Raw genomic sequence first — 144,179 nt, forward strand, 5'->3', positions numbered from 1 at the left:
TGGTTACGAGCACTCACATGCTGCAGGATCTGTCTGTGACTCACAGCTGCTCCTTGTGACCTGATTAGTGGAGTCACATGACGCAGCTATGCTTTCTGTCAACAGACCAATATAATAAAGACACTCGCCCCCCTCCCCCCTCCCCCCTGACCTCTACTTACTGTTAATCACTCTCAGTCAGTCAGTCAGTCTAATTCTCCTCCCCTCTCCCTCTCTTCCTCACCACCATTCCCTTCCTCACCCTCTCACCCTCCCTCCCTCTATCTACACCCCCCCACCCCACCCAATCCAATAGGTGCGCCGTTGCCGTGGTTACTCGTAAACACGCTGCAGTATCTCTGTGTGTGACTCACAGCTGCTCCAATGACGTGATTAGTGGAGTCACATGACGCAGCTATGCTTTCTGTCAACAGACCAATATGATAAAGACACTAGCCCCCCCTCCCCCCTCCCCCCTGACCTCTACTTACTGTTAATCACTCTCAGTCAGTCTAATTCTCCTCCCCTCTCCCTCTCTTCCTCACCACCATTCCCTTCCTCACCCTCTCACCCTCCCTCCCTCTATCTACACCCCCCCACCCCACCCAATGCAATAGGTGCGCCGTTGCCGTGGTTACTCGTAAACACGCTGCAGTATCTCTGTGTGTGACTCACAGCTGCTCCAATGACCTGATTAGTGGAGTCACATGACGCAGCTATGCTTTCTGTCAACAGACCAATATGATAAAGACACTCGCCCCCCCTCCCCCCTCCACCCTGACCTCTTCTTACTGTTAATCACTCAGTCAGTCAGTATGTCTGTCTATTTCTCCTCCTCTCTCTCTCCCTCTATCTCTTCCTCACCACCCCTCCCTTCCTCACCCTCTCACCCTCCCTCCCTCTATCTACACCCCCCCAACCCACCCAATCCAATAATTTCAAAATAAAAGCCACATGGAGGGAATTTTTACTGTAATGTTTGTGATGAGGCCTATTAATTAAAAACCTCTTAGTTTGATAACAAACATTCTGTCTCCCACTACGAATATTACTCGTACTTCTAGTACTACAACTGATACTTCTACTACCATACTACTAGTATTTCTACTGCTATTAATACTACAACTACTACTAATGTTATTACAAATACGACTATGGCTAATAGTATTACAGCTGTTTCTACTGCTATTGATACTAAACCTACTATTACTGCTTATACTGCTAGTACTACTAATACCACAATTATAACTAATACTACTACTAATATTACTACAAACAATTTTAAACAAATTTAAGCTCCTGCAACTTCTGTTTTTAGAAAATCTATTGAAATTCAGCTTCCCCACTTCCTGTATTTTCAGCAGTTCTTTAAAATAATTTCAGCTATTCTTATGCCTCTATCAACAGCAATTTTTTAATATTCATTTCTGTATTTTTTTTGCAATATTTCAAATTTATTTCAGCTGTTTTCATTTCTGCTTTTTCAGCAAATCTATTGAAATTCCTTTCAGCTTCTCCCATTTCTGTATTTTCAGCAATTTCAAATTCATTTCAGCTTTTCAGCAAATGTATTCAAATTCCCTTCAACTTTCTGTATTTTCAGCTATTTTTAAATATTCAGTGCAGCTTTCAGCTTTTTGCATTCCAACGCATTTTCAGCAGGAAATGCCTTTTCTAGTTATTAGTTGGAATGCTTTAAGCATTCCAAGTATTGTTCTTCTAATCTTTATTAAACTTATTATTATTATTCTATTTCTTCCGCGCCCCCTTTCAACTGCTTCCCATTTTCAGCTATTTAAACCGTTCAAATTTTAAAATATTCAGCTTATTTCTGGCTTGAGGGCTATGTATGTTCAGCTTTCTACCTCTTAAGCTTGAATTTATATAAATCAATAATCATTAATATTTTAACATGGTTTTCAAATGGAGTTTGCTTTTCAAATCGTCTTCAACTTCTTCAACTTTCAGATTTTTCAGCTTCGCGAATCTTTAAGCTACAGACACCATTTAAACTTTCAAATGTTGACACAGGTCTAAACTATTTTATGAAAAAAACTGCTTCTTGATATCTATTGTACTTTTTTCATAATCACTGATTATGTTTCACTAGTTCTTCGCTCCGTTTCTGACTTTTACATGAGTGTGTATTGCGTCTGCTAGAGGGGGACCTCGCGGGCTAGAGGGTGAAGCAGCGCAGAAATCTGGTTAAAAAAGTATGGAACTTCTGTCCTTGCAGCCAAAGTATACACTCTAGAGGCTTCATTTCTTCAGATTAATGAGGGTATGGTTGTGCTGATTGGATTAATGTGTTCATGGAATCCCAGAGTTTTTTAGTTTTGGCGCAACGAGTGTTTGAGTGACACAACCTCTGCCAAAAGCCCCATAGGCTCCAATACAAATCTGCCGACATATTTCTCACAAAAATCCACAAGGTACACGTTTTGTAAACGGCCATAGGAGCCGTATTTATTACCGGACAGACATAAAAAGCACATCCACGCGTTCGGTAGAGTCTTGGGTCTCATACAAACGCCGTATTTTTTAGATAGCTGTTATAGTTTTGCGCTGGTTCTCATTTGTGTGAGGTGTGGATTCTGTGTAACTTGCTGCCATGTCTCTGTCTTTTGCAGCAGATCGTTAATGAGCACAGGTGCGGCGTTGTCGTGGTTACGAGCACTCACACGCTGCAGGATCTGTCTGTGACTCACAGCTGCTCCTTGTGACCTGATTAGTGGAGTCACATGACGCAGCTATGCTTTCTGTCAACAGACCAATATGATAAAGACACTCGCCCCCCCTCCCCCCTCCACCCTGACCTCTACTTACTGTTAATCACTCTCAGTCAGTCAGTCAGTCTAATTCTCCTCCCCTGTCCCTCTCTTCCTCACCACCATTCCCTTCCTCACCCTCTCACCCTCCCTCCCTCTATCTACACCCCCCCACCCCACCCAATGCAATAGGTGCGCCGTTGCCGTGGTTACTCGTAAACACGCTGCAGTATCTCTGTGTGTGACTCACAGCTGCTTCTATGACCTGATTAGTGGAGTCACATGACGCAGCTATGCTTTCTGTCAACAGACCAATATGATAAAGACACTCGCCCCCCCTCCCCCCTCCACCCTGACCTCTTCTCACTGTTAATCACTCAGTCAGTCAGTATGTCTATTTCTCCTCCTCTCCCTCTATCTCTTCCTCACCACCCCTCCCTTCCTCACCCTCTCACCCTCCCTCCCTCTATCTACACCCCCCCAACCCACCCAATCCAATAATTTCAAAATAAAAGCCACATGGAGGGAATTTTTACTGTAATGTTAGTGATGAGGCCTATTAATTAAAAACTTCTTAGTTTGAATAACAAACATTCTGTCTCCCAACCCCCCCTCACCCAATTCCATCATTACAAACTAAAAGCCTCAATGATTATCTGTACCTTAACCATGAAGCGGTTTCGTTGAAATACGCATTGCTCTTTCAAATACTACTATAACCACTACGAATATTACTAGTACCTCAGTAGAACTACAACTGATACTTCTACTACCATACTACTAGTATTTCTACTGCTATTAATACAACTACTACTAATGTTATTAAAAATACTACTATGGCTAATAGTATCAGTATTCCAGCTGTTTCTACTGCTATTGATACTAAACCGACTTCTACTGCTAGTACTAATACCCAAATTACAACTAACATTACTACAAACAATTTTAAACCTCTTTTTATTCATCTCAGCTTTTGTTATTTCTGTACTTTTTAAAATTCATTTAAGCTCCTGCAACTTCTGTTTTGCAATATTTCACATTTATTTCAGCTGTTTTCATTTCTGCTTTTTCAGCAAATCTATTGAAATTCCTTTCAGCTTCTCCCATTTCTGTATTTTCAACTATTTCAAATTAATTTCAGCTTTTCTAATATCTTTTATTTCAGCAAATGTATTCAAATTCCCTTCAACTTTCTGTATTTTCAGCTATTTTTAAATATTCAGCAAATGTATTCAAATTCCCTTCAACTTTCTGTATTTTCAGCTATTTTTAAATATTCAGTGCAGCTTTCAGCTTTTTGCATTCCAACGCATTTTCAGCAGGAAATGCTTTTTCTAGTTAAACTTATTATTATTATTCTATTTCTTCCGCGCCCCCTTTCAACTGCTTCCCATTTTCAGCTATTTAAACCGTTCAAATTTTAAAATATTCAGCTTCTTTCTGGCTTGAGGGCTATGTATGTTCAGCTTTCTAGCTCTTAAGCTTGAATTTATATAAATCAATAATCATTAATATTTTAACATGGTTTTCAAATGGAGTTTGCTTTTCAAATCCTCTTCAACTTCTTCAACTTTCAGATTTTTCAGCTTCGCCAATCTTTCAGCTACAGACACCATTTCAACTCTCAAATGTTCACACAAGTCTCAACTATTTTATGAAAAAAACTGCTTCTTGATATCTATTGTACTTTTTTCATAATCACTGATTATGTTTCACTAGTTTTTCGCTCCGTTTCTGACTTTTACATGAGTGTGTATTGCGTCTGCTAGAGTGGAGAGCTCGAGGCTAGAGTGTGGGGCAGCGCAGAAATCTGGTTAAAAAAGTATGGAACTTTTGTCCTTGCAGCCAAAGTATACACTCTAGAGGCTTAATTTCTTCAGATTAATGAGGGTATGGTTGTGCTGATTGGATTAATGTGTTCATGGAATCCCAGAGTTCTTTAGTTTTGGCGCAAGGTGTGTTTGAGTGACACAACCTCTGCCAAAAGCCCCATAGGCTCCAATACAAATCTGCCGACATATTTCTCACAAAAATCCACAAGGTACACGTTTTGTAAACGGCCATAGGAGCCGTATTTATTACCGGACAGACATAAAAACACATCCACGCGTTCGGTAGAGTCTTGGGTCTCATACAAACGCCGTATTTTTTAGATAGCTGTTATAGTTTTGCGCTGGTTCCCATTTGTTTGAGGTGTGGATTCTGTGTAACTTGCTGTTCTGTGTCTGCCTTTTGCAGCCGCTCGTTAATGAGCACAGGTGCGCCGTTGTCGTGGTTACGAGCACTCACATGCTGCAGGATCTGTCTGTGGCTCACAGCTGCTCCTTGTGACCTGATTAGTGGAGTCACATGACGCAGCTATGCTTTCTGTCAACAGACCAATATAATAAAGACACTGGCCCCCCCTCCCCCCTCCACCCTGACCTCTGCTCACTGTTAATCACTCAGTCAGTCAGTCTGTCTAATTCTCCTCCCCTCTCCCTCTCTATCTCTTCCTCACCACCATTCCCTTCCTCACCCTCTCACCCTCCCTCCCTCTATCTACACCCCCCCACCCAATCCATTAGGTGCGCCGTTGTCGTGGTTACTCGCTCACACGCTGCAGGATCTCTGTCTGTGGCTCAAAGCTGCTCCTATGACCTGATTAGTGGAGTCACATGACGCAGCTATGCTTTCTGTCAACAGACCAATATGATAAAGACACTCGCCCCCCCTTCCCCCTCCACCCTGACCTCTGCTCACTGTTAATCACTCAGTCAGTCAGTATGTCTGTCTATTTCTCCTCCTCTCTCTCTCCCTCTATCTCTTCCTCACCACCCCTCCCTTCCTCACCCTCTCACCCTCCCTCCCTCTATCTACACCCCCCCACCCCACCCAATCCAATAATTTCAAAATAAAAGCCCCATGGAGGGAATTTTTACTGTAATGTTTGTGATGAGGCCTATTAATTAAAAACTTCTTAGTTTGAATAACAAACATTCTGTCTCCCAACCCCCCCTCACCCAATTCCATCATTACAAACTAAAAGCCTCAATGATTATCTGTACCTTAACCATGAAGTGGTTTCGTTGAAATACGCATTGCTCTTTCAAATACTACTATAACCACTACGAATATTACTAGTACTTCTAGTAGAACTACAACTGATACTTCTACTACCATACTACTAGTATTTCTACTGCTATTAATACAACTACTACTAATGTTATTAAAAATACTACTATGGCTAATAGTATCAGTATTCCAGCTGTTTCTACTGCTATTGATACTAAACCGACTTCTACTGCTAGTACTAATACCCAAATTACAACTAACATTACTACAAACAATTTTAAACCTCTTTTTATTCATCTCAGCTTTTGTTATTTCTGTACTTTTTAAAATTCATTTAAGCTCCTGCAACTTCTGTTTTGCAATATTTCACATTTATTTCAGCTGTTTTCATTTCTGCTTTTTCAGCAAATCTATTGAAATTCCTTTCAGCTTCTCACATTTCTGTATTTTCAACTATTTCAAATTAATTTCAGCTTTTCTAATATCTTTTATTTCAGCAAATGTATTCAAATTCCCTTCAACTTTCTGTATTTTCAGCTATTTTCAAATATTCAGCAAATGTACTCAAATTCCCTTCAACTTTCTGTATTTTCAGGTATTTTTAAATATTCAGCAAATGTATTCAAATTCCCTTCAACTTTCTGTATTTTCAGCTATTTTTAAATATTCAGTGCAGCTTTCAGCTTTTTGCATTCCAACGCATTTTCAGCAGGAAATGCCTTTTCTAGTTATTATTATTATTATATTTCTTCCGCGCCCCCTTTCAACTGCTTCCCATTTTCAGCTATTTAAACCGTTCAAATTTTAAAATATTCAGCTTCTTTCTGGCTTGAGGGCTATGTATGTTCAGCTTTCTAGCTCTTAAGCTTGAATTTATATAAATCAATAATCATTAATATTTTAACATGGTTTTCAAATGGAGTTTGCTTTTCAAATCCTCTTCAACTTCTTCAACTTTCAGATTTTTCAGCTTCGCCAATCTTTCAGCTACAGACACCATTTCAACTCTCAAATGTTCACACAAGTCTCAACTATTTTACGAAAAAAACTGCTTCTTGATATCTATTGTACTTTTTTCATAATCACTGATTATGTTTCACTAGTTTTTCGCTCCGTTTCTGACTTTTACATGAGTGTGTATTGCGTCTGCTAGAGTGGAGAGCTCGAGGCTAGAGTGTGGGGCATCGCAGAAATCTGGTTAAAAAAGTATGGAACTTCTGTCCTTGCAGCCAAAGTATACACTCTAGAGGCTTCATTTCTTCAGATTAATGAGGGTATGGTTGTGCTGATTGGATTAATGTGTTCATGGAATCCCAGAGTTTTTTAGTTTTGGCGCAAGGAGTGTTTGAGTGACACAACCTCTGGCAAAAGCCCCATAGGCTCCAATACAAATCTGCCGACATATTTCTCACAAAAATCCACAAGGTACACGTTTTGTAAACGGCCATAGGAGCCGTATTTATTACCGGACAGACATAAAAAGCACTTCCACGCGTTCGGTAGAGTCCTGGGTCTCATACAAACGCCGTATTTTTTAGATAGCTGTTATAGTTTTTCGCTGGTTCCCATTTGTCTGAGGTGTGGATTCTGTGTAACTTGCTGCCATGTCTCCCCTTTTGCAGCCGCACAGGTGCGGTGTTGTCGTGGTTACGAGCACTCACACGCTGCAGGATCTGTCTGTGGCTCACAGCTGCTTCTATGACCTGATTAGTGGAGTCACATGACGCAGCTATGCTTTCTGTCAACAGACCAATATGATAAAGACACTGGCCCCCCCTCCCCCCTCCACCCTGACCTCTTCTCACTGTTAATCACTCAGTCAGTCAGTATGTCTAATTCTCCTCCTCTCTCTCTCCCTCTCTCTCTTCCTCACCACCATTCCCTTCCTCACCCTCTCACCCTCCCTCCCTCTATCTACACCCCCCCACCCCACCCAATCCAATAGGTGCGCCGTTGTCGTGGTTACTCGCTCACACGCTGCAGGATCTGTCTGTGACTCAAAGCTGCTCCTATGAGCTGATTAGTGGAGTCACATGACGCAGCTATGCTTTCTGTCAACAGACCAATATGATAAAGACACTCGCCCCCCTCCCCCCTCCACCCTGACCTCTTCTCAATGTTAATCACTCAGTCAGTCAGTCTGTCTAATTCTCCTCCCCTCTCCCTCTCTATCTCTTCCTCACCACCCCTCCCTTCCTCACCCTCTCACCCTCCCTCCCTCTATCTACACCCCCCCAACCCACCCAATCCAATAATTTCAAAATAAAAGCCCCATGGAGGGAATTTTTACTGTAATGTCTGTGATGAGGCCTATTAATTAAAAACTTTTAAGTGTGAATAACAAACATTCTGTCTCCCACTACGAATATTACTCGTACTTCTAGTACTACAACTGATACTTCTACTACCATACTACTAGTATTTCTACTGCTATTAATACTACAACTACTACTAATGTTATTACAAATACTACTATGGCTAATAGTATTACAGCTGTTTCTACTGCTATTGATACTAAACCTACTATTACTGCTTATACTGCTAGTACTACTAATACCACAATTATAACTAATACTACTACTAATATTACTACAAACAATTTTAAACAAATTTAAGCTCCTGCAACTTCTGTTTTTAGAAAATCTATTGAAATTCAGCTTCCCCACTTCCTGTATTTTCAGCAGTTCTTTAAAATAATTTCAGCTATTCTTATGCCTCTATCAACAGCAATTTCTTAATATTCATTTCTGTATTTTTTTGCAATATTTCAAATTTATTTCAGCTGTTTTCATTTCTGCTTTTTCAGCACATCTATTGAAATTCCTTTCAGCTTCTCCCATTTCTGTATTTTCAGCAATTTCAAATTCATTTCAGCTTTTCAGCAAATGTATTCAATTTCCCTTCAACTTTCTGTATTTTCAGCTATTTTTAAATATTCAGTGCAGCTTTCAGCTTTTTGCATTCCAACGCATTTTCAGCAGGAAATGCCTTTTCTAGTTATTCTATTTCTTCCGCGCCCCCTTTCAACTCCTTCACATTTTCAGCTATTAAAATCCTTCAAATATTAAAATGTTCAGCTCCTTTCTGGCTTGAGGGCTATGACTTTTCAGCTTTCTACCTCTTATGCTTGAATTTATATAAATCAATAATCATTAATATTTTAACATGGTTTTCAAATGGAGTTTGCTTTCAAATCCTCCTAAACTTCTTCAACTTTCAGATTTTTCAGCTTTGCAAATCTTTCAGCTACAGACACCATTTAAACTTTTAAATGTTGACACAAGTCTTAACTATTTTATGAAAAAAACTGCTTCTTGATATCTATTGTACTTTTTTCATAATCACTGATTATGTTTCACTAGTTCTTCGCTCCGTTTCTGACTTTTACATGAGTGTGTATTGCGTCTGCTAGAGGCGGGACCTCGAGGCTAGAGTGTGGAGCAGCGCAGAAATCTGGTTAAAAAAGTATGGAACTTCTGTCCTTGCAGCCAAAGTATACACTCTAGAGGCTTCATTTCTTCAGATTAATGAGGGTATGGTTGTGCTGATTGGATTAATGTGTTCATGGAATCCCAGAGTTCTTTAGTTTTGGCGCAAGGTGTGTTTGAGTGACACAACCTCTGCCAAAAGCCCCATAGGCTCCAATACAAATCTGCCGACATATTTCTCACAAAAATCCACAAGGTACACGTTTTGTAAACGGCCATAGGAGCCGTATTTATTACCGGACAGACATAAAAACACATCCACGCGTTCGGTAGAGTCTTGGGTCTCATACAAACGCCGTATTTTTTAGATAGCTGTTATAGTTTTTCGCTGGTTCCCATTTGTCTGAGGTGTGGATTCTGTGTAACTTGCTGCCATGTCTCCCCTTTTGCAGCCGCACAGGTGCGGCGTTGTCGTGGTTACGAGCACTCACACGCCGCAGGATCTGTCTGTGACTCACAGCTGCTCCTTGTGACCTGATTAGTGGAGTCACATGACGCAGCTATGCTTTCTGTCAACAGACCAATATGATAAAGACACTCGCCCCCCCTCCCCCCTCCACCCTGACCTCTTCTCACTGTTAATCACTCAGTCAGTCAGTATGTCTGTCTATTTCTCCTCCTCTCTCTCTCTCCCTCTATCTCTTCCTCACCACCCCTCCCTTCCTCACCCTCTCACCCCCCCTCCCTCTATCTACACCCCCCCACCCCACCCAATCCAATAATTTCAAAATAAAAGCCCCATGGAGGGAATTTTTACTGTAATGTTTGTGATGAGGCCTATTAATTAAAAACTTCTTAGTTTGAATAACAAACATTCTGTCTCCCAACCCCCCCTCACCCAATTCCATCATTACAAACTAAAAGCCTCAATGATTATCTGTACCTTAACCATGAAGCGGTTTTGTTGAAATACGCATTGCTCTTTCAAATACTACTATAACCACTACGAATATTACCAGTACTTCTAGTAGAACTACAACTGATACTTCTACTACCATACTACTAGTATTTATACTGCTATTAATACAACTACTACTAATGTTATTAAAAATACTACTATGGCTAATAGTATCAGTATTCCAGCTGTTTCTACTGCTATTGATACTAAACCGACTTCTACTGCTAGTACCAATACCCAAATTACAACTAACATTACTACAAACAATTTTAAACCTCTTTTTATTCATCTCAGCTTTTGTTATTTCTGTACTTTTTAAAATTCATTTAAGCTCCTGCAACTTCTGTTTTGCAATATTTCACATTTATTTCAGCTGTTTTCATTTCTGCTTTTTCAGCAAATCTATTGAAATTCCTTTCAGCTTCTCCCATTTCTGTATTTTCAACTATTTCAAATTAATTTCAGCTTTTCTAATATCTTTTATTTCAGCAAATGTATTCAAATTCCCTTCAACTTTCTGTATTTTCAGCTATTTTTAAATATTCAGCAAATGTACTCAAATTCCCTTCAACTTTCTGTATTTTCAGCTATTTTTAAATATTCAGCAAATGTATTCAAATTCCCTTCAACTTTCTGTATTTTCAGCTATTTTTAAATATTCAGTGCAGCTTTCAGCTTTTTGCATTCCAACGCATTTTCAGCAGGAAATGCTTTTTCTAGTTCAACTTATTGTTGGAATGCATTGAGATGCATTCCAAGTATTGTTCTTCGAATCTTTATTAGTTGGAATGCTTTAAGCATTCCAAGTATTGTTCTTCTAATCTTTATTCAACTTATTGTTGGAATGCATTAACGATGCATTCCAAGTATTGTTCTTCGAATCTTTATTCTTCAGCTTCTTCTATTTCTTCCGCGGCACCTTTCAACTCCTTCACACTTTCAGCTATTTAAACCGTTCAAATATTAAAATGTTCAGCTCCTTTCTGGCTTGAGGGCTATGACTTTTCAGCTTTCTACCTCTTATGCTTGAATTTATATAAATCAATAATCATTAATATTTTAACATGGTTTTCAAATGGAGTTTGCTTTCAAATCCTCCTAAACTTCTTCAACTTTCAGATTTTTCAGCTTCGCGAATCTTTCAGCTACAGACACCATTTCAACTCTCAAATGTTCACACAAGTCTCAACTATTTTATGAAAAAAACTGCTTCTTGATATCTATTGTACTTTTTTCATAATCACTGATTATGTTTCACTAGTTTTTCGCTCCGTTTCTGACTTTTACATGAGTGTGTATTGCGTCTGCTAGAGTGGAGAGCTCGAGGCTAGAGTGTGGGGCAGCGCAGGAATCTGGTTAAAAAAGTATGGAACTTCTGTCCTTGCAGCCAAAGTATACACTCTAGAGGCTTCATTTCTTCAGATTAATGAGGGTATGGTTGTGCTGATTGGATTAATGTGTTCATGGAATCCCATAGTTTTTTAGTTTTGGCGCAAGGAGTGTTTGAGTGACACAACCTCTGCCAAAAGCCCCATAGGCTCCAATACAAATCTGCCGACATATTTCTCACAAAAATCCACAAGGTACACGTTCTGTCAACGGCCATAGGAGCCGTATTTATTACCGGACAGACATGAAAAGCACATCCACGCGTTCGGTAGAGTCTTGGGTCTCATACAAACGCCGTATTTTTTAGATAGCTGTTATAGTTTTGCGCTGGTTCTCATTTGTTTGAGGTGTGGATTCTGTGTAACTTGCTGTTCTGTGTCTGCCCTCTTGCAGCCGCACAGGTGCGGCGTTGTCGTGGTTACGAGCACTCACACGCTGCAGGATCTGTCTGTGGCTCACAGCTGCTCCTTGTGACCTGATTAGTGGAGTCACATGACGCAGCTATGCTTTCTGTCAACAGACCAATATGATAAAGACACTCGCCCCCCTCCCCCCTCCCCCCTGACCTCTACTTACTGTTAATCACTCAGTCAGTCAGTCAGTCTAATTCTCCTCCCCTCTCTCTCTTCCTCACCACCATTCCCTTCCTCACCCTCTCACCCTCCCTCCCTCTATCTACACCCCCCCACCCCACCCAATCCAATAGGTGCGCCGTTGCCGTGGTTACTCGTAAACACGCTGCAGTATCTCTGTGTGTGACTCACAGCTGCTCCAATGATGTGATTAGTGGAGTCACATGACGCAGCTATGCTTTCTGTCAACAGACCAATATGATAAAGACACTCGCCCCCCCTCCCCCCTCCACCCTGACCTCTACTTACTGTTAATCACTCAGTCAGTCAGTATGTCTGTCTAATTCTCCTCCTCTCTCTCTCCCTCTATCTCTTCCTCACCACCCCTCCCTTCCTCACCCTCTCACCCTCCCTCCCTCTATCTACACCCCCCCAACCCACCCAATCCAATAATTTCAAAATAAAAGCCACATGGAGGGAATTTTTACTGTAATGTTTGTGATGAGGCCTATTAATTAAAAACTTCTTAGTTTGAATAACAAACATTCTGTCTCCCAACCCCCCCTCACCCAATTCCATCATTACAAACTAAAAGCCTGAATGATTATCTGTACCTTAACCATGAAGCGGTTTCGTTGAAATACGCATTGCTCTTTCAAATACTGCTATAACCACTACGAATATTACTAGTACTTCTAGTAGAACTACAACTGATACTTCTACTACCATACTACTAGTATTTCTACTGCTATTAATACAACTACTACTAATGTTATTAAAAATACTACTATGGCTAATAGTATCAGTATTCCAGCTGTTTCTACTGCTATTGATACTAAACCGACTTCTACTGCTAGTACTAATACCCAAATTACAACTAACATTACTACAAACAATTTTAAACCTCTTTTTATTCATCTCAGCTTTTGTTATTTCTGTACTTTTTAAAATTCATTTAAGCTCCTGCAACTTCTGTTTTGCAATATTTCACATTTATTTCAGCTGTTTTCATTTCTGCTTTTTCAGCAAATCTATTGAAATTCCTTTCAGCTTCTCCCATTTCTGTATTTTCAGCAATTTCAAATTCATTTCAGCTTTTCTAATCTTTTCACCAAATGTATTCCAATTCCCTTCAACTTTCTGTATTTTCAGCTATTTTTAAATATTCAGTGCAGCTTTCAGCTTTTTGCATTCCAACGCATTTTCAGCAGGAAATGCTTTTTCTAGTTAGTTGGAATGCTTTAAGCATTCCAAGTATTGTTCTTCTAATCTTTATTAAACTTATTATTATTATTCTATTTCTTCCGCGCCCCCTTTCAACTGCTTCCCATTTTCAGCTATTTAAACCGTTCAAATTTTAAAATATTCAGCTTATTTCTGGCTTGAGGGCTATGTATGTTCAGCTTTCTACCTCTTAAGCTTGAATTTATATAAATCAATAATCATTAATATTTTAACATGGTTTTCAAATGGAGTTTGCTTTTCAAATCGTCTTCAACTTCTTCAACTTTCAGATTTTTCAGCTTCGCGAATCTTTAAGCTACAGACACCATTTAAACTTTCAAATGTTGACACAGGTCTAAACTATTTTATGAAAAAAACTGCTTCTTGATATCTATTGTACTTTTTTCATAATCACTGATTATGTTTCACTAGTTCTTCGCTCCGTTTCTGACTTTTACATGAGTGTGTATTGCGTCTGCTAGAGGGGGACCTCGCGGGCTAGAGGGTGAAGCAGCGCAGAAATCTGGTTAAAAAAGTATGGAACTTCTGTCCTTGCAGCCAAAGTATACACTCTAGATGCTTCATTTCTTCAGATTAATGAGGGTATGGTTGTGCTGATTGGATTAATGTGTTCATGGAATCCCAGAGTTTTTTAGTTTTGGCGCAACGAGTGTTTGAGTGACACAACCTCTGCCAAAAGCCCCATAGGCTCCAATACAAATCTGCCGACATATTTCTCACAAAAATCCACAAGGTACACGTTTTGTAAACGGCCATAGGAGCCGTATTTATTACCGGACAGACATAAAAAGCACATCCACGCGTTCGGTAGAGTCTTGGGTCTCATACAAACGCCGTATTTTTTAGATAGCTGTTATAGTTTTGCGCTGGTTCTCATTTGTGTGAGGTGTGGATTCTGTGTAACTTGCTGCCATGTCTCTGTCTTTTGCAGCCGCTCGTTAATGATCACAGGTGCGGCGTTGTCGTGGTTACGAGCACTCACACGCTGCAGGATCTGTCTGTGGCTCACAGCTGCTCCTTGTGACCTGATTAGTGGAGTCACATGACGCAGCTATGCTTTCTGTCAACAGACCAATATGATAAAGACACTCGCCCCCCCTCCCCCCTCCACCCTGACCTCTACTTACTGTTAATCACTCTCAGTCAGTCAGTCAGTCTAATTCTCCTCCCCTGTCCCTCTCTTCCTCACCACCATTCCCTTCCTCACCCTCTCACCCTCCCTCCCTCTATCTACACCCCCCCACCCCACCCAATGCAATAGGTGCGCCGTTGCCGTGGTTACTCGTAAACACGCTGCAGTATCTCTGTGTGTGACTCACAGCTGCTTCTATGACCTGATTAGTGGAGTCACATGACGCAGCTATGCTTTCTGTCAACAGACCAATATGATAAAGACACTCGCCCCCCCTCCCCCCTCCACCCTGACCTCTTCTCACTGTTAATCACTCAGTCAGTCAGTATGTCTATTTCTCCTCCTCTCCCTCTATCTCTTCCTCACCACCCCTCCCTTCCTCACCCTCTCACCCTCCCTCCCTCTATCTACACCCCCCCAACCCACCCAATCCAATAATTTCAAAATAAAAGCCACATGGAGGGAATTTTTACTGTAATGTTAGTGATGAGGCCTATTAATTAAAAACTTCTTAGTTTGAATAACAAACATTCTGTCTCCCAACCCCCCCTCACCCAATTCCATCATTACAAACTAAAAGCCTCAATGATTATCTGTACCTTAACCATGAAGCGGTTTCGTTGAAATACGCATTGCTCTTTCAAATACTACTATAACCACTACGAATATTACTAGTACCTCAGTAGAACTACAACTGATACTTCTACTACCATACTACTAGTATTTCTACTGCTATTAATACAACTACTACTAATGTTATTAAAAATACTACTATGGCTAATAGTATCAGTATTCCAGCTGTTTCTACTGCTATTGATACTAAACCGACTTCTACTGCTAGTACTAATACCCAAATTACAACTAACATTACTACAAACAATTTTAAACCTCTTTTTATTCATCTCAGCTTTTGTTATTTCTGTACTTTTTAAAATTCATTTAAGCTCCTGCAACTTCTGTTTTGCAATATTTCACATTTATTTCAGCTGTTTTCATTTCTGCTTTTTCAGCAAATCTATTGAAATTCCTTTCAGCTTCTCCCATTTCTGTATTTTCAACTATTTCAAATTAATTTCAGCTTTTCTAATATCTTTTATTTCAGCAAATGTATTCAAATTCCCTTCAACTTTCTGTATTTTCAGCTATTTTTAAATATTCAGCAAATGTATTCAAATTCCCTTCAACTTTCTGTATTTTCAGCTATTTTTAAATATTCAGCAAATGTATTCAAATTCCCTTCAACTTTCTGTATTTTCAGCTATTTTTAAATATTCAGTGCAGCTTTCAGCTTTTTGCATTCCAACGCATTTTCAGCAGGAAATGCTTTTTCTAGTTATTATTATTATTATATTTCTTCCGCGCCCCCTTTCAACTGCTTCCCATTTTCAGCTATTTAAACCGTTCAAATTTTAAAATATTCAGCTTCTTTCTGGCTTGAGGGCTATGTATGTTCAGCTTTCTATATCTTAAGCTTGAATTTATATAAATCAATAATCATTAATATTTTAACATGGTTTTCAAATGGAGTTTGCTTTTCAAATCCTCTTCAACTTCTTCAACTTTCAGATTTTTCAGCTTCGCCAATCTTTCAGCTACAGACACCATTTCAACTCTCAAATGTTCACACAAGTCTCAACTATTTTATGAAAAAAACTGCTTCTTGATATCTATTGTACTTTTTTCATAATCACTGATTATGTTTCACTAGTTTTTCGCTCCGTTTCTGACTTTTACATGAGTGTGTATTGCGTCTGCTAGAGTGGAGAGCTCGAGGCTAGAGTGTGGGGCAGCGCAGAAATCTGGTTAAAAAAGTATGGAACTTCTGTCCTTGCAGCCAAAGTATACACTCTAGAGGCTTAATTTCTTCAGATTAATGAGGGTATGGTTGTGCTGATTGGATTAATGTGTTCATGGAATCCCAGAGTTTTTTAGTTTTGGCGCAAGGAGTGTTTGAGTGACACAACCTCTGCCAAAAGCCCCATAGGCTCCAATACAAATCTGCCGACATATTTCTCACAAAAATCCACAAGGTACACGTTCTGTCAACGGCCATAGGAGCCGTATTTATTACCGGACAGACATAAAAAGCACATCCACGCGTTCGGTAGAGTCTTGGGTCTCATACAAACGCCGTATTTTTTAGATAGCTGTTATAGTTTTGCGCTGGTTCCCATTTGTTTGAGGTGTGGATTCTGTGTAACTTGCTGTTCTGTGTCTGCCTTTTGCAGCCGCTCGTTAATGAGCACAGGTGCGCCGTTGTCGTGGTTACGAGCACTCACACGCTGCAGGATCTGTCTGTGGCTCACAGCTGCTCCTTGTGACCTGATTAGTGGAGTCACATGACGCAGCTATGCTTTCTGTCAACAGACCAATATGATAAAGACACTGGCCCCCCCTCCCCCCTCCACCCTGACCTCTGCTCACTGTTAATCACTCTCAGTCAGTATGTCTGTCTATTTCTCCTCTCTCTCTCTCTCTCCCTCTATCTCTTCCTCACCACCCCTCCCTTCCTCACCCTCTCACCCTCCCTCCCTATATCTAATCCCCCCCACCCCACCCAATCCAATAATTTCAAAATAAAAGCCCCATGGAGGGAATTTTTACTGTAATGTCTGTGATGAGGCCTATTAATTAAAAACTTCTTAGTGTGAATAACAAACATTCTGTCTCCCACTACGAATATTACTCGTACTTCTAGTACTACAACTGATACTTCTACTACCATACTACTAGTATTTCTACTGCTATTAATACTACAACTACTACTAATGTTATTACAAATACTACTATGGCTAATAGTATTCCAGCTGTTTCTACTGCTATTGATACTAAACCTACTATTACTGCTTATACTGCTAGTACTACTAATACCACAATTATAACTAATACTACTACTAATATTACTACAAACAATTTTAAACAAATTTAAGCTCCTGCAACTTCTGTTTTTAGAAAATCTATTGAAATTCAGCTTCCCCACTTCCTGTATTTTCAGCAGTTCTTTAAAATAATTTCAGCTATTCTTATGCCTCTATCAACAGCAATTTTTTAATATTCATTTCTGTATTTTTTGCAATATTTCAAATTTATTTCAGCTGTTTTCATTTCTGCTTTTTCAGCAAATCTATTGATTCCTTTCAGCTTCTCCCATTTCTGTATTTTCAGCAATTTCAAATTCATTTCAGCTTTTCAGCAAATGTATTCAAATTCCCTTCAACTTTCTGTATTTTCAGCTATTTTCAAATATTCAGTGCAGCTTTCAGCTTTTTGCATTCCAACGCATTTTCAGCAGGAAATGCCTTTTCTAGTTAGTTGGAATGCTTTAAGCATTCCAAGTATTGTTCTTCTAATCTTTATTAAACTTATTATTATTATTCTATTTCTTCCGCGCCCCCTTTCAACTGCTTCCCATTTTCAGCTATTTAAACCGTTCAAATTTTAAAATATTCAGCTTATTTCTGGCTTGAGGGCTATGTATGTTCAGCTTTCTACCTCTTAAGCTTGAATTTATATAAATCAATAATCATTAATATTTTAACATGGTTTTCAAATGGAGTTTGCTTTTCAAATCGTCTTCAACTTCTTCAACTTTCAGATTTTTCAGCTTCGCGAATCTTTAAGCTACAGACACCATTTAAACTTTCAAATGTTGACACAGGTCTAAACTATTTTATGAAAAAAACTGCTTCTTGATATCTATTGTACTTTTTTCATAATCACTGATTATGTTTCACTAGTTCTTCGCTCCGTTTCTGACTTTTACATGAGTGTGTATTGCGTCTGCTAGAGGGGGACCTCGCGGGCTAGAGGGTGAAGCAGCGCAGAAATCTGGTTAAAAAAGTATGGAACTTCTGTCCTTGCAGCCAAAGTATACACTCTAGAGGCTTCATTTCTTCAGATTAATGAGGGTATGGTTGTGCTGATTGGATTAATGTGTTCATGGAATCCCAGAGTTTTTTAGTTTTGGCGCAACGAGTGTTTGAGTGACACAACCTCTGCCAAAAGCCCCATAGGCTCCAATACAAATCTGCCGACATATTTCTCACAAAAATCCACAAGGTACACGTTTTGTAAACGGCCATAGGAGCCGTATTTATTACCGGACAGACATAAAAAGCACATCCACGCGTTCGGTAGAGTCTTGGGTCTCATACAAACGCCGTATTTTTTAGATAGCTGTTATAGTTTTGCGCTGGTTCTCATTTGTGTGAGGTGTGGATTCTGTGTAACTTGCTGCCATGTCTCTGTCTTTTGCAGCAGATCGTTAATGAGCACAGGTGCGGCGTTGTCGTGGTTACGAGCACTCACACGCTGCAGGATCTGTCTGTGACTCACAGCTGCTCCTTGTGACCTGATTAGTGGAGTCACATGACGCAGCTATGCTTTCTGTCAACAGACCAATATGATAAAGACACTCGCCCCCCCTCCCCCCTCCACCCTGACCTCTACTTACTGTTAATCACTCTCAGTCAGTCAGTCAGTCTAATTCTCCTCCCCTGTCCCTCTCTTCCTCACCACCATTCCCTTCCTCACCCTCTCACCCTCCCTCCCTCTATCTACACCCCCCCACCCCACCCAATGCAATAGGTGCGCCGTTGCCGTGGTTACTCGTAAACACGCTGCAGTATCTCTGTGTGTGACTCACAGCTGCTTCTATGACCTGATTAGTGGAGTCACATGACGCAGCTATGCTTTCTGTCAACAGACCAATATGATAAAGACACTCGCCCCCCCTCCCCCCTCCACCCTGACCTCTTCTCACTGTTAATCACTCAGTCAGTCAGTATGTCTGTCTATTTCTCCTCCTCTCTCTCTCCCTCTATCTCTTCCTCACCACCCCTCCCTTCCTCACCCTCTCACCCTCCCTCCCTCTATCTACACCCCCCCAACCCACCCAATCCAATAATTTCAAAATAAAAGCCACATGGAGGGAATTTTTACTGTAATGTTAGTGATGAGGCCTATTAATTAAAAACTTCTTAGTTTGAATAACAAACATTCTGTCTCCCAACCCCCCCTCACCCAATTCCATCATTACAAACTAAAAGCCTCAATGATTATCTGTACCTTAACCATGAAGCGGTTTCGTTGAAATACGCATTGCTCTTTCAAATACTACTATAACCACTACGAATATTACTAGTACCTCAGTAGAACTACAACTGATACTTCTACTACCATACTACTAGTATTTCTACTGCTATTAATACAACTACTACTAATGTTATTAAAAATACTACTATGGCTAATAGTATCAGTATTCCAGCTGTTTCTACTGCTATTGATACTAAACCGACTTCTACTGCTAGTACTAATACCCAAATTACAACTAACATTACTACAAACAATTTTAAACCTCTTTTTATTCATCTCAGCTTTTGTTATTTCTGTACTTTTTAAAATTCATTTAAGCTCCTGCAACTTCTGTTTTGCAATATTTCACATTTATTTCAGCTGTTTTCATTTCTGCTTTTTCAGCAAATCTATTGAAATTCCTTTCAGCTTCTCCCATTTCTGTATTTTCAACTATTTCAAATTAATTTCAGCTTTTCTAATATCTTTTATTTCAGCAAATGTATTCAAATTCCCTTCAACTTTCTGTATTTTCAGCTATTTTTAAATATTCAGCAAATGTATTCAAATTCCCTTCAACTTTCTGTATTTTCAGCTATTTTTAAATATTCAGTGCAGCTTTCAGCTTTTTGCATTCCAACGCATTTTCAGCAGGAAATGCTTTTTCTAGTTGTTGGAATGCATTAACGATGCATTCCAAGTATTGTTCTTCGAATCTTTATTTCAACTTCTTCTATTTCTTCCGCGGCACCTTTCAACTCCTTCACACTTTCAGCTATTAAAACCGTTCAAATATTAAAATGTTCAGCTCCTTTCTGGCTTGAGGGCTATGACTTTTCAGCTTTCTACCTCTTATGCTTGAATTTATATAAATCAATAATCATTAATATTTTAACATGGTTTTCAAATGGAGTTTGTATTCAAATCCTCCTAAACTTCTTCAACTCTCAGATTTTTCAGCTTCGCAAATCTTTCAGCTACAGACACCATTTAAACTTTCAAATGTTGACACAAGTCTTAACTATTTTATGAAAAAAACTGCTTCTTGATATCTATTGTACTTTTTTCATAATCACTGATTATGTTTCACTAGTTCTTCGCTCCGTTTCTGACTTTTACATGAGTGTGTATTGCGTCTGCTAGAGTGGAGAGCTCGCGGGCTAGAGTGTGGGGCATCGCAGGAATCTGGTTAAAAAAAGATGGAACTTCTGTCCTTGCAGCCAAAGTATACACTCTAGAGGCTTAATTTCTTCAGATTAATGAGGGTATGGTTGTGCTGATTGGATTAATGCGTTCATGGAATCCCAGAGTTTTTTAGTTTTGGCGCAAGGAGTGTTTGAGTGACACAACCTCTGCCAAAAGCCCCATAGGCTCCAATACAAATCTGCCGACATATTTCTCACAAAAATCCACAAGGTACACGTTTTGTAAACGGCCATAGGAGCCGTATTTATTACCGGACAGACATAAAAACACATCCACGCGTTCGGTAGAGTCTTGGGTCTCATACAAACGCCGTATTTTTTAGATAGCTGTTATAGTTTTGCGCTGGTTCTCATTTGTTTGAGGTGTGGATTCTGTGTAACTTGCTGTTCTGTGTCTGCCCTCTTGCAGCCGCACAGGTGCGGCGTTGTCGTGGTTACGAGCACTCACATGCTGCAGGATCTGTCTGTGGCTCACAGCTGCTCCTTGTGACCTGATTAGTGGAGTCACATGACGCAGCTATGCTTTCTGTCAACAGACCAATATGATAAAGACACTGGCCCCCCCTCCCCCCTCCACCCTGACCTCTTCTCACTGTTAATCACTCAGTCAGTATGTCTGTCTATTTCTCCTCCTCTCTCTCTCCCTCTATCTCTTCCTCACCACCCCTCCCTTCCTCACCCTCTCACCCTCCCTCCCTCTATCTACACCCCCCCACCCCACCCAATCCAATAATTTCAAAATAAAAGCCCCATGGAGGGAATTTTTACTGTAATGTTTGTGATGAGGCCTATTAATTAAAAACTTCTTAGTTTGAATAACAAACATTCTGTCTCCCAACCCCCCCTCACCCAATTCCATCATTACAAACTAAAAGCCTCAATGATTATCTGTACCTTAACCATGAAGTGGTTTCGTTGAAATACGCATTGCTCTTTCAAATACTACTATAACCACTACGAATATTACTAGTACTTCTAGTAGAACTACAACTGATACCTCTACTACCATACTACTAGTATTTCTACTGCTATTAATACAACTACTACTAATGTTATTAAAAATACTACTATGGCTAATAGTATCAGTATTCCAGCTGTTTCTACTGCTATTGATACTAAACCGACTTCTACTGCTAGTACTAATACCCAAATTACAACTAACATTACTACAAACAATTTTAAACCTCTTTTTATTCATCTCAGCTTTTGTTATTTCTGTACTTTTTAAAATTCATTTAAGCTCCTGCAACTTCTGTTTTGCAATATTTCACATTTATTTCAGCTGTTTTCATTTCTGCTTTTTCAGCAAATCTATTGAAATTCCTTTCAGCTTCTCCCATTTCTGTATTTTCAACTATTTCAAATTAATTTCAGCTTTTCTAATATCTTTTATTTCAGCAAATGTATTCAAATTCCCTTCAACTTTCTGTATTTTCAGCTATTTTTAAATATTCAGCAAATGTATTCAAATTCCCTTCAACTTTCTGTATTTTCAGCTATTTTTAAATATTCAGTGCAGCTTTCAGCTTTTTGCATTCCAACGCATTTTCAGCAGGAAATGCTTTTTCTAGTTATTATTATTATTATATTTCTTCCGCGCCCCCTTTCAACTGCTTCCCATTTTCAGCTATTTAAACCGTTCAAATTTTAAAATATTCAGCTTCTTTCTGGCTTGAGGGCTATGTATGTTCAGCTTTCTAGCTCTTAAGCTTGAATTTATATAAATCAATAATCATTAATATTTTAACATGGTTTTCAAATGGAGTTTGCTTTTCAAATCCTCTTCAACTTCTTCAACTTTCAGATTTTTCAGCTTCGCCAATCTTTCAGCTACAGACACCATTTCAACTCTCAAATGTTCACACAAGTCTCAACTATTTTATGAAAAAAACTGCTTCTTGATATCTATTGTACTTTTTTCATAATCACTGATTATGTTTCACTAGTTTTTCGCTCCGTTTCTGACTTTTACATGAGTGTGTATTGCGTCTGCTAGAGTGGAGAGCTCGAGGCTAGAGTGTGGGGCAGCGCAGAAATCTGGTTAAAAAAGTATGGAACTTTTGTCCTTGCAGCCAAAGTATACACTCTAGAGGCTTAATTTCTTCAGATTAATGAGGGTATGGTTGTGCTGATTGGATTAATGTGTTCATGGAATCCCAGAGTTTTTTAGTTTTGGCGCAAGGAGTGTTTGAGTGACACAACCTCTGCCAAAAGCCCCATAGGCTCCAATACAAATCTGCCGACATATTTCTCACAAAAATCCACAAGGTACACGTTCTGTCAACGGCCATAGGAGCCGTATTTATTACCGGACAGACATAAAAAGCACATCCACGCGTTCGGTAGAGTCTTGGGTCTCATACAAACGCCGTATTTTTTAGATAGCTGTTATAGTTTTGCGCTGGTTCCCATTTGTTTGAGGTGTGGATTCTGTGTAACTTGCTGTTCTGTGTCTGCCTTTTGCAGCCGCTCGTTAATGAGCACAGGTGCGCCGTTGTCGTGGTTACGAGCACTCACACGCTGCAGGATCTGTCTGTGGCTCACAGCTGCTCCTTGTGACCTGATTAGTGGAGTCACATGACGCAGCTATGCTTTCTGTCAACAGACCAATATGATAAAGACACTCGCCCCCCCTCCCCCCTCCACCCTGACCTCTGCTCACTGTTAATCACTCTCAGTCAGTATGTCTGTCTATTTCTCCTCTCTCTCTCTCTCCCTCTATCTCTTCCTCACCACCCCTCCCTTCCTCACCCTCTCACCCTCCCTCCCTCTATCTACTCCCCCCCACCCCACCCAATCCAATAATTTCAAAATAAAAGCCCCATGGAGGGAATTTTTACTGTAATGTCTGTGATGAGGCCTATTAATTAAAAACTTCTTAGTGTGAATAACAAACATTCTGTCTCCCACTACGAATATTACTCGTACTTCTAGTACTACAACTGATACTTCTACTACCATACTACTAGTATTTCTACTGCTATTAATACTACAACTACTACTAATGTTATTACAAATACTACTATGGCTAATAGTATTCCAGCTGTTTCTACTGCTATTGATACTAAACCTACTATTACTGCTTATACTGCTAGTACTACTAATACCACAATTATAACTAATACTACTACTAATATTACTACAAACAATTTTAAACAAATTTAAGCTCCTGCAACTTCTGTTTTTAGAAAATCTATTGAAATTCAGCTTCCCCACTTCCTGTATTTTCAGCAGTTCTTTAAAATAATTTCAGCTATTCTTATGCCTCTATCAACAGCAATTTTTTAATATTCATTTCTGTATTTTTTTGCAATATTTCAAATTTATTTCAGCTGTTTTCATTTCTGCTTTTTCAGCAAATCTATTGATTCCTTTCAGCTTCTCCCATTTCTGTATTTTCAGCAATTTCAAATTCATTTCACCTTTTCAGCAAATGTATTCAAATTCCCTTCAACTTTCTGTATTTTCAGCTATTTTCAAATATTCAGTGCAGCTTTCAGCTTTTTGCATTCCAACGCATTTTCAGCAGGAAATGCCTTTTCTAGTTAGTTGGAATGCTTTAAGCATTCCAAGTATTGTTCTTCTAATCTTTATTTCAACTTATTCTTATTCTATTTCTTCCGTGCCACCTTTCAACTGCTTCCCATTTTCAGCTATTTAAACCGTTCAAATATTAAAATATTCAGCTCCTTTCTGGCTTGAGGGCTATGTATGTTCAGCTTTCTACCTCTTAAGCTTGAATTTATATAAATCAGTAATCATGAATATTTCGTCTAATGGTTTTCCTATGGAGATCGTGTTTAAATCCTCTTCAACTTCTTCAACTTTCAGATTTTTCAGCTTCGCAAATCTTTCAGCTACAGACACCATTTCAACTCTCAAATGTTCACACAAGTCTTAACTATTTTATGAAAAAAACTGCTTCTTCATATCTATTGTACTTTTTTTATAATCACTGATTATGTTTCACTAGTTCTTCGCTCCGTTTCTGACTTTTACATGAGTGTGTATTGCGTCTGCTAGAGGCGGGACCTCGCAGGCTAGAGTGTGGGGCATCGCAGGAATCTGGTTAAAAAAATATGGAACTTCTGTCCTTGCAGCCAAAGTATACACTCTAGAGGCTTCATTTCTTCAGATTAATGAGGGTATGGTTGTGCTGATTGGATTAATGTGTTCATGGAATCCCAGAGTTTTTTAGTTTTGGCGCAAGGAGTGTTTGAGTGACACAACCTCTGCCAAAAGCCCCATAGGCTCCAATACAAATCTGCCGACATATTTCTCACAAAAATCCACAAGGTACACGTTTTGTAAACGGCCATAGGAGCCGTATTTATTACCGGACAGACATAAAAAGCACATCCACGCGTTCGGTAGAGTCTTGGGTCTCATACAAACGCCGTATTTTTTAGATAGCTGTTATAGTTTTTCGCTGGTTCCCATTTGTCTGAGGTGTGGATTCTGTGTAACTTGCTGCCATGTCTCCCCTTTTGCAGCCGCACAGGTGCGGCGTTGTCGTGGTTACGAGCACTCACACGCCGCAGGATCTGTCTGTGACTCACAGCTGCTCCTTGTGACCTGATTAGTGGAGTCACATGACGCAGCTATGCTTTCTGTCAACAGACCAATATGATAAAGACACTCGCCCCCCCTCCCCCCTCCACCCTGACCTCTACTCACTGTTAATCACTCAGTCAGTCAGTATGTCTGTCTATTTCTCCTCCTCTCTCTCTCCCTCTATCTCTTCCTCACCACCCCTCCCTTCCTCACCCTCTCACCCTCCCTCCCTCTATCTACACCCCCCCACCCCACCCAATCCAATAATTTCAAAATAAAAGCCCCATGGAGGGAATTTTTACTGTAATGTTTGTGATGAGGCCTATTAATTAAAAACTTCTTAGTTTGAATAACAAACATTCTGTCTCCCAACCCCCCCTCACCCAATTCCATCATTACAAACTAAAAGCCTCAATGATTATCTGTACCTTAACCATGAAGCGGTTTTGTTGAAATACGCATTGCTCTTTCAAATACTACTATAACCACTACGAATATTACTAGTACTTCTAGTAGAACTACAACTGATACTTCTACTACCATACTACTAGTATTTCTACTGCTATTAATACAACTACTACTAATGTTATTAAAAATACTACTATGGATAATAGTATCAGTATTCCAGCTGTTTCTACTGCTATTGATACTAAACCGACTTCTACTGCTAGTACTAATACCCAAATTACAACTAACATTACTACAAACAATTTTAAACCTTTTTATTCATCTCAGCTTTTGTTATTTCTGTACTTTTTAAAATTCATTTAAGCTCCTGCAACTTCTGTTTTGCAATATTTCACATTTATTTCAGCTGTTTTCATTTCTGCTTTTTCAGCAAATCTATTGAAATTCCTTTCAGCTTCTCCCATTTCTGTATTTTCAACTATTTCAAATTAATTTCAGCTTTTCTAATATCTTTTATTTCAGCAAATGTATTCAAATTCCCTTCAACTTTCTGTATTTTCAGCTATTTTCAAATATTCAGCAAATGTACTCAAATTCCCTTCAACTTTCTGTATTTTCAGCTATTTTTAAATATTCAGCAAATGTATTCAAATTCCCTTCAACTTTCTGTATTTTCAGCTATTTTCAAATATTCAGCAAATGTACTCAAATTCCCTTCAACTTTCTGTATTTTCAGCTATTTTTAAATATTCAGCAAATGTATTCAAATTCCCTTCAACTTTCCGTATTTTCAGCTATTTTCAAATATTCAGCAAATGTACTCAAATTCCCTTCAACTTTCTGTATTTTCAGCTATTTTTAAATATTCAGCAAATGTACTCAAATTCCCTTCAACTTTCTGTATTTTCAGCTATTTTTAAATATTCAGCAAATGTATTCAAATTCCCTTCAACTTTCTGTATTTTCAGCTATTTTTAAATATTCAGTGCAGCTTTCAGCATTTTGCATTCCAACGCATTTTCAGCAGGAAATGCTTTTTCTAGTTATTATTATTATTATATTTCTTCCGCGCCCCCTTTCAACTGCTTCCCATTTTCAGCTATTTAAACCGTTCAAATTTTAAAATATTCAGCTTCTTTCTGGCTTGAGGGCTATGTATGTTCAGCTTTCTAGCTCTTAAGCTTGAATTTATATAAATCAATAATCATTAATATTTTAACATGGTTTTCAAATGGAGTTTGCTTTTCAAATCCTCTTCAACTTCTTCAACTTTCAGATTTTTCAGCTTCGCCAATCTTTCAGCTACAGACACCATTTCAACTCTCAAATGTTCACACAAGTCTCAACTATTTTATGAAAAAAACTGCTTCTTGATATCTATTGTACTTTTTTCATAATCACTGATTATGTTTCACTAGTTTTTCGCTCCGTTTCTGACTTTTACATGAGTGTGTATTGCGTCTGCTAGAGTGGAGAGCTCGAGGCTAGAGTGTGGGGCAGCGCAGAAATCTGGTTAAAAAAGTATGGAACTTCTGTCCTTGCAGCCAAAGTATACACTCTAGAGGCTTAATTTCTTCAGATTAATGAGGGTATGGTTGTGCTGATTGGATTAATGTGTTCATGGAATCCCAGAGTTTTTTAGTTTTGGCGCAAGGAGTGTTTGAGTGACACAACCTCTGCCAAAAGCCCCATAGGCTCCAATACAAATCTGCCGACATATTTCTCACAAAAATCCACAAGGTACACGTTCTGTCAACGGCCATAGGAGCCGTATTTATTACCGGACAGACATAAAAAGCACATCCACGCGTTCGGTAGAGTCTTGGGTCTCATACAAACGCCGTATTTTTTAGATAGCTGTTATAGTTTTGCGCTGGTTCCCATTTGTTTGAGGTGTGGATTCTGTGTAACTTGCTGTTCTGTGTCTGCCTTTTGCAGCCGCTCGTTAATGAGCACAGGTGCGCCGTTGTCGTGGTTACGAGCACTCACACGCTGCAGGATCTGTCTGTGGCTCACAGCTGCTCCTTGTGACCTGATTAGTGGAGTCACATGACGCAGCTATGCTTTCTGTCAACAGACCAATATGATAAAGACACTCGCCCCCCCTCCCCCCTCCACCCTGACCTCTGCTCACTGTTAATCACTCTCAGTCAGTATGTCTGTCTATTTCTCCTCTCTCTCTCTCTCCCTCTATCTCTTCCTCACCACCCCTCCCTTCCTCACCCTCTCACCCTCCCTCCCTCTATCTACTCCCCCCCACCCCACCCAATCCAATAATTTCAAAATAAAAGCCCCATGGAGGGAATTTTTACTGTAATGTCTGTGATGAGGCCTATTAATTAAAAACTTCTTAGTGTGAATAACAAACATTCTGTCTCCCACTACGAATATTACTCGTACTTCTAGTACTACAACTGATACTTCTACTACCATACTACTAGTATTTCTACTGCTATTAATACTACAACTACTACTAATGTTATTACAAATACTACTATGGCTAATAGTATTCCAGCTGTTTCTACTGCTATTGATACTAAACCTACTATTACTGCTTATACTGCTAGTACTACTAATACCACAATTATAACTAATACTACTACTAATATTACTACAAACAATTTTAAACAAATTTAAGCTCCTGCAACTTCTGTTTTTAGAAAATCTATTGAAATTCAGCTTCCCCACTTCCTGTATTTTCAGCAGTTCTTTAAAATAATTTCAGCTATTCTTATGCCTCTATCAACAGCAATTTTTTAATATTCATTTCTGTATTTTTTTGCAATATTTCAAATTTATTTCAGCTGTTTTCATTTCTGCTTTTTCAGCAAATCTATTGATTCCTTTCAGCTTCTCCCATTTCTGTATTTTCAGCAATTTCAAATTCATTTCACCTTTTCAGCAAATGTATTCAAATTCCCTTCAACTTTCTGTATTTTCAGCTATTTTCAAATATTCAGTGCAGCTTTCAGCTTTTTGCATTCCAACGCATTTTCAGCAGGAAATGCCTTTTCTAGTTCAACTTATTATTATTATTATATTTCTTCCGCGCCCCCTTTCAACTGCTTCCCATTTTCAGCTATTTAAACCGTTCAAATTTTAAAATATTCAGCTTCTTTCTGGCTTGAGGGCTATGTATGTTCAGCTTTCTAGCTCTTAAGCTTGAATTTATATAAATCAATAATCATTAATATTTTAACATAGTTTTCAAATGGAGTTTGCTTTTCAAATCCTCTTCAACTTCTTCAACTTTCAGATTTTTCAGCTTCGCCAATCTTTCAGCTACAGACACCATTTCAACTTTCAAATGTTGACACAAGTCTCAACTATTTTATGAAAAAAACTGCTTCTTGATATCTATTGTACTTTTTTCATAATCACTGATTATGTTTCACTAGTTTTTCGCTCCGTTTCTGACTTTTACATGAGTGTGTATTGCGTCTGCTAGAGTGGAGAGCTCGAGGCTAGAGTGTGGGGCAGCGCAGAAATCTGGTTAAAAAAGTATGGAACTTCTGTCCTTGCAGCCAAAGTATACACTCTAGAGGCTTAATTTCTTCAGATTAATGAGGGTATGGTTGTGCTGATTGGATTAATGTGTTCATGGAATCCCAGAGTTTTTTAGTTTTGGCGCAAGGAGTGTTTGAGTGACACAACCTCTGCCAAAAGCCCCATAGGCTCCAATACAAATTTGCCGACATATTTCTCACAAAAATCCACAAGGTACACGTTTTGTAAACGGCCATAGGAGCCGTATTTATTACCGGACAGACAAAAAAAGCACATCCACGCGTTCGGTAGAGTCTTGGGTCTCATACAAACGCCGTATTTTTTAGATAGCTGTTATAGTTTTGCGCTGGTTCTCATTTGTGTGAGGTGTGGATTCTGTGTAACTCGCTGTCCTGTGTCTGCACTTTTGCAGCAGCTCGTTAATGAGCACAGGTGCGCCGTTGTCGTGGTTACTCGCTCACATGCTGCAGGATCTGTCTGTGGCTCACAGCTGCTCCTTGTGACCTGATTAGTGGAGTCACATGACGCAGCTATGCTTTCTGTCAACAGACCAATATGATAAAGACACTAGCCCCCCTCCCCCCTCCACCCTGACCTCTACTTACTGTTAATCACTCTCAGTCAGTCAGTCAGTCTAATTCTCCTCCCCTCTCCCTCTCTTCCTCACCACCATTCCCTTCCTCACCCTCTCACCCTCCCTCCCTCTATCTACACCCCCCCACCCCACCCAATCCAATAGGTGCGCCGTTGCCGTGGTTACTCGTAAACACGCTGCAGTATCTCTGTGTGTGACTCACAGCTGCTCCAATGACGTGATTAGTCGAGTCACATGACGCAGCTATGCTTTCTGTCAACAGACCAATATGATAAAGACACTAGCCCCCCCTCCCCCCTCCCCCCTGACCTCTACTTACTGTTAATCACCTCAGTCAGTCAGTCAGTCTAATTCTCCTCCCCTCTCCCTCTCTTCCTCACCACCATTCCCTTCCTCACCCTCTCACCCTCCCTCCCTCTATCTACACCCCCCCACCCCACCCAATCCAATAGGTGCGCCGTTGCCGTGGTTACTCGTAAACACGCTGCAGTATCTCTGTGTGTGACTCACAGCTGCTCCAATGACGTGATTAGTGGAGTCACATGACGCAGCTATGCTTTCTGTCAACAGACCAATATGATAAAGACACTCGCCCCCCCTCCCCCCTCCACCCTGACCTCTTCTCACTGTTAATCACTCAGTCAGTCAGTATGTCTGTCTATTTCTCCTCCTCTCTCTCTCCCTCTATCTCTTCCTCACCACCCCTCCCTTCCTCACCCTCTCACCCTCCCTCCCTCTATCTACACCCCCCCAACCCACCCAATCCAATAATTTCAAAATAAAAGCCACATGGAGGGAATTTTTACTGTAATGTTTGTGATGAGGCCTATTAATTAAAAACTTCTTAGTTTGAATAACAAACATTCTGTCTCCCACTACGAATATTACTCGTACTTCTAGTACTACAACTGATACTTCTACTACCATACTACTAGTATTTCTACTGCTATTAATACTACAACTACTACTAATGTTATTACAAATACGACTATGGCTAATAGTATTACAGCTGTTTCTACTGCTATTGATACTAAACCTACTATTACTGCTAGTACTACTAATACCACAATTATAACTAATACTACTACTAATATTACTACAAACAATTTTAAACAAATTTAAGCTCCTGCAACTTCTGTTTTTAGAAAATCTATTGAAATTCAGCTTCCCCACTTCCTGTATTTTCAGCAGTTCTTTAAAATAATTTCAGCTATTCTTATGCCTCTATCAACAGCAATTTTTCACTATTCATTTCTGTATTTTTTTGCAATATTTCAAATTTATTTCAGCTGTTTTCATTTCTGCTTTTTCAGCAAATCTATTGAAATTCCTTTCAGCTTCTCCCATTTCTGTATTTTCAGCAATTTCAAATTCATTTCAGCTTTTCTAATATCTATAATTTCAGCAAATGTATTCAAATTCCCTTCAACTTTCTGTATTTTCAGCTATTTTAAAAAGTTCATTTCAGCTTTCAGCTTTTTGCATTCCAACGCATTTTCAGCAGGAAATGCATTTTCTAGTTATTATTATTATTATTATATTTCTTCCGCGCCCCCTTTCAACTGCTTCCCATTTTCAGCTATTTAAACCGTTCAAATTTTAAAATATTCAGCTTCTTTCTGGCTTGAGGGCTATGTATGTTCAGCTTTCTAGCTCTTAAGCTTGAATTTATATAAATCAATAATCGTTAATATTTTAACATGGTTTTCAAATGGAGTTTGCTTTTCAAATCCTCTTCAACTTCTTCAACTTTCAGATTTTTCAGCTTCGCCAATCTTTCAGCTACAGACACCATTTCAACTCTCAAATGTTCACACAAGTCTCAACTATTTTATGAAAAAAACTGCTTCTTGATATCTATTGTACTTTTTTCATAATCACTGATTATGTTTCACTAGTTTTTCGCTCCGTTTCTGACTTTTACATGAGTGTGTATTGCGTCTGCTAGAGTGGAGAGCTCGCGGGCTAGAGGCTGAAGCAGCGCAGAAATCTGGTTAAAAAAGTATGGAACTTCTGTCCTTGCAGCCAAAGTATACACTCTAGAGGCTTCATTTCTTCAGATTAATGAGGGTATGGTTGTGCTGATTGGATTAATGTGTTCATGGAATCCCAGAGTTTTTTAGTTTTGGCGCAAGGAGTGTTTGAGTGACACAACCTCTGCCAAAAGCCCCATAGGCTCCAATACAAATCTGCCGACATATTTCTCACAAAAATCCACAAGGTACACGTTTTGTAAACGGCCATAGGAGCCGTATTTATTACCGGACAGACATAAAAAGCACATCCACGCGTTCGGTAGAGTCTTGGGTCTCATACAAACGCCGTATTTTTTAGATAGCTGTTATAGTTTTGCGCTGGTTCTCATTTGTGTGAGGTGTGGATTCTGTGTAACTTGCTGCCATGTCTCTGCATTTTGCAGCCGTTAATGAGCACAGGTGCGGCGTTGTCGTGGTTACGAGCACTCACACGCTGCAGGATCTGTCTGTGACTCACAGCTGCTCCTTGTGACCTGATTAGTGGAGTCACATGACGCAGCTATGCTTTCTGTCAACAGACCAATATGATAAAGACACTCGCCCCCCCTCCCCCCTCCACCCTGACCTCTACTTACTGTTAATCACTCAGTCAGTCAGTCAGTCTATTTCTCCTCCTCTCTCTCTACCTCTATCTCTTCCTCACCACCCCTCCCTTCCTCACCCTCCCTCTCTCCATCTACACCCCCCACCCCATCCAATCCAATAATTTAAAAATAAAAGCCCCATAGAGGGAATTTTTACTGTAATGTTTGTGATGAGGCCTATTAATTAAAAACTTTTTAGCTTGAATAACAAACATTTTGTCTCCCAACCCCCCTCACCCAGTACAACTACTACTAATGTTATTACAAATACTACTATGGCTAATAGTATTAGTATTACAGCTGTTTCTACTGTTGCTACTGCTAAACCTACTAGTACTTCTTCTACTGCTCGTACTATAATACAACAATTACAACCATAACTAATACTACTACTAATATTACTACAAACAATTTAAGACTTCTATCCATTCATCTCAGCTTTTGTTATTTAAGTGCCACCCCCCCTGCCCCCTCCTTCTCAACTCTGCCTCCCCCCCATAAGAGATGCCTTCTCCATTCCTCAACCCCCCCCCCTTTCTAACCCTTTTCTTTCCCCCAACCCCCCTCAAAAAAATGTCCTTCTCCCGTCCCCAGTATTTTGAAGATGTGAGTGTAATATGAATGCCTGTTCAAATAAACAAATGCAAAGGTTGAGTTTTACTTTATTTATTTATTGGATCTATTTACTGGATTTATATTATCTAGATGATGTTTTTATTAATAATCCATTGAGCTTTCTGACTGAATTCCACTTTGTGCTTGGTGTGACATTGATTGATTGTTGCAGAAATAGACATGATTTTCTTTTGCGTTCGACTTCTGAATTTCCGAGTGCCCCCTGAACGCCTCAGTGAACACTACAACTGAACTGCGCATGCGCACCCTTCGGTCCTGCCGTCATCTCTGGTAAGTAATTGTGATCCGCTAACGGAGAATGATTTAATCGATATAAATACAATATAACGTTTTACAAAGCCGTTGAGGTTAGTTGGTAACTCATAGAGTGTATAACTACATGGATGAAAGTGAAATATTACCCATGTATTGCATATGCTGACGCTTGCTTAACACTAGCATAGCAGCTATTGTGACTTTAGCATGTTAAGTTAACGTTACATATGAGTTGGGGGTATGCCACGTTTTTAGTTAACGTTAACTGACGCGGTAGTTAGCTAACTAAGGCACCGGTTAGCTAGCTAACGTTACTATTATCAGTTAACGTGGCTAAAGTCAGTGCTAGCCGATATGCTAGTGTTAGCTGACCGTTAACGTCATGACGCCATGTTCACACCCAACGTGGCGCAAATTTCTTGTGCTATTGTTAAAGCGTAACCTACAACATGACGCGTTTATAGGCTGCTCTTGTTCTTACTATATTGTAGCTTCTTTGTTCACATAGAGCTCTATGAGACATGTTGGTACAGAACGAATTAAACTATGTACATACCACTATGGTGTATATAATGACGCCGTATGAGTGTTGGTGGAGCTGCTACAATGTTAGCTTAGGCTAGCACTGCTCCATCCAGGCTCCATTCAGAAAACGAGCATTTTAAAGTTCGGTGCTCTTCCGTCTTGCCGACAGAAGTAACAAAACATGAACAAAAAAAATCGACATAATTCTGTTATTTCGCATGTTATTCGTTTATTGCAATTAAGTAAAATCTCTTTATTCTGGGCTCTTACTGCTGTACTGTAACCAGTCGCCATGATCTATACCGTGCTTACGTGTGATAGTGCAGCTCGATCGTCTACGGATGTCGTTACCATCCGTAAAGACCTGGCAAATGTGGGCCTTCCACACCACGTAAAACGCAGAAATTTAGTTAATTTGTCCATAGCTGATCCCCCTCCAGTGCGTCATGACGCCAAAACCCACAAATATTCCCACAGAGAATATCCAGCTCCTCCGGTCATGTTATGTAGTTACAGGAAGGAGTTACACACCAATGTCATGCCTTTTAAACCGCCAACACATTAGTAAAAACGTCAGTAGGAACAAGCTAATTTATAACATGAATACTGTTAATGCTCCTTAGGTCGTTTACCAGCAGTTTAAGCTGTTACCAGCATGTAGTAACATTTATGGCAAGAATAGTGGTATATATGATGAGCAAGAGGCTAGATATTATTATAATTATTATTATGATGTATTTTGCATTTGAAATCCTGGCTTGTTTCTTTTAACCAGAGGCTACACACACACAAACTAATGAAGACTTAAACAATGCATGACAACGGTTGAGTTAATTCTTGATTTCCCATATGATGCTGGTAGTAATAAAGAGTAGTATTCTACCTCTGTAATGTATGTATTGAATAGATAATATATTGAATAGACAGGTTTTTTTTGTGTGTGTTTGGCTTGAAGCTTTAACCCGCTTACTGTCTTTTTTTCATATTGTTTCCTCTGGCAGACAACAGAACATCGATCCATATCTCCATTTTGGTTGGTAAGTATAGAAATGCTGTCATTAAATTGAAAACAGACCACAGAACTTCAATGTGAATCACTGTTTAGCATATGTAGATCTTTTTTGTTAAAAAAATATGAGTTTCAATATGTATTTCTTTCTATTGTGGATGTACTGTTTTAGCCAGAAATCAGATCTGTTCAATCAGAAAACATTAACATTTAAAAAGCTTGCATAATCTGTAACGAATAATTGATGGTGGCAGCGTTAATGTTGTGTCCTATGCTATAGAACCAGCTGCATTTCTTAAAGTCCTTGACAGGCAATAACACATATTGAAGGGATACGATTGTATGTTGTTGACAACAGTCGGTATCCCCACAGTCACACACACACTTCTATGTCCATTTTAAATTATACATTGATAATAAATAAGGAACCTGAAAGTATTTAAAATGAGCTTCAGGTTGGTTTTCTGAAGTGAATTGAAAATGTCTTTTTCTCTCTTTTCATCCCTCACCTCCTTCCTCTCCTGCAGGCTGACTCTGAAGTGTAAGTTCACACACATTGTTAATGTTAATGCTATAAGTAAATTGATATTACATTGGCTTTTAAATGTCCTCCCATCATAATAATCTGTCTTATCTGTACGTAACAATAATCACCCGGCCGTAAGAACAGTTCTGGAGTCAAATGGGATGTGATGCACTGGTTTTCTGAGAAGAATGTAAATGTAATGTATTTCTCTCCCGACTCTTCCTGTTTCCTCTCTGTCTTTAACTACAGACCATCACTGCTGGTGACTTCACAGTAAGTTCACACATGAGTGAAAACCGAATACACTTTGTTAAAACACATGGTGAAGTTGTTATGAAAAACTCCAAGCCGCACTGCCTGTGTGAGTCCGAGTCTCTTTTCGAGATTCCTGTCCAGGAATCCCCTTATTAACAAAAGGCTTTTATTCTGAAATAGTTTCAGAACAATGAAGGAAAAGGCAGTGACTCTCACGGCTCCATGAATTCAGAGTATCATCTTTTAATTGTGGATTGTTAACATCTTATGAACAAACTCCAATGCTTCTTAAACATTTTATATTTAAAATAAATAAGATGATTTATATAAACAATACTTCAGAATAAAATGAAAACTGGTAATCATGAAAGGCAAACCCTGTAAAAGGAGAGGTGGCAGCAGCGACGCTGTGAAACAACTTGGGAAAGAGACGCAAGCTGTGAGACATCTGAACCAGTCTACTCAATGATCCATTTATGGTCAACATTGTTTTTCATATAAATAAGTGAGGTATTATCGAGGTAGAATGGTTGATATTCTGGTCATTTAGATGTTCCTTAAATTGATCTTCAAACTGCTGTCTAAAGTGTCTTTGTATTGTGTCTTCCAGGTGTCCTGCTGTGCAGCATCTCTCCTCTATCACGTTGGCTCTCTATCTATCCTGTACCTTGTATCCACTCTGTCTACAAGTTGGCTCTCTATCTATCCTGTACCTTGTATCCACTCTGTCTACAAGTTGGCTCTCTATCTATCCTGTCACATCTACCGCTCTGTCTTTTGCATATGGCAACTCACACTTTGTGTCCCCCTCTATCCCACTCTCACGTTGGTAATCTTTGGCAATGGAATGGAACAAACTCTGGAAACCTTTCTCTGAACTGAACTGAATTTTGGACTAAGCTCTGTTGGCTCGACTTGGGTTACTGGTACCTAATCTATCTGACTTGAATACTCTGAGAGACTCTCTTCTCTCACCCTCACCTCTTACCTCTCCTATCTACAACTTATACACTTATCTCTAGAACACTATTGCTGTTTTTGCAACTCGGACAAAGCATTTATACTATTTCCGAGACTTTTTCCCAACACATTGGTTAAACAAAACTGAAAAGTTAATTCAGAAACTGAAAGAAACCACACATAACCTACATATTTTGTTGTAATTGATAAAAAGTACCTTTTATCATTTAGAATTGAATGGTACATTTTCAAATATATATTTCGAGTAAATCATTACATTAACATAATTCAAGAAAGTTGCTCCCTTGTTGCTTTACATAAAAACAATTGTAGTAAAAGTCTATATCATATAAAAGGAATAGTTAATTTCCTGATCGTTGTTGCTTTGGAGCTCCGCTGGTTTGTACCCAAAGCTTTGTTTTGGTAGCAGTACTCTAGAAATCTGTAATAACAATTTCCTGTATAAACGTACATTATTTCAAACATTCAGTGTATTTGTGTGTTTAGTTGTTTCACTTTGTTCATACTGAAATAAAACAAAGCCATCTATAAGGAGGAAGTGGATTCATTGGGAGTTGCTGCCTTCTGTCTGCAGGCCCGACGTTCAGAAGCTTTCATCCATCATCACGTTGCCACGACAACGCTTCCTGATTTAATATAAACCCAAGTATTATAAGTTGTTCTCTTGGTGTTCTTGATCAGTAAAAGCAGACAAAGGTTTAATCTATTTTCACATTCTGCTTTGTTAAGTTACTTTTACCATTAATATTGTGTTTAGTACCTTGGTTGTGTACAATACAAGTAAAACAATAACATTTGTGGTTTTGAAACACAACAATGCCCAGAAAGAGTAAGAGGTCACAAGCTCAGAGGCTGCGCTTTCAGCGGACCAAAGAGAATCCCTGTGCAACAACGACTGAAGGAGCAGAATGTGTTGGTCCTGAGAGCAGTGAAGAGGTAAAGATGTCTGCAGAGTCTCATGCTGGAAGTGTGAAACAGGGAGTTCCAAGTGAGTCACAGGTATCATATGCAGACGCAGTAAAGAGTGGACGTCACAGTGAGGATCCACATACAGCAGGACCTTCTAATGTCAGGCAGGTAAACCTTAGAGGTCAAGGTGATGAGTCATGTGTACCACAGGTATCGGATACTGTAAAGAGAGGACAACCCAGTAAAGAACCATGTGCAGCAGGACCTTCTAATGCAGACCGTGTAGACCCTGGAGATCAGCCTTCTGAACAACATGTCCGTGCATCCCACAGCCAGGCTTCTATCAGATACGGCAGATCCAGAAATCGGCAGTGCACCTGTAACTCACTGACCTTTCTTGCATTCCTCCATGAGAATGAAAGCATCACCAGAGCAGACCTGGACCATGTTTTGGATAAAGGTAACACGATGTATAGAGAGACCAGGAAACAAGTCACTAATCACATCTATCTGACCACCGACGAGCTCACTGATGAAGTTCCTGCACGCAGCGCTACACACCATGCAGACATGACTCAGCTTTCAAGGTACGGCACATTAGGAGAACCTTTACCTGGAGCTGTGGACAGCTTTCTGGACCTGGAGTCAGGACTCAGCTGCTTGTTGTCAGATGTGAAGTACGCTCTGCTGTTGATGAGACTCTTGTGTATTGCAGTGTTCAGAACCAAGTCGGGCAGGTACGGTTTCTTCGACCCACACTCCAGAACAGCCAGAGGTTTGCCCCTACCAGCCGGTTCACGCACACCAGGTACTGCTGTCATGGTGACATTCTCACGTCTCAGTGACATGATTGACAGGCTCAAGAAGTCCCACAGAATGATGGACACACAGTCCTCCTGTAACTATGAGTTGAAACCTGTGGAGTTTTACAATGTGAACACAGTCAACCTGAACGATGGTCTCCCAAACACAGACTGCAGACCTACAGCTGTCCCTGTGGATGAATCAAACTCACCTACAGCCACTGATCAGACCAGTTCACCTGAAATGACTCACACTCCAGCTGTAAAACAACCAGAGGTCCTCATCACAACATCATCACATGATGCTCCTCACAATGAATCAGAATCAACTGCTCAAGTGATAAACCCTGTTCTCAGTGATCCATCTGACGACATATTGACAGCAGAGTCCAGTGACATCATCTTCACATCATCGGTAAGACAACAAGAGGTCATAAACTCCAATGAACCAGAACTGTCAAGTCAATCCACTTTCCTTCCATCACATGATGCTTCTCTCAATGAACCAAGTATGTCTTCCTCAGTAGAAAATACTGTTGCCAGTGATCTATCTGATGTTCTATTACAGGGAATCCCATGCAAACTGACAAAGTGTGATAAAAACAAAAGGAGAAAAATAAAGAGAAGACTGATGGTCTCAGAAAAAAATCAACAAAGGCAAGAGATTAAAAAAAGCAAAGAAAGGGAAAAATATGCCTCAAATAAAGCGTATAAAGCACAAAAAAAATCTCATGCAAGAATGCAATATCAGAACAACCCTGAATTTAGACAAAAGAAAATAAATAATACAAAAGACAATGTTGATTTTCAACAAAAACGGAAAGAGTACATTACCTCCCAGTACAGAGAAAATGCTGAATTTAGAGAGAAACAAAAACAAATCTTGGTCTCTCGTTACAGAAACAATGCTGAATTTAGGGAGAAACAAAAACAAATCTTGGTCTCTCGTTACAGAAATAATCCTGATTTTAGAGAGAAACAAAAAGAAATCTTGGTCTCTCGTTACAGAAATAATCCAGAATTTAGAGAGAAACAAAAACAAATCTTGGTCTCTCGTTACAGAAATAATCCTGATTTTAGAGAGAAACAAAAAGAAATCTTGGTCTCTCGCTACAGAAATAATCCTGATTTTAGAGAGAAACAAAAAGAAATCTTGGTCTCTCGTTACAGAAATAATCCAGAATTTAGAGAGAAACAAAAACAGCACTTTACGGACCGCTACCGAGACAATGCTGAGTTTAGAAAGGAAAAAAAAATGTATTTCACTGCTTTTTATAAAAACAGCATTGATTTTAGAGAAAGGAAGAGATCTCACATTATTCAGCGATACGCTCATGACCAGGCATTCAAGCTCAGACACAAACAACTAATGAAACAACGAATGAAAGACAGATACAAAAACAATCCTACATATCGGAGTATGCGGAACATAAGATGTGCCATGAAAATAAAAAGGAAGTACAGAGGGATAAATAACCCAACAGAAGAAAGTGACAACAGTTTGATCAAAGAGGCCATATCTGTTTTCAGGTCACAAATAAAGTCCGGTCCCACTTATGTTTGCACCGTCTGTCACAAAGCATCATTTCCAAACCAAGTGAAACCCTGTAAAAGGTTAAACTATGTACGAAATCCAGACGTGGTTGCAGCATGCCTGACAGGAAAGTACGTCCATGTGTGTGATGACCAGTGCAGAGATGAACAACAGTGCAATGTGCCTGATGAGAGAAAGGAAGAGTGGATCTGTCACACCTGCCACAATCATCTTAAAGATGGAGTCATGCCGACACTCGCTGTAGCCAACAACTTGGAGCTCGCTGACATTCCACCTGAACTGTGTGACCTCAACATATTGGAGCGACATCTCATAGCCAAGTGCATAGCGTTTGCAAAGATTATTCCTCTTCCCAAAGGACGACAGAGAGCGATACATGGCAACGTGGTTTGCGTCCCGTCTGAGGTGCAGGAAACAGTGGAAGCGTTACCCAGACTGAGAAGTGAGTCTCAAGTGATGAGAGTAAAGCTGAAGAGACGATTGTGTTACAGAGGACATCAGCTGTTCCAGACTGTCACCTGGTCTAAACTAGTGCAGGCGCTGCATAAACTCAAACGCATTCATCCACAATATCAGGACATCACTATCAGAGATGAGGCCGAGCTTTGTGACCCAACACTTCCTGATGAAGATGAGGATGATGATGAGGATGCCACTATGGATGACAACGACTATGATGATGCTGATTTAAAGGAAATCGACATGTGTGAGAAAAGTGCACTGTGTGAGACAGAAACTGAGCTTGATGGAGAGCAGGATGTTGACATGTTGTCTTGTGATGGTGAACAACCAGAGCAGCAGAGAGATGATGAAGAACAGGAAGGTGACATGCCTAACGGTGGTTTTGCTCTAGAATCATGTCTTCAGCCGTGTGATGTTTCAGAGGAGATCTTATGTTTCAGTGAAGGAATCTACTCGGTTGCCCCTGCAGAAAGTAACAGTCCAGTTGGTTTCTTCAAAACTCCTAAACTTGAGGCGATGGCTTTCCCTGTGCAGTTCCCTACAGGCCAAAACACACTGGATGAAGGGAGACGTATGAAAGTAACACCCAGCAGTTATTTCAAAGCGAGGCTCTTCTGTGTTGATGATCGTTTCGCCAGAGATACAAACTACTTGTTCTTTGCTCAGTTTGTGACTGAAATACACCTGGCCACATCCAGCATGACGATACAGTTGAGGAAAGGAAAGCCAATGACTCGAGATGGACGAAAAATAACGTCTGGTATGCTGCAAAACAAACGAGAGGTAGAGAAACTGGTGAGGAACAAAGATGCAGTCAGATTCATGCAGCCGCTGAGAGGAACACCAGCCTATTGGGAGAAAACCACACGAGACCTTTTTGCCATGATCAGACAGTTGGGAACTCCCACATTCTTTTGTACATTTTCTGCAGCTGAGATGCGTTGGCCTGAAGTGATTGAGGCAATAAAAAGACAGCAAGGTGAGGAGGTGAACTTTGAAGGGCTCGACTGGTCAGCAAAGTGTGACATTCTGAGAAGCAACCCTGTAACAACAATGCGCATGTTTGATAAGCGTGTTGAGGCCTTATTCAGAGATGTGCTCTTATCTCCTGCACAGCCTCTTGGCAAAGTCGTTGACTACTTTTACCGAGTTGAGTTTCAGCACAGAGGAAGTCCACACATTCACTGTCTCATATGGGTAGATGGTGCACCTGTGTTTGAGGAGGATGATGATCACACTGTGTCAGCTTTTGTGTCTAAATACATCACAGCTCAGCTACCTGACCAACTCACACAACCTGAACTGTACAAGAAGGTCACAGAGGTGCAAATACACAGCAAAAAACACTCACGGACATGTTTCAGAAGCCCCAGCTCTGGTTGCAGATTTGGTTTTCCTAAACCACCTTCCAGAAAGACAATGATATCGAGACCTGGTGAGGGCGTTGCTCCACTGCAACTGCAAATAGCAAAGTCCAAGCTCCAACCACTGAACCTGTTGCTGAATGAACCTGAAACTGCCTCACTCAGTTTGCAGCAGCTCCTCGTTAAATGCAACTTAACACTCCAAGAGTATGAAGGATGCCTCAATGTCATCAACAAATCCAGTGCAGTGATCCTGAAACGTGAGCCAAAGGACTGCTGGGTAAATGGATATAATGCACATCTACTGGAAGCCTGGGATGCCAATATTGATGTCAGTTATATTCTCAATGCATATTCGTGCATCATGTATCTCACCAGCTACATCACCAAAAAGGAATCTGGACTTTCTGAGTACCTTAAAACAGTCATTGAAAACTCCACCAGAGACCACGTCAATGAATGTGATGAAATGAGGGAAATCATGCAGGCGTACTCTAAAAAGAGAGAGGTCAGTGCTCAGGAGTGTGTGACTCGTGCATGTGGAATTAACATGAAGAAGTGTTCACGTGGTGTCATATTCGTACCGACAGATGACAACGCACTGAAAATGAGTCGCCCCATGTCTTACCTGGAGAACACAACATTAGAAAGTGTAAATGTGTGGATGACGTCTTTGACTGACAAATACAAATCCAGACCAGAAACACCAGAGTTTGAGCAGATGTGTTTGTCAGATTTCGCAGCAACTTGCAGAATTGTCTACGGCCAGCAGAAAAAAGGTAAAGATGTGTTGCCTCTCCTCAATGACATGGGATTTGTGCAAAAGCGTAAAAACGATAAGCCCGCTATCATCAGATTTTACCGCTGCTCACAGGAAAAATATCCAGAGAAGTTCTATGGCACATTACTGAAACTGTACATTCCTCACCGATCAGACCTGGAACTGAAAAGACGGCATTTCCCCACGTACGAGTCCTTCTACAAGAGTGGTTGTGTCCAACTACCAGGTTCTGACCATCCTGAGTATGTCCGTCACATTGTGAAACGAAACAAAGACAAATATGAGAAAAACAGCGAGGACATTGAGAATGCAGTGGAAGAATTTGAACAGAACAGAGGAGTGATTGATGAATGGTGCAATCTGGCTCCAGAATCTGAAGTGGAAAGGTTGGAATGTATAGAAGAACTCGAGGCAAGAGAGCCAGATCATGAAAATGTTCAAGAAAATGTTCCAGAATACACTAATCAAGGTAATGCTGCAACAGAAGCCAGAGCCATCAGAGAGCCTCCGGCCTTTGACCCCACACTGCTACGACAAATGTATCAGAACCTGAACCAGAAACAAGCATGTGTGTTCTATGCAGTTAGAGACTGGTGCGTAAAGCGTGTTTGTGGCCTAAATCCTGAGCAGTTTTTCTTTTATGTCAATGGTGGTGCTGGAACAGGAAAGTCACATCTCATTAAATGCATCTACTCAGAAGCATCTAAGATACTGTGCAAACTGCCCAGCCATTCTGAGGAGGTCGACATATCAAACCCCACGGTCCTGTTGACAGCTTTCACTGGAACTGCAGCCTTCAATATATCAGGATCAACACTGCACTCTCTGCTCAAGCTTCCACGAAGTCTGAAACCTCCATTTCAAGGACTTGGTAACCAACTGGATGAAGTCCGATCAGAACTTTTAAATGCTGAAATCCTCATCATTGATGAAGTGTCTATGGTGTCAAAGCCCCTGTTTGCTTATGTGGATGCAAGACTGAAACAGATCAAAGGTAGTCCCAAACCCTTTGGAGGAATGTCAGTAATAGCTGTGGGAGACTTTTATCAGCTACCACCAGTGCGACAGTCCAAGACCCTCTGTGTGTGCGAGCCATGTGAGATTGACCTATGGCAGGAACAGTTTCAGACAATCACCCTGACTGAGATTATGCGGCAGAAGGATGATGTTGCCTTTGCAGAGATGTTGAACCGGATCCGTGTGAAAGGAAAGTCAGATGAGTTGTCTCAAGCAGACAGAGCCTTGTTGTCACAGACCATCACTGAACCATCACTTTGTCCACCTGATGTCCTGCACATCTTTGCAACTAACAAACAGGTTGATTCACACAACTCAGTGACATTAGCTCTGCTCCATTCTAATATCACCAACATCGATGCAGATGACTACAAGAAGGACCCACGAACTGGAAGAATGGCTCGACAAGCCCAACCATACAAAGGAAACAGAAATGAGTTACCAGACACACTAAACGTAGCTGAAGGTGCTCGAGTCATGCTCACCAGAAACATAGACGTGTCTCAGGGATTGGTGAATGGATCGTTTGCTACACTAGTCAGGGTAATAACCGCAGAACAGAGTGGTGTTGCACATGTCACTATGCTCGGGCTCAAGATGGATGATCAAACTGCTGGAAGGAATTACCGTAATAGAGCACCAGGCGGCCCTGATGATGTGGTGTACATAGAGAGAGCAGAGGACAATCTGAAACAGAAAGGAGTTGTACGCAGACAGTTTCCTGTTAGACTTGCCTTTGCCTGCACGATACACAAGGTTCAGGGTATGACGAGGACATCAGCTGTAGTGTCACTGAAACACATTTTTGAACCTGGCATGGCTTACGTAGCGATCAGTAGAGTGACCTCTCTCAGTGGACTGCACATGCTGGATCTGGATGAGAGTAAAATCTATGCCAACCCAGAAATCACTGGAGCCCTCGAGACCATGAGACAAGTCAACTTGGACGACGTGATGCCTCTTCTTCGTATCAAAGAGACCTCGAGCAGACACGACACTCTGACCATTGTTCACCATAACACTGAAGGTTTGCCATCGCACATCATTGACATCAGGAGCCATCATGAACTGTGTCTTGCAGATGTTTTGTGTCTCACAGAAACTCACCTTCAAGGCTCCTTTGTTGCACAGAGTCTCCATTTAGAGGGCTACAACATGTTCAAACGCAACAGACACCTGTCCTACACAAATGTTCCACAAATAGCCAACAGAGGTGGTGGTGGAGTTGCTGTTTATGTGAAAAGCCACATTCAGGTGCGTGAGAAACAGTACGTACATAATGTGACCGATCTTGAGTTTGTGGCTCTGAAGGTAGAAGCCCCAGTGAGAGCCCTGATTGCAGCTGTGTACAGACCTCCAGACTACAGTGTGAGATCATTCCTGTCCAACCTGGGGAGCTTGCTGGACTCATTGGAGATCATGGACTGTCAGCCCATCATTGTCTGTGGTGATTTCAACGAGAATCTCTTCTCCAACACTGGTAAGCCAATCCTTGAGCTCTTCCAGTCCAGAGGATTTGCACAAGTCATCACTAATGCAACCACTGACAAGAACACACTGCTGGACCTCATTTTCATCTCTCAACCACAACGCTGTCTCCACTCTGGTGTGATGAGAACTTATTACAGTTATCACAACCCTGTTTACTGTGTCATGTCATCTAACAGTCCATAAAGGTATCAGGTGAGTTTTAAAGAAAAATGCAATGTACTTGTATATACATTGATTTAATGCATGATTATACAGAGGAGGGGGATCCGCCATACAGCCGTTTCCATATTTCCACCACAGCAGGGCCTCCACTCTGGTACAGTAAAAAACATGTCACTTGTCACAATCATGTTTTCTGTCTACATTCCTCCAACAGGTCTTAAAATTGTCAGCTAAGACCAAAATCTACTGAGAATCATATATTTTTTTTAAACAATACCACATTGTTATTAGTCTGGGATTATGTAATCTTCAATGTAAAGAAAACTGAATCATCTGGTCAAACTAGTTGTTGCACTGTAATAAGATTGTAGAATGGGCTAATTTTAAGTGTTCACAATATTGGATAATATTATGGGTCATATAATTTTCCAGGTAACCATGTTAATTTTAGCAATATTTCTAACACATTCTGGCCTGTGCATTTATCAGGGTGGGTTTGGGTCAGGGTTGATAAATGCACAGGCCAAAACTCTTTCAGCAGCTGTGTACAATGTAAAATTCATTGTACACAGCTGCTGACATTTAGTTTAGCAGACGCACATCAGAAAGTATGTGTTCTAGATGTAACACTTACTTTCTGATGCACCTACCAGCTGAAACCCCACACTTCCATCCCCATTAATTTTATTTTAATTACCCTGTGTTTTCTGTAGTGTTACGTTTCCTTTGTATTGAAAACAGTCACAATTGTCATGTTTCCTATGTAGTGTTAAGTTTCCTTTGTATTGAAAGCAGACACAATTGTCATGTTTCCTATGTAGTGTTAAGTTTCCTTTGTTTTGAAAGCAGACACAGTTGTCATGTTTCCTGTGTAGTGTTAAGTTTCCTTTGTATTGAAAGCAGACACAATTGTCATGTTTCCTATGTAGTGTTAAGTTTCCTTTGTTTTGAAAGCAGACACAATTGTCATGTTTCCTGTGTAGTGTTAAGTTTCCTTTGTTTTGAAAGCAGACACAATTGTCATGTTTCCTGTGTAGTGTTAAGTTTCCTTTGTAATGGACAGAAGACACAGTCCTCCTGTGTCCTCTATAGTGTTACGTTTCCTTTCCGATGGACAAGAGACAAAGTTCTCATGTGTCTTTGTAGTGTTAAGTTTCCTTTCTGATGGACAGGAGACACAGTCCTCCCTTGTCCTCTGTAAAGACACCTTCCAGTCTTGGCCTCACCTCCTTCTGCACTGTGAGGATCAGCTCACAGCATCTAAGACATGCCAAAGACTGCAGCACCAACTGAACTGTCAATCAACCGAGGACCCATCACAGTTAGACCTCATAGGGACACATTTGACTTCCTGCCTGTCCCCGTCATTCTTCAAAGCAAAGGACGAGAAAACACCTGCCTGTCTTTGCCTCACTTCCTGTCTGGCTCTGAGATTCTGGATCAGCTCATACCGACCAGGACATCCTGCCACCACTGCAGCAGCAGAGCAGATGTTGAAGCACCGTCTTAACTGTTCATCATCAGTGGACACATGCTGGACCACAGAGAGACGTGTTCTCCCTGCCAGTGTTGAGGTTTCTTCACAACAGATAATATGGTATTGTTTTCTTATTTCATATGTGATTTCTAATGTTTTGTTTTAATTTTGTTATCATTCACGTATTCATTTTGTATGAAAGCAATATTATTAATAACACTAATTGTTCATCCAATATAACGTTCTAATGTTATATCCACTTCTTCCTTCAGGTCTTCCTCCTCTGTGATTCCTCCACTTCACAGTGAAGACACTCAGGACTGCAGAGAGAGCTGAACACATAAAAGAAGCTGAACATGCAGCGTATTCAGTTTCACTGTACTACATGTTGATCTGCTCTGCACTGCTCTCAGAGTTCAAGGTATTTCATTACTGTGAATTATAAACCTTTTTAGAAAGTTGAGTTTCTAACAATAACTTCCTGTTTTATTTTTGTCAGGATCAGGTGTGTGACTGCAAGGAAGAGTCATCAGTCAGTCATCACTGTCCCAGTGACAGCCCCACCTTTATGCAGCTTCAAGCTCCTCCCTAAACCAGCTGTAAAGGTAACAACTGGGATTAGATCTTTTTAAAAATATATCTCTGACCACAACAAAACAATCCCCTGGTGGTCTTTCTACTTGCATGTGCTGTTTACATTTTTAACAACATGAATACATTTTCTCCTGTTTCTGTCTTTAAGGCCTCTCCTCCTCCATGTAGCTATAGTAACACTATCCTGACGTGATGACTGCAGCAGTGGATCTACAGCCGCTGCACAGGTCAAAGGTCATAATGTTACAGGTCTTCAAAGCATACACTACTAACTCATGAACAGTATTACTACAGGACACCTGTCTATTTTGTTTGTTTCATCTCTACCGTATTTGATCTAACAATATACGTTTTCCTTATGTTTCATCGCATTTTTTTTTTTGTTGATTGTATTTATTTATTTATTTTTTATTTGTCATCCGTCCCTTTTCAGTCAGATTTATGAGAAAATTAAGGATGAAAATGTTTGTTTGATTGCCTCGTGCATATGAACAAATTAACCTTGAAGAAATGACATATTTGTATCACAATGAGTCATTAGTATGGGGTTTCAGCTGGTAGGTATATTCAAGGTTTTTCACATGTGTACACCGATCCTTAGGATAACCTAAACTCTACTGAGGCTGCCCAGTGTTAAATTGTAAGACTGTGAAATCCATCAAGTGTGTCATCTTCAGATGGCTAAAACATGACTTGGCGCAAAGAGCCTTGTCAAAAGATTTAATAGGAAAACAAATCCTACAAAGCTTGGGTCCTAACCTTGAGTCAACAAGTGACTCTAACCTCTAATGTTCCATCAAAGTAAGGAGAACCCAGTGTGTCTGTGAGCCTCAGTAAACTGAGCTTAACGCTGGGATAGTCTAAACGACAATGTTGACAAGACTTATCTGTCCAGGGCTCCTGGACCTTGAAGTCTTGAACTGAGTATTAACCTAAGTCTGGAAACGATGTGAAAAACCTTTGATTGTAGGAAATGAACCATATTGTTAACTATTGAAACTATAGTACATTTATTCATGAATAACACAGGGACCAATGTTCACAAAACTGTGTTGATACATTTCTCACTCTAAGATTTTATCTTTCACGAAATACTCAAAATAATTATGACCAATACAACAGTACTTGTGCACTGTACTCATCTATATTATTTTATTATATTTCGATAGAAGATAATGAGTCAAAAAAGGATGTAAAGACGGGATCTTCTTTTGTGTTGTATTTCAACTCTTAGCTTTGTTAAATGCTGCACTTCATCTTCCACACTGCCAATTTTGAAATTAAAATATTATGTTTTCCTGCTGTGCTGGTCTTCACTTTTTGGCATTAACACTTATTCAGCAAAGCCATTGGAAATTTCAATATTTTCAGAAATTGAACTTAATTTCATCTTTGAGCTTGCTGGTACATTGTCATTTCTATATCATGAGCATTTTTTAAATTCATTTCAGTTTTTCGGCTTGTTGGTACATTTTCGGATTTCTATATTTTCAGCCGTTTTTGAAATTCATTTTAGCTATTTTTTGCAAGATTTCACATTTATTTCAGCTGTTTTCATTTCTGCTTTTTCAGCAAATCTATTGAAATTCCTTTCAGCTTCTCCCATTTCTGTATTTTCAGAAACTTCAAATTAATTTCAGCTTTTCAAATATCTTTCATTTCAGCAAATTTATTCAAATTCCCTTCAACTTTCTGTATTTTCAGCTATTTTTAAATATTCAGTGCAGCTTTCAGCTTTTTGCATTCCAACGCATTTTCAGCAGGAAATGCCTTTTCTAGTTATTATTGTTGGAATGCATTAACGATGCATTCCAAGTATTGTTCTTCGAATCTTTATTGTTGGAATGCATTAACGATGCATTCCAAGTATTGTTCTTCGAATCTTTATTTCAACTTCTTCTATTTCTTCCGCGGCACCTTTCAACTCCTTCACACTTTCAGCTATTAAAACCGTTCAAATATTAAAATGTTCAGCTCCTTTCTGGCTTGAGGGCTATGACTTTTCAGCTTTCTACCTCTTATGCTTGAATTTATATAAATCAATAATCATTAATATTTTAACATGGTTTTCAAATGGAGTTTGTATTCAAATCCTCCTAAACTTCTTCAACTTTCAGATTTTTCAGCTTCGCAAATCTTTCAGCTACAGACACCATTTAAACTTTCAAATGTTGACACAAGTCTTAACTATTTTATGAAAAAAACTGCTTCTTGATATCTATTGTACTTTTTTCATAATCACTGATTATGTTTCACTAGTTCTTCGCTCCGTTTCTGACTTTTACATGAGTGTGTATTGCGTCTGCTAGAGTGGAGAGCTCCAGGGCTAGAGTGTGGGGCATCGCAGGAATCTGGTTAAAAAAAGATGGAACTTCTGTCCTTGCAGCCAAAGTATACACTCTAGAGGCTTCATTTCTTCAGATTAATGAGGGTATGGTTGTGCTGATTGGATTAATGCGTTCATGGAATCCCAGAGTTTTTTAGTTTTGGCGCAAGGAGTGTTTGAGTGACACAACCTCTGCCAAAAGCCCCATAGGCTCCAATACAAATCTGCCGACATATTTCTCACAAAAATCCACAAGGTACACGTTTTGTCAACGGCCATAGGAGCCGTATTTATTACCGGACAGACATAAAAACACATTCACGCGTTCGGTAGAGTCTTGGGTCTCATACAAACGTAGTATTTTTTAGATAGCTGTTATAGTTTTGCGCTGGTTCCCATTTGTTTGAGGTGTGGATTCTGTGTAACTTGCAGCCATGTCTCTGCATTTTGCAGCCGCACAGGTGCGGCGTTGTCGTGGTTACGAGCACTCACACGCTGCAGGATCTGTCTGTGGCTCACAGCTGCTCCTATGACGTGATTAGTGGAGTCACATGACGCAGCTATGCTTTCTGTCAACAGACCAATATGATAAAGACACTCGCCCCCCTCCCCCCTCCACCCTGACCTCTTCTCACTGTTAATCACTCTCAGTCAGTCAGTCTGTCTAATTCTCCTCCCCTCTCCCTCTCTATCTCTTCCTCACCACCATTCCCTTCCTCACCCTCTCACCCTCCCTCCCTCTATCTACACCCCCCCACCCCACCCAATCCAATAGGTGCGCCGTTGCCGTGGTTACTCGTAAACACGCTGCAGTATCTCTGTCTGTGACTCACAGCTGCTCCTATGACGTGATTAGTGGAGTCACATGACGCAGCTATGCTTTCTGTCAACAGACCAATATGATAAAGACACTCGCCCCCCCTCCCCCCTCCACCCTGACCTCTTCTCACTGTTAATCACTCAGTCAGCCAGTCTGTCTGTCTATTTCTCCTCTCTCTCTCTCTCCATCTATCTCTTCCTCACCACCCCTCCCTTCCTCACCCTCTCACCCTCCCTCCCTCTATCTACACCCACCCACCCCACCCAATCCAATAATTTCAAAATAAAAGCCCCATGGAGGGAATTTTTACTGTAATGTTTGTGATGAGGCCTATTAATTAAAAACTTCTTAGTTTGAATAACAAACATTCTGTCTCCCAACCCCCCCTCACCCAATTCCTTCATTACAAAATTAAAGCCTCAATGATTATCTGTACCTTAACCGTGAAGCGGTTTCGTTGAAATACGTATTGCTCTTTCAAATACTACTACAACCACTACAAATATTACTAGTACTTCTAGTACTACAACTGATTACTTCTACTACCATACTGCTAGTATTTCTACTGCTATTAATACTACAACTACTAATGTTATTAAAAATACTACTATGGCTAATAGTATCAGTATTCCAGCTGTTTCTACTGCTATTGATACTAAACCGACTTCTACTGCTAGTACTAATACCCAAATTACAACTAACATTACTACAAACAATTTTAAACCTCTTTTTATTCATCTCAGCTTTTGTTATTTCTGTACTTTTTAAAATCCATTTAAGCTCCTGCAACTTCTGCAATATTTCACATTTATTTCAGCTGTTTTCATTTCTGCTTTTTCAGCAAATCTATTGAAATTCCTTTCAGCTTCTCCCATTTCTGTATTTTCAACTATTTCAAATTAATTTCAGCTTTTCTAATATCTTTTATTTCAGCAAATGTATTCAAATTCCCTTCAACTTTCTGTATTTTCAGCTATTTTTAAATATTCAGCAAATGTACTCAAATTCCCTTCAACTTTCTGTATTTTCAGCTATTTTTAAATATTCAGCAAATGTATTCAAATTCCCTTCAACTTTCTGTATTTTCAGCTATTTTTAAATATTCAGTGCAGCTTTCAGCTTTTTGCATTCCAACGCATTTTCAGCAGGAAATGCTTTTTCTAGTTGTTGGAATGCATTGAGATGCATTCCAAGTATTGTTCTTCGAATCTTTATTTCTTCAACTTCTTCTATTTCTTCCGCGCCCCCTTTCAACTCCTTCACATTTTCAGCTATTAAAATCCTTCAAATATTAAAATGTTCAGCTCCTTTCTGGCTTGAGGGCTATGACTTTTCAGCTTTCTACATCTTATGCTTGAATTTATATAAATCAATAATCATTAATATTTTAACATGGTTTTCAAATGGAGTTTGCCTTCAAATCCTCCTAAACTTCTTCAACTTTCAGATTTTTCAGCTTCGCAAATCTTTCAGCTACAGACACCATTTCAACTTTCAAATGTTGACACAAGTCTTAACTATTTTATGAAAAAAACTGCTTCTTGATATCTATTGTACTTTTTTCATAATCACTGATTATGTTTCACTAGTTCTTCGCTCCGTTTCTGACTTTTACATGAGTGTGTATTGCGTCTGCTAGAGGGGGACCTCGACGGCTAGAGGGTGAAGCAGTGCAGAAATCTGGTTAAAAAAGTATGGAACTTCTGTCCTTGCAGCCAAAGTATACACTCTAGAGGCTTCATTTCTTCAGATTAATGAGGGTATGGTTGTGCTGATTGGATTAATGTGTTCATGGAATCCCAGAGTTTTTTAGTTTTGGCGCAAGGAGTGTTTGAGTGACACAACCTCTGCCAAAAGCCCCATAGGCTCCAATACAAATCTGCCGACATATTTCTCACAAAAATCCACAAGGTACACGTTCTGTCAACGGCCATAGGAGCCGTATTTATTACCGGACAGACATAAAAAGCACATCCACGCGTTCGGTAGAGTCTTGGGTCTCTTACAAACGCCGTATTTTATAGATAGCTGTTATAGTTTTGCGCTGGATCTCATTTGTTTGAGGTGTGGATTCTGTGTAACTTGCTGCCATGTCTCTGCCTTTTGCAGCAGCTCGTTAATGATCACAGGTGCGTCGTTGTCGTGGTTACGAGCACTCACATGCTGCAGGATCTGTCTGTGACTCACAGCTGCTCCTATGACCTGATTAGTGGAGTCACATGACGCAGCTATGCTTTCTGTCAACAGACCAATATGATAAAGACACTCGCCCCCCTCCCCCCTCCACCCTGACCTCTACTTACTGTTAATCACTCTCAGTCAGTCAGTCTGTCTAATTCTCCTCCCCTCTCTCTCCCTCTATCTCTTCCTCACCACCCCTCCCTTCCTCACCCTCTCACCCTCCCTCCCTCTATCTACACCCCCCCCACCCCACCCAATCCAATAATTTCAAAATAAAAGCCCCATGGAGGGAATTTTTACTGTAATGTTTGTGATGAGGCCTATTAATTAAAAACTTCTTAGTTTGAATAACAAACATTCTGTCTCCCAACCCCCCCTCACCCAATTCCATCATTACAAACTAAAAGCCTCAATGATTATCTGTACCTTAACCATGAAGTGGTTTCGTTGAAATGCGCATTGCTCTTTCAAATACTACTATAACCACTACGAATATTACTAGTACTTCTAGTAGAACTACAACTGATACTTCTACTACCATACTACTAGTATTTCTACTGCTATTAATACAACTACTACTAATGTTATTAAAAATACTACTATGGCTAATAGTATCAGTATTCCAGCTGTTTCTACTGCTATTGATACTAAACCGACTTCTACTGCTAGTACTAATACCCAAATTACAACTAACATTACTACAAACAATTTTAAACCTCTTTTTATTCATCTCAGCTTTTGTTATTTCTGTACTTTTTAAAATTCATTTAAGCTCCTGCAACTTCTGTTTTGCAATATTTCACATTTATTTCAGCTGTTTTCATTTCTGCTTTTTCAGCAAATCTATTGAAATTCCTTTCAGCTTCTCCCATTTCTGTATTTTCAACTATTTCAAATTAATTTCAGCTTTTCTAATATCTTTTATTTCAGCAAATGTATTCAAATTCCCTTCAACTTTCTGTATTTTCAGCTATTTTTAAATATTCAGCAAATGTACTCAAATTCCCTTCAACTTTCTGTATTTTCAGCTATTTTTAAATATTCAGCAAATGTATTCAAATTCCCTTCAACTTTCTGTATTTTCAGCTATTTTTAAATATTCAGTGCAGCTTTCAGCTTTTTGCATTCCAACGCATTTTCAGCAGGAAATGCTTTTTCTAGTTATTATATTTCTTCCGCGCCCCCTTTCAACTGCTTCCCATTTTCAGCTATTTAAACCGTTCAAATTTTAAAATATTCAGCTTCTTTCTGGCTTGAGGGCTATGTATGTTCAGCTTTCTAGCTCTTAAGCTTGAATTTATATAAATCAATAATCATTAATATTTTAACATGGTTTTCAAATGGAGTTTGCTTTTCAAATCCTCTTCAACTTCTTCAAATTTCAGATTTTTCAGCTTCGCCAATCTTTCAGCTACAGACACCATTTCAACTCTCAAATGTTCACACAAGTCTCAACTATTTTATGAAAAAAACTGCTTCTTGATATCTATTGTACTTTTTTCATAATCACTGATTATGTTTCACTAGTTTTTCGCTCCGTTTCTGACTTTTACATGAGTGTGTATTGCGTCTGCTAGAGTGGAGAGCTCGAGGCTAGAGTGTGGGGCAGCGCAGAAATCTGGTTAAAAAAGTATGGAACTTCTGTCCTTGCAGCCAAAGTATACACTCTAGAGGCTTAATTTCTTCAGATTAATGAGGGTATGGTTGTGCTGATTGGATTAATGTGTTCATGGAATCCCAGAGTTTTTTAGTTTTGGCGCAAGGAGTGTTTGAGTGACACAACCTCTGCCAAAAGCCCCATAGGCTCCAATACAAATCTGCCGACATATTTCTCACAAAAATCCACAAGGTACACGTTCTGTCAACGGCCATAGGAGCCGTATTTATTACCGGACAGACATAAAAAGCACATCCACGCGTTCGGTAGAGTCTTGGGTCTCATACAAACGCCGTATTTTTTAGATAGCTGTTATAGTTTTGCGCTGGTTCCCATTTGTTTGAGGTGTGGATTCTGTGTAACTTGCTGTTCTGTGTCTGCCTTTTGCAGCCGCTCGTTAATGAGCACAGGTGCGCCGTTGTCGTGGTTACGAGCACTCACACGCTGCAGGATCTGTCTGTGGCTCACAGCTGCTCCTTGTGACCTGATTAGTGGAGTCACATGACGCAGCTATGCTTTCTGTCAACAGACCAATATGATAAAGACACTGGCCCCCCCTCCCCCCTCCACCCTGACCTCTGCTCACTGTTAATCACTCTCAGTCAGTATGTCTGTCTATTTCTCCTCTCTCTCTCTCTCCCTCTATCTCTTCCTCACCACCCCTCCCTTCCTCACCCTCTCACCCTCCCTCCCTATATCTAATCCCCCCCACCCCACCCAATCCAATAATTTCAAAATAAAAGCCCCATGGAGGGAATTTTTACTGTAATGTCTGTGATGAGGCCTATTAATTAAAAACTTCTTAGTGTGAATAACAAACATTCTGTCTCCCACTACGAATATTACTCGTACTTCTAGTACTACAACTGATACTTCTACTACCATACTACTAGTATTTCTACTGCTATTAATACTACAACTACTACTAATGTTATTACAAATACTACTATGGCTAATAGTATTCCAGCTGTTTCTACTGCTATTGATACTAAACCTACTATTACTGCTTATACTGCTAGTACTACTAATACCACAATTATAACTAATACTACTACTAATATTACTACAAACAATTTTAAACAAATTTAAGCTCCTGCAACTTCTGTTTTTAGAAAATCTATTGAAATTCAGCTTCCCCACTTCCTGTATTTTCAGCAGTTCTTTAAAATAATTTCAGCTATTCTTATGCCTCTATCAACAGCAATTTTTTAATATTCATTTCTGTATTTTTTGCAATATTTCAAATTTATTTCAGCTGTTTTCATTTCTGCTTTTTCAGCAAATCTATTGATTCCTTTCAGCTTCTCCCATTTCTGTATTTTCAGCAATTTCAAATTTATTTCAGCTTTTCAGCAAATGTATTCAAATTCCCTTCAACTTTCTGTATTTTCAGCTATTTTCAAATATTCAGTGCAGCTTTCAGCTTTTTGCATTCCAACGCATTTTCAGCAGGAAATGCCTTTTCTAGTTATTATTCTATTTCTTCCGCGCGACCTTTCAACTCCTTCACATTTTCAGCTATTTAAACCGTTCAAATATTAAAATGTTCAGCTCCTTTCTGGCTTTAAGGCTATGACTTTTCAGCTTTCTACCACTTATGCTTGAATTTATATAAATCAATAATCATAAATATTTTAACATGGTTTTCCAATGGAAATTGTTTTCAAATCCTCCTTAAACTTCTTCAAATTTCAGACTTTTCAGCTTCCCCAATCTTTCAGCTACAGACACCATTTAAACTTTCAAATGTTGACACAAGTCTCAACTATTTTATGAAAAAAACTGCTTCTTGATATCTATTGTACTTTTTTCATAATCACTGATTATGTTTCACTAGTTCTTCGCTCCGTTTCTGACTTTTACATGAGTGTGTATTGCGTCTGCTAGAGTGGAGAGCTCGACGGCTAGAGTGTGGGGCATCGCAGGAATCTGGTTAAAAAAGTATGGAACTTTTGTCCTTGCAGCCAAAGTATACACTCTAGAGGCTTCATTTCTTCAGATTAATGAGGGTATGGTTGTGCTGATTGGATTAATGTGTTCATGGAATCCCAGAGTTCTTTAGTTTTGGCGCAAGGTGTGTTTGAGTGACACAACCTCTGCCAAAAGCCCCATAGGCTCCAATACAAATCTGCCGACATATTTCTCACAAAAATCCACAAGGTACACGTTTTGTAAACGGCCATAGGAGCCGTATTTATTACCGGACAGACATAAAAACACATCCACGCGTTCGGTAGAGTCTTGGGTCTCATACAAACGCCGTATTTTTTAGATAGCTGTTATAGTTTTGCGCTGGTTCCCATTTGTTTGAGGTGTGGATTCTGTGTAACTTGCTGCCATGTCTCTGTCTTTTGCAGCAGCTCGTTAATGAGCACAGGTGCGCCGTTGTCGTGGTTACGAGCACTCACATGCTGCAGGATCTGTCTGTGGCTCACAGCTGCTCCTATGACCTGATTAGTGGAGTCACATGACGCAGCTATGCTTTCTGTCAACAGACCAATATAATAAAGACACTCGCCCCCCCTCCCCCCTCCACCCTGACCTCTGCTCACTGTTAATCACTCTCAGTCAGTATGTCTGTCTATTTCTCCTCTCTCTCTCTCTCCCTCTATCTCTTCCTCACCACCCCTCCCTTCCTCACCCTCTCACCCTCCCTCCCTCTATCTACTCCCCCCCACCCCACCCAATCCAATAATTTCAAAATAAAAGCCCCATGGAGGGAATTTTTACTGTAATGTCTGTGATGAGGCCTATTAATTAAAAACTTTTAAGTGTGAATAACAAACATTCTGTCTCCCACTACGAATATTACTCGTACTTCTAGTACTACAACTGATACTTCTACAACCATACTACTAGTATTTCTACTGCTATTAATACTAAAACTACTACTAATGTTATTACAAATACTACTATGGCTAATAGTATTCCAGCTGTTTCTACTGCTATTGATACTAAACCTACTATTACTGCTCATACTGCTAGTACTACTAATACCACGATTATAACTAATACTACTACTAATATTACTACAAACAATTTTAAACAAATTTAAGCTCCTGCAACTTCTGTTTTTAGAAAATCTATTGAAATTCAGCTTCCCCACTTCCTGTATTTTCAGCAGTTCTTTAAAATAATTTCAGCTATTCTTATGCCTCTATCAACAGCAATTTTTTAATATTCATTTCTGTATTTTTTTGCAATATTTCAAATTTATTTCAGCTGTTTTCATTTCTGCTTTTTCAGCAAATCTATTGATTCCTTTCAGCTTCTCCCATTTCTGTATTTTCAGCAATTTCAAATTCATTTCAGCTTTTCAGCAAATGTATTCAAATTCCCTTCAACTTTCTGTATTTTCAGCTATTTTCAAATATTCAGTGCAGCTTTCAGCTTTTTGCATTCCAACGCATTTTCAGCAGGAAATGCCTTTTCTAGTTTAAAATAATATTCCAAAATAAATCTAAACAATAAAACAAATGTGAATATTAATAATTGAATAAACACGTTAGAGTTTTATATTGTCTATTAATTGCATGTCAACACCTTGTGTGTCCCTTTTCAGGAATTTAGGGCCTCCGTGATTATGATTTAAGAGAGAGAAAAAAAAGTCCATTAAGGAAAAATGTTGTAAATGGTGAATTATTGGATAACAACACTGAACAAAACATATTGTGATAGCTTATTCCCACTTTTCCTTCCCTGTTTTCTCAAAAGATAAATGTGCAGATCCCATATATTGCCTTAATTTGTTATCATTATTTTTACATTTTCATTCTTCTTATAATTTAAAATAGAGGCTTTGCCTTTTATCTAGCTATTGTCATGGTGAATCGTGATGTCAGAGCTCTATTGATGATGCCTTTTTTTCATTCATCATTCATGCTAGTTCCATGTGTAAATGCTACAGTATTTATAAAAAAAGTAAAATGCCTCTTATTATTTCAAATCACCTGGAGTCATGTAACAGTTTCATGTGATCCTAGAAGATAGTGGGCTGGCTCTCAGTATGTCTCAGGTGGAGCGGCTGCTCACACTTTCCAACACCACAACACAGTGGAGCCGGCACAGCACGATCGTGAAAAAGACCAGACGGTAAGAGTTGCGGCTTTGAAAGCTTGCTTCTTTTCATTTTGTATTTTCTTTTAATTGACTTCAAGTAGTACCGACATAACAACTGTTAATATGATCCAGAATGTCTTCTGGAAACAGGAAGAGTATGAAATCAAGAAAATGTAAATGTAGTTTTACAAAGTCAGCTTATGATGATGCACTGAATGTTTGTTTGCTATGGGTCACAGTCGTTTGATGCCAAACGCCGGCTCTTGTGGGGAAGATTTTGACTGGAATATCTCTTTGAGAGTCGGTGGAAGTCATGACGGAGTTATGGTTGGTTTCCGTCCCTCTGGACAAGACCAGTTTAACCAATGTGGACAAACTCAAGCGCATCCTTGCCAAAAACAACCGGGCCTCATGCTTCAAGTTCTCTATTCCAGATCTCAAGGTGAGGCAGTGTGTTGTCTGTTCTTATGAAGAGCCTGAGGATACAGATACAACATGTCCATAAAGACTGGATGGGAAAAGGGTCTCCGTTCTTGGGCTGTGAGAGGAGCAGGGTAAAGAATACAGAGCGAGTCGAGTTGTATGTGAGTGCTAGCTCTGTTTATTGGGGTGCACTGCAGTGCAGTTGAGGAGGAGGACGGTGTTTGGTGTCCTTCTCTGGTGAAGAGATGAAGGCTCAGGTTGCTCCCTACAGTTTGAGGCAAAATTTCCATCTGACCCATTTCACCTGATCCACGTTCACCTTGTCTGCCAGGAATCTCAAAGGGGGAATATTGCGCTTAATTTTCAGGAACATTCTCGTGTTTCTACTCAAACATTTTCACACGCTTTATTGTAATAAAAAACACATTCTTTTTCTCCAACTATCCATTTGAATATACTATAGTATTCCCCCTCCGTGTGGCGTGGGAGGAGAGACTCAAGATTAGTTTTTGAGGATACGTCCCCTTTAAAAAAAGGGTTTAAAGTACCGGGAATTTTGGTTTTAAATGTGAACATGTGAGGCTGAATCTTAGAAGCTAATGTGCTCTCTATATGAAATCCACGACAAATCGGGCACACTAACACTGCCTGTACTGTTTCTGCTGTGAACCCAGGTGGGAATACTGGACAGTCTGTTCAGCGTGTCAGATGACCTCTCCAAGCTCGACGCACTAACTGAAAAGTAAAAAAAAAGAAATACAGGAACTCTCCTCAACTGGAGGTCCTTATTTGGATAAACAAATCCTTGGTTGAAGATGATTGAACTCATATCTGAATATAAAAGTGACAAGATAGCCTCTGTAGTAACGGCATTTCTTTCCTGTTGGTCAGTGTGATTAAAAAAACCCTTCAGTGTATGAAGGAGGTGATGGAGCACACTGCTGACAAAGTGCAGGAAAGCACCTTAGCCAATGGAGGTGAGTCACACACAAACACATCAGCTGAGGGGGTTCATCTCATAGAAACGCATCAAGTACCTATAATATATGTATATATAAATGTAGATACAAATAGCTATTCAAATACACTGTACCTATGTACACACATACATTATTTCTAATTAATTCTTAAGTTGAATTGTATGTGTTCTGCTCTGTTATTTTATTATATATTATTATATTGTATTTTTAATTCCACATGGTATATAACAGTTACTGTATACCATACGTTTAGTATGTAACCTTACCTGCTGCTGTTACACACACATTTCCTCCTGGCGATGAATACATCTATCTAAGCGCACAGAGAAGCCCCAGGTCACGGGGACGCTGTGGATGAGACTGGGAGCTGCATGCCTGTGTAAAAACACACATCCAGAGACACATGCTTCACTCTGACTAACCCGTGCCTGTGATCCATTTCCCCATCAGACCACGGCATGAGTCAGTCAGCGGTCGTCTCGCCCCTGAAATCTTACCTCCAGTCTCTAACGGGTATTGTTCTTTTGCATCTGCTAGAGTACAGTGCCTTGCCTGAAGTGTGCTTTCTTGCAGAAGTTTTGAATGTGTGTTTTCTCAACGGAGCTCCTAACGTTTGGTTGTGTGTGCGATTACATTTGCGAATTTTTGGGAGGTTTTGGTTGTGATTTGTTGTGTGTTTCTCAGTCGACCTGATGAGCTACGTGACAGGGTTTCAGTGGGACAAAGCCAAGTATCCCACAGCTCTGCCTCTGTGCAGCCTGACAGAAATCATCAACAAGGTACTGACTCGTTCAAAGGAGGTTAACACTCAAGATATTTGTCATTGCATTTTAAGACTTTTATTATGAAAGGTAAGAAGGGAAAGAGTGGATCCAGTACGCTTAAGTAAAGTAATGCATTCTGCTCTTTTATTTATCGTCGTCTCATGAGTGTGAGTACACACACAAATTTCTGTGAAGGTGGAGTGTTTGGTGGAATGAAGTTCTGTTGTTTCATTTAGCTACATTTTAGCAACTGTCTTTTTCAAGTAAAAGCATGTTTTTTCTTGCCATATAAACAAATCATTAAAATCGATTTAGCTTAACCAAAAGCAAATTGAAGAACTCAACTTTTAGAGAACAGGAAGTGGAAAAGACTAAAGCGCTACGCATTTCTGCAGCACTGTTAAATATTCAGCATATAAAAAAAAGATTGACATTTTTCTAGGTGGGTGTCTCCTTTTTGTGATATTGGGCTATATAAATAAAAAGGATTTAACTTGGACAATTAACACAGGTCTGCAGGATTACAAATATGAAAATGCTGGACCATTTCACTGTGTTTTAAAAAAAAATGGCTTAAATCTAATCAGAGCCAAACCTTTTTAAAAATGCCGACATCCTAAACAATCCACACAGTGGATCAGTTTGTAAAACAGGAGTTATCATCTTTTAGAATTTGGTTGTCTCAAACATCAATCAATAACCCTAATGACATCACAAGGGTAAATGAATGTGATGTGAGTCATATCTTTGCTCTACACTACTGGTGTGAGAACAACATAGCATGAGTTCTCACACCAGTTTTCAGGTAACAACGTGGTCCCCCTTATGTTCATGTGTCAGGAGGTGTCCCAGATGGAGGAGGAGTTAAAATCTCATGCGGCGGCGTACAATATTGTTAAAACCACCCTGGAGCGCAGACTGAAGTGAGTGATGCATTGATTATAAAAGACCTTTAACGTTTCAAGTGTGAACTGATCAACTGGACAGTGTGTGTTTACAGGGGGGATTTGCAAAGTCGCAGTCTGAATGACATAGTGAAGAGGGAAGATCTGGTGGTTTCAGAGTACCTCACAACTCTACTGGTCGTGGTGAGCAGGTGGGCGACACACTGAAGGTTATCCTAACGGAATTTGATGGTGGTTAGCGAATGTTTGCGTGTGTGTGTTTTTATCTCACAGAAGGAGATTCCTGCAGTGGGAGAGGACCTATGAGTCTTTCTCGGAGTTTGTGGTTCCACGGTCCAGCAGGTGAGCGGTCCACTTGATTCTTGTAGAAGTGCTCAAGCAAAGCTCAGAGTGCCTGTTATTCAGCATCCAAAAGGTCAGGCTAGGTACAGGTGTTCAACTACCAGCAGAAAGAGTCTGTGCGGCTGGGAGGGGGGGGGGGGGGCATGGGAACGTAAGTATTCAATCAAACTTTTAGATATTTCAATGATTTATGAAACCTGATTACACCGTACAAGACGATGAAGCACTTTGTAGACTGACATTAGAGAACTATGAGAGCTGTCAACCCACAATTTGCCACAGTTTTCAGATTGTAAAAACACAAAGTCAAAAAACAGAGAAGAGACTGTATGTCCACATAAGGTTAACGTTTCCATAAATATTGGTTTGTGTCAGTGTCCTTTGAAAAGATATACATGACAACACTAAACCTCTTTATTGGGCATAATACACAAATAACAGTGAAAGAGTGAAATGTAACATATACAAGTATTAATATTAGTGCTTACACCTACTGCAACTTATGACATCATGGGAGTTCTGTCATTGCAGCCAAAACTCACATTGCCCATAGCAATTGAACACAGAAATATTTAACTTAATAAAATAAAATTCTCTCCTTTTTTGTGCGTTTTCCTACAAAAGCCTAAGTGTCAGTTTCTGCTACTGGGGCCTTTTCACAGGACACCTATTTAACTTTAGAAAATAGATCATCATTAGGTTTAAAATAACCACTTCAGTAAACATCTAAGTGACAAAAACAATGACTGTATAATACTTACCGGTACTAGTTTCCAATGGTTAACGACATGCTAGCTGAAAGATTGCCTTTTTTTAGTGAATTTACCAAGTCTAATGAAAACGCCAACAATTCTGAAGGGCTTATCCTAAGCTAATGTTCTTAGTCTTAGGAGGTTATACCTCCTAAGACTAAGAACATTAGCCATAGCTGTGACTATTATATTCCCTTATAGATCCCCCAGAATGCTCCACACTGGCCCCGAAACAACAAGACAGAGATGTCAGAATGCTAAGAAGACAATGCTAATGTTTGCCACTTTTAAATCTTGGCGCTACTGCTTAGTTTAGTTTGTTCGCTTGCCAATTTTGCTGATTGGAGCTGAACCACAGATGGCAATGTCATTAGACACCAAAGTATTAAACAAGCATGTTAGCATCGATGTCCTCAAGTTTTAAACACTTATTTAAGCTTCTATTTAACACTATTTCAGCTTCACAATGCACAATATCTAGTTTTTAATCCCAGTGCAGACTCCAGTGCGTCACACTGTTGCCTTACTTTCCCTGTGATCTTTTGCTGCATGTTGACACATGGCGCTCAAATGTTCTGTATTTTGTGTGACCATCAGGAAGCTTCACCAGGACGGAGAGGGAGGCATTTTCTCCGTCATACTGTTCAAAAGGTCCGTGTGTGAATTCAAAGTCAAAGCCCAGGAGAGCAAGTAAGCGGGGCCGGATTCACGGAAAATTGCCCACTAAGTCAAAGTTATGTTGCAGGTGTCAATTATCATAGTGTAGCCTATGATCCACACAGCTTCAACGTGCATGAGTACAGCTTTGATGTGGAGGCGAAGGAGCAGCAGGAGACGATGCAGCACATCGTCCACAAGAAGGAGCAATACGTGAGTCCGATTGTTGTATGAGTTTTTTCCATTTGTGTGCTTGTTTGTTGTATATTCTAAAAGTCAATGCCTCTTTCATAGGGAATCTTTGTTCATTGGCTGAAGGTGAATTTCAGCGGGGTGTTTCTTGCATGGATTCACTTGAAAGCACTGAGGGTGTTTGTGGAATCAGTCCTCAGGTCAGTCCAAGTGGTTTCCTCTCAAATGTGGCATATGATTCGTTTGCTTTGTGAGTAGACTCACAAGTTGTGTCCTGCTAGGTATGGAATACCCGTGAGCTACCAAGCTCTTGTGCTGCACACCGACAAGAAGCGTTCGAAAAAGCTGAAAGAGGAACTCGCCTCACTGTTTATACACCTGGAGCCCACTGCTTCCACCAGCAAGGCACATGTAAGAGGCCAGCTTCTCTTATCACTTCAAAGTTTGCCATCGGACGCATGTAGCTGAGCGTCACCAATTAACGGTCACCCGTGTTTCTGTGAAACGGTCGGGATTTTTCTGTAATTCTGTAGAACTTGAATCCACCACTGGAAAGTGGAAGGAAAGCACCATCAACCATCTACTGTTCAGCATACTTGAAATGTCACCCGTTGCACACAAAGTCATCCATGGCCTTGGCAGACCACAATGAAAGGTGAAATGCTACTGCAGGCTCATTCCTGCACAAAAAATAAGGCCAAGATAACTATGGTGCATGTTAATCTGAGGTTCGCTCCCATTGGAGGTTGTCCACAGAAGACATAGAGCCTGGATAAAGACCTTGATCAGAATGGTGCACGGACAAACAGCGCTGCAATACAATGTTGGTTTTTAACTGGTTCAACCTGTGTTTTCTGTGTTTCTCTGTCTCCTTCTGCCAAGCAGGCAAGCTGTGACATCCCAGAACTCTGTCAGCATGAATACTTCTCCTACATATGCTACCATATCAACACAAATCTGCTGGAGATCAGCTAGCAGTCCTCAAAGAAACAACACAATGATCAAAGAATGAGGGCTGGGTGATGCAGTCGGAGGCAGCAACAGAAAGACATAAAACACATCCAATAAGCATCCTCAATATCTTGGTCTCGTGAGCCAGAAACAGCTATGGAGCTTCCCTTGGACAACAGGGTACATCTAAATCTAAATCTTGTCTGATAAGCAGCGGACGGATTTGGGTCCTCTTCACCGCATTATCACTTTTCCTTTGATATTTAATTTAATGATTTTAAGTGTAATGCCAATGGTCAAAGCAGAACTAAGGTATTTTACTTAAGTAAAAGTAAATTGTAAAAACAATATTACAATGCAAAATCTCAAATTCCAAGTGACGGCACTGCAATAAAATCCTTACGATTGACATTAAATCAGACTCCAATTGGGCTAATTTTTTCAATACGCTCATTCAATGTAATTTTTGTTATTAGTTGTGGGGTTACCACCAGTAACAATGAGCGTAACCAATTCAACCGCACAGGAAATTATAAGGAATATAACTTCAAAACCTGTTCGTAAAAATGTATACGAAAATCTTGAAGATCGTAGTGATACATACTAAATAAATACGGACTGGCAACTGATGATGTCACCCTATTCAAAGTGAATGGGGACGGACCTGCACCCCGTAAACACACTTCGTAAAGTCTAACGATGTAAAATAAACCTGTTATGATTGCATTTTTAACGAGAAATCAATGTTAAATTGTAAGAATACAATACTAACCCTAACCCCCTCAAAAAATCCAACATGGCGGAGAGGCGTTCACTCAAGAATCCAACATGGCGGAGAGACGTTCACTCAAGGGGCGTGGTTAACCACGCCAGTTAGTATGTACGCCAGTTAGTCGTGTGTTTTACGAACAGGTTTTGGAGATCACGTTGCAATAAACAGTGTTCAGATAAATGTACTTAACGCATCGAAATGAATACACTTGTACTGCAGAAAATGTAACAAAAGGGTTGGTCTGATGCAAGTAAGATCATTTGTAATTTTCTCCAGTGCAGTTTCTGTGCAATGATGCACTCAAAATCCTGACTTGAACAAACCATTGTTATGTAGAAAGTCACACAACTGATTTATGACTGATTTCTCTAAGAACTTATTGTATCTGATTTTGGGTGTTTGTGGGAATGAAGCAGAATGTAAAAAAATAAATCTCTCTGGTTCTGCCGCATTGAGTTTTATCCATTATTGAATAACTCTGTATCAGTGTAAAGATCTGTTGAGTAATTCTACACATATTTAATCTGTGAGATGATTGAGGAGGTAGTGAATACAATTCTATTTGAATGTTGCTTGAAGATGTCCTTTGGATATTGTAGGATATTAGAAACAAATATACGACCCGGTTCATAAAATTAATAAAAATGCATATAGTGTACACCAGAATACAGCCATGATTCTGAAACTGTAATCAATAAAGTAATGACAATATTGTAAAACCACTGTAATTCTGCAACTGTAATAGAATAATACCAATGCAGTTATGATTGTATTTGATGTAATGTAATCAACTGGAATGCATGCATGTAATATTTGCACAACAACTGATATTGACTAAGGATCATTCGAAATCCGAGTTACATTGAACTCACCAGAAGACCACTGCCAGAGGTGTGGACACTAACTTTCACACCTTTAAACATTGTTATAAATACCTGTAGGAACCATTGTTCTCGAGTTCGCTGGTGGAGGCGACAGACGGGCACTAGGGATGGTCAAAAGGACGGCCCTGGGGCCTGTTGGTTGCTGAGACCAGCGGCTCCTCAGCTGAGATGTTCTTTTTACCGCAACGCCATCTCCTTTATTAAATACATTTGATTTTAACTTTTTGATCTGCGATGACCTCTGTCCTTCCGGCGTTTCTTCATTTTTGAACACAACAATATCAACAAAGTCAATTCCAGCAATCAATACATCAAACGGATAGTGGGGCTTTAACAATTGTGGGGAAGCATTCGAGTTTGTCTGTACGTGACTATCGGACATAAGACCCTTCTCTCTCTGAGTGAATGAGAGAGAGAGAGAGATTTTTTTTGATTTTTAGAAAACCTTTCTTTTACATAAAAAACAATTACAGTAATTAGACACTGGCCCGTCTTCCCCCTCAGGATCCTCCTCCGCCGGTCAGACGCCTCACTCAGTCCCATTTCCTCCTTCCCTGGTGATCTTGAGGTTGATCTTCCGTAGTCGGAAGACCTCCCGCTGAGTGTATTCTGTAGCACCCTTCTTCGTGCAGCCATGTTGAACGGAGCGAGCAAACTTCTCCAAGTCGGAGAAGTCCTCCAGATCCACTCCTCTCTGATTCTTGGTGGCCAGCAGGAACGATTTTATCTGCCCCACCCCGTGCCTGCTGGTGACCGTCCCACCTGAGGAGACGCTGTTGTCAGAGGCCCACCCTGAAGAGGACTCTGACTCCCCACCTCCCACCTTCCCTCTGCGCCCCCCCCCCTCTTTGCCCGAGAGCCTCCCCTGTTGGCCCTCGTCTTCCTCTTCAGGCGGGGGGCCTTAAAGTCCATCCCCCCCTCTTCCATGTCTTCCTCGCTGTCCGAGGTTCCACCGCTTAAACACGTCCTTAAACACGTCCTTAAAAAGTGTATCCTCTAAGAGAGCTTTGTTGAAATGCCAGTAAGCACTCTTGTCCAGTATGCTTTGCAGTTATTTATAAAAACTTTGCAAAAAAACAGGGCGTGATCAGTAAAACCCACAGGCACCATCCTGCACACTTTGTAGATGTTAAAATGGTGTCTAAAACAATAAAACCTGTCCAGCCTGGCTAAGGAAATGACACTCCCTCTGGAGTGGGCCCAAGTATACTGCCTCTCGTTCCCGTTCAAACGCCTCCACACATCCACGACCTCGTGTTCTACTATCAGCTGCTTCAGAGCTCGCTGTGACGGACCATGAGGCTCTATGTGGTTCCTGTCTAAAAGATCATTTTCCGTGGAGTTAAAATCCCCTCCTAAAAATAGAAACGCTTCATCACTCACACTGCCCAAAACAGTGCTTAAAGCATGTAAAAAAAACACTCGATCAGGTCCTGAAACAGGAGCATAGACATTCACAAAAACGCAGGTAATGTGTTCAAACGTTTCACCACCAACAGTCTTCCCTCCACCACATGCTTTACCTCCATTGACTGTGGCATCAAGGTTTTTGAAAAGAGGACACCCACCCCCCCACTGGTTGTGGTGTTGTGACTAAGCACAATGTCGCCCCCCTTTCCCTTTTCCAGTCTGTCTCATTGGACTTGTCGCTGTGCGTTTCTTGTAAGAACAAGACATCGATGTCTTTAACTTTCATCAACTGATACAGCAAGGACCTTTTCATTGCATCCCTGGCCCCGTTGATGTTTAATGTGCTAATGTTGATGTGGCTCATGATTATTGAGATAAAAAATAAACATAGCAAGATCTTCGAGCTATAGGGCGGCACGGTGGCGTGGTGGTTAGCACTGTTGCCTCACAGCAAGAAGGTCCTGGGTTCGATTCTGCCCAGTGGCCTTTCTGTGTGGAGTCTGCATGTTCTCCCCGTGTCTGCGTGGGTTCTCTCCGGGTTCTCCGGCTTTCTCCCACAGTCCAAAGACATGCTCTGGGGATCAGGTTAATTGGGGACTTTAAATTGCCCGTAGATGTGTGAGTGTGAATGGTTGTATGTCTCTGTGTAGCCCTGCGATTGGCTGGCGACCAGTCCAGTCTATCGCCCGAAGTTGGCTGGGATGGACTCCAGCCCCCCCGCAACCCTGTGTGCAGGATAAGCGGTTTGACAATGGATGGATGGATGGAAGATCTTCGAGCTGCCGTTGCGCTTCCATTCTGCATCATTCATCAGTGACTTCTTCATCAACATTGAGATCATTATTGATTTTCTGTACTATTTTCCTCAGCCGGTATACTTCCTGATTTATTAGGCCTCCTCTATCCTCACTGCTCATATGCATCCGAACAAACTTAGCGAACCTCTCTTCATCGGAGAAGTAATCCTCTACCTTAACTCCCTTCATGTTTTTCGTTTTTTGTAGAAACACTTTAATCTTCCTCACACTGTATTTTCTGGCGCTACTCTGACTACCAGCCTTGAAGTCAGAGGACTGACTGTCAGCACAGTCTACCTCCATGTCAGACCCAGACCTTGCTTCTTCGCTCCCTTTCCTCATGTTTGCAGCTCCTTTCTTCGCCTGTGAGCTCCCATTTTTACTCTTCGTTTTCCTTTTCCGGCGAGGGATTTTGAGTGCTCCTTCATCTCCCTCCATGTCTATGTCGCTTTCCATCACCGTACCTGTCTCCTCCTCTCCTCCAGCACTCCCCTGACTCCTCGCCTGACCCTCCTCAGCTCCTTCTATGCTCACCTGGCTGGCCACCCCTGTCTCCTCTTGCCCCCCCACCCACCCAAATTGAGATCCTTGTCTCTGTCATTTAATATCATGCGAAGTGTTCTTATGTGTGATACCACATGCCTCAGGAGAGGGGATTTGCACCCCGAAGGCACTTTCCTGATCTGAGACATAATCTTTCCGTGCCTCTCCAGCTCCTTAATCAGCGTCTCGTCTCTGATAAACGGAGGAACGTTAGACAGCGTGACTCTGGTCGCTGGTGTGGTGAGAGGAAGGACGGGCACCAGCGTGTCGTCTACCACGATCCCCTTCTCTACCACCACGTTGGCTTTCTCAACGCTCTCTAGAAAAATCACCACCGCGTTATTCATACGGGCGGCGGACCACTCTCCCCACGGCCAAGCCGCATTCCTCCACCGAGCACGAAAAACCCGGTGCGATCCTGACGCCGTGTTTCCTCGCCAGGCGGGTCAGTTTCATAGTGGCGTTCAGCATGCCGACCAGCGACAGCTGATCGGCTGCAAAGAAACGCACACTTTAGGAAAACAAGCCCCCGAACAAGTCCACTCAACCACTAACACACGTATGCGCTACAATCCTATGTCTATATCACATCCAACAGTGGAAAAAATACGCTCGAAACAAACCTATACCGCTCTCAGCAACACGCTTTGCTCGCGCAAACCTCCTTCACTCAGAGAGAGAGAGAGAGAGAGAGAGAGAGAGGGGGGGGGGGGATGGGGGGGGGAGCTCAAGCTGTGCCGTTCAGTGCAAGAAACAGCTTGATGCGCAAACGTTTACGCAAAGTACTGGACTCCCACTCTGGCTACGTCAACAGTACAGGACACATCTTTTAATCGGTCTAAAACTTTTGAGTAAAATGTGGACAGTTCCGAAGCCAAAATACAGAACAGGTTCTTGCGGCGAGGGGGAGATTGCTGTGAACATCGGCGGAGTCCGGGTGGTGCTGTACGGGGACGTCTTGAGCCGATACCCGGACAGCAGACTGGCGGAGTTGTTGAACTGCTCCCCTGGGAATCACGAAGGCATCTCCTCGCTTTGCGACGACTTCGACCCGGACAGAAACGAGTTTTACTTCGACCGAGATCCCGATGCCTTCAAGTGCATCATCGACGTTTACTACTTCAATGAAATCCACATCAAACCCGGTATTTGCCCCATCTGTTTCATCAAGGAGATGGAGTTCTGGAAAATAGACCAGTCTGTGTTGGACGAGTGCTGTAAAAGCTACCTGAGCGAAAAGGAGGAGGAGCTGACGGAGATCGCAAACAAAGTAAAAGTGATTCTGGAGGACCTGGAGCCCGATCGCTGCGTTACGTGCACCCAGAGGTGCCAGAGGTTCCTGTGGAGGCTGATGGAGAAGCCGGGTTCCTCGCGGTCGGCACGCGTCATTGCCATCGCGTCTTTCCTCTCGGTCCTGGTCTCGGCAGTGGTGATGTGCGTGGGGACCATCCCAGAGCTGCAGGTGGCGGACGCCGAGGGGATGCTGGTGGAGCACCCGACCCTGGAGGCGATCGAGACCGCCTGCATGTCGTGGTTCACCGCGGAGTACCTGCTGCGTCTCGCCTCCTCTCCGCACAAGCTGCACTTCGTACTCTCCTTCATGAACGTCGTAGACTTCATGGCCATCGTGCCTTTCTACGTGGTCCTGTCCCTCACCTATTTCGGCACCTCGTCCATGATGGAGTTGACCAACGTGCAGCAGGCTGTCCAGGCGCTGCGCATCATGCGCATCGCGCGTATTTTCAAGCTGGCGCGCCACTCCGCTGGGCTGCAGACCCTGACCTTCGCGCTAAAGAGGAGCCTGAAAGAGCTGGGCTTGCTCCTCTTGTACATGAGCGTGGGGATCTTTTTGTTCTCGGCGTTGGCCTACACCCTGGAGCAAAGCCACCCAGAGACGCTCTTCAGGAGCATCCCGCAGTCTTTCTGGTGGGCCATTATCACCATGACCACAGTGGGCTACGGGGACATTTACCCAAAGACCACGCTCGGCAAATGCAACGCGGCTGTGAGCTTCCTGTGCGGGGTGATTGCCATCGCCTTGCCTATCCACCCCATCATAAACAACTTCGTGGTGTATTACAACAAGCAGAAAGTGCTGGAGACAGCAGCGAAGCACGAGGTGGAGCTGATGGAGCTGAAGTCGGGCCGGGACGTGCGCAGGAAAAGCAGAGATTGAGGGAAGATTATACATTTGAAATTGGGACAATGATACATTTTCTATTAATGTTTATATTACATATAATATATGGGGCGCCGTTTGTAAAATGTCGCCGGTTCTAAAATCCTGCGCAGTTTTGCTACGTTTAGCATTATCATATGAACAAAAAAGCACGACAATATTCATATGTCATTTTTTCAAACATTTAGAGAGAAATTCATGTAATTTCATGCAATAACCTTTCCAAGGATAATGTTTAATTATTTAACACGACGTTGTTAAATAATATAAATGTCAAATGTAAATGCAAATGTTATATCGAAATGTTAAATGTAAATCGAAATGTAAATGTTATATCTAAATGTTAAATGTAAATGTTAAATGTAAATGTTAAATATAGATCCAAATAGTCTCTCTACATATCAGACTTGACGACTGAACATTACAATATTTACAGTAATTCACGCCGCGGCAAGACAAGCTGGCAAATCCGGATGAATTAGCTCTTGTTATAGAGCAGGGGTGTCAAACTCATTTTAGGTAGGGGGCCACATACTGTCCACGTTGAAGTCATGCTGGGGTTCATGGGCGTGGAACGTTGCGCAACCCCTCCTTGACCGGACCATCGCCGAGGATGTGACCGCGCGCCCGTGTGAGTGTGAATGGTTGTATGTCTCTGTGTTAGCCCTGCGACTGGCTGGCGACCAATCCAGGGTGTACCCCGTCTCTCGCCCGAAGTTGGCTGGGATAGACTCCAGCCCCCCCCTCCCCCGCGACCCTGTGTGCAGGATAAGCGGTTTGACGATGGATGGATGGATGGATTTAGATTTAATATTTAGATATAACATTTACATTTAGATTGAACATTTAGAGTTATATTTGACATTATGCTTGGAAAAGTTTTTTGCATGAATTTACATGAATTTCTCTCTAAATGTTTGAAAAAGTCACATATGAATATTGTCATGCTTTTTTGTTCATATGATAATACAAAATGTAGCAAAACTGCGCAGGATTTTAGAACCAGCAACATTTTACAAACGGCGCCCCATAATAATACATGCCATATTGGGACAGCTCCATGCAAGGACACGTGCACATAAGTTGTCCTTAGCTTTGTTGTTTCTGTTAATTGTGCCATGCGCTGCTTATTCCGGAGTGCTGTTATTTTGTCCACGTCTGGTGTGATGGCGGTTGTCAATATTAAATTAAAAGTTCATGCATGGACACACTTGTGCACAGAGAATCATATTTAACATTGAGTCACATGCTGGTACAAGGTTTCCTGATTTTAACAATCGTTTGGGCAGAAGTCTTAAGGGACTTAGAATGGACCATGATGCATAGGCGCTATTGTTTGACAGATGTATTTAATATGGGCTAAAATATGAGGAGAGATCAAATAAGATAATCCTTTATTAGTACCATAGCGGGTACCACGGTTACAGTAGAAACAAGAGTATTATAAGCAGTAATAAAAACAACTTAGCGTTTATAATTTGATTGTGCACAGTTTGAGAGAGATCATTAATTCGCTCGGGACCACGAACAGGCCTATAAGCAAAGGGTCTCCTCTGGCAGTCACCTGAGGTGTACCAATTTCAAAACGACTACTTTAAATTTGTATTCAGAAAAAGACTCACACTACCACAAATGTGACTACAAAGTACCAAAAGAAAGACATAAAATGTCTTTTCTTTTAAAAACTTTCTTTTCTTGTCTTTCTTTTCTTTTCATAAAACACCAGCAAAAGAACAGAACAGATATGAAACGCTGCAAAGCCACAATGAGACAAAGAATGACTACAATTAAACTAAAGTGACTCAAATGACCAAAAATAAACATTAAATAACTACAAAGAGATGCAAATAATAACAAAGGGACACAAAACAAAAGTCAACATACCGAGTCAGTGAGATCCCAAATGAACCAATATTGTATTTCAAAATGTTCGCTTATGTTCATTCATTCATATCATTATGCATTACGTCATTAAGTATCTATTTTTCATGAAAAGAAACTTACTTAGTTTGGGATGAGGTTGACTGAAGACATGTGGGAAGGTGTACTTTTTGTTGAAAGGCGTATACTTCAGTGTTGAAAGAAAACGTCATTGAAATAGAAATGTACTCGCATGATAAAAGCTTGACATTGCATGTCACAAATAGAAATGACATATAAGGATACTATAGTTACATAACAGTTAATCATAACCTCATCATATGTTTGGTGTTTCATAACTTAAAATAACTGGGCATTAAAACTGCAAAATGAATAGAGAGTAAGTATTGCTTCAAAATTTTAATTGTACCTGAGTAAATGTTCCACTGGATAAAAATTGAATTTCCATTTTTAAAGACTCCCCGGCGTTTAAAGAAGAATTTCTTCCTGCTCCCTGAGCTGCCTCTCCAATGTGCCACAGTCTGTGTTGTATTGTATCCTCCTATATCTAGTGACAATCCCTGTTGACCCAGCGGAACGTGTCCGTGTAGGGAAACACATCTGGGAAGCGGTCCTGTGCATTGCGTCGGATCGGAGGCGGCGGTCTGTGAGCAACGGGCGTCAACGCAGTGGGAACACTGTGTAGGCCGCACACGCCCACATACTCAGAAATGCTCCCCTCCCTCGCTGTCTCTCCTCCACCCAACACCCCACCCGCTGCCTCCCTCACACCTCCAGCTCACATACAATGAGCTGTCAGCTCCAATGGCTGACCGAGTGTTTTCAGGGTGCAGATGCACAGAACTTGGCACTCTGAAAAAGGGGATAAGAGAGGGTTCATCGACACCGAAATGACAAGATGAAAGATTTACATGAGGATGAAGCTATGTTGACCGACATTGACTTTGACCAAACACAGCACTCAATATGTTATGCATCAGCGGCCATTGATGACTCTGCTCCGCTGCTGCTCCAGTCACCAGTTGATTTTGAATGTTGCTGATCGCAGTGCGAAGCAACCTAAAAAAGGGGCGTGAACACCTATACTGCTTTTGCACAAGGTCTCTCTCTGGGTGGTGACTTTCAACTACACCAATCAAGGGCGTAGGAACCTCCGCATTAGTATATCCCACAGTGCTTTGATGCTTCAGGAAAGGTCTCCCACGATCCTAGATCATCAGAGAGCACATGGGTCCGGAGGAGGATTCAACGGTGAATAGGTTTTCGATTGATAAATGGTCTAATGCCAATAATTAAATCTTTCTTTTAATGAGTTCCCACTGGTCGAATAGCAGCTGTGTAGGCATGTGCAGGGGAAGGTAAGCGAAAAGGAGGAGTATCTATTAGTGGCAATAAGGGATGGAAAACAAGCAAAGCATTGGATTGATAATGTGGATATTGTTCTCACATCATTGGCTGCTTACATAAACTTGGCATTTAGAGAATATGATTGAACAACACATGCTTTTGTTAAAATTAATATATTTAGTTGATTTGAAATGGAGGGAACCAGAGGAAATAAACAGGTACCTTTTGAAAAAGGAGGTAAAACCATGAATGAGATGCTAATGCAGTTAAATCTAACTAAGAGGCCACTACCTGGTAGTCACCTGGGAGACCCAGAACACCTTGTGCTCAGGGCCCCAAAAATACATGTCATGGGAAAGTCCAGGGACTCGAGAGCACTCAAACGCAGACTTGCAGATTTCCAAAAAACAAAAATGCTTGATTTAGGTAGTAGAAAAAAAGCTAGGGGCGAACGGCAATGGAGAGACAAGGAAAACCAAACCAACTATCGACCGGACAGGTGATTTGACACAGGAGGAAACAATCAGTGACACGGCAGACAATCCAACTCACTGGGGAAAATAGATCAGGGCAGGAAGTGAAGTTCACCCAGGGACACGAGAGGCAGGAAAGTACAAAATAAAACAGGGACTGAACCCACACCATGACACTATCCTATCACGTTTTTTTGGGGTCGACTTTCTGACAATTCAAAATCACAGGAAGACATTACTGCTTGGCGGACGCTTATAGATAGAGGATTTTTACCTTTAGGGGAATAAATAAAGGACATATTATGCAATTTGAAAATGTGTGTTTGCTACAGATGGCAGTGCAAACTGCATGACATGCATTTAAACATGCATTTAAACCATCTGTCAGTGGTTAAACCAGAACATAAAAAGATTGTACCCTTCATGCATAGCATCATATCCCACTCTGATTTTCTTTCCCTCTTAAAAAAAATAAATGTCCCTCACCAGCCTCTGTTGTCATGGCTCCAGTCTTTAAATAACTGTCTCGCTCTCATTATTCTGCTTCTGCTTCGAAAATGCCTTTTCCTTTTAGGTTGGACTCCCACATCGAATGCACTCCGCTCCGTTCATTGTAATATGTTTAATAGGGCAACAGGGTGTCTCTTTTCAAATCGGATGCACGTCAGAGGAATGAATCATTAGATCTTTTGAGGTCATTCAGGGTTGGACATGAGAAATGGAGTTAAATGACTTGAAATCCGATTAAGGCCTCATGTAATAAGATTCCATCCACTTGGCTGTGTATCAAGCTTGATTACAAGATGCAGAACAAACACCCATTTCACGCTTGCATTCAAATTCTCATAATGTAAATGACTGAGTCAGTGCAACACTGTCATGGTTAATGAGCGAGCACAGTATCTGGTGTGGTGCGGTTTTGCATGTAAAATGTGTATCTGTTACATTTCATAAGCTCTTTTATGGCATGCAATACATGCCTCGATATTTTACACCTGGCGCGGAAGACTAAGTGTTGAAAAACTAAAATGTGTTAAAAAAGTGAGAATGCGATAAAACAATGTCCTCAGCTGTCTCTTATTGCTTGATGCTTGTTTCATGAAGTCCAACAGCTGTTGAGCTGCAACGTGTCTTCATGAAAGGGTTGTATAATATCTTAAAAATAACCCTAAGTCTTGACGGGGAAACAAATCTGTCAACAAAGTCAGCAACCTAGTTAGGGTTAGGAAGAGATTGTGATATGGGTTAAAATAACCATGAAGCGACGTTGCTGAACAAATAAATCAGTGTGGACTCCTGGTGTCACATGAGGAATTTTTATTTTTTTTAATCTTTATTTCAGACGCCAAGTTCCATATAAAATAACAAGACGTTGAAAGACGTTTGATGAGCTAATCCTCCTCCACCCTCCCGCACCAATGGAGCTGTGACCTTTCCAGTCTCTGTGCTTCTTCATTTATGAGGGAGTACCTTTACATCCATGTTTACCAGCTTGACATCCTCTTCCCTGCTTTTTTTTAATGCGATGCTATTTTTCTAAGCACATTTCCATTCCATACAGTGGAGTTGTCAGGAACATTACTGACTGTCTAAACAAAACCCAAGACTCTGACAAAAATAAAAATAAAAAAATAAAATAAAGGATTTTATTTGTGTCAGTTAAAAAGTTACAAATAAAAACAGCCATCACACTGGTGCCACTGGGATGGACCGAGATGAGATTTCACTGATGGATTTGCCTTGTTACTGCAAGATCTCTCCCTCTCGGGTTTATCAATTGAATACCACGGCTCCATCGTGTTAGGTGTCACCCCTCTCTGCTTTTTAAAATCCTTTTGTGAAGGGTTGTTTATTGAAAAGAACAACATTTCATCTAGGTACACTTCACTTCAAGAAATCTCAGCTGGAGACTCCGTCTCGGCTTTAAAGCAGCTCGCCTCTTTCAGAGAATGTGTTTGAAAACTGCCAATGTTGCGAGACTCTCTTGTTCAATAATACATCTTCTCTCTGCAAAGGCCACACACAATAGAGGTTCAGTACTCTACTAGTTCTTAAATGTAGTGTAGGCGAGAAAAAAAGAGGATGTATTTATAATTTCAACAGCTGAAATACACAACCTTAGGACCTAAAAAAAAAGATAATAGTCTAATTAAGCTTAAGAAGTTGCAATCCATCAGTGGTGATGTTGATCCCAGTCGCAGCACTACTTGCAGGGAATTCCTTTCGACTTTCCATGGCAAAACTCTGTTAAGTGAAGACTGTGCTGTAAACTTTCTCAAAAGCTCATTGCAACATTTGAATTAACCCTGTGCTAGATTCTCCCGGTAAAAGGTCATTTAAGCTGAAGGAACTGCTGAATGTGCTGACAACCATTACCATAAATGCCTTTTATGAAGCTCTATAAAGTTATGGTTTGAAGAAGCAATGTTTCCTCAACAAACATAAGCAGTGCTGAATCCCAGCGGCTTGGACAGTTGACATTCATATCTTTGAGGTTGTGCAACAAACATATTGCTACCGCCAACACAAAGCAATCTACAGAATATGTTCACATTAGAAATATGTCGATGGGAAAAATTCCTCTGGGGGGAGGAGAAAGTGTAGGGTTAGATGTCCAATGTTCAGCAGTGGATGATTAAATTATTCATGTGCTGACTACCTTTCCATTAATCTCTGAGGACTAGAAAGTGCTTCACCTCTGCATGAGTTAATAATAGCTCATTTACGCAAAGAAGTAAAATGAGGGAAGAGAGTCTACACTGCTGAGGCTCGGAGTAATACGGGTCAGAGTACCTTTAACCTGAAGGGACGGGACATGGGAGGATTTCTAGATGATGCGTCCATGGGGACAGACAAGCCAAAGGCCCTTTTAATGCCATGAAACAACTTTAGTTGCATTTCACTGATCTATATATTACTCAAGATGCAAGCATGAAAAGTCCTAAAAAGATGGAGGAACCAGTCTACTTTTGCATGTAAAGAGGGTCGTTGTGGCGCAGGGGTTAGAGAAGGTGTGCTGGGAAGTACAAGGTTGGTGATTCGATTCCAGGCTGCTCCATGTTCCATGTCGAAGTGTCCCTGAGCAAGACACCTAACCCCTAATTGCTCCCCGGGCAAAAATGTGAAAAAGCCTTGGGGTTAAAGTGTAATGTAAGTCGCTTTGGATAAAAGCGTCTGCTAAATGACCTGTAATAATAATAAAGAATATTCTCAGAGTGCATCATCACAACAACCTTTCGAGCCTGGGAAACCGTAACCTGCTATTAAAGAATCAATGGTTATAATCAATGTGCTTTTGCAGCATTGCATCATTAAGAAAATCCTTTGTCCCAAACCAGAGGTTTTCTCATTATGTGATGTTCATAGTTATTTAGCAGCTGTCCTCCTCTCATTTCTGAAACTCTTGTGTCTTTTGTCCTGAGGTGTCTCATGCGACTTATACCCACTGGGGCAGAGACTTGATAGGGCTTGAGGATTAACTTAATGTGCTGGGAGTCCCCACGTCCCTCAGCCAAAGCATAAAGTCAACAGAGGGCAAAGCTTTGACCGCATTCAGCTGAGCTGGATGTCAAAGAAGCCCAGCTCTGTGGCAAATGAAGCTAGCAATAGTTAACTGGTTGAAACATCTGGACCCTTGGCTGGATTCATAACAAATGATTCCTTCTTCACAGCTGTAACTGTTCTTGCGTGAACAGTTACAGCTTGTTTTCTTGTCTGGTCATTTAAGTGACTCATTCCTCAGGGAAAAACTCAGGCACATGAATCAACGACAAAAAAAGAAATCTCCTTTGTAAAACCAAAACACTGAGCACAGTGTGGCTGAGGTTTGATCCCCGGCTCTGCTAGTATCAACATTAATGTGCCTTTGGGCAAGACGCTTCACTCCAAATTGCAATTTTCACTAGGATGTGTGCACGGTGTTCATCTTAGTTACTGATGGCAGGTGTCACTGTGCATGGTGCTTCCTGTCATCAGGGTGTCAACAGTTGAATGAGGTGTAAAAGCTCTTTGAGTGGATGGAAGACTATAAAAATACAATACAAGTACAATCCATATATATATATTGACCTCATACAAATATACTTTCCTATAAAGTCTCAGGATGATTTAAATAAATACACACACATATGTGTGAGAACTACAAAGTGGTAATAGTGGTTACTACAAGTGGTTCTTAATAGTGTACTTTATCGTAAAGTGTACAACCACACTGCTAGTTGGTATATTGTTCTCAGCAAATCCAAGATCCCGAGATGTGGTCACTTGGTGTCAGTCAGGAATTCAGGATACTTTAGAAATAAAATTAGACTGACATGAACATTTTTTGTTATGTGTTATCAATGTATTTTCAAAAACTACCTTACTAACACTGTGTGTCTGTGTGACTCCTAAAGAACTAAGACGTTATTTTATTATTATTATTAAAATTTGGTTTAGCACTCGACACAAACAGTAGTCTCGTTTATTTGCCCCACCCATCCGTGTGTGGACATTCATGTAACCTTCCAAGCATTGCACAGCAATAAATCTCCAACCGTATCATGTAATTACACAAATGATTCTAGCGTTAATATCTCAAACGCATGATCATTGGTCCCAATGCAAAAGCAAAAAACACCATGCTGAATCGTTTCTGACACTTCATTCGTTGTGACAGTCTTAGTGACGGCTACACAAGCTTCCTTTTTCTGTTCTTACAAACAGATATATGTAAAACGGACAACAACAAGAAGACGTTGCTTGCTGTCTTCATCCTGGGATGAAACAGGTGGTCTAGATTTGAGTCGAAGATGTGTCTTTTTGTAACAACTCTTGTTACAGATACCAGAAATTTGGTTAGAGCTCATCTATTTCGGAGAATCATATTCATTTATTCATGCACAAAAGGTTTTTCTAGTCCTAGTGTATTTTAAAAATAAACCTCTGTCTATACATGAAGTTATAGGTTGAGGTAACAAGAGTCTCCTCAAGAGTCACCTGTCTAAAGACTCACGTTGTCAGGATCCTTGTCTGACCCATTCTGTCTTTTACCTCTGTTTTACTCCCGAAGTCTCCTTCCCTCATGCGTCTGTCATCCCTGTTTGTTTTGTTTTGCCATGTGCTCTTGTTTGTGTGTTCTTGGTCCCACCTCCATTCTATGGTATATTTTAGGGAGAGGTTGACGGGTCGATAATATGGTGTTCTTTATATTTTGTCCTACTAATTATACCTTTTACAATGTGATATCATTTCAAGAAACCGAATAGAAACATTTTGGTCGCATAGAAGTTCAAGTTCAAGTTCAATTTTATTTATATAGCACATTTAAAAACAACCTCAGTTGACCAAAGTGCTTAACAAGCTCGAAAAGCAGCGATACAATAAAACACAGACAGAGCACAATATACAATACAAAATATCTGACAGTAGAGAAGAACAAAGTCAAAATATCAAAGCTCAACTTGAATTAAAAGCCAATGAATAATAGTGGGTCTTAAGGAGGGACTTGAACGTTGCAATGGTCCGAGCTGTTCTTACATGGATAGGTAAACTATTCCAGAGGTTTGGAGCAGCCACTGAAAAGGCTCGGTCACCTCTGGTTTTTAACCGGGATCCAGGCACATCGAGGAGCATCTGATTAGACGACCTCAGTGCTTTGATAGGTGTGTGGACATGTAAGAGCTCCGACAAGTAGGAAGGCGACAACCCATTTAAAATTTTAAAAACAATTAATACAATTTTAAATTCAATCCTAAAACAAACAGGAAGCCAGTGGAGGGTGGCCAAAGCCGGTGTAATGTGGTCGCGTTTTTTTGTCCTGGTCAAAAGTCAAACTGCTGCGTTCTGGACTAACTGCAAGCGACGAAGGGATGACTGATCCAACCCAACATACAGTGAATTGCAGTAGTCTAAGCGGGACGTAATGAATGCATGTATGACTCTCTCAAAGTCTTTGCGGAGCAGGTAGGGCTTGACTTTAGCCAGGAGTCTCAGCTGGAAGAAGCTAGTTTTGACAACAGACCTAATCTGTTTGTCAAGTTTAAAAGCACTGTCAAAAATCACTCCCAGATTTCTGGTAAAAGGACGAATTTGGGAGCCTAAAATACTGAGAGTAGTGAAGTGTGAAGAAGTGTCTTATTCAGTGTTCGGTTGTACTTATATTTCCCCCTCTTGTCTTACTTTTGATTGCAAAAAAACAACAAAATCCTCTCAAACCCTCCACACTAGACCTTTGAAGTTGATCCAAAGAATATTATTCAAATTTACCCTCATATCTGATAGTAGCATTACAAAGTTATCAGAAATAAACTCTGATTAGCTCTTACGGCGAGACACTTGTTGTTAGCCATATGACAGTTCATGTTTTTTCTAATTCAGTAGTAAATCCCAGCCACAGAAAAGGAGAGCGTACTGCCAGGCCAGAGTGGGCCTGTTATTTGTGAAGTCTCTTATATGATCGGCGCCGGTTTTAAATACCTCTGTTTCATTGCTGTGTCATGACAGGATAATTACCACAGCAATTCCATTCATTCAATGGGACAATTCAACAGGCCCGCAGACTACATAACACCTTCTGCTTGGTTTTGCTGGGAAGGATGGATGTTGGTAAGCAGCAAATCAATGAAAAATAGAAGACAACAGCCAGAGTCCACATTAAAAGAGGGAGCAGTTTCTTGCTTCAAAGCTCTTTGGTTGACACTTGTTGTGCTAATGCACTCCTTTGCATTGCGTTTGGATCCTATCCCTCCTGTGCATCTGTTAATTAGATTACAATTAGAGATTCAAGATGGCGCCATGCTGCTCGGCTGGCCGTCTGTCGCTCTGTGTTTGCTATGTGTTTAGTGATTTACCTGTTCTGTCATTAGGTATCATCTCTCCTCACTTATGATCGTCAGACTCTGCTTCAGATAGGAGGCTTCTACGATCAGCTCAAGAATGATCTATTGGTGTACTTTTCTCCATGCCCCGAAGAAATCCCGGCGTTTCTGAGGCGTCCCTTTTGCCCGTCAGAGACGCCGGAGAAGACGCGGTAAACGCGGAGGCCTCCGGGTCAGACTGGAGGCCTATCTTAGGTCTGCTCGTGTGTTGGATTATGGCACTAATCGACACTTTCTGGATGTTTCCCCTGCCCTGCGACTGCGACCGAGGAGGATTAGAACTCGATGGATCCGGCCGGTGCTCCCGTGCGTTGGCGGCTCTGACAGCGTCAGCTGTTCGGCGGACTCCGACCAGCTGTTGCTGCTTCCTACCACCTGGCGTTTTCGGACCGGGAGTCGCGGCGTGGACCCTCGGAACCTCCGCACAATGGAACGTGCTTCACCTTCGGACACTTTTTTCCTCAAGTTGGTTTTGTTGAATGTGAGATCTGTCACCAACAAGACTTTTTTTACCTCACGCAAACTGGATTTTATGTTCTTAACTGAAAGCTGGCTCCGCGAAGGAGATCTTGCTCCTTTTTCGGAGCTCCTCCCTCCAGGAGGTAGTTTCCTCAGCTCCCCTCGCACCACCGGCAAAGGAGGAGGACTGGCATCCGTATTTGAATCCACCTTCCACGTCCAGCAGCGTCCAGCTGTCAATGGCTCCAGCTATGAGCTCCAACTTTTTGAGGTTAAAACCCCCGTGACTGTTCTCTGTGCTGTGATCTATCACCCACAAGACTTTATACAGGACTTTGAAAACTTTGTGTCGGGTATTATTCTCGAGTATGATCACTTTCTAATTGTCGGCGATTTTAACGTGCATGTATGCTGTGAGACCAGACCGCTTGTCAAAGATTTTTTAAATTTAATTGACTCCCTTAATCTCACGCAGTCTGTTTTGGAACCGACGCACGAAAAAGGCCATATTTTGGATCTTGTACTGTCATATGGACTGGATGTACAAATAACTGAAATATGCCACATTCCAGCCAGCCTTCTTTTGCACACAGCTCTGTTGTCTGTTCTGAATGTTAGATGTAGCCACGCCCCCTGGTTTGCATATAAGAACGTGAAATGTAAAACGGCATTATGAAATAAAAGACTCTGGAAATGTAAAACGGCATTATGAAATAAAATACTCTGGAAATGAAAAGTGGCATTATGAAATAAAAGTACCATGAAATGAAAAGTGGCATTATGAAATAAACGTACCATGAAATGAAAAGTGTCATTATGAAATAAAAGTACCATGAAATAATTAAATGTATTTAATATTTATGTATTTATTGCCTCATTTATTTATTTCATGATTTATTTCAAATGCATATTTCATGTATTTATTCATTTATTTAATTTGGACTAAAACGGCATTCCATACAAACATGCCACAGTGCAGCCTCTTTTAAAAAGGAAAAATTTGGATCCTTTGGTTCTTTCTAATTTCAGGCCAATCTCCAAACTCTCGATTATCTCTAAAGTCTTGGAGAAAGCTGTTTTTAACCAATAGCAAGAATTCCTAGGTCGTGCAAACATTGGTGAACAGTTTCAGTCTAGTTTTAAGCCTCTTCACAGCACCGAAACAGCTCTTTTAAAAGTTTTTAATGATCTTCTTTTAAACCTTGATTCTGGTAACTGGGCTTTTTTAATGCTATTAGTTCTCACAGCAGCATTCGACACAGTGGATCACACTATCCTCTTGTCCCGCCTCGAGCATTGTGTGGGCATTAGAGGTTCTGCTCTAGAGTGGTTTAAATCCTACCTTGCAGATAGATCCTTCTGTGTACAATTGGGGACGTTTTTCTCCTCAGTGGCTCCTCTGACCTGCGGAGTTCCCCAGGGGTCAGTTCTAGGCCCTCTACTGTTCTCCTTGTATGCTAACCCTGGGATCGATATTTACGAAGCATGGAATCCCTTTCCATTGCTTTGCTGATGATGTACAGGTGTACTTGCCACTAAAGGCCCCCTCCAAGGAATCCCTTCATGCTGTGTTTAATTGTATGACGGACATTAAAACATGGATGTGTGGAGAATGAAAAGTGACGAGACAGGAGACGGAATCCGACATGGTCCGCCATGTTGTTTACTCAAGGGGCGTGGTTAACCACCGCCAGTTCGTATGTATTGTTACAAATTTGTATGTTCAAGATTTTCGTATACATTTTTACGAACAGGGGAACAGGAGATCACCTTGGTATGTCGGTATCGGCCAATCAGAACTCAACCGCCTACAGCTTGTGCAGAATGCAGCAGCCCGTCTCCTAACCGGGACAAAGAAGCATGGGCACATAACGCCAGTGCTTTCCTCTCTCCACTGGCTTCTGGTTAGGTTCAGAATTGATTTTAAGAGTCTTTTATTTGTTTTTAAGTCTCTGCATGGACTGGTCCCAGAATATTTATCCAGCCTTATTAATGTGCATCAACCCTCCAGAGTCCTGAGGTCAGCTAACCAGCTGGTTCTGAACGTTCCTCGGTCGTTCCTTAAAACAAAAGGAGATTGAGCCTTCGCAGTAGCGGCTCCCAGACTGTGGAATGCTTTGCCGTTTTCTGTGCGGTCTGCGACGAGCCTTTCCACTTTTTAAACTCGCCTTAACACTCACTTGTTCACATTGGCCTTTGGCTGAGTTAAGTCACCTGCATCGATCTTTTATGTGTTTGCCTTTTACTGTTTATTTTAATTTTATTTTTTGTTTGTTTGTTTGTTTTACGTTTGCTTGTATTGTTTTATTGATGCTGATTGTTTTTATCCTGTAAAGCACTTTGGCTGGCCACTGGCCTTTAAAAGTGCTGTATAAATAAAATTGACATTGACATTGTAAAGAACAGCTTGTGAGAGAGGCCATCATGACAAATTAAGTCAAAAGTTACATGTGCTTGTGAGCTCATCTCAACATCCGCTGTCCTCTTTTCATATAAGGAGCGACGACATCCAGGGGCCCAGAAAGATTTACAGCATGCAGGGTTTTGTGGGGGCTAAAAGATATCTACAAAGGAAATTAACAGCCAAGGTTAAATGTCATCGCTCGCATTGGCCGATAAAAAAGAGCAAATCAGAATCCTCTTCATTGGCTGACTTTGTTGTGGTTTCCACTTTCTAGGAACGCAGGCAATGGTAGAAAAAATCAAAGATGTAGATGTAGATGTTTGGTTTGTCCGTCTGGGCTGCAGCAGAAACACAGCGGCGCAACAAGGTGGACTCCATGACGAGGAGCTGCAGCTTGTGCTGCTGCTGGCAGATTTTTAAAAATGAATTCATGGAGGTTTAAAAAAAACAAAAAAACACACACCACCATGCATTATGTTTGTAAAACTCAACTCTTATAATATGTTTAATAATTATTATACATATATTTAATGTGTTTGTAGCCGTGATAGCGCTACCACCGGCGGGTTCTGTAAAGACGCACGGACACACGATGAGAGTAACCAGTCTTTATTGTCAAAAGGGGAGGGCAGTGAGCAGGAATGAGGTCGCTCGTCGTGCGCACTCGGCTCCGCTCTGTCCGGCCTCGCTCAGCTCTCGCGTTCTGCTCTCGGGCTCCGCTCAGCTCTGCTCGGCTCACGTTCCCCTGACCTGGATCCTGCTCACTGCTTTTGTAGGAGACAATCAGTGCAGATTATTCCCACCTGCTTACTCCTCACCTACCAGCACCGTCCCCTGAACAACTCCCCCGCTCTCCCCCCTGCAGCTGAGCTAACCACGCCCCTCCACCACAGTGTTTTACAGCAACCAGATGGAAATTACTTGATTAGTTGGAATGCATTGAGATGCATTCCAAGTATTGTTCTTCGAATCTTTATTCAACTTCTTCTATTTCTTCCGCGGCACCTTTCAACTCCTTCACACTTTCAGCTATTAAAACCGTTCAAATATTAAAATGTTCAGCTCCTTTCTGGCTTGAGGGCTATGACTTTTCAGCTTTCTACCTCTTAAGCTTGAATTTATATAAATCAATAATCATTAATATTTTAACATGGTTTTCAAATGGAGTTTGTATTCAAATCCTCCTTAAACTTCTTCAACTTTCAGATTTTTCAGCTCCGACAATCTTTAAGCTACAGACACCATTTAAACTTTCAAATGTTGACACAGGTCTAAACTATTTTATGAAAAAAACTGCTTGTGGATATATATTGTACTTTTTTCATAATCACTGATTATGTTTCACTAGTTCTTCGCTCCGTTTCTGACTTTTACATGAGTGTGTATTGCGTCTGCTAGAGGCGGGACCTCGCAGGCTAGAGTGTGGGGCATCGCAGGAATCTGGTTAAAAAAATATGGAACTTCTGTCCTTGCAGCCAAAGTATACACTCTAGAGGCTTCATTTCTTCAGATTAAGGAGGGTATGGTTGTGCTGATTGGATTAATGTGTTCATGGAATCCCAGAGTTTTTTAGTTTTGGCGCAAGGAGTGTTTGAGTGACACAACCTCTGCCAAAAGCCCCATAGGCTCCAATACAAATCTGCCGACATATTTCTCACAAAAATCCACAAGGTACACGTTTTGTAAACGGCCATAGGAGCCGTATTTATTACCGGACAGACATAAAAACACATCCACGCGTTCGGTAGAGTCTTGGGTCTCATACAAACGCCGTATTTTTTAGATAGCTGTTATAGTTTTGCGCTGGTTCCCATTTGTTTGAGGTGTGGATTCTGTGTAACTCGCTGTCCTGTGTCTGCCCTCTTGCAGCCGCACAGGTGCGTCGTTGTCGTGGTTACGAGCACTCACACGCTGCAGGATCTGTCTGTGGCTCACAGCTGCTCCTTGTGACCTGATTAGTGGAGTCACATGACGCAGATATGCTTTCTGTCAACAGACCAATATGATAAAGACACTCGCCCCCCCTCCCCCCTCCACCCTGACCTCTTCTCACTGTTAATCACTCAGTCAGTCAGTCAGTCTAATTCTCCTCTCTCTCTCTCCCTCTATCTCTTCCTCACCACCCCTCCCTTCCTCACCCTCTCACCCTCCCTCCCTCTATCTACACCCCCCCACCCCACCCAATCCAATAATTTCAAAATAAAAGCCCCATGGAGGGAATTTTTACTGTAATGTTAGTGATGAGGCCTATTAATTAAAAACTTCTTAGTTTGAATAACAAACATTCTGTCTCCCAACCCCCCCTCACCCAATTCCATCATTACAAACTAAAAGCCTCAATGATTATCTGTACCTTAACCATGAAGCGGTTTCGTTGAAATACGCATTGCTCTTTCAAATACTACTATAACCACTACGAATATTACTAGTACCTCAGTAGAACTACAACTGATACTTCTACTACCATACTACTAGTATTTCTACTGCTATTAATACAACTACTACTAATGTTATTAAAAATACTACTATGGCTAATAGTATCAGTATTCCAGCTGTTTCTACTGCTATTGATACTAAACCGACTTCTACTGCTAGTACTAATACCCAAATTACAACTAACATTACTACAAACAATTTTAAACCTCTTTTTATTCATCTCAGCTTTTGTTATTTCTGTACTTTTTAAAATTCATTTAAGCTCCTGAGACTTCTGTTTTGCAATATTTCACATTTATTTCAGCTGTTTTCATTTCTGCTTTTTCAGCAAATCTATTGAAATTCCTTTCAGCTTCTCCCATTTCTGTATTTTCAGCTATTTCAAATTAATTTCAGCTTTTCTAATATCTTTTATTTCAGCAAATGTATTCAAATTCCCTTCAACTTTCTGTATTTTCAGCTATTTTTAAATATTCAGCAAATGTACTCAAATTCCCTTCAACTTTCTGTATTTTCAGCTATTTTTAAATATTCAGCAAATGTACTCAAATTCCCTTCAACTTTCTGTATTTTCAGCTATTTTTAAATATTCAGCAAATGTATTCAAATTCCCTTAAACTTTCTGTATTTTCAGCTATTTTTAAATATTCAGTGCAGCTTTCAGCTTTTTGCATTCCAACGCATTTTCAGCAGGAAATGCCTTTTCTAGTTTTATACGTTCGTCATATATGATCAATGGGCTATTCACCTGCACTGAGGAAAAGATGTGTTGCACAGATTTGTTGCACTTGTTATGCATCAAATTATGCACACTTTGGGAATCGCTGCTCTATGTATCTCTTCTAGGGTTAAGGGCTAAGATGGTACTGCTCTCTAGTGGAGACACTGCACATTGCAAAGAGATGTACAGAAGCATTTTGTTGGATTGCTTCCACTAAGTGAAATATCTTGTTCTGTAAAATGTAATTTTCTCGTTTTTGTGTCGGAATGTTTATAGAATAAACACATGTAAATATGGATTTTGCTGTTTTTTTTTAGCGCAGAAGCACGCAGACACCACATTCTCTTTTCTTTTCTTTTAGTTAGCCTTACAGCTGCCCTAACACAGTACATAGTGTTGCATGCACTATGCATTAATTTGTAATGCACTATATTACACTTTGAAGTTTCATGCTCTAGCTCATATATGAGCCAAATAGCTAGGAAGGCATGCTGGCACATGCCCATTTTTGGTGGCAGGTGCTCAAACCAAAACAAAAGGGCAGCCATCGCCAAAATTATTCAGGAAATTAAAAACATTAATAATAAAATAAATAAACACAGTCGAATATATATTCACTGTCCTTCTGCTTTTGGAGTCTCTCTTATCTTGCAAATTTTGTAAATGAGATAAATCAATGTTGTGCATAATAATCAAGAGTGACTTATAGAAAGCCGACCCCACGCATACATTTTCTTTTACTGTTTTCTGACAGAGTTGAAGCATGAGCAGCATTACACTAATAATATACCACCACCAATATACCTCACTGTCACGTAGCTCAACTTAACCCACCTTTCATTTCAATAGTTGAATTAAATTAAACAAAACTAGTGAACTTGTCTTATTTGTCTGCCTGCCTGTCTGTATCTCTCTCCCTCTCTCTTCATTGAAAATGACAAATATCAGAAAACAGCTGGACAAGGCTTTGAAATCACGGATTTTTTTAGTTTTTTGTTTGTATATTTTTTAGGAACCGTCGGACCAGTTGCGACGTAATGTTTTCAGCGGCACTAAGCGGAGGAGGAGGGAGGGGCGGGGCTTGTGAGCGCCGCGGAGCATGTTGGGGCGAAATTCTCACAGGAATAAATCAATCAAATAAATGCCCCGTCGGATACCAAAACATATTTGGGGGAATTGACGACAGAGAGAGTAATTGTCATTCTTAAATATTGATGAATGAAGAAAAAATTGGGCTCCCAACAGAAGGGGCACGTTTCTCAGCCAGGGCAAAAGGGCAGGTGCCCCACTAGGGATCTATCTCGTCACGTGCCTCATGGTCTGCATTCTGCATTTAGGTATTGCATTAAGCACCTTGCATTTTAGAGTATTTGTGTTTGGGGATTGGCTTCCGCATGTTACTGCCCCATGTATCGATTGTTACAGAGCAAACAGTGCAGCATTAAATCGAAACGCAGAAGAAGAGTTGAGAAGGTGAAGGGAAGATTGAAATTATTTAATAAATTAATGAACAGACGTTAAACTCTGAGAAAAGCACAATGAGCAAGACTGGAGCAAAGAAACCAACAACTTAGCTGTAAGGGTATCAGATTATCACTACACATTTATCTTGGCCAAAAGAATTCCACACATTGATTTTATAACAATATCTATTGATAACAATATCGGTCAAGCTCATCTTCAACTTTGATATTTTGCGGTTTGGTGTGTCTGTTACTGTGTAATTTATTACGCGCTGTATTTTTTAAACAATATGTGTACAATTAACATGATTAAGATCTTACTTTTTAGAGATGAAAAATAAGTTTCAAGATCTTTAATGTGACTCTAAACGTGAGTTTTAATTCGCCGAGTTTCTCCCCACGTGTCTTCCCATGGACTACATTAACCAGCGTGCACCTGCGCGTGTGCCATAAATTGCGGTGACCACGCCCCTGATATCCCTCCCCGGCTTGACTGACACTCGCTGCCGAGCGGAGCGAGACAGAAGGTCAGTACAGTAAGCAGAAGCAGACGCAGACATGGCTTCGCACGTTAGCATGTGCTGCCGCCTGTTTGGGCGACGAACCCGTTTACCACATTTTAAAAAACTCTTCGGCGTGAACGGGAACATTTGGCGGCGGTATTCCGGTGCTACGCACAAGGAAGATGAGGCTGAACTCGGAAACCCGACTTCATCTGCTGCCAACTTTGCGTCATCACCGAAAACCGGGTCCAGACGGGTAACGTTATATGGTTATATTAGTTAGCTGATAGTTATTAGCTGGTCTGAGTGAATGATTGAAGTTGTGTTAGGTAATACGTTGTGTCAGATTGTTATGTAACGTTAACGTTATCCGCGACCTTCGTCCTGTGAGGGGACTTATTTAACAACCAGTAACGGTAACGTTACGGCCGTGTTCAATGATCCCGTAGAATCTGTCCATGTTTTTTTTTTTTTTTACACCAGCTGACGTTAAATGAGATGCTCCTGTGTGGTCTAATGCGTGTAAGCGAAACCCTGGAGTAAAACAACCTTTCGTCCCAGCAGGGCAAAAAACAGGCAGTGTGAAGGTCAAAGGTCAGCTGCCTCAGTGCACTTGCGGGGCCTGTCCCCTTCTCTAAAGTGGCATGAGGCAATTTGACAGGTTTAACTGTTCAATTCTTATATAAGTCTTAAAACTTGCAATTCTCTTTGCTAACCATCAGGGGGCGACTCCTCCAGATGCAAAAAAGTCAGATTGTATAGAACTTTAATAGAAAAGGACTGTATCTATTAACTCTGTAAACATGAGTTTATGGTCCCAATTTCTAGTTTTCAAGTCTTCTTCAATTCAGTTAATTTAGTAAATGATGGTCCATTACAGTCAAATAGACCATAAAAGAAGGCTATGAGTCAGGGCTAGGCTTACTGTGGTTGTTGGGTCATTGTATTGGACGTCACTACTTCACGTTCCAAAATGTATTGGGAGCAAAAAGAACCAACAATCTGTGGATGGCAAAATTGCACAATTTCATAGTAGCAGTCTACAAACGAAGGGGTGACGTCACGATGAATAGATTACCACCGTGTATGATTACAAACGGATTGTCACTGGTGGAGTAGAATTCCCATTATTATTTGCTACGTATCTGTGAGCGATGAGTTTTTTGTCGTCTTTATTTCCAGGAGAGGCTGAACGATGACAACATTCTACCCTTTTCAGCGTTTTTGACTGACAGCTTTGGGCGGAGGCACAGCTACCTGCGCATCTCCCTGACGGAGAAATGCAACCTGCGCTGTGAGTAGAGGTTCCCACTGTGCCACATGAAGGACTTATTATCCAGCTGCTTGAAGGAACAACAACTGAGGAACATCAGTAACGGCTGCCTCTGTAAATACTATGGCCACCGCGACCACCTGGAGGCACAGGTTTCCTTCTCTTGTAGTTAACAAAGAGGAAAAAATGAAATGGCATTGATATTATTATGCTTTCATGTGCTTGTTGCTCAGGACCATTTGATGCATTTGAATAGAATTAGATTTAGCACTAACAATAGTTCAGTTTCTCCTATTCCGTACTTGTCTATGAAAATATTGAGAACATAATGAGGACATGTAAAGGAAAGAATGGCTGTTTAATCCCCCTCCACTGGATGCTCCCATCTGGTGCAGACTGATGTGAAATCTGTCAACCCTTTGCACTCATAATCAGGTCAGTACTGCATGCCAGATGAGGGGGTGAAGCTGACGCCCCGGAGTCAACTGCTGACCACCTCGGAAGTGCTGACCCTGGCTCGCCTCTTTGTCCGCGAGGGGGTGGAGAAGATCCGCCTGACTGGAGGAGAGCCGCTCATCAAACCTGACATAGTGGATATCCTCAGTAAGCAACTAGACTTTGTCTCAGCTTAAAGTGTTTGTAGAAACATGGCCGTGACCACTACTCCTAAAATGTTGTTGGTTAAAAAGCAGAGCTGAAGAGGTATAGCTATGGTTTAGCCGAGAGGAGGAGGAAGGAGGAAGGAGGAAGGAGGAAGGAGGAAGGAGGAAGGAGAAGGAGAAGGAGGAAGGAGGAAGGAGAAGGAGGAAGGAGAAGGGGAAGGGGAAGGAGAAGGAGAAGGAGGAGAGTTTTCCATGCTTGTCTTTTGGTTCTGACACACACAAATTGATTAGTTACTCTACCGCTATGTGCTCTGTCTGATGACTCGATTTTACAGCCTGATTTGTTGACGTACCATTTCGTCCCCTCACAATCAGACATGTGTGATTTAAGCATTACGTGCACCAAGACAGCAAAGTGGTGTGACCTATGGGGTGTCAAACTTCGCTTTAAAAAAAGACTGATATTCGAATATATTTGAATATCTGGTTGCGCATTAGGCGCGTCAATAACAGGAAAAATTTATACAACAAGACATAACTACTTGTATAGGTAATTTCTTTAAGTTTAAACCTGTTATCAACTATTCAAATATATATTCGAATATAGCATATTCGTTGACAGCCCTAGTGACCTATGGGTGATGTTTTAGTAGATGTAGCATCACAGGCCACCAACAGCCTTGTGAAGAGCTGCCATTGTTTCTGTGTCATATGACAAGACACCATTGTGACCTGGCTGATCTAGTGGAAACAGGATTCAGCTGTCCCATGTTATTGGGATGGGTTCTGTAAAGATATTTCAAAAGTTGCTATTGAGCTACTTTACACAAAAGCCACAGATAAAGGCACATTTAGGAAAGAAGGAAAAAAATGTCTTTCTCTCTATGCACACACATACACAACTAATGAGTAATCACTTTGCAAAGCGTGTATTTTAGACACCGTTTAATTGTATTTTAAACACAAAACTACACACAGGTGATCATCTTTGAGGCAGAATCCCACTGGGTGTAACATGTAATATGTTGAACTAGGGGGTCACAACTGGGTGGCGCCGTTGCCAGAAGGACTCAAATGCAGAGTTGAAGGCAAAAGTACTTTAATGAATCAAAATCAAAATGCATGGGGGCAAGGACAGGCGCAGACAAAACAGATTCAACGTAAACCATCAAGGACACGCCAGACAATCACAGGGGGTGACATGACAGGGCAGGAAGTGAAGCTAAGCGGCTGCGGGTGGAGTCAGGCTTCGAGGAGCCTTTAGACATCTGGGTCGTCAGTGCGCATGCGCAACATGGATTTTTGTATATGTGTGTGTTCCTTCTGTTCTACCTGTCTCCCTCCCTTCTTACTGTCCCATGTTCTCTCTCTCTTTCTGCAGAGGAACTGAGGAAGTTGGAGGGCCTGAAGACCATTGCAGTGACAACCAACGGCATGAACTTGGCCAGGCTTCTGCCTAAGCTGAAAGAAGCGGGCCTTGATCTGATCAACATCAGCCTTGATTCCCTGGTCCCCGCTAAGTTTGAGTTCATTGTCAGGCGGAAAGGTAATTTGGGTATTTGACCTACTATGTCAGATGCAGGACAAGTGGTGGAGGGACAAAATCAATGCGGTGGTGCTTGTTGTGGGTCAGTCCCACTCAATTACCGAAGAGCCTGTCACATCTAAACGTACGTGAATGGAGACAACGCTTTGGCCGAGCTCTGTGTGGTTCGTCTGTGGAAGGTGGAGACCGACCTTTCAGTACCGGCATGAGGAGGAAAGCATTCTCTGAGCCTGTAATCAGTACAAAGTTTAGCTCAGTCATAATTAGAATTAGTTGCACAGAATAACAAATAAATAGAATGAATGGATGGTGAAGGTGTTAAATGCAAAAGGTTCATAACCAATCATCTCATTATTAATTTACAACCTTTTCTTTCTTTGTTACAGGGTTCCACAAGGTGATGGAGGGCATAGATATGGCCATCGAAATGGGCTTCAACCCTGTGAAGGTATTTGATTTCAACTCTTTTTTTCTTTTTTTCACATTCATAATAAAATGATTGTGTTAGTGCTGTGGGTTTTCTTGGAATTCTTTCAGGGAAAATATTTTGTTATTAGCAACTTGTCTTTTGTTAGTCCTATTACACCGGAAGAGGAAGTGAGAAGTACATTTGATACGGTTGTTTCTTACTTTCTCTTTGTGCTAGAAATGCCTCAGGCATTGTTTAACAGAATGGCCTGAACCAGTGAATCAAGCAGCTGCTTCCTGAGACCAGTCACTGCATCCCGTGGTTCCTCTAACAAACTGACAAATAGTCTTTCACAGATCCCGTAGGAATGCAAAGATACTTTTTAACGTGCGTTTTCAGGTCTCACTTAAGATGATAGCATGTTGGCTAAGCGCTTAAATGTTCTGAGGCGAGCTGCAGTTCAATGTCTGTGAGGTGTATTCCAGCAAAGTCTGTTAGTCAATCACAGACGGATGAATGCACACCCAGTAAGTCCTCTTACTTGAGCCAGTGCTTATGTTGTCGCTAAAACGTCCAGCTGTTGTGTGGTTTTGTCCATGAGCTTGTGTTCCTTCCAGCTGAGACGTAATGGTGTCCTTGGGGCCGTTGTGTCCTGCTGTCCCTCTTCAGGTGAACTGCGTGGTCATGCGAGGCCTCAACGAGGATGAGCTGCTGCACTTTGTGGCGCTGACAGAGAAGAAGCCTCTGGAGGTGCGCTTCATCGAATACATGCCCTTCGATGGTGAGTGCTCCCTTCCCGCAGAGTCTCGCTGCAATACTGCAATATACAGCATGTAGACTTTAAATCAATCATCAATTTCACACTTTAAATGTGAAAATAAAATGAAAACATTTTGGGATTGCTCAATAATGTAAGAGTTCTAGAAAAAGTGGATGGCCCCTTGGATCTATTGGTTTTGTTATGTTTAACTAAAGAGGGATGTGGCACAGATCACGGGGTCTATACTCCGGAGAGATAGACTAAATGAGAAGTGAGAACTGGAAGAAGGAAAAACACCAACCATGACTCAGTGGTTGCAGGAGCTAAAGCAAGTTTCTATATAAGGGAACTGAAGATGGACACTTGAATACAAAGGACACAATGTGGTTACAATGTGGTTACATACGTTTAACCAGGTGTGACTGGTTGCTGTAACAAAACTGTTGAATCATAATGGAGTACTACCCAGATTGCCTTCGTGTTCTTCGATGACTGACTTGCATCTGATTTGTTTTGATTATATTCTTTTTGTCGGGTCCCATGACAGAGAACGTCCTGGTTGAGTCATTCTGCCTATAGCCGCGATGGTACTAGAGCAGCTCTTAAATAGGCCAATATTTAATATGCAGTCTTCAGGTAAGTGAAGATAATCTAGTTATACCAACAACATGGTATTAATAAAAAGAGTGTTTTGTATAAGTATAATATGTTTCTGGTGACTCAACGTTGCTCTGCTTGACAACAAGTAATGGGAGGATTTGAATATGAAATCCCAGTGACGTGTTCCAGCTTGTCGTGTTACCCACACTGCCCTCTCCTCCCTGCAGGCAACAAGTGGAACTTTAAGAAGATGGTGAGTTACCAGGAGATGCTGGACCTCATCAGGCAGAAGTGGCCCGACCTGGAAACACTTCAAAGTGGATGCCAAACTTCAAAGGCCAGTGTCTCTCGCTGCACTCCCTACAGTGCTAAAGTGAGGAATTTTTCCCAGGGTTTGGGTTTGACACTTGTCTCTGTCTCCTAACAGATGTTTAAAGTGCCAGGCTTCACAGGGCAGGTGGGCTTCATCACCTCCATGTCTGAACATTTCTGTGGCTCCTGCAACCGCCTGCGTATCACAGCAGATGGCAGCCTCAAGGTAAACCAACCATGCAAGTGCGCTCATCTGTGTGAGAGGAGCGGGGGCGTCGAAGGTCGTCCTCACTCCCTCTGTCGTTCTTCTCTCAGGTCTGTTTGTTTGGGAACTCCGAGGTGTCTCTGAGAGATGTGTTGCGCTCCGGGGCATCCGACAAAGAGCTTTTGCAAATCATCGGCGTCGCTGTGGGCAGCAAGAAGAAACAACATGCAGGTAGACCTGTGTCCAATTCCTCTGTGTACACGGCATCACTTCTTCTTCCAGCGCAATGTGATCTCTTCCTTCTTTATCTCCTCAGGCATGTTCAATATCTCCAAGATGAAGAACAGGCCTATGATCCACATTGGTGGGTGACATGGCTGTACGTACACATCTCTCACTGCTCATGATCCGATCATAGCTTTTATCCTACTGTCATCTGTTGAGTGTAGCTGATCCTACGGTGTTGTGAGAATGTGGTGGGAGGGTTAGATAGTCCTGATGGGCATGTGGCACTGTGTATGGTAGCTCCTCCCGTCAGTAAAGGAATGGGTGTGAATGGCTGAATGAAAACATGTAGTGTTGAAGAGCTTTGAGGTTAGAAAGAAGTAGAGTCCATTTACCATTTCATTCAGAACAGCTAGAAACTTAATCATGCATCTTCATCTTAAATTGAATACTATTTCTTCCCTTTTTCTTTGTCGCTTTCCAACAGGCAGCACTTGCCAAAGGCCTTTGTCTCCGGCAGAGTTGCGAGACAGCCGCAGAGCTTTCCCCGCGATTTCCCTTCTTCCAAACAATACGTTCTTCTCTTCAGCCGCCCCTCCTCAGCCATGGCGCTCAGGCGGCAGCAGAGCCCCTCACAGAGAGGGTTTCTTGTGCCTTTGGGATTTCACTGCTTCAACACAGGCTGCCCATGTTTGCTCCTCTAGTGGGGGTACCCATGTATGGTCACATGTCATGAATGATAACTGTGAGGCCACTGACAGCCTCCGCAGTGTAGCCCCCCTTCACTACCCCAACTTAGTCAGTGGTCTGGATCTCATCGGCGCTCGCACTGAGACGGCACGCACAAACTCCTTGAGCTGCATAAATGGAGACCGCCTCAGGTACAAACAAGCCAGGGGTCCTTACCCTCCGACTAACCGCTTCCTCAGGACCCCAGGAGCACCTGCTTTCCACACACAGCTACCGAATGCCAACGGAGATGTCAAACGACGCTATGTTCGACGGTGCCGCAGTCGGAGTTCCGGAGACCCCGCCGGTGAACTCAGACGATCAGCAAGCAGCCGGACACGGTCGCGGTCAAGCGACTGCAGTGCTCGCCCCGACGACTCTGCAGAAGCTCAACTTACTCACATGGACGGCGAGGGCCGAGTCACCATGGTGGATGTCGGCGGTAAGGCTCCCATGCGGCGGACGGCCTCGGCTAGCGCGACCGTCCTCCTGGGCACCACCGCCTTCCGGTTGCTCCGGGACCACCAGCTGGCCAAGGGTGACGCCTTGGCCACGGCGCAGCTGTCCGGCATCATGGCCGCCAAGCAGACCTCCGCCCTCATCCCGCTGTGCCACGCGCTCCCATTGGACCACACCTCAGTCACCTTTGACCTCGTCGAGCCACAGAACGCAGCGGTTGTGACGGCGACGTGCCGCTGCACCGGCCGGACAGGGGTTGAGATGGAGGCTCTGACAGCCGCCTCCATCGCCGCGCTGACCATCTACGACATGTGCAAGGCAGTGAGCCATGACATCATCATCACCGACGTGAAACTGGTCAGTAAGACCGGCGGCAAGAGGAACTTTCATCGTCATTCCTGAGGCCCCCTGCCCACCTTTTCTATGTTTTACTTGGGTTTCAACCATCGCACAATGCCATGGGTAGGGTTTGACCTCCTCTGCCTTCTCTACCAGCATTTACCATATTTTCAATGGTGCTGTTGTACTGCCGGGACTGCAGTAGATACATTATCTGGACTTTGGTTCTGTTCTTCTATCAAAAAAGTTCAAGAAAGAACCATCTGTAAACAGTCAGGACAGCTGGCACACTGCTGCTTTGCAGGCCTCTCTTGCTTAGGAGAGAACTTTAGTCCACAATTTGTAACCTCACAAAGCTTTTCCTTAATGCAAAGCGTCCTTTCTATGTTGTCAGTTTAGACGGCATCTTTTATTCTGGATCACTTATCTCGCCGTCTGTTCAACAAATCATGTACCTAGCATTGATTGGTCTTCTGAACGAGTTGTTCATAAGACAATTACCCTGCAACATTACCGCTACTCTTTTCCCCTGCCCTGAAGATGACTGGTTCACTGCCCTCTAGTGGTGGCAGTCATGAACTACAGCACAAGTCATACAAAGGGAATATCCCTATGATATTAGTAACGTAGCGTGTAAAAGAGGAGCCAACAAGCATTAACCCGACTTGTAACATACATGAGGAAATGTGTTCTAAATTGTTACATTGTCATATGTAAAGACTTGATTGAGTTGATACAGTTTGATGGACAAGGTTTGACAGCCAATGGGAAGTGCGGGAATTGACATTCAATTCATTATATTTTGTATAACCCAAAATCACAGATTTGCCTCAGAGGGATTTACAGTCTGTACACATCCTCTGTCCTAAATCCCTCACATCAGCACAGAGAAAATGTGAAAAAAACCTTTATCGCGGAGAAAAAAAGGGAAGAAATGTTAGGGAGATTGTCACAGGAAAGACCCCAAATGCCTTAACCGTTTAAGGCGTATGCAATGATAATTGCAAGCAGAAACTGCCTCATTTAAAGGGACCAAAAGAACTAAGACGAGCTGACGGTGATGTGAAATCTGCAGAGCCACTAATGATGGATTTCCTGCCTGTTTGCCTCCTCAAGTCTAAATATAACCCTAACTGGAGTTTGTGTTAGTATTGTTTCCTTTTAAATGTTGTTCTATCATCATCTGAAACGTCTCAACGAGCCTTCCTGGTGTCCAGCGTTGTTGATGCTCTGTTGGAGAAGAACTTCCAGCCCACAAGAGAGGCTCAGCTGAAGAAGAAAGTGGCCTTATGGCCAAAAATAAACTACAATGCTACTACGTCTGCATTCATTGCATCTGCAATAGCTCCTGGGCTCTCGTTTGCTGCTGATGTGACTCTGCTGGTTACTGTCATCAGAGAGTACCAAGTTCATTTGAGTCTCGACAGGCGGTCACTGCTAGCTAAGAAGTGCCTCTTAAAATAGCTGCTTACTTAGGAACAGCTGCTTCTATTACAGCATACTGACTTGTGTCTTCTTCAGAAGTCATGGAAGAGGCCAAAGTTATCAACTGCTTGGGAAAATCTTTTAATTTAAGATTAGCAAAGAGACAGAATATAAAAATGGTCTATTTCATGACCCTGTGTGGTCAGAAGTATTTGGACTGAGACACCATTTTTCTAAATAAAACTCCAAATGATTTAAACGGAAGCAGTCCATCTTTGGTTGAAGTGTAGAGCTTGTTGGAAGAACTGCAGTAATGTTGTGTCATAATCAGAAGGGGTTTAAACAAAACAAGATGAGACTGTTTGTACCATAAGATCTGTGTATGACGTGTCAGCTGAGATAAGATGTTGGACCAGTCATGTCTCATGATGGTCATGTGTATGTTTCAGGATAAAGAACATGACGGTCCTCGTACAAGGAGATCTTTGTGCGTGCGCAAAACCTCCCTGTTTATGATACCTTATCCCAGGATATATGTTGTCGCTGGAAAAGGAAACTCTGAGCAGCCTTGACAATTGACAAAATACACTTGTTAGCCAGAGAGTTTGATGGCGAGGTGTTTCCTGTGTCCTTGCTATTGCACGACAAATACAGCGGATCAAGACTTGGAGCTGATTCAGACTGTTGAGTTTGCATGTAGGTGATCGCTGGGAGCATGCGGACCAGAGAGGTGTCCATTCAAGTGAAGGACACCATTATCCCGGCCGGGAACGAAGAATCAAAAGAGTCATCTTGCTCAGATTTAAAAATCAAAAAGTATTTAATGACTAAACAAAGTGATAAGGAATACAGTTACAAAGTGAAATACAATGCGAACGGTGGAATATTTAGCAAAATAGAGAATTCCCTGAGCGGGTCTAAAGTAACTTATCAAAGCGGCTGCAAGAGCATTCTAACAGTCCTTTCCCTGCTTTGGACATCTGAAAACTCCTGAGGTGTGTCTTCTTGGGTGCATTTGAATTTCATTGGCTTCTCCTTCAAGGTGTCTCCTCCTGGATTGTCCGCTTCACATCTCACATCTCTCTCCATCTCTCTCTCCTATCTGTCCGTAAGATTTCAGTCCATTCAATATATGGCTTTATGCCTCAATGAGTGAATATAACAAAGCATGCAGAGTTTGTCTTCATCTTATAACTAGTACACTTTAATTACAACTTATCGTAAATGATCAGTTTATCACACTACATCAAAAGATCTAATGCAGTTCATGTGGTCCAATAATCAAGACATTTGCCTCAATCGGCTGTCTTGTATTCAGTTGCTTATCTACTACCTGACAGGAGAAAAAACTCCCAAAAAACCCTCTTTGGGGAGAAAATTGGGAGAAACATTATTACACATATTACAATCTCCATGACTAGGGGTGCACTTCTTGCTTAAATCCCTTACATTACTCAGGTGGATCTATCTGGGTTTGACCGGGCATCATTGATGCTGCGTTCATGTCATGACAAGTTCATTGTTGATATGAGCTGCCAAATTCACAAACATGGTGTTTTAATCAAATGCTTTTTAAACATAGTTTGGATGTGGTCCATTACCGTATTCTAGCTGTTAGTCACCCTGTTCTTCCACTTTCTCCAACATGACATGAGCCGCTGACAGATACATGGTGCATTTGAGGTAACTGGGACGTTTGTGATGTCTGGGCTAGATAAATAAATGAGAAGACAGTGTCGGTACCAGAGGCCGGACTTTGAAAAGCTTCTTTCTTTGGATTCTTTTAATAATCGCGTTAAGGGCTGCCACAAAACGTGACCCGTGGTCAGGTCAGAAGCCCCGGCCAGGTATTGCACCCTGTCTTGCGCCTGGAATGAGACCTGCTCAAAGAGAAAGACACGCCCCTCCCTGAATGAGCATGCGAGTGTGCAGAAGGAGGAGGGGGGGGGGGAAGGAAGATGAACCTACCCGGTGCTGCATTGAGGTCGTTGAGGACAGAGAGTGGACAGGAGCGTCAGATCTGGAAGTTGACGCTTCGTATCAGTGTAAAGATCAGCGGCAGCAACCAACATTTGGGAAAAACAGCATTTATGTCCTCATAAGTGCCATTAAATTCAAAGGAGTACCAGTCCTTAGTACCGATATTCTGACATATGCATTTGATGCATTTGAACGGTCCTCTGTAATACTACTACTTTGTTAACGCTAACAGTAAACTAAACTTTCACTGTGAGCTAAATGTCACACAAGGTTTCCTTCCACTGACAGGCGATTTTGGGATTTTCTCTGAGTTGGATAAAACATGATGTCATAACTCAACTCATTTCTTGCTGTGAACAAATACCACAAATAGACCAGAACCAACGATAGATCTTGTGTGAAGTGTTCTCCCTCTTCAGTCCTCTCTAAACTGGACCACAGCAGAAGCCACCTTCTGTACAATCATCTGTGGCTAAAACAGCCTCCAATAAACGCAATGCCAAAGACACACAATGCCCAGCTGTTAAGGTAATGAATGAGAGTTACAATTAACTACAATACAATTAACAGTACAATTTACTTTAAAAATATGTCTGGATTTAGATACATTTATTTCGTGCATTTAAGTTAATTCAACACAGCATTTTTTCAGTGTAGTTCTGCTGTCTTTGTAGATGTGAATCACCTTCTATTGTCACAGTGGAATTTTTGTATTTAACCCGCCATAGTTTTTCTATGAACTAGATATCTACTAGACAGCGCCCAGGGAGCAGTTAGGGTCTAATGACTTGCTTGAGGGCACCTCGGCAGCACCCAGGAGGCAAACTGGCACCTCTTCATCCACACCCTGTGCTTGGTCTGTTTGGAGGCGTGAACTGCCCTCTTGGGGTTTGGAGTATATCTGATATTTGCGGCGTGACAAGATATGATGACGACTTTGACAAAAGCGTCTCTCAGAGATCTGTGCTAAAGAGGCATTTCACCTTAATCCATCTCCGTTCTATTGTTCTGCTGCAGGCGCAAAGTGTACCAAGCAAATATCCCCCACGCCTTCACACCAGCAGCCTGAACCGATGACACAAGGCAGGATGGATCCATGCTGTCATGTTGTTTAAGTTCTGACTCGACCATCTGAATGTTGCAGCTGAAATCAAGACCCATCAGACCAGGCAACGTTTTTCCAATCTTCTGTTGTCCATTGTGGTGATACTGTGTGAATAGTCTCCTGGTCTAAGCTGACAGGAGTGGCCCCCGCTGTGGTCTCCTGCTGCTGTTGCCCGTCTTCATCAAGGTTCCACGTGTTGTGCGTTCAGAGAGGCTATTCTTCATTCCTCGGTTGTAACGAGTGCTTATTTGAGTTCCTGTTGCCGTCATCTTGAACCAGTCTGTCCATTCTCCTCTGACTCAACAAGGCACTTTCGCTTACACAACTCCCAATCGCTGGGTGTTTTCTCTTGTTGGGACCATTCTCTGTAAACCTGTCGTCACGCTGATATCATTTCCTTCATGATGACATACACGATGAGAAAACCGCTCCCGAATCCGAGGTGGGCCACATAAACAGGATTAGTACGACCTTATCGTTGCAACTAGTTTACACCATGAGACTACAGTGTGCTGAGTGAAACACTTGCATTGCATTTTTACTATTGTCGAGTCCAGTCTCAATAATTGTATCAGTCTCAATAATTGCAAATGCAAACCAAAAAATTCACATATATATTTAATTTATAAATAAATCTGACTCCCACAATATTAATAGGTCGCCAAAATGACCAAAAATGCTATCAACATATCCAGGAACCCAATTCCGTCCTTTCACAATAAGACTTCCTGCATACACCTCCAAATAGTGCAATAAAAGCACTTTCTTCGTCACCCCAGCATCGCACGACCGAGGAGAGACAGCGAGATCCTCCTTGTGACACTGGCACGCAGTGGCACTCAGTGGCACTCAGTGGCACAACTCGCGGCAAGTAAGGGGCGGGCGTCGCAACGGCGGAGCCAGGCTTTCCGGGAAACGGCCGTTGTTTGTGCGACAGGTTAGCTGCCGTAAAGATGATTTTTGTAGTTCTTTTTATTTTATTTCATGTTTTTTGTATTTATTTTATTTTATTTTATACACTACATATTCCCCACCTCTATCTCAAGTCCGACGTATTCCGCTGGGGGGGGGGTTGGGGAGGCGCAGGCGGGGGTGTTCCACGGGGGGGTTTGGGTCGGGGGTCTCGGTCGGGGGGGCTTTGGAAACTCAGTGGCCACTCTGGTAATTCAGTGGCCACAGTGGCACATCAGTGGCCACTCTGGCACATCAATGGCAAAAGTGGCAGTTCTGTGGCGTCACGACAGGAGTACTTGTTCTGAACTCGAACTACCAACTCATGTTTCCAATTTAAATAAAACCTTTTTTCTTTACATGCAGCTCGGAGAGAAGAGAGCAAAAACAGCAGAGAGAAAGTCCCCGAAGCACTTTCAGTGAGTTGGGAGAGCAGTAATCAAGGTTAACAGAGCTTCAGATCTTCATGGATTAGAATAAAATGAATACGAAAATAAAAGACCCGCGACCCATTAAAAACGGGTCCTGAGAATCACTGTTCTAGATCATCTGTTGGTGCTGCAGGAGCACAAGCAAGAGCAAGGTCAGAGGCTGCGCGAGCACGGGTTACTTTTGCGGAGAGGGAGATTGCCATGAAAGTTGACAAAGCAAGACTAGAAGCTAATCTGGAAGCCCTGCACTTTGAAAAGGAGGCTGCAGCTGCTATCGCCCAGGCAGAGGTGTTGGAGTCAGCTGCAGAATATGAGGGTGATGAGCAGGAAAAGCCACCCAGCAATAGTAAAAGCCACACATCAACGTGTGAGCGATTACATCAGGGACCAGACCACTCATTTTAGCCAACAGTCAGAGTCATTCTATAACTTGCCGCACAAACAACAAACAAAGAATCCCACTTTGCTTCCTCTAAGAGTGCCTTCAAGGAAGTAGGCAACCCGTATGTCGTCGTTGATGCCTGTGCTTCACCACACGGCCAGTACCAGTTCTCGCATGATGACTGATGATGACTGCCCGGAAACTTACAGAGCATGGAGGTCGTCTTTCCTCAACACGATAAGAGACTTGGATCTTACTGGTAGCGAAAAACTGGACTTGCTGTTAAAATGGCTTGGCAAGGAGTCCTCTGAACATTTGGCGTTTGAGGGCAGTCCACATAGACAAACCAGAAGCTGCTCTCAAAAGGGCTTGGGACAGGCTTGATGAATGTTACAGCTCTCCAGAGGTCATAGAATGTGCCCTTTTTAAGAAGCTTAACAGCTTTCCCAAAATAGCAAATAAAGCATACTACAAATTAAGAGAATTGGGAGATCTTTTAATGGAGCTACTCGCAGCAAAGGAAGATGGTTATCTACCAGGCTTAATAAGACAATCGAGAAGAGCTCCCAACACCTGAAGCTGCACTACATCACCCGCACCTCAAGAGTCTCGCTGCTGTGATCCCAGCTCTAGATGCCAACGCTCACATCCTCCTCTTGCTGGGCAGAGAATGCAGCGTGTGGGAGGCATGGAAGGATTCACTGCAAGAGCTTCATCAGCTTCATATCCCTCGAGTCTACACACTCAAATCTCCCTCAAAAGCCAAACAAAAAGAAATCTTCTCAGATGCCTCGACCAAAGTTTTGGGCGCAGTAGCGTACCTCAAAACGATGGATGAAGATGGTCAGATGAACATTGGCTTCATTCTAGGAAAGGCAAGGCTAGCACCACCAAGTGAGCCCACCATACCTAGATTAGAGCTTTGTGCAGCAGTACTAGCTGTGGAAATGGCAGAGCTCATTGTTCAGGAGATTGACTTACAGCTTGATGCAGTCACCTTCTATTGCGACAGTAAGGTGGTGCTCGGATACATACATAACAACAACAAAACAAAACGGGTTTATGTGTATGTCCACAATCGGGTTCAGAGAATAAGACGTTCTACACAGCCAGAGCAGTGGAAGTATGTACCTACAGAGCATAATCCTGTTGACCATGCTTTGAGGTCTGTTGTAGCCTCTCAGCTGCTGAGCACAAACTGGTTTACAGGACCAGCATTCTTGTATCAACTACACAAAACACACAGCGAACAGCAAGCCGCCTTCGACCTCATTGACCCCAACTCGGATATAAGATGTGGATGGCCTGCTCAGAGTCGGTGGCAGACTGAAGCTGGCAGACCTGAGCGACATAGAGAAAAACCCAGTAATCTTGCCTGGTCAGCATCACGTTTCCACATTGATATTACGACAATATCACGAGCTGGTTGAACACCAAGGGCGTACTTTCACAGAAGGAGCCGTTCGAAATGCTGGTATATGGCTGATAGGTGGCAAAAGATGCATCAGCAGCATTCTTCACGGATGTGTAATTTGCCGGAGGCTTAAAGGTGAAATGGAGAGGCAGAATATGGCTGACCTGCCAGAAGAACGGCTAAGCACTTCGGCACCTTTTTCCTACACAGGCCTTGATGTTTTCGGCCCATTTTCGGACTGTCACTGCAAGGCGCACTAGAGGAGGAACAGTCCTCAATAAGCGTTGAGCAGTACTCTTGTACTCGTGCTGTCCACAGTGATCGAGTCTATGGAGGCTTCATCGTGCGTTAATGCTCTCCGACGGTTCTTCGCCATTTGCGGTTCCTGCAAACAGATGCATTCTGACTGCGGAACAAACTTGTCGGTGCCTGCAGTGAACTTGGATTCCAGAAAGTAATGGCTGCACATGGAACTTTAACCCTCCACACTCTTCACACATGGGTGGCGCATGGGAGCACATGATCGGAGTGGCACGCAGAATCTTGGATTCAATGCTTATGCGTACAGACTCCCTCAACATTTATCACGATGTTCTGTGCACTCTTATGGCTGAAATGATCATCAATTATAGGCCTCTGGTTCCAGTTTCTGCTGATCCAGAATCACCCGTCATACTTACTCCATCAATGCTCCTGACTCAGAAGCAGAGTGTATCACCTCCACCAGGAAAGTTCACAGAGAAGGATGTCTACAAACAGCAGTGGCGTCAGGTCCAAAGTTTAGCCAACCAGTTTTGGACTCGCTGGAAGCAAGAGTATCTGCAGACACTGCAAGTTCGTCGCATGGATGTTGTTCTACTGAAAGACTGCAAAGCAGCTCGTAACGACTGGCCTCTGACGCTTGTCACAAGCACCTTTCCAAGCGAGGATGGAAAAGTCTGCAAGATAGAGCTCAAAGTGACCAAGCAGGGATCAAGCAAGACGTTCCTCAGGCCTGTGTCTGAGATTGTTCTTCTTCTGAAGAAGTAGGACTGGGACTTTTGTATTGTTGTCCTGTTCAGTATCTATATATGGCATCTTTACAGATACCAGGTGGGGAGCGTTCTGCCCTTGGAACTGGGCAGTTGGTGCCCCCTTCTGGGCGCTATTGGTTGTTTAATTAATTCGCTTTTATGCACTTTCACCCGGAACTGGAAGTTCACCGTCCGTGTTATTGTTTTTGATCGTTTCAGAGAAATCATCCGCTGCCATGTTAAACGCCTTCGAAGGAATAGTTTTTTACTCCAATTTGAATCGTTTATTGTCAGTGCTGTAAAATAAAGCATTTGGAGGTTGGACGATTATCCTGACTCCCGTATTCCTTCAAATGGAGTTTGGCTAACTGCTGAATTGTGAAGCTACACGCACAAGGAGAGCAGTATACTTAATGTCCGGCCCAACCAAGGACGTTAACCGCAGAAGTCGTCCTTCTGTCCTCTAAATTGACCTCAATAAGAGACGATATTCAGACTCCGATACTGAACCGTGTCCACCAGCTCCGCTGCATTTTACTGAGGTGTTTATGACAAATATGCAGATGCAAATAATTCATTCAGAGGGAATATTTACTCCTGTTGGCAGCTCAGCTGATTATATTATATATTTATATATAATTATATTATATATTATATAAAAAGAGAGGAAGTGATCTGATCGCTAAACGTCTCTGAGCCTCACGGACGTGTAAGAAGAGGAAGCAGACTCGCATCTCAGTGGTGTTTATAAGTTGCCAGAATTCAGTTTGTTTGTGCACCGTCTGTATATAAAGTGTAAATGTTGATGTGCATAGTTTTTCTATTTGAAATGCTTGGATGTAATGTAAAATATTGACATTGATGTGAGTAAAGGGAATGTACCACAGCGCTCATTAGTGTTTTTGTATCAACCCACAAACACACGTTATTTGTTTAACCATAGATCACATTTCTTTATTTTAAGTGGAGTTATGTCCTCCGCTGGTTGCAACCTCGTCATGACGAAGACTTTAGAAAGTTACTGCCCCAAGTTGGGAAATGAGAAAAAAGGAAGGAAGTTCTGTGGTGTGAAAAAAACGGATTAAAAATTAAAGTGACACCAAAGAAGTTAAAATACTATATAAGTATCAAACAAGATGAAACTCTTGATATTAAAAGTTATAAATGCCACGAGTCAAAGGGTGTTATGACCGAAACAGTTTGTTGCTTAACAACATAACACCTAAAGGTTTATCATTCATTACGGCATCATTACGTCATGTGATCAAGTGATGGAGAGGTCAGGTGGAGCCTGGAGGGCGGAAGCCAAACTTGTCTTATGACATTCGATTTTGAATCAAATCTAAACGGTTTCATTGTCAATATGTTTTAGTGTCTGTTTCCATGGATACGGAGTAGGGGTGTAACGATTAATTTTAACGACGATTCGATTCAAATCGCGATTCATGGTTGCCGATTCGATTCATGGACGATCTGGGTTAATTTAGAACGATTTGATTCGATTCGATTCAGTGACTTGAAATCGATTCAGTAACTTTACTGGGCAGTGCAGGCAAAGTTTCCGAGATCTCTGTTGTTTCTTGTAAGGAAATCAGGTTTAAATTAAGTATGGATATTATAAACAAGCAAACAACAATTAATGGCAAATATTAACCTTTTATTTGAATCAAGTGCCATTTTCAATGTAAACATTACACAATAATTACACAATGTTTGGATCAATTTACAGAACCCCGGATTTTCAACCACATTGTCGGGTCGCATGTCTTTACAGCTAAACTTGGCAATTGTTACTGTGATGTTGAGTTTCGTGCTGGCGAGGCCTGAGGTGTCTGCAGAGTTACCTTCTGCTGCTGCAGCGGTAACGCTGCTAGAGGTGCCTGACTGTCGGCGTGGTTTAATGGGGGTTCCGGCGTGGCCGGAAAAATTCGTTGTGTTTCCGTGGTTTTTATTCGGCTTCTACATATTCTACAAACGGCGACCAACTTATTTAGAACACCTCCGTGTTTGCAAAAGCCAAAATGTTTCCATGCGCTGGATCGATAAGTTGGTTTGTAAATGTCTCGCTCGCAGTCATCTCCTCCACGCTGTGTTTTGTTGTTGTTCCGAGTTTCGCGCGGCTGCCGCTGCGTACTGATGACGTCACAGACAGGCAGACTGAATTGAGTAACATTTAACGTGTCTAAAGTACTAAAAAACAAACAAACAAACAAAAAAACACACATCCATACCGTTTTTGTACTTAAATCCAATGTGCAGTTTCCAAGTATCAATACAATCAATTATGTACCATATCAATCGATTTGTAATTGATATATGTCGTCCGGAATGCCGATTTGCCGAGCACAGATCGATTCAGTTGGATCGCAGGAATATAAATCGATTAATCGATTCAGTGAATGAATCGTTACACCCCTAATACGAAGCCATTTCTGGACTCAGGAGACACAACTGCTGAATTTGGGAGATTTTGAACTGCAGCGATCTTCAGATGAGCTACAAGACATCCATCAGGTAGTTACCTGTTTGTTTGTTTATTATAATTGTTTTTTAGCTGATTTTACGGGTGGTTTTAAGACGGCTAATTGCTGGTTAAAAAACAACCTGTGTCTATTTTAGAAACATATTCCGTGACTTTTTTTGCCTTTTTAACTGGATGAAATTCAAATATTTTTCGACCGAAACGATCTTAGCGATCAGTTGATAACAATCATTGCTACATAACTGCCAACTGCAATGTGGAGATAATTTAAGTGTATATTTTGATAATCTCTATATGTTAAGCCACCTAACTACGTACAATGACAACAAGTAGGACGAGGGCACACACACAATGATGAAATAATAATGAATTAAAACGTTTCCTACACATCTGTATTCACTGAGATGTCGCAATATTTAGACCAAAGAAACGCTAATACTGCGTCAATGACGTTGTGAAGTGGCTGCTTCTGGTCATTGGTCATGTGCCCTCTTCCCGCGTGTTGTGGAGAGCTGTGACCTTTGGCCTAACGTGTGCGTGCGCCCTCAGGCTGCACGAGGTGAGGACCCGGTCGGAGGACCAGCAGAGAGCTCTGGTCCGCTGCCAGCGGGAGCTGTAGGACAACCTGGAGGTCAAGGCGAGCTCGCTGCACGTCGATGAGGTCGCAGGCACAGGGAGCCTCTCGTCATCCACAGATTCTGAGACCAAGTCGGTGTGTTTGAAACATTTTGAATGACTTTTGTTTTACATAAACTTAGGAAATTGCTCAACATGATGTTTCTGACTCAAGTGTTTTATTTAGGAGCTCGGAGGCGAGATGCGTTACAGGTTAGGACTTGTATTTAAAGGAACAATGCACAGCTTCAGGCTTCATTAGTTGAGAATATGTCTTTAAATGTTCGGTGTGAAAACAGCTGCATCCAGAGCATTGCATCATGTCAGAATATCCATGTTGGCCTCAAGAGGCACAACCACAAGCTTTAGAGTGACAAGCGGTTTCTATTAGGCGCTTGCCCTTCTTGTTCGGTCTCTCATCTCATACTGAGATTTACCTTAAATGGACGATTATCCTGACTCCCGTATTCCTTCAAATGGAGTTTGGCTAACTGCTGAATTGTGAAGCTACACGCACAAGGAGAGCAGTACAGTAAAAAGACTGATATGCAGCTGGCTAAACAATGCAACAACAACGGACCACAGTGAGTAACAACCGCTATGGATGAAAAGTATCTGAAACCTGCAACTGAAGAGGAAACACAGAGTTTACAAGATGGAGCATCTGTCTGCGATTCCAAACATTCTGGTGCATCGCGATCTTCTAGATCAGTGGTTCTCAACTGGTCTGGCTCCGGGACCCACCATCACCCCTTAATGACAAGCCGCGACCCAAATACTACCTGAGATAGTATGGAGACAGAATACGTATGCCAACACAAAAACCAGTTTAATGAAAAATCAAAACAGCCAGCTGGTAGCGATGCTAGAGAGGGAACTATTCCCTTTTACAATCAATTAGCTAAAAACCCCAAAGTGTATCTTAAGGACACAAGGTATTACAAAATACATAACAATTAAGAATCTTCAGCGATTTCAAACAAACTCAACAGCTTTCATGCACAAACAAAAAAGTCGAAAAAAGACTCAAATTACCTAACTTTAACAGTGACAAACACTATGTCTTGAGGAGCAGCTTTTGCACTAATTCAAAATAAATTAAATAAGCCTGGCACACGCTGCTGGACAGACGAGCCGATAAACAAACCGACACTGCGCTGCATTAAAAAAAGTCCCTTCAAAATAAAATCCCAGGATGAATTTTTTTTTTATTCTAATTTTTTTTCCCCAGGCAAAGACCTGAGACCAACCCACCAGTTGAGAATCACTGGTCTAAACTGTGGAGCGTTGAAGGGCTGCAACTGGCATGCTGCATTATGGAGGTTGATTCATGGTGTCATGATTTGTGAACAGTTTTCCAACCTTTTTTGTTTAAACTAAGTTTTGTTGCTTTCTTCAATATTAAGGCGTTTGCAGGCCGAGAGAAAGCTGAAAAACGCACAGAACACAAGAATGCATTGGTTAACAGTGTTCTCCTTAATCTAGCACCTCAGGAAAGTACATTTATCTGTTTTGTAAATAGTTTTCCAACCTTTTTTGTTAAAACTAAATTTTGGTGCATTCTTGACTTTTAAGGCGTTTGCAAGCGGAGTGAAGGCTTAAAAACGCACAGAACACAAGAATGCATTGGTTAACAGTGTTCTCATAAATCTAGCACCTCAGGAAAGTACATTTATCTGTTTTATGATGGTATCATGGTTTGTGAATAGTTTTCCAACCTTTTTTGTTCAAACTAAATTTTGGTGCATTCTTGACTATTAAGGCGTTTGCAGGCCGAGAGAAGGCTTAAAAACGCACAGAACACAAGAATGCATTGGTTAACAGTGTTTTCCTACATCTAGCACCTCAGGAAAGTACATTTATCCTTTTCATGATGGTATCATGGTTTGTGAATAGTTGTCCAACATTTTTTGTTCAACCTAAGTTTTGGTGCATTCATTAAGGCGTTTTCAGGACAAGAGAAGGCTTAAAAACGCACAGAACACAAGAATGCATCGGTTAACAGTATTTTCCTAAATCTAGCACCTCAGGAAAGTACATTTATCCTTTTCATGATGGTATCATGGTTTGTGAATAGTTTTCCAACCTTTTTTGTTCAAACTAAGTTTTGGTGCATTCTTGACTATTAAGGCGTTTGCAGGCCGAGAGAAGGCTTAAAAACGCACAAAACACAAGAATGCATTGCTTAACAGTGTTTTCCTAAAACTAGCACCTCAGGAAAGTACATTCATCTGTTTTATGATGGTATCATGGTTTGTGAATAGTTTTCCAACCTTTTATGTTCAAATTAAGTTTTAGTGCTTTCTTGACTATTAAGGCGTTTGCAGGCCGAGAGAAAGCTGAAAACGCACAGAACACAAGAATGCATTGGTTAACAGTGTTTACCTAAAACTAGCACCTCAGGAAAGTACATTTATCTGTTTTATGATGGTATCATGGTTTGTGAATAGTTTTCCAACCTTTTTTGTTCAAACTAAGTTTTGGTGCATTCATGACTATTAAGGCGTTTGCAGGCCGAGAGAAGGCTTAAAAACGCACAGAACACAATAATGCATTGGTTAACAGTGTTTACCTAAAACTAGCACCTCAGGAAAGTATATTTATCTGTTTCATGATGGTATCATGGTTTGTGAATAGTTTTCCAACCTTTTTTGTTCAAACTAAGTTTTGGTGCATTCTTGACTATTAAGACGTTTTCAGGCCGAGAGAAGGCTGAAAAACGCACAGAACACAAGAATACATTGGTTAACAGTGTTCTCCTCAATCTAGTACCTCAGGAAAGTACATTTATCTGTTTTATGATGGTATTATGAATTGTGAATAGTTTTACAACCTTTTTTGTTCAAACTAAGTTTTGTTGTTTTCTTCACTATTAAAGCATTTGCAGGCCGAGGGAAAACTTAAAAACGCACAGAACACAAGAATGCATTGGTTACCAGTGTTTTCCTACATCTAGCACCTCAGGAAAGTACATTTATCCTTTTCATGATGGTATCATGGTCTGTGAATAGTTTTCCAACCTTTTTTGTTCAAACTAAGTTTTGGTGCATTCTTGACTGTTAAGGCGTTTTCAGGCCGAGAGAATGCTTAAAAACGCACAGAACACAATAATGCATTGGTTAACAGTGTTCTCATAAATCTAGCACCTCAGGAAAGTACATTTATCTGTTTTATGATGGTATCATGGTTTGTGAATAGTTTTCCAACCTTTTTTGTTCAAACTAAATTTTGGTGCATTCTTGACTATTAAGGCGTTTGCAGGCCGAGAGAAGGCTTAAAAACGCACAGAACACAAGAATGCATTGGTTAACAGTGTTTTCCTACATCTAGCACCTCAGGAAAGTACATTTATCCTTTTCATGATGGTATCATGGTTTGTGAATAGTTTTCCAACATTTTTTGTTCAATCTAAGTTTTGGTGCATTCATTAAGGCGTTTTCAGGACAAGAGAAGGCTTAAAAACGCACAGAACACAAGAATGCATCGGTTAACAGTATTTTCCTAAATCTAGCACCTCAGGAAAGTACATTTATCCTTTTCATGATGGTATCATGGTTTGTGAATAGTTTTCCAACCTTTTTTGTTCAAACTAAGTTTTGGTGCATTCTTGACTATTAAGGCGTTTGCAGGCCGAGAGAGGGCTTAAAAACGCACAAAACACAAGAATGCATTGGTTAACAGTATTTTCCTAAATCTAGCACCTCAGGAAAGTACATTTATCCTTTTCATGATGGTATTATGGTTTGTGAATAGTTTTCCAACCTTTTTTGTTCAAACTAAATTTTGGTGCATTCTTGACTATTAAGGCGTTTTCAGGCCGAGAGAAAGCTGAAAATGCACAGAACACAAGAATGCATTGCTTAACAGTGTTTTCCTAAAACTAGCACCTCAGGAAAGTACATTCATCTGTTTTATGATGGTATCATGGTTTGTGAATAGTTTTCCAACCTTTTATGTTCAAATTAAGTTTTAGTGCTTTCTTGACTATTAAGGCGTTTGCAGGCCGAGAGAAAGCTGAAAACGCACAGAACACAAGAATGCATTGGTTAACAGTGTTTACCTAAAACTAGCACCTCAGGAAAGTACATTTATCTGTTTTATGATGGTATCATGGTTTGTGAATAGTTTTCCAACCTTTTTTGTTCAAACTAAATTTTGGTGCATTCTTGACTATTAAGGCGTTTTCAGGCCGAGAGAAAGCTGAAAACGCACAAAACACAAGAATGCATTGGTTAACAGTGTTTTCCTAAAACTAGCACATCAGGAAAGTACATTTATCTTTTTCATGATGGTATCATGGTTTGTGAATAGTTTTCCAACCTTTTTTGTTCAAACTAAGTTTTGGTGCATTCTTGACTATTAAGGCGTTTGCAGGCCGAGAGAAGGCTTAAAAACACACAGAACACAAGAATGCATTGGTTAACAGTGTTTTCCTAAATCTAGCACCTTAGGAAAGTACATTTATCCTTTTCATGATGGTCTCATGGTTTGTGAATAGTTTTCCAACCTTCTTTGTTCAAACTAAGTTTTGGTGCATTCATGACTATTAAGGCGTTTGCAGGCCGAGAGAAGGCTTAAAAACGCACAGAACACAATAATGCATTGGTTAACAGTGTTTACCTAAAACTAGCACCTCAGGAAAGTATATTTATCTGTTTCATGATGGTATCATGGTTTGTGAATAGTTTTCCAACCTTTTTTGTTTAAACTAAGTTTTGGTGCATTCTTGACTATTAAGGCGTTTTCAGGCCGAGAGAAAGCTGAAAACGCACAAAACACAAGAATGCATTGGTTAACAGTGTTTTCCTAAAACTAGCACATCAGGAAAGTACATTTATCTTTTTCATGATGGTATCATGGTTTGTGAATAGTTTTCCAACCTTTTTTGTTCAAACTAAGTTTTGGTGCATTCTTGACTATTAAGGCGTTTGCAGGCCGAGAGAAGGCTTAAAAACGCACAGAACACAAGAATGCATTGGTTAACAGTGTTTTCCTAAATCTAGCACCTTAGGAAAGTACATTTATCCTTTTCATGATGGTCTCATGGTTTGTGAATAGTTTTCCAACCTTCTTTGTTCAAACTAAGTTTTGGTGCATTCATGACTATTAAGGCGTTTGCAGGCCGAGAGAAGGCTTAAAAACGCACAGAACACAATAATGCATTGGTTAACAGTGTTTACCTAAAACTAGCACCTCAGGAAAGTATATTTATCTGTTTCATGATGGTATCATGGTTTGTGAATAGTTTTCCAACCTTTTTTGTTTAAACTAAGTTTTGGTGCATTCTTGACTATTAAGACGTTTTCAGGCCGAGAGAAGGCTGAAAAACGCACAGAACACAAGAATACATTGCTTAACAGTGTTCTCCTCAATCTAGTACCTCAGGAAAGTACATTTATCTGTTTTATGATGGTATTATGAATTGTGAATAGTTTTACAACCTTTTTTGTTCAAACTAAGTTTTGTTGTTTTCTTCACTATTAAAGCATTTGCAGGCCGAGGGAAAACTTAAAAACGCACAGAACACAAGAATGCATTGGTTAACAGTGTTTTCCTACATCTAGCACCTCAGGAAAGTACATTTATTCTTTTCATGATGGTATCATGGTTTGTGAATAGTTTTCCAACCTTTTTTGTTCAAACTAAGTTTTGGTGCATTCTTGACTATTAAGGCGTTTGCAGGCCGAGAGAGGGCTTAAAAACGCACAAAACACAAGAATGCATTGGTTAACAGTATTTTCCTAAATCTAGCACCTCAGGAAAGTACATTTATCCTTTTCATGATGGTATTATGGTTTGTGAATAGTTTTCCAACCTTTTTTGTTCAAACTAAATTTTGGTGCATTCTTGACTATTAAGGCGTTTTCAGGCAGAGAGAAAGCTGAAAATGCACAGAACACAAGAATGCATTGCTTAACAGTGTTCTCCTCAATGTAGTACCTCAGGAAAGTACATTTATCTGTTTTATGATGGTATTATGAATTGTGAATAGTTTTCCAACCTTTTATGTTCAAATTAAGTTTTAGTGCTTTCTTGACTATTAAGGCGTTTGCAGGCCGAGAGAAAGCTGAAAACGCACAGAACACAAGAATGCATTGGTTAACAGTGTTCTCCTCAATCTAGTACCTCAGGAAAGTACATTTATCTGTTTTATGATGGTATTATGAATTGTGAATCGTTTTACAACCTTTTTTGTTCAAACTAAGTTTTGTTGTTTTCTTCACTATTAAAGCATTTGCAGGCCGAGGGAAAACTTAAAAACGCACAGAACACAAGAATGCATTGGTTAACAGTGTTTTCCTACATCTAGCACCTCAGGAAAGTACATTTATTCTTTTCATGATGGTATCATGGTCTGTGAATAGTTTTCCAACCTTTTTTGTTCAAACTAAGTTTTGGTGCATTCTTGACTGTTAAGGCGTTTTCAGGCCGAGAGAATGCTTAAAAACGCACAGAACACAATAATGCATTAGTTAACAGTGTTTACCTAAAACTAGCACCTCAGGAAAGTACATTCATCTGTTTCATGATGGTATCATGGTTTGTGAATAGATTTCCAACCTTTTTTGTTCAAACTAAGTTTTTGTGCTTTCTTGAGTATTAAGGCGTTTTCAGGCCGAGAGAAGGCTGAAAAACGCACAGAACACAAGAATACATTGGTTAACAGTGTTCTCCTCAATCTAGTACCTCAGGAAAGTACATTTATCTGTTTTATGATGGTATTATGAATTGTGAATAGTTTTCCAACCTTTTATGTTCAAATTAAGTTTTAGTGCTTTCTTGACTATTAAGGCGTTTGCAGGCCGAGAGAAAGCTGAAAACGCACAGAACACAAGAATGCATTGGTTAACAGTGTTTTCATAAATCTAGCACCTCAGGAAAGTACATTTTTCTGTTTTATGATGGTATCATGGTTTGTGAATAGTTTTCCAACCTTTTATGTTCAAATTAAGTTTTAGTGCTTTCTTGACTATTAAGGCGTTTTCAGGCCTAGAGAAGGCTTAAAAACGCACAGAACACAAGAATGCATTGGTTAACAGTGTTTTCCTAAATCTAGCACCTCAGGAAAGTACATTTATCCTTTTCATGATGGTATCATGGTTTGTGAATAGTTTTCCAACCTTTTATGTTCAAATTAAGTTTTAGTGCTTTCTTGACTATTAAGGCGTTTTCAGGCCGAGAGAAGGCTTAAAAACGCACAGAACACAAGAATGCATTGGTTCACAGTGTTAACCTAAAACTAGCACCTCAGGAAAGTATATTTATCCTTTTCATCATGGTACCATGGTTTGTGAATAGTTTTCCAACCTTTTATGTTCAAATTAAGTTTTAGTGCTTTCTTGACTATTAAGGCGTTTTCAGGCCGAGAGAAGGCTTAAAAACGCACAAAACACAAGAATGCATTGGTTAACAGTGTTTTCCTAAAACTAGCACCTCAGGAAAGTACATTTATCTTTTTCATGATGGTATCATGGTTTGTGAATAGTTTTCCAACCTTTTTTGTTCTAACTAAGTTTTGGTGCATTCTTGACTATTAATGCGTTTTCAGGCCGAGAGAAAGCTGAAAACGCACAGAACACAATAATGCATCGGTTAACAGTGTTTTCCTAAATCTAGCACTTCAGGAAAGTACATTTATCTGTTTTATGATGGTATCATGGTTTGTCAATAGTTTTCCAACCTTTTTTGTTCAAACTAAGTTTTTGTGCTTTTTTGAGTATTAAGGCGTTTTCAGGCCTAGAGAAGGCTTAAAAACGCACAGAACACAAGAATGCATTGGTTAACAGTGTTTTCCTAAATCTAGCACCTCAGGAAAGTACATTTATCCTTTTCATGATGGTATCATGGTTTGTGAATAGTTTTCCAACCTTTTATGTTCAAATTAAGTTTTAGTGCTTTCTTGACTATTAAGGCGTTTTCAGGCCGAGAGAAGGCTTAAAAACGCACAGAACACAAGAATGCATTGGTTCACAGTGTTAACCTAAAACTAGCACCTCAGGAAAGTATATTTATCCTTTTCATGATGGTACCATGGTTTGTGAATAGTTTTCCAACCTTTTATGTTCAAATTAAGTTTTAGTGCTTTCTTGACTATTAAGGCGTTTTCAGGCCGAGAGAAGGCTTAAAAACGCACAAAACACAAGAATGCATTGGTTAACAGTGTTTTCCTAAAACTAGCACCTCAGGAAAGTACATTTATCTTTTTCATGATGGTATCATGGTTTGTGAATAGTTTTCCAACCTTTTTTGTTCAAACTAAGTTTTGGTGCATTCATGACTATTAAGGCGTTTGCAGGCCGAGAGAAGGCTTAAAAACGCACAGAACACAAGAATGCATTGGTTAACAGTGTTTACCTAAAACTAGCACCTCAGGAAAGTATATTTATCGTTTTCATGATGGTATCATGGTTTGTGAATAGTTTTCCAACCTTTTTTGTTCAAACTAAGTTTTGGTGCATTCTTGACTATTAAGACGTTTTCAGGCCGAGAGAAGGCTGAAAAACGCACAGAACACAAGAATACATTGGTTAACAGTGTTCTCCTCAATCTAGTACCTCAGGAAAGTACATTTATCTGTTTTATGATGGTATTATGAATTGTGAATAGTTTTACAACCTTTTTTGTTCAAACTAAGTTTTGTTGTTTTCTTCACTATTAAAGCATTTGCAGGCCGAGGGAAAGCTTAAAAACGCACAGAACACAAGAATGCATTGGTTAACAGTGTTTTCCTACATCTAGCCCTTCAGGAAAGTACATTCATCCTTTTCATGATGGTATCATGGTCTGTGAATAGTTTTCCAACCTTTTTTGTTCAAACTAAGTTTTGGTGCATTCTTGACTATTAAGGCGTTTGCAGGCCGAGAGAAGGCTTAAAAACGCACAAAACACAAGAATGCATTGGTTAACAGTGTTTTCCTAAATCTAGCACCTCAGGAAAGTACATTTATCCTTTTCATGATGGTATAAAGGTTTGTAAATAGTTTTCCAACCTTTTTTGTTCAATCTAAGTTTTGGTGCCTTCATGACTATTAAGGCGTTTTCAGGCAGAGAGAAAGCTGAAAACGCATAGAAAACAATAATGCATCGGTTAACAGTGTTTTCTTAAATCTAGCACTTTAGGAAAGTACATTTATCTGTTTCATGATGGTATCATGGTTTGTCAATAGTTTTCCAACCTTTTTTGTTCAAACTAAGTTTTTGTGCTTTCTTGAGTATTAAGGCATTTGCAGGCTGAGAGAAGCCTTAAAAACGCACAGAACACAAGAATGCATTGGTTCACAGTGTTTTCCTAAATCTAGCACTTCAGGAAAGTACATGTATCTGTTTTATGATGGTATCATGGTTTGTCAATAGTTTTCCAACCTTTTTTGTTCAAACTAAGTTTTTGTGCTTTCTTGAGTATTAAGGCGTTTGCAGGCTGAGAGAAGCCTTAAAAAAGGACAGAACACAAGAATGCATTGGTTCACAGTGTTTTCCTCAAACTAGCACCTCAGGAAAGTACATTTAACTGTTTTATGATGTTATCATGGTTTGTGAATAGTTTTCCAACCTTTTTTGTTCTAACTAAGTTTTGGTGCATTCTTGACTATTAATGCGTTTTCAGGCCGAGAGAAAGCTGAAAACGCACAGAACACAATAATGCATCGGTTAACAGTGTTTTCCTAAATCTAGCACTTCAGGAAAGTACATTTATCTGTTTTATGATGGTATCATGGTTTGTCAATAGTTTTCCAACCTTTTTTTTTCAAACTAAGTTTTTGTGCTTTTTTGAGTATTAAGGCGTTTGCAGGCTGAGAGAAGCCTTAAAAACGCACAGAACACAAGAATGCATTGGTTCACAGTGTTTTCCTCAAACTAGCACCTAAGGAAAGTACATGTATCTGTTTTATGATGGTATCATGGTTTGTGAATAGTTTTCCAACCTTTTTTGTTCAATCTAAGTTTTGGTGCATTCTTGACTATTAATGCGTTTTCAGGCCGAGAGAAAGCTGAAAACGCACAGAACACAATAATGCATCGGTTAACAGTGTTTTCCTAAATCTAGCACTTCAGGAAAGTACATTTATCTGTTTTATGATGGTATCATGGTTTGTCAATAGTTTTCCAACCTTTTTTGTTCAAACTAAGTTTTTGTGCTTTCTTGAGTATTAAGGCGTTTGCAGGCTGAGAGAAGCCTTAAAAAAGGACAGAACACAAGAATGCATTGGTTCACAGTGTTTTCCTCAAACTAGCACCTCAGGAAAGTACATTTAACTGTTTTATGATGTTATCATGGTTTGTGAATAGTTTTCCAACCTTTTTTGTTCTAATTAAGTTTTGGTGCATTCTTGACTATTAATGCGTTTTCAGGCCGAGAGAAAGCTGAAAACGCACAGAACACAATAATGCATCGGTTAACAGTGTTTTCCTAAATCTAGCACTTCAGGAAAGTACATTTATCTGTTTTATGATGGTATCATGGTTTGTCAATAGTTTTCCAACCTTTTTTGTTCAAACTAAGTTTTTGTGCTTTCTTGAGTATTAAGGCGTTTGCAGGCTGAGAGAAGCCTTAAAAAAGGACAGAACACAAGAATGCATTGGTTCACAGTGTTTTCCTCAAACTAGCACCTCAGGAAAGTACATTTAACTGTTTTATGATGTTATCATGGTTTGTGAATAGTTTTCCAACCTTTTTTGTTCAAACTAAGTTTTTGTGCTTTCTTCACTATTAAGGCGTTTGCAGGCAGAGAGAAGCCTTAAAAACGCACAGAACACAAGAATGCATTGGTTCTCAGTGTTTTCCTCAAACTAGCAGCTCAGGAAAGTACATGTATCTGTTTTATGATGGTATCATGGTTTGTGAATAGTTTTCCAACCTTTTTTGTTCAAACTAAGTTTTTGTGCTTTCTTGAGTATTAAGGCGTTTGCAGGCTGAGAGAAGCCTTAAAAACGCACAGAACACAAGAATGCATTGGTTCTCAGTGTTTTCCTCAAACTAGCACCTCAGGAAAGTACATTTAACTGTTTTATGATGTTATCATGGTTTGTGAATAGTTTTCCAACCTTTTTTGTTCAAACTAAGTTTTTGTGCTTTCTTGAGTATTAAGGCGTTTGCAGGCTGAGAGAAGCCTTAAAAACGCACAGAACACAAGAATGCATTGGTTCACAGTGTTTTCCTCAAACTAGCACCTCAGGAAAGTACATTTAACTGTTTTATGATGTTATCATGGTTTGTGAATAGTTTTCCAAGCTTTTTTGTTCAAACTAAGTTTTTGTGCTTTCTTCACTATTAAGGCGTTTGCAGGCTGAGAGAAGCCTTAAAAACGCACAGAACACAATAATGCATTGGTTAACATTGTTTTCCTCAAACTGGCACCTCAGGAAAGTACATTTATCTTTTTTATGATGGTATCATGGTTTGTGAATAGTTTTCCAACCTTTTTTGTTCAAACTAAGTTTTTGTGCTTTCTTGAGTATTAAGGCGTTTGCAGGCTGAGAGAAGCCTTAAAAACGCACAGAACACAAGAATGCATTGGTTCACAGTGTTTTCCTCAAACTAGCACCTCAGGAAAGTACATGTATCTGTTTTATGATGGTATCATGGTTTGTGAATAGTTTTCCAACCTTTTTTGTTCAAACTAAGTTTTTGTGCTTTCTTGACTATTAATGCGTTTTCAGGCCGAGAGAAAGCTGAAAACGCACAGAACACAATAATGCATCGGTTAACAGTGTTTTCCTAAATCTAGCACTTCAGGGAAGTACATTTATCTGTTTTATGATGGTATCATGGTTTGTCAATAGTTTTCCAACCTTTTTTGTTCAAACTAAGTTTTTGTGCTTTCTTGAGTATTAAGGCGTTTGCAGGCTGAGAGAAGCCTTAAAAAAGGACAGAACACAAGAATGCATTGGTTCACAGTGTTTTCCTCAAACTAGCACCTCAGGAAAGTACATTTAACTGTTTTATGATGTTATCATGGTTTGTGAATAGTTTTCCAACCTTTTTTGTTCTAACTAAGTTTTGGTGCATTCTTGACTATTAATGCGTTTTCAGGCCGAGAGAAAGCTGAAAACGCACAGAACACAATAATGCATCGGTTAACAGTGTTTTCCTAAATCTAGCACTTCAGGAAAGTACATTTATCTGTTTTATGATGGTATCATGGTTTGTCAATAGTTTTCCAACCTTTTTTGTTCAAACTAAGTTTTTGTGCTTTCTTGAGTATTAAGGCGTTTGCAGGCTGAGAGAAGCCTTAAAAACGCACAGAACACAAGAATGCATTGGTTCACAGTGTTTTCCTCAAACTAGCACCTCAGGAAAGTACATGTATCTGTTTTATGATGGTATCATGGTTTGTGAATAGTTTTCCAACCTTTTTTGTTCAAACTAAGTTTTTGTGCTTTCTTGACTATTAATGCGTTTTCAGGACGAGAGAAAGCTGAAAACGCACAGAACACAATAATGCATCGGTTAACAGTGTTTTCCTAAATCTAGCACTTCAGGAAAGTACATTTATCTGTTTTATGATGGTATCATGGTTTGTCAATAGTTTTCCAACCTTTTTTGTTCAAACTAAGTTTTTGCGCTTTCTTGAGTATTAAGGCGTTTGCAGGCTGAGAGAAGCCTTAAAAAAGGACAGAACACAAGAATGCATTGGTTCACAGTGTTTTCCTCAAACTAGCACCTCAGGAAAGTACATTTAACTGTTTTATGATGTTATCATGGTTTGTGAATAGTTTTCCAACCTTTTTTGTTCTAACTAAGTTTTGGTGCATTCTTGACTATTAATGCGTTTTCAGGCCGAGAGAAAGCTGAAAACGCACAGAACACAATAATGCATCGGTTAACAGTGTTTTCCTAAATCTAGCACTTCAGGAAAGTACATTTATCTGTTTTATGATAGTATCATGGTTTGTCAATAGTTTTCCAACCTTTTTTGTTCAAACTAAGTTTTTGTGCTTTCTTGAGTATTAAGGCGTTTGCAGGCTGAGAGAAGCCTTAAAAACGCACAGAACACAAGAATGCATTGGTTCACAGTGTTTTCCTCAAACTAGCACCTCAGGAAAGTACATTTAACTGTTTTATGATGTTATCATGGTTTGTGAATAGTTTTCCAACCTTTTTTGTTCAAACTAAGTTTTTGTGCTTTCTTCACTATTAAGGCGTTTGCAGGCAGAGAGAAGGCTTAAACACGCACAGAACACAAGAATGCATTGGTTCACAGTGTTTTCCTCAAACTAGCAGCTCAGGAAAGTACATGTATCTGTTTTATGATGGTATCATGGTTTGTGAATAGTTTTCCAACCTTTTTTGTTCAAACTAAGTTTTGGTGCATTCTTGACTATTAATGCGTTTTCAGGCCGAGAGAAAGCTGAAAACGCACAGAACACAATAATGCATCGGTTAACAGTGTTTTCCTAAATCTAGCACTTCAGGAAAGTACATTTATCTGTTTTATGATGGTATCATGGTTTGTCAATAGTTTTCCAACCTTTTTTGTTCAAACTAAGTTTTTGTGCTTTCTTGAGTATTAAGGCGTTTGCAGGCTGAGAGAAGCCTTAAAAACGCACAGAAGACAAGAATGCATTGGTTCTCAGTGTTTTCCTCAAACTAGCACCTCAGGAAAGTACATTTAACTGTTTTATGATGTTATCATGGTTTGTGAATAGTTTTCCAACCTTTTTTGTTCAAACTAAGTTTTTGTGCTTTCTTGAGTATTAAGGCGTTTGCAGGCTGAGAGAAGCCTTAAAAACGCACAGAACACAAGAATGCATTGGTTCACAGTGTTTTCCTCAAACTAGCACCTCAGGAAAGTACATGTATCTGTTTTATGATGGTATCATGGTTTGTGAATAGTTTTCCAACCTTTTTTGTTCAATCTAAGTTTTGGTGCATTCTTGACTATTAATGCGTTTTCAGGCCGAGAGAAAGCTGAAAACGCACAGAACACAATAATGCATCGGTTAACAGTGTTTTCCTAAATCTAGCACTTCAGGAAAGTACATTTATCTGTTTTATGATGGTATCATGGTTTGTCAATAGTTTTCCAACCTTTTTTGTTCAAACTAAGTTTTTGTGCTTTCTTGAGTATTAAGGCGTTTGCAGGCTGAGAGAAGCCTTAAAAAAGGACAGAACACAAGAATGCATTGGTTCACAGTGTTTTCCTCAAACTAGCACCTCAGGAAAGTACATTTAACTGTTTTATGATGTTATCATGGTTTGTGAATAGTTTTCCAACCTTTTTTGTTCTAACTAAGTTTTGGTGCATTCTTGACTATTAATGCGTTTTCAGGCCGAGAGAAAGCTGAAAACGCACAGAACACAATAATGCATCGGTTAACAGTGTTTTCCTAAATCTAGCACTTCAGGAAAGTACATTTATCTGTTTTATGATGGTATCATGGTTTGTCAATAGTTTTCCAACCTTTTTTGTTCAAACTAAGTTTTTGTGCTTTCTTGAGTATTAAGGCGTTTGCAGGCTGAGAGAAGCCTTAAAAACGCACAGAACACAAGAATGCATTGGTTCACAGTGTTTTCATCAAACTAGCACCTCAGGAAAGTACATTTAACTGTTTTATGATGTTATCATGGTTTGTGAATAGTTTTCCAACCTTTTTTGTTCAAACTAAGTTTTTGTGCTTTCTTCACTATTAAGGCGTTTGCAGGCAGAGAGAAGGCTTAAACACGCACAGAACACAAGAATGCATTGGTTCACAGTGTTTTCCTCAAACTAGCAGCTCAGGAAAGTACATGTATCTGTTTTATGATGGTATCATGGTTTGTGAATAGTTTTCCAACCTTTTTTGTTCAAACTAAGTTTTTGTGCTTTCTTGAGTATTAAGGCGTTTGCAGGCTGAGAGAAGCCTTAAAAACGCACAGAAGACAAGAATGCATTGGTTCTCAGTGTTTTCCTCAAACTAGCACCTCAGGAAAGTACATTTAACTGTTTTATGATGTTATCATGGTTTGTGAATAGTTTTCCAACCTTTTTTGTTCAAACTAAGTTTTTGTGCTTTCTTGAGTATTAAGGCGTTTGCAGGCTGAGAGAAGCCTTAAAAACGCACAGAACACAAGAATGCATTGGTTCACAGTGTTTTCCTCAAACTAGCACCTCAGGAAAGTACATGTATCTGTTTTATGATGGTATCATGGTTTGTGAATAGTTTTCCAACCTTTTTTGTTCAATCTAAGTTTTGGTGCATTCTTGACTATTAATGCGTTTTCAGGCCGAGAGAAAGCTGAAAACGCACAGAACACAATAATGCATCGGTTAACAGTGTTTTCCTAAATCTAGCACTTCAGGAAAGTACATTTATCTGTTTTATGATGGTATCATGGTTTGTCAATAGTTTTCCAACCTTTTTTGTTCAAACTAAGTTTTTGTGCTTTCTTGAGTATTAAGGCGTTTGCAGGCTGAGAGAAGCCTTAAAAAAGGACAGAACACAAGAATGCATTGGTTCACAGTGTTTTCCTCAAACTAGCACCTCAGGAAAGTACATTTAACTGTTTTATGATGTTATCATGGTTTGTGAATAGTTTTCCAACCTTTTTTGTTCAAACTAAGTTTTTGTGCTTTCTTCACTATTAAGGCGTTTGCAGGCAGAGAGAAGGCTTAAACACGCACAGAACACAAGAATGCATTGGTTCACAGTGTTTTCCTCAAACTAGCAGCTCAGGAAAGTACATGTATCTGTTTTATGATGGTATCATGGTTTGTGAATAGTTTTCCAACCTTTTTTGTTCAAACTAAGTTTTTGTGCTTTCTTGAGTATTAAGGCGTTTGCAGGCTGAGAGAAGCCTTAAAAACGCACAGAACACAAGAATGCATTGGTTCTCAGTGTTTTCCTCAAACTAGCACCTCAGGAAAGTACATTTAACTGTTTTATGATGTTATCATGGTTTGTGAATAGTTTTCCAAGCTTTTTTGTTCAAACTAAGTTTTTGTGCTTTCTTCACTATTAAGGCGTTTGCAGGCTGAGAGAAGCCTTAAAAACGCACAGAACACAATAATGCATTGGTTAACATTGTTTTCCTCAAACTGGCACCTCAGGAAAGTACATTTATCTTTTTTATGATGGTATCATGGTTTGTGAATAGTTTTCCAACCTTTTTTGTTCAAACTAAGTTTTTGTGCTTTCTTGAGTATTAAGGCGTTTGCAGGCTGAGAGAAGCCTTAAAAACGCACAGAACACAAGAATGCATTGGTTCACAGTGTTTTCCTCAAACTAGCACCTCAGGAAAGTACATGTATCTGTTTTATGATGGTATCATGGTTTGTGAATAGTTTTCCAACCTTTTTTGTTCAAACTAAGATTTTGTGCTTTCTTGACTATTAATGCGTTTTCAGGCCGAGAGAAAGCTGAAAACGCACAGAACACAATAATGCATCGGTTAACAGTGTTTTCCTAAATCTAGCACTTCAGGAAAGTACATTTATCTGTTTTATGATGGTATCATGGTTTGTCAATAGTTTTCCAACCTTTTTTGTTCAAACTAAGTTTTTGTGCTTTCTTGAGTATTAAGGCGTTTGCAGGCTGAGAGAAGCCTTAAAAAAGGACAGAACACAAGAATGCATTGGTTCACAGTGTTTTCCTCAAACTAGCACCTCAGGAAAGTACATTTAACTGTTTTATGATGTTATCATGGTTTGTGAATAGTTTTCCAACCTTTTTTGTTCTAACTAAGTTTTGGTGCATTCTTGACTATTAATGCGTTTTCAGGCCGAGAGAAAGCTGAAAACGCACAGAACACAATAATGCATCGGTTAACAGTGTTTTCCTAAATCTAGCACTTCAGGAAAGTACATTTTTCTGTTTTATGATGGTATCATGGTTTGTCAATAGTTTTCCAACCTTTTTTGTTCAAACTAAGTTTTTGTGCTTTCTTGAGTATTAAGGCGTTTGCAGGCTGAGAGAAGCCTTAAAAAAGGACAGAACACAAGAATGCATTGGTTCACAGTGTTTTCCTCAAACTAGCACCTCAGGAAAGTACATTTAACTGTTTTATGATGTTATCATGGTTTGTGAATAGTTTTCCAACCTTTTTTGTTCAAACTAAGTTTTTGTGCTTTCTTCACTATTAAGGCGTTTGCAGGCAGAGAGAAGGCTTAAACACGCACAGAACACAAGAATGCATTGGTTCACAGTGTTTTCCTCAAACTAGCAGCTCAGGAAAGTACATGTATCTGTTTTATGATGGTATCATGGTTTGTCAATAGTTTTCCAACCTTTTTTGTTCAAACTAAGTTTTTGTGCTTTCTTGAGTATTAAGGCGTTTGCAGGCTGAGAGAAGCCTTAAAAAAGGACAGAACACAAGAATGCATTGGTTCACAGTGTTTTCCTCAAACTAGCACCTCAGGAAAGTACATTTAACTGTTTTATGATGTTATCATGGTTTGTGAATAGTTTTCCAACCTTTTTTGTTCAAACTAAGTTTTGGTGCATTCTTGACTATTAATGCGTTTTCAGGCCGAGAGAAAGCTGAAAACGCACAGAACACAATAATGCATCGGTTAACAGTGTTTTCCTAAATCTAGCACTTCAGGAAAGTACATTTATCTGTTTTATGATGGTATCATGGTTTGTCAATAGTTTTCCAACCTTTTTTGTTCAAACTAAGTTTTTGTGCTTTCTTGAGTATTAAGGCGTTTGCAGGCTGAGAGAAGCCTTAAAAACGCACAGAACACAAGAATGCATTGGTTCACAGTGTTTTCATCAAACTAGCACCTCAGGAAAGTACATTTAACTGTTTTATGATGTTATCATGGTTTGTGAATAGTTTTCCAACCTTTTTTGTTCAAACTAAGTTTTTGTGCTTTCTTCACTATTAAGGCGTTTGCAGGCAGAGAGAAGGCTTAAACACGCACAGAACACAAGAATGCATTGGTTCACAGTGTTTTCCTCAAACTAGCAGCTCAGGAAAGTACATGTATCTGTTTTATGATGGTATCATGGTTTGTGAATAGTTTTCCAACCTTTTTTGTTCAAACTAAGTTTTTGTGCTTTCTTGAGTATTAAGGCGTTTGCAGGCTGAGAGAAGCCTTAAAAACGCACAGAAGACAAGAATGCATTGGTTCTCAGTGTTTTCCTCAAACTAGCACCTCAGGAAAGTACATTTAACTGTTTTATGATGTTATCATGGTTTGTGAATAGTTTTCCAACCTTTTTTGTTCAAACTAAGTTTTTGTGCTTTCTTGAGTATTAAGGCGTTTGCAGGCTGAGAGAAGCCTTAAAAACGCACAGAACACAAGAATGCATTGGTTCACAGTGTTTTCCTCAAACTAGCACCTCAGGAAAGTACATGTATCTGTTTTATGATGGTATCATGGTTTGTGAATAGTTTTCCAACCTTTTTTGTTCAATCTAAGTTTTGGTGCATTCTTGACTATTAATGCGTTTTCAGGCCGAGAGAAAGCTGAAAACGCACAGAACACAATAATGCATCGGTTAACAGTGTTTTCCTAAATCTAGCACTTCAGGAAAGTACATTTATCTGTTTTATGATGGTATCATGGTTTGTCAATAGTTTTCCAACCTTTTTTGTTCAAACTAAGTTTTTGTGCTTTCTTGAGTATTAAGGCATTTGCAGGCTGAGAGAAGCCTTAAAAAAGGACAGAACACAAGAATGCATTGGTTCACAGTGTTTTCCTCAAACTAGCACCTCAGGAAAGTACATTTAACTGTTTTATGATGTTATCATGGTTTGTGAATAGTTTTCCAACCTTTTTTGTTCAAACTAAGTTTTTGTGCTTTCTTCACTATTAAGGCGTTTGCAGGCAGAGAGAAGGCTTAAACACGCACAGAACACAAGAATGCATTGGTTCACAGTGTTTTCCTCAAACTAGCAGCTCAGGAAAGTACATGTATCTGTTTTATGATGGTATCATGGTTTGTGAATAGTTTTCCAACCTTTTTTGTTCAAACTAAGTTTTTGTGCTTTCTTGAGTATTAAGGCGTTTGCAGGCTGAGAGAAGCCTTAAAAACGCACAGAACACAAGAATGCATTGGTTCTCAGTGTTTTCCTCAAACTAGCACCTCAGGAAAGTACATTTAACTGTTTTATGATGTTATCATGGTTTGTGAATAGTTTTCCAAGCTTTTTTGTTCAAACTAAGTTTTTGTGCTTTCTTCACTATTAAGGCGTTTGCAGGCTGAGAGAAGCCTTAAAAACGCACAGAACACAATAATGCATTGGTTAACATTGTTTTCCTCAAACTGGCACCTCAGGAAAGTACATTTATCTTTTTTATGATGGTATCATGGTTTGTGAATAGTTTTCCAACCTTTTTTGTTCAAACTAAGTTTTTGTGCTTTCTTGAGTATTAAGGCGTTTGCAGGCTGAGAGAAGCCTTAAAAACGCACAGAACACAAGAATGCATTGGTTCACAGTGTTTTCCTCAAACTAGCACCTCAGGAAAGTACATGTATCTGTTTTATGATGGTATCATGGTTTGTGAATAGTTTTCCAACCTTTTTTGTTCAAACTAAGATTTTGTGCTTTCTTGACTATTAATGCGTTTTCAGGCCGAGAGAAAGCTGAAAACGCACAGAACACAATAATGCATCGGTTAACAGTGTTTTCCTAAATCTAGCACTTCAGGAAAGTACATTTATCTGTTTTATGATGGTATCATGGTTTGTCAATAGTTTTCCAACCTTTTTTGTTCAAACTAAGTTTTTGTGCTTTCTTGAGTATTAAGGCGTTTGCAGGCTGAGAGAAGCCTTAAAAAAGGACAGAACACAAGAATGCATTGGTTCACAGTGTTTTCCTCAAACTAGCACCTCAGGAAAGTACATTTAACTGTTTTATGATGTTATCATGGTTTGTGAATAGTTTTCCAACCTTTTTTGTTCTAACTAAGTTTTGGTGCATTCTTGACTATTAATGCGTTTTCAGGCCGAGAGAAAGCTGAAAACGCACAGAACACAATAATGCATCGGTTAACAGTGTTTTCCTAAATCTAGCACTTCAGGAAAGTACATTTTTCTGTTTTATGATGGTATCATGGTTTGTCAATAGTTTTCCAACCTTTTTTGTTCAAACTAAGTTTTTGTGCTTTCTTGAGTATTAAGGCGTTTGCAGGCTGAGAGAAGCCTTAAAAAAGGACAGAACACAAGAATGCATTGGTTCACAGTGTTTTCCTCAAACTAGCACCTCAGGAAAGTACATTTAACTGTTTTATGATGTTATCATGGTTTGTGAATAGTTTTCCAACCTTTTTTGTTCAAACTAAGTTTTTGTGCTTTCTTCACTATTAAGGCGTTTGCAGGCAGAGAGAAGGCTTAAACACGCACAGAACACAAGAATGCATTGGTTCACAGTGTTTTCCTCAAACTAGCAGCTCAGGAAAGTACATGTATCTGTTTTATGATGGTATCATGGTTTGTGAATAGTTTTCCAACCTTTTTTGTTCAAACTAAGTTTTTGTGCTTTCTTGAGTATTAAGGCGTTTGCAGGCTGAGAGAAGCCTTAAAAAAGGACAGAACACAAGAATGCATTGGTTCACAGTGTTTTCCTCAAACTAGCACCTCAGGAAAGTACATTTAACTGTTTTATGATGTTATCATGGTTTGTGAATAGTTTTCCAACCTTTTTTGTTCAAACTAAGTTTTTGTGCTTTCTTCACTATTAAGGCGTTTGCAGGCAGAGAGAAGGCTTAAACACGCACAGAACACAAGAATGCATTGGTTCACAGTGTTTTCCTCAAACTAGCAGCTCAGGAAAGTACATGTATCTGTTTTATGATGGTATCATGGTTTGTGAATAGTTTTCCAACCTTTTTTGTTCAAACTAAGTTTTTGTGCTTTCTTGAGTATTAAGGCGTTTGCAGGCTGAGAGAAGCCTTAAAAACGCACAGAACACAAGAATGCATTGGTTCTCAGTGTTTTCCTCAAACTAGCACCTCAGGAAAGTACATTTAACTGTTTTATGATGTTATCATGGTTTGTGAATAGTTTTCCAACCTTTTTTGTTCAAACTAAGTTTTTGTGCTTTCTTGAGTATTAAGGCGTTTGCAGGCTGAGAGAAGCCTTAAAAACGCACAGAACACAAGAATGCATTGGTTCACAGTGTTTTCCTCAAACTAGCACCTCAGGAAAGTACATTTAACTGTTTTATGATGTTATCATGGTTTGTGAATAGTTTTCCAAGCTTTTTTGTTCAAACTAAGTTTTTGTGCTTTCTTCACTATTAAGGCGTTTGCAGGCTGAGAGAAGCCTTAAAAACGCACAGAACACAATAATGCATTGGTTAACATTGTTTTCCTCAAACTGGCACCTCAGGAAAGTACATTTATCTTTTTTATGATGGTATCATGGTTTGTGAATAGTTTTCCAACCTTTTTTGTTCAAACTAAGTTTTTGTGCTTTCTTGAGTATTAAGGCGTTTGCAGGCTGAGAGAAGCCTTAAAAACGCACAGAACACAAGAATGCATTGGTTCACAGTGTTTTCCTCAAACTAGCACCTCAGGAAAGTACATGTATCTGTTTTATGATGGTATCATGGTTTGTGAATAGTTTTCCAACCTTTTTTGTTCAAACTAAGATTTTGTGCTTTCTTGACTATTAATGCGTTTTCAGGCCGAGAGAAAGCTGAAAACGCACAGAACACAATAATGCATCGGTTAACAGTGTTTTCCTAAATCTAGCACTTCAGGAAAGTACATTTATCTGTTTTATGATGGTATCATGGTTTGTCAATAGTTTTCCAACCTTTTTTGTTCAAACTAAGTTTTTGTGCTTTCTTGAGTATTAAGGCGTTTGCAGGCTGAGAGAAGCCTTAAAAAAGGACAGAACACAAGAATGCATTGGTTCACAGTGTTTTCCTCAAACTAGCACCTCAGGAAAGTACATTTAACTGTTTTATGATGTTATCATGGTTTGTGAATAGTTTTCCAACCTTTTTTGTTCTAACTAAGTTTTGGTGCATTCTTGACTATTAATGCGTTTTCAGGCCGAGAGAAAGCTGAAAACGCACAGAACACAATAATGCATCGGTTAACAGTGTTTTCCTAAATCTAGCACTTCAGGAAAGTACATTTATCTGTTTTATGATGGTATCATGGTTTGTCAATAGTTTTCCAACCTTTTTTGTTCAAACTAAGTTTTTGTGCTTTCTTGAGTATTAAGGCGTTTGCAGGCTGAGAGAAGCCTTAAAAACGCACAGAACACAAGAATGCATTGGTTCACAGTGTTTTCCTCAAACTAGCACCTCAGGAAAGTACATTTAACTGTTTTATGATGTTATCATGGTTTGTGAATAGTTTTCCAACCTTTTTTGTTCAAACTAAGTTTTTGTGCTTTCTTCACTATTAATGCGTTTTCAGGCCGAGAGAAAGCTGAAAACGCACAGAACACAATAATGCATCGGTTAACAGTGTTTTCCTAAATCTAGCACTTCAGGAAAGTACATTTATCTGTTTTATGATGGTATCATGGTTTGTCAATAGTTTTCCAACCTTTTTTGTTCAAACTAAGTTTTTGTGCTTTCTTGAGTATTAAGGCGTTTGCAGGCTGAGAGAAGCCTTAAAAAAGGACAGAACACAAGAATGCATTGGTTCACAGTGTTTTCCTCAAACTAGCACCTCAGGAAAGTACATTTAACTGTTTTATGATGTTATCATGGTTTGTGAATAGTTTTCCAACCTTTTTTGTTCTAACTAAGTTTTGGTGCATTCTTGACTATTAATGCGTTTTCAGGCCGAGAGAAGCCTTAAAAACGCACAGAGCACAAGAATGCATTGGTTCACAGTGTTTTCCTCAAACTAGCACCTCAGGAAAGTACATTTAACTGTTTTATGATGTTATCATGGTTTGTGAATAGTTTTCCAACCTTTTTTGTTCAAACTAAGTTTTTGTGCTTTCTTCACTATTAAGGCGTTTGCAGGCAGAGAGAAGGCTTAAACACGCACAGAACACAAGAATGCATTGGTTCACAGTGTTTTCCTCAAACTAGCAGCTCAGGAAAGTACATGTATCTGTTTTATGATGGTATCATGGTTTGTGAATAGTTTTCCAACCTTTTTTGTTCAAACTAAGTTTTTGTGCTTTCTTGAGTATTAAGGCGTTTGCAGGCTGAGAGAAGCCTTAAAAACGCACAGAACACAAGAATGCATTGGTTCTCAGTGTTTTCCTCAAACTAGCACCTCAGGAAAGTACATTTAACTGTTTTATGATGTTATCATGGTTTGTGAATAGTTTTCCAACCTTTTTTGTTCAAACTAAGTTTTTGTGCTTTCTTGAGTATTAAGGCGTTTGCAGGCTGAGAGAAGCCTTAAAAACGCACAGAACACAAGAATGCATTGGTTCACAGTGTTTTCCTCAAACTAGCACCTCAGGAAAGTACATTTAACTGTTTTATGATGTTATCATGGTTTGTGAATAGTTTTCCAAGCTTTTTTGTTCAAACTAAGTTTTTGTGCTTTCTTCACTATTAAGGCGTTTGCAGGCTGAGAGAAGCCTTAAAAACGCACAGAACACAATAATGCATTGGTTAACATTGTTTTCCTCAAACTGGCACCTCAGGAAAGTACATTTATCTTTTTTATGATGGTATCATGGTTTGTGAATAGTTTTCCAACCTTTTTTGTTCAAACTAAGTTTTTGTGCTTTCTTGAGTATTAAGGCGTTTGCAGGCTGAGAGAAGCCTTAAAAACGCACAGAACACAAGAATGCATTGGTTCACAGTGTTTTCCTCAAACTAGCACCTCAGGAAAGTACATGTATCTGTTTTATGATGGTATCATGGTTTGTGAATAGTTTTCCAACCTTTTTTGTTCAAACTAAGATTTTGTGCTTTCTTGACTATTAATGCGTTTTCAGGCCGAGAGAAAGCTGAAAACGCACAGAACACAATAATGCATCGGTTAACAGTGTTTTCCTAAATCTAGCACTTCAGGAAAGTACATTTATCTGTTTTATGATGGTATCATGGTTTGTCAATAGTTTTCCAACCTTTTTTGTTCAAACTAAGTTTTTGTGCTTTCTTGAGTATTAAGGCGTTTGCAGGCTGAGAGAAGCCTTAAAAAAGGACAGAACACAAGAATGCATTGGTTCACAGTGTTTTCCTCAAACTAGCACCTCAGGAAAGTACATTTAACTGTTTTATGATGTTATCATGGTTTGTGAATAGTTTTCCAACCTTTTTTGTTCTAACTAAGTTTTGGTGCATTCTTGACTATTAATGCGTTTTCAGGCCGAGAGAAAGCTGAAAACGCACAGAACACAATAATGCATCGGTTAACAGTGTTTTCCTAAATCTAGCACTTCAGGAAAGTACATTTATCTGTTTTATGATGGTATCATGGTTTGTCAATAGTTTTCCAACCTTTTTTGTTCAAACTAAGTTTTTGTGCTTTCTTGAGTATTAAGGCGTTTGCAGGCTGAGAGAAGCCTTAAAAACGCACAGAACACAAGAATGCATTGGTTCACAGTGTTTTCCTCAAACTAGCACCTCAGGAAAGTACATTTAACTGTTTTATGATGTTATCATGGTTTGTGAATAGTTTTCCAACCTTTTTTGTTCAAACTAAGTTTTTGTGCTTTCTTGAGTATTAAGGCGTTTGCAGGCTGAGAGAAGCCTTAAAAACGCACAGAACACAAGAATGCATTGGTTCACAGTGTTTTCCTCAAACTAGCACCTCAGGAAAGTACATGTATCTGTTTTATGATGGTATCATGGTTTGTGAATAGTTTTCCAACCTTTTTTGTTCAATCTAAGTTTTGGTGCATTCTTGACTATTAATGCGTTTTCAGGCCGAGAGAAAGCTGAAAACGCACAGAACACAATAATGCATCGGTTAACAGTGTTTTCCTAAATCTAGCACTTCAGGAAAGTACATTTATCTGTTTTATGATGGTATCATGGTTTGTCAATAGTTTCCCAACCTTTTTTGTTCAAACTAAGTTTTTGTGCTTTCTTGAGTATTAAGGCGTTTGCAGGCTGAGAGAAGCCTTAAAAACGCACAGAACAAAAGAATGCATTGGTTCACAGTGTTTTCCTCAAACTAGCACCTCAGGAAAGTACATTTAACTGTTTTATGATGTTATCATGGTTTGTGAATAGTTTTCCAACCTTTTTTGTTCAAACTAAGTTTTTGTGCTTTCTTGAGTATTAAGGCGTTTGCAGGCTGAGAGAAGCCTTAAAAACGCACAGAACACAAGAATGCATTGGTTCACAGTGTTTTCCTCAAACTAGCACCTCAGGAAAGTACATGTATCTGTTTTATGATGGTATCATGGTTTGTGAATAGTTTTCCAACCTTTTTTGTTCAATCTAAGTTTTGGTGCATTCTTGACTATTAATGCGTTTTCAGGCCGAGAGAAAGCTGAAAACGCACAGAACACAATAATGCATCGGTTAACAGTGTTTTCCTCAAACTAGCACCTCAGGAAAGTACATTTAACTGTTTTATGATGTTATCATGGTTTGTCAATAGTTTTCCAACCTTTTTTGTTCAAACTAAGTTTTTGTGCTTTCTTGAGTATTAAGGCGTTTGCAGGCAGAGAGAAGCCTTAAAAACGCACAGAACACAAGAATGCATTGGTTCACCGTGTTTTTCTCAAACTAGCACCTCAGGAAAGTACATGTATCAGTTTTATGATGGTATCATGGTTTGTGAATAGTTTTCCAACCTTTTTTGTTCAAACTAAGTTTTTGTGCTTTCTTGAGTATTAAGGCGTTTGCAGGCTGAGAGAAGCCTTAAAAACGCACAGAACACAAGAATGCATTGGTTCACAGTGTTTTCCTCAAACTAGCACCTCAGGAAAGTACATTTAACTGTTTTATGATGTTATCATGGTTTGTGAATAGTTTTCCAACCTTTTTTGTTCAAACTAAGTTTTTGTGCTTTCTTGAGTATTAAGGCGTTTGCAGGCTGAGAGAAGCCTTAAAAACGCACAGAACAAAAGAATGCATTGGTTCACAGTGTTTTCCTCAAACTAGCACCTCAGGAAAGTACATTTAACTGTTTTATGATGTTATCATGGTTTGTGAATAGTTTTCCAACCTTTTTTGTTCAAACTAAGTTTTTGTGCTTTCTTGAGTATTAAGGCGTTTGCAGGCTGAGAGAAGCCTTAAAAACGCACAGAACACAAGAATGCATTGGTTCACAGTGTTTTCCTCAAACTAGCACCTCAGGAAAGTACATGTATCTGTTTTATGATGGTATCATGGTTTGTGAATAGTTTTCCAACCTTTTTTGTTCAATCTAAGTTTTGGTGCATTCTTGACTATTAATGCGTTTTCAGGCCGAGAGAAAGCTGAAAACGCACAGAACACAATAATGCATCGGTTAACAGTGTTTTCCTAAATCTAGCAGCTCAGGAAAGTACATGTATCTGTTTTATGATGGTATCATGGTTTGTGAATAGTTTTCCAACCTTTTTTGTTCAAACTAAGTTTTTGTGCTTTCTTGAGTATTAAGGCGTTTGCAGGCAGAGAGAAGCCTTAAAAACGCACAGAACACAAGAATGCATTGGTTCACAGTGTTTTCCTCAAACTAGCACCTCAGGAAAGTACATGTATCTGTTTTATGATGGTATCATGGTTTGTGAATAGTTTTCCAACCTTTTTTGTTCAATCTAAGTTTTGGTGCATTCTTGACTATTAATGCGTTTTCAGGCCGAGAGAAAGCTGAAAACGCACAGAACACAATAATGCATCGGTTAACAGTGTTTTCCTCAAACTAGCACCTCAGGAAAGTACATTTAACTGTTTTATGATGTTATCATGGTTTGTCAATAGTTTTCCAACCTTTTTTGTTCAAACTAAGTTTTTGTGCTTTCTTGAGTATTAAGGCGTTTGCAGGCAGAGAGAAGCCTTAAAAACGCACAGAACACAAGAATGCATTGGTTCACCGTGTTTTTCTCAAACTAGCACCTCAGGAAAGTACATGTATCAGTTTTATGATGGTATCATGGTTTGTGAATAGTTTTCCAACCTTTTTTGTTCAAACTAAGTTTTTGTGCTTTCTTGAGTATTAAGGCGTTTGCAGGCTGAGAGAAGCCTTAAAAACGCACAGAACACAAGAATGCATTGGTTCACAGTGTTTTCCTCAAACTAGCACCTCAGGAAAGTACATTTAACTGTTTTATGATGTTATCATGGTTTGTGAATAGTTTTCCAACCTTTTTTGTTCAAACTAAGTTTTTGTGCTTTCTTGAGTATTAAGGCGTTTGCAGGCTGAGAGAAGCCTTAAAAACGCACAGAACACAAGAATGCATTGGTTCACAGTGTTTTCCTCAAACTAGCACCTCAGGAAAGTACATGTATCTGTTTTATGATGGTATCATGGTTTGTGAATAGTTTTCCAACCTTTTTTGTTCAAACTAAGTTTTTGTGCTTTCTTCACTATTAATGCGTTTTCAGGCCGAGAGAAAGCTGAAAACGCACAGAACACAATAATGCATCGGTTAACAGTGTTTTCCTAAATCTAGCACTTCAGGAAAGTACATTTATCTGTTTTATGATGGTATCATGGTTTGTCAATAGTTTTCCAACCTTTTTTGTTCAAACTAAGTTTTTGTGCTTTCTTGAGTATTAAGGCGTTTGCAGGCTGAGAGAAGCCTTAAAAAAGGACAGAACACAAGAATGCATTGGTTCACAGTGTTTTCCTCAAACTAGCACCTCAGGAAAGTACATTTAACTGTTTTATGATGTTATCATGGTTTGTGAATAGTTTTCCAACCTTTTTTGTTCTAACTAAGTTTTGGTGCATTCTTGACTATTAATGCGTTTTCAGGCCGAGAGAAAGCTGAAAACGCACAGAACACAATAATGCATCGGTTAACAGTGTTTTCCTAAATCTAGCACTTCAGGAAAGTACATTTATCTGTTTTATGATGGTATCATGGTTTGTCAATAGTTTTCCAACCTTTTTTGTTCAAACTAAGTTTTTGTGCTTTCTTGAGTATTAAGGCGTTTGCAGGCTGAGAGAAGCCTTAAAAACGCACAGAACACAAGAATGCATTGGTTCACAGTGTTTTCCTCAAACTAGCACCTCAGGAAAGTACATTTAACTGTTTTATGATGTTATCATGGTTTGTGAATAGTTTTCCAACCTTTTTTGTTCAAACTAAGTTTTTGTGCTTTCTTGAGTATTAAGGCGTTTGCAGGCTGAGAGAAGCCTTAAAAACGCACAGAACACAAGAATGCATTGGTTCACAGTGTTTTCCTCAAACTAGCACCTCAGGAAAGTACATGTATCTGTTTTATGATGGTATCATGGTTTGTGAATAGTTTTCCAACCTTTTTTGTTCAATCTAAGTTTTGGTGCATTCTTGACTATTAATGCGTTTTCAGGCCGAGAGAAAGCTGAAAACGCACAGAACACAATAATGCATCGGTTAACAGTGTTTTCCTAAATCTAGCAGCTCAGGAAAGTACATGTATCTGTTTTATGATGGTATCATGGTTTGTGAATAGTTTTCCAACCTTTTTTGTTCAAACTAAGTTTTTGTGCTTTCTTGAGTATTAAGGCGTTTGCAGGCTGAGAGAAGCCTTAAAAACGCACAGAAGACAAGAATGCATTGGTTCTCAGTGTTTTCCTCAAACTAGCACCTCAGGAAAGTACATTTAACTGTTTTATGATGTTATCATGGTTTGTGAATAGTTTTCCAACCTTTTTTGTTCAAACTAAGTTTTTGTGCTTTCTTGAGTATTAAGGCGTTTGCAGGCTGAGAGAAGCCTTAAAAACGCACAGAACACAAGAATGCATTGGTTCACAGTGTTTTCCTCAAACTAGCACCTCAGGAAAGTACATGTATCTGTTTTATGATGGTATCATGGTTTGTGAATAGTTTTCCAACCTTTTTTGTTCAATCTAAGTTTTGGTGCATTCTTGACTATTAATGCGTTTTCAGGCCGAGAGAAAGCTGAAAACGCACAGAACACAATAATGCATCGGTTAACAGTGTTTTCCTAAATCTAGCACTTCAGGAAAGTACATTTATCTGTTTTATGATGGTATCATGGTTTGTCAATAGTTTTCCAACCTTTTTTGTTCAAAATAAGTTTTTGTGCTTTCTTGAGTATTAAGGCGTTTGCAGGCTGAGAGAAGCCTTAAAAAAGGACAGAACACAAGAATGCATTGGTTCACAGTGTTTTCCTCAAACTAGCACCTCAGGAAAGTACATTTAACTGTTTTATGATGTTATCATGGTTTGTGAATAGTTTTCCAACCTTTTTTGTTCTAACTAAGTTTTGGTGCATTCTTGACTATTAATGCGTTTTCAGGCCGAGAGAAAGCTGAAAACGCACAGAACACAATAATGCATCGGTTAACAGTGTTTTCCTAAATCTAGCACTTCAGGAAAGTACATTTATCTGTTTTATGATGGTATCATGGTTTGTCAATAGTTTTCCAACCTTTTTTGTTCAAACTAAGTTTTTGTGCTTTCTTGAGTATTAAGGCATTTGCAGGCTGAGAGAAGCCTTAAAAAAGGACAGAACACAAGAATGCATTGGTTCACAGTGTTTTCCTCAAACTAGCACCTCAGGAAAGTACATTTAACTGTTTTATGATGTTATCATGGTTTGTGAATAGTTTTCCAACCTTTTTTGTTCTAACTAAGTTTTGGTGCATTCTTGACTATTAATGCGTTTTCAGGCCGAGAGAAAGCTGAAAACGCACAGAACACAATAATGCATCGGTTAACAGTGTTTTCCTAAATCTAGCACTTCAGGAAAGTACATTTATCTGTTTTATGATGGTATCATGGTTTGTCAATAGTTTTCCAACCTTTTTTGTTCAAACTAAGTTTTTGTGCTTTCTTGAGTATTAAGGCGTTTGCAGGCTGAGAGAAGCCTTAAAAACGCACAGAACACAAGAATGCATTGGTTCACAGTGTTTTCCTCAAACTAGCACTTCAGGAAAGTACATTTATCTGTTTTATGATGGTATCATGGTTTGTCAATAGTTTTCCAACCTTTTTTGTTCAAACTAAGTTTTTGTGCTTTCTTGAGTATTAAGGCGTTTGTAGGCTGAGAGAAGCCTTAAAAACGCACAGAACACAAGAATGCATTGGTTCACAGTGTTTTCCTCAAACTAGCACCTCAGGAAAGTACATGTATCTGTTTTATGATGGTATCATGGTTTGTGAATAGTTTTCCAACCTTTTTTGTTCAATCTAAGTTTTGGTGCATTCTTGACTATTAATGCGTTTTCAGGCCGAGAGAAAGCTGAAAACGCACAGAACACAATAATGCATCGGTTAACAGTGTTTTCCTAAATCTAGCAGCTCAGGAAAGTACATGTATCTGTTTTATGATGGTATCATGGTTTGTGAATAGTTTTCCAACCTTTTTTGTTCAAACTAAGTTTTTGTGCTTTCTTGAGTATTAAGGCGTTTGCAGGCTGAGAGAAGCCTTAAAAACGCACAGAAGACAAGAATGCATTGGTTCTCAGTGTTTTCCTCAAACTAGCACCTCAGGAAAGTACATTTAACTGTTTTATGATGTTATCATGGTTTGTGAATAGTTTTCCAACCTTTTTTGTTCAAACTAAGTTTTTGTGCTTTCTTGAGTATTAAGGCGTTTGCAGGCTGAGAGAAGCCTTAAAAACGCACAGAACACAAGAATGCATTGGTTCACAGTGTTTTCCTCAAACTAGCACCTCAGGAAAGTACATGTATCTGTTTAATGATGGTATCATGGTTTGTGAATAGTTTTCCAACCTTTTTTGTTCAATCTAAGTTTTGGTGCATTCTTGACTATTAATGCGTTTTCAGGCCGAGAGAAAGCTGAAAACGCACAGAACACAATAATGCATCGGTTAACAGTGTTTTCCTAAATCTAGCACTTCAGGAAAGTACATTTATCTGTTTTATGATGGTATCATGGTTTGTCAATAGTTTTCCAACCTTTTTTGTTCAAACTAAGTTTTTGTGCTTTCTTGAGTATTAAGGCGTTTGCAGGCTGAGAGAAGCCTTAAAAAAGGACAGAACACAAGAATGCATTGGTTCACAGTGTTTTCCTCAAACTAGCAGCTCAGGAAAGTACATGTATCTGTTTTATGATGGTATCATGGTTTGTGAATAGTTTTCCAACCTTTTTTGTTCAAACTAAGTTTTTGTGCTTTCTTGAGTATTAAGGCGTTTGCAGGCTGAGAGAAGCCTTAAAAACGCACAGAAGACAAGAATGCATTGGTTCTCAGTGTTTTCCTCAAACTAGCACCTCAGGAAAGTACATTTAACTGTTTTATGATGTTATCATGGTTTGTGAATAGTTTTCCAACCTTTTTTGTTCAAACTAAGTTTTTGTGCTTTCTTGAGTATTAAGGCGTTTGCAGGCTGAGAGAAGCCTTAAAAACGCACAGAACACAAGAATGCATTGGTTCACAGTGTTTTCCTCAAACTAGCACCTCAGGAAAGTACATGTATCTGTTTTATGATGGTATCATGGTTTGTGAATAGTTTTCCAACCTTTTTTGTTCAATCTAAGTTTTGGTGCATTCTTGACTATTAATGCGTTTTCAGGCCGAGAGAAAGCTGAAAACGCACAGAACACAATAATGCATCGGTTAACAGTGTTTTCCTAAATCTAGCACTTCAGGAAAGTACATTTATCTGTTTTATGATGGTATCATGGTTTGTCAATAGTTTTCCAACCTTTTTTGTTCAAACTAAGTTTTTGTGCTTTCTTGAGTATTAAGGCGTTTGCAGGCAGAGAGAAGCCTTAAAAACGCACAGAACACAATAATGCATTGGTTCACAGTGTTTTCCTCAAACTAGCACCTCAGGAAAGTACATGTATCTGTTTTATGATGGTATCATGGTTTGTGAATAGTTTTCCAACCTTATTTGTTCAATCTAAGTTTTGGTGCATTCTTGACTATTAATGCGTTTTCAGGCCGAGAGAAAGCTGAAAACGCACAGAACACAATAATGCATCGGTTAACAGTGTTTTCCTAAATCTAGCACTTCAGGAAAGTACATTTATCTGTTTTATGATGGTATCATGGTTTGTCAATAGTTTTCCAACCTTTTTTGTTCAAACTAAGTTTTTGTGCTTTCTTCACTATTAAGGCGTTTGCAGGCTGAGAGAAGCCTTAAAAAGGCACAGAGCACAATAATGCATTGGTTCACAGTGTTTTCCTCAAACTAGCACCTCAGGAAAGTACATTTAACTGTTTTATGATGTTATCATGGTTTGTGAATAGTTTTCCAACCTTTTTTGTTCAAACTAAGTTTTTGTGCTTTCTTGAGTATTAAGGCGTTTGCAGGCAGAGAGAAGCCTTAAAAACGCACAGAACACAAGAATGCATTGGTTCACAGTGTTTTCCTCAAACTAGCACCTCAGGAAAGTACATGTATCTGTTTTATGATGGTATCATGGTTTGTGAATAGTTTTCCAACCTTATTTGTTCAATCTAAGTTTTGGTGCATTCTTGACTATTAATGCGTTTTCAGGCCGAGAGAAAGCTGAAAACGCACAGAACACAATAATGCATCGGTTAACATTGTTTTCCTAAATCTAGCACTTCAGGAAAGTACATTTATCTGTTTTATGATGGTATCATGGTTTGTCAATAGTTTTCCAACCTTTTTTGTTCAAACTAAGTTTTTGTGCTTTCTTCACTATTAAGGCGTTTGCAGGCAGAGAGAAGCCTTAAAAAGGCACAGAGCACAAGAATGCATTGGTTCACAGTGTTTTCCTCAAACTAGCACCTCAGGAAAGTACATTTAACTGTTTTATGATGGTATCATGGTTTGTGAATAGTTTTCCAACCTTTTTTGTTCAAACTAAGTTTTTGTGCTTTCTTGAGTATTAAGGCGTTTGTAGGCTGAGAGAAGCCTTAAAAACGCACAGAACACAAGAATGCATTGGTTCACAGTGTTTTCCTCAAACTAGCACCTCAGGAAAGTACATTTAACTGTTTGATGATGTTATCATGGTTTGTGAATAGTTTTCCAACCTTTTTTGTTCAAACTAAGTTTTTGTGCTTTCTTCACTATTAAGGCGTTTGCAGGCTGAGAGAAGCCTTAAAAACGCACAGAACACAATAATGCATTGGTTAACATTGTTTTCCTCAAACTAGCACCTCAGGAAAGTACATTTAACTGTTTTATGATGGTATCATGGTTTGTGAATAGTTTTCCAACCTTTTTTGTTCAAACTAAGTTTTTGTGCTTTCTTGAGTATTAAGGCGTTTGCACGCTGAGAGAAGCCTTAAAAACGCACAGAACACAAGAATGCATTGGTTCACAGTGTTTTCCTCAAACTAGCACCTCAGGAAAGTACATTTAACTGTTTTATGATGGTATCATGGTTTGTGAATAGTTTTCCAACCTTTTTTGTTCAAACTAAGTTTTTGTGCTTTCTTCACTATTAAGGCGTTTGCAGGCTGAGAGAAGCCTTAAAAACGCACAGAACACAATAATGCATTGGTTAACATTGTTTTCCTCAAACTAGCACCTCAGGAAAGTACATTTAACTGTTTTATGATGGTATCCTGGTTTGTGAATAGTTTTCCAACCTTTTTTGTTCAAACTAAGTTTTTGTGCTTTCTTGAGTATTAAGGCGTTTGCAGGCAGAGAGAAGCCTTAAAAACGCACAGAACACAATAATGCATTGGTTAACATTGTTTTCCTCAAACTAGCACCTCAGGAAAGTACATGTATCTGTTTTATGATGGTATCATGGTTTGTGAATAGTTTTCCAACCTTATTTGTTCAATCTAAGTTTTGGTGCATTCTTGACTATTAATGCGTTTTCAGGCCGAGAGAAAGCTGAAAACGCACAGAACACAATAATGCATCGGTTAACAGTGTTTTCCTAAATCTAGCACTTCAGGAAAGTACATTTATCTGTTTTATGATGGTATCATGGTTTGTCAATAGTTTTCCAACCTTTTTTGTTCAAACTAAGTTTTTGTGCTTTCTTCACTATTAAGGCGTTTGCAGGCTGAGAGAAGCCTTAAAAACGCACAGAGCACAAGAATGCATTGGTTCACAGTGTTTTCCTCAAACTAGCACCTCAGGAAAGTACATTTAACTGTTTTATGATGGTATCATGGTTTGTGAATAGTTTTCCAACCTTTTTTGTTCAAACTAAGTTTTTGTGCTTTCTTCACTATTAAGGCGTTTGCAGGCAGAGAGAAGCCTTAAAAACGCACAGAGCACAAGAATGCATTGGTTCACAGTGTTTTCCTCAAACTAGCACCTCAGGAAAGTACATTTAACTGTTTTATGATGGTATCATGGTTTGTGAATAGTTTTCCAACCTTTTTTGTTCAAACTAAGTTTTTGTGCTTTCTTGAGTATTAAGGCGTTTGCACGCTGAGAGAAGCCTTAAAATCGCACAGAACACAAGAATGCATTGGTTCACAGTGTTTTCCTCAAACTAGCACCTCAGGAAAGTACATGTATCTGTTTTATGATGGTATCATGGTTTGTGAATAGTTTTCCAACCTTATTTGTTCAATCTAAGTTTTGGTGCATTCTTGACTATTAATGCGTTTTCAGGCCGAGAGAAAGCTGAAAACGCACAGAACACAATAATGCATCGGTTAACATTGTTTTCCTAAATCTAGCACTTCAGGAAAGTACATTTATCTGTTTTATGATGGTATCATGGTTTGTCAATAGTTTTCCAACCTTTTTTGTTCAAACTAAGTTTTTGTGCTTTCTTCACTATTAAGGCGTTTGCAGGCAGAGAGAAGCCTTAAAAACGCACAGAGCACAAGAATGCATTGGTTCACAGTGTTTTCCTCAAACTAGCACCTCAGGAAAGTACATTTAACTGTTTTATGATGGTATCATGGTTTGTGAATAGTTTTCCAACCTTTTTTGTTCAAACTAAGTTTTTGTGCTTTCTTGAGTATTAAGGCGTTTGCACGCTGAGAGAAGCCTTAAAATCGCACAGAACACAAGAATGCATTGGTTCACAGTGTTTTCCTCAAACTAGCACCTCAGGAAAGTACATGTATCTGTTTTATGATGGTATCATGGTTTGTGAATAGTTTTCCAACCTTATTTGTTCAATCTAAGTTTTGGTGCATTCTTGACTATTAATGCGTTTTCAGGCCGAGAGAAAGCTGAAAACGCACAGAACACAATAATGCATCGGTTAACATTGTTTTCCTAAATCTAGCACTTCAGGAAAGTACATTTATCTGTTTTATGATGGTATCCTGGTTTGTCAATAGTTTTCCAACCTTTTTTGTTCAAACTAAGTTTTTGTGCTTTCTTCACTATTAAGGCGTTTGCAGGCAGAGAGAAGCCTTAAAAACGCACAGAGCACAAGAATGCATTGGTTCACAGTGTTTTCCTCAAACTAGCACCTCAGGAAAGTACATTTAACTGTTTTATGATGGTATCATGGTTTGTGAATAGTTTTCCAACCTTTTTTGTTCAAACTAAGTTTTTGTGCTTTCTTGAGTATTAAGGCGTTTGTAGGCTGAGAGAAGCCTTAAAAACGCACAGAACACAAGAATGCATTGGTTCACAGTGTTTTCCTCAAACTAGCACCTCAGGAAAGTACATTTAACTGTTTGATGATGTTATCATGGTTTGTGAATAGT

General features: G+C 40.1%; 4 protein-coding genes across 4 annotated transcripts; all 4 read left to right on the forward strand.

Moving 5' to 3' along the window:
• The first annotated feature begins 35,723 nt into the window (after nt 1-35,723).
• Nucleotides 35,724-47,669, forward strand: LOC120817904 (uncharacterized). The gene is made up of 4 exons (XM_078089070.1): nt 35,724-46,815; nt 46,968-47,116; nt 47,195-47,300; nt 47,438-47,669. Exon 1 carries the CDS (start codon nt 37,491-37,493, stop codon nt 45,237-45,239), a length of 7,749 nt encoding a protein of 2,582 aa, XP_077945196.1. The 5' UTR covers nt 35,724-37,490; the 3' UTR covers nt 45,240-46,815; nt 46,968-47,116; nt 47,195-47,300; nt 47,438-47,669.
• Nucleotides 47,670-58,597: 10,928 nt separating this feature from the next.
• On the forward strand, nt 58,598-66,169 carry LOC120832399 (V-type proton ATPase subunit C 1-B-like). The gene is made up of 11 exons (XM_078090049.1): nt 58,598-58,774; nt 59,430-59,497; nt 59,647-59,732; nt 60,420-60,514; nt 61,340-61,422; nt 61,500-61,595; nt 61,678-61,746; nt 63,096-63,368; nt 63,450-63,547; nt 63,629-63,758; nt 64,233-66,169. Exons 1-8 carry the CDS (start codon nt 58,646-58,648, stop codon nt 63,190-63,192), a joined length of 723 nt encoding a protein of 240 aa, XP_077946175.1. The 5' UTR covers nt 58,598-58,645; the 3' UTR covers nt 63,193-63,368; nt 63,450-63,547; nt 63,629-63,758; nt 64,233-66,169.
• A 3,242-nt stretch (nt 66,170-69,411) lies between these two features.
• Nucleotides 69,412-72,087, forward strand: kcnf1b (potassium voltage-gated channel, subfamily F, member 1b). The gene has a single exon (XM_040200571.2). It carries the CDS (start codon nt 69,561-69,563, stop codon nt 70,878-70,880), a length of 1,320 nt encoding a protein of 439 aa, XP_040056505.2. The 5' UTR covers nt 69,412-69,560; the 3' UTR covers nt 70,881-72,087.
• Nucleotides 72,088-89,395: 17,308 nt separating this feature from the next.
• mocs1 (molybdenum cofactor synthesis 1) lies at nt 89,396-98,570 on the forward strand. Its single transcript, XM_040199890.2, has 11 exons — nt 89,396-89,683; nt 90,610-90,721; nt 91,136-91,303; nt 92,684-92,848; nt 93,235-93,296; nt 93,927-94,038; nt 94,845-94,954; nt 95,045-95,155; nt 95,245-95,365; nt 95,451-95,498; nt 95,847-98,570. The coding sequence occupies exons 1-11, from the start codon at nt 89,483-89,485 to the stop codon at nt 96,947-96,949; spliced, it is 2,313 nt and encodes a 770-aa protein (XP_040055824.2). The 5' UTR covers nt 89,396-89,482; the 3' UTR covers nt 96,950-98,570.
• Nucleotides 98,571-144,179: the final 45,609 nt, after the last annotated feature.

The sequence above is a fragment of the Gasterosteus aculeatus genome, chromosome 15 (genome assembly GCF_964276395.1).
Source record: "Gasterosteus aculeatus chromosome 15, fGasAcu3.hap1.1, whole genome shotgun sequence".
In the NCBI taxonomy this organism is placed as follows: Eukaryota; Metazoa; Chordata; class Actinopteri; order Perciformes; family Gasterosteidae; genus Gasterosteus; species Gasterosteus aculeatus.

Bases quoted from the DNA above. Each gene is read 5' to 3' on its own strand.
- kcnf1b (XM_040200571.2), top strand. From the start codon at position 69,561: ATGTGGACAGTTCCGAAGCCAAAATACAGAACAGGTTCTTGCGGCGAG.
- LOC120832399 (XM_078090049.1), top strand. From the start codon at position 58,646: ATGACGGAGTTATGGTTGGTTTCCGTCCCTCTGGACAAGACCAGTTTA. The intron at 60,515-61,339 runs GTACTGACTCGT...TTCATGTGTCAG, and splicing joins TGACAGAAATCATCAACAAG to GAGGTGTCCCAGATGGAGGA. The intron at 61,423-61,499 runs GTGAGTGATGCA...GTGTGTTTACAG, and splicing joins ACCCTGGAGCGCAGACTGAA to GGGGGATTTGCAAAGTCGCA.
- LOC120817904 (XM_078089070.1), top strand. From the start codon at position 37,491: ATGCCCAGAAAGAGTAAGAGGTCACAAGCTCAGAGGCTGCGCTTTCAG.
- mocs1 (XM_040199890.2), top strand. From the start codon at position 89,483: ATGGCTTCGCACGTTAGCATGTGCTGCCGCCTGTTTGGGCGACGAACC. The intron at 94,039-94,844 runs GTGAGTGCTCCC...TCCTCCCTGCAG, and splicing joins CGAATACATGCCCTTCGATG to GCAACAAGTGGAACTTTAAG. The intron at 95,156-95,244 runs GTAAACCAACCA...TTCTTCTCTCAG, and splicing joins CAGCAGATGGCAGCCTCAAG to GTCTGTTTGTTTGGGAACTC.